General features: G+C 40.2%; 1 protein-coding gene and 1 long non-coding RNA gene across 3 annotated transcripts; one reads left to right on the plus strand and one right to left on the minus strand.

Annotated features, from left to right (window-relative positions):
• The first annotated feature begins 40,888 nt into the window (after positions 1-40,888).
• On the plus strand, positions 40,889-93,070 carry STMN2 (stathmin 2). Of its 2 annotated transcripts, XM_073794540.1 has the most exons (6): positions 40,902-41,035; positions 62,794-62,902; positions 69,731-69,826; positions 73,568-73,740; positions 84,374-84,565; positions 92,848-93,070. In XM_073794540.1, the coding sequence occupies exons 2-6, from the start codon at positions 62,893-62,895 to the stop codon at positions 92,905-92,907; spliced, it is 531 nt and encodes a 176-aa protein (XP_073650641.1). In that variant the 5' UTR covers positions 40,902-41,035; positions 62,794-62,892; the 3' UTR covers positions 92,908-93,070. The 2 variants fall into 2 exon arrangements, with proteins under 2 accessions (XP_019781830.2, XP_073650641.1); XM_019926271.3 differs by lacking the exon at positions 62,794-62,902 and having other exon boundaries at positions 40,889-41,035.
• Positions 73,227-81,995, minus strand: LOC117308704 (uncharacterized). Its single transcript, XR_004522868.2, has 3 exons — positions 77,800-81,995; positions 75,451-75,544; positions 73,227-73,720 (listed from the first exon to the last, which is right to left on the minus strand). It is a non-coding gene; the product is annotated as an uncharacterized lncRNA (long non-coding RNA).
• Positions 93,071-144,179: the final 51,109 nt, after the last annotated feature.

The following is a 144,179-nucleotide window of genomic DNA, read 5'->3' on the forward strand; positions in this document are numbered from 1 at the left end:
ACTAAGCCCGTGCGCCACAACTACTGAGCCTGAGTTCTAGAGCCTGTGAGCCACAACTACTGAGCCCACATGCCACAACTACTGAAGCCCGCGCACCTAGAGCCCATTCTCCACAACAAGAGGAGCCACCGCAATGAGAAGCCCACGCACCGCAACGAAGAGTAGCACTGCAACTAGAGAAAGCCCACACGCAGCAATGAAGGCCCAATGCAGCCAAAAATAAATAAATAAATAAATATATTTTTTAAAAAATGTTACTGGCCTGCCAAAAAAAGAAAAGAAAAATTTGGGCCCAGGGTAGGGTGTGTTGCCCAGCAGCCTGGCTCTGGTGGAAAGTCCAGGTTGAGAGAAATGTGCAGGACAACCTGGATAAAAAATAGCTAGAACTCTCAGAGGACACTCAGATTGAGGTTACGAGAACCTGACCCAGGGCAACTGCATATCACAAATTCTAATGAGGAGAAAAATATGAGATAAAATAGGATTTGGTAAGTAATTGAATGTACAAATAATTAACAGGCAAAGGACTCAAATTTGCCTCTATGATTCACCTTGGAAGGAATAGTAATGATACTCCATTAATTAAAAATAGAGGCCTCACAGATACTAAGTCCAGTTAAAAGACATAAGTCTAATTCGTGAGATGAGCTGGCCTGAATGAAGAAGGAGGGTGACACTGGGAGGCTGGAGAAAGAAAGATGACAGGGATTCCCTGGTGGTGCAGTGGTTGAGAGTCCACCTGCCGATGCAGGGGATACGGGTTCGTGCCCCGGTCTGGGAAGATCCCACATGCCACAGAGCGCCTGGGCCCGTGAGCCATGGCCACTGAGCCTGCATGTCCGGAGCCTGTGCTCTGCAGCGAGAGAGGCCACAACATGAGAGACCTGCATACCACAAGAAAACACACACACACACACAAAAAAAAAAAAAAAAAAAAAAAAAAAAAGATGACAGCTCAGGGAGAGTGATCTATAAAACAAACAAGAGAAGAAAGGAGTACTGGTAAAAGTCCAGTTTAAATTAAATACCATGAATCTTCAGTGTAATAAATCATTTCACTTTAAATGACTTTTTCAGCAACATTCTGTGATCCAGATGCAAAAGCAAGTAAAACAGAAAGTGTACTACTGAGAAATGGTACCACAGAAATGGCAAAGAGGTAAATAAATCTCTGTGCCCAAATGTTTTACAAATAGCACCTCAATTAATACTTGCTAAAGACTGTAAAGTAGACCCTGGTCAGACCTACATTAGTCAGACCTCCTAAAACTTTCCATACACAGTTTGTTTGCAACATCCTCAGGAGTTTTCAGGTCATCAGCTGAAGTCTGCCCCTGTACATGGAGAGCAGGGAGAAACCAAAGAGAGAGGCAGGTCACTCCATATTGGTAGGTGGCAGGTTTTATAAGCAAGGGACCTTAGTTGTGCAGTTTGCCTTGGGCAACCTCAAAACAAGATTTCCACACTCCCCACCAAACCTTGTAAGTTTATATAGAGGCTTTAAGGGTTTAGTCATATACACCGTCCAAATGTTTACAATACCACATTATTATCTCGAAACTGTATCCTTGGGTAGCTTCTAGGGAGGGGAAGGTAAGTGGAGTACACATTCCAAGGTCAGGGGAGGGGGTGAGCAGCCTTCCAGCTTACAGGTCAAACCAGTGGTCACATCTTCTTGATGACCTTTCCTAACACATGCTTACAAACATGTCATCATTTTTTAGTTACAATATGATTGGGCATGCTTGATGACTACTCATTATGGTATTTTGTTAAAAATGTTTCTTTTGTTCTTATAACAGCAAACAATAGCTTCAAGAAGATTTACATGTTCAATAATCTTCAACTCAGTCCTTCAAGAATTCACTTCATCTTATTTTATTTCCATTGTACAAAAAAGAAGCTCCTCCGTACAAAAAAAAGAAGCTGAAATCCAAAGTTAGCTAAGGTCATTCAGGTATCACATGGTGGAAGAAGATTGAGACTCAGACCTTCTGCCTCTTACTCTTTCTACTGCATCAACTTATGCAAAGTGTGCAAAGAAGGAGAGAGAAATGCTTATTCATAAAAAAAAAAAGTAAGGGTAAGATTTAGTGAATGTTAAGAAATGTTAGCTAAGTGTCAGATAAAAACAAGTCAGCAATCTGTGAGATGGAGCTGGGTTGGTAATGGCAAAATCCAGGATATGAGAGCAATAATAGTAGTGTTAGGAAGTGGAAGTTAAGGTCACTGGTAGTATGAGTAAGGAACTTTGATTCAGCATCTTATATTCAATGTGGATATTAAAGTCACTAATTATTTAGTGGGAGATAAGAAATATGAAGAAAGTAATATGAGCAGTAGCACAGACACAATGTCCAAGTGAAGCAATGGCAGGAAAGAGTTGAAATGCAAAAGTTGCTGAAATGCAGAGAACGGGTTGAGCCTTTCTGAGTTCACAAGAATCACAAAAGAAGGCAACAGTCTATCTATCATCTATATACATATCTATATCTATTTCTATTTCTATATCTATAGTGTTATTTGAGGAAACCGCATTTCCACTGAAGGAATAAAGAATGACGATGAAGGAAAGTTTCTAGCAATGAACTAAAGCTCACATAAAAAAGCACGGGAGATGATAGTTAAGGGACAGACATGGATAGCCCATGAGTGGAATTAAAGGATAAGCTGAACTGAAATGAGTTTTGAGGTGTAAAAGCAAGAAAAAGGAAGATAAACTAGAGGGACAGAAATGGGTGATGTCAGAGCCTGGGAACTGTAGAGATAAAAAAGGAGTATTTTTGCAGTATTTTAATTCCAAAATAAGTAGACTATCACAAGAGTAGAGTTAGGCAGAGACTCCCATAAAACTTCACATAAGGTGTTTTTTTGACTTTAATGAGCTCTCTTTGGTCATGTACTTTGTACTTTATAGCAAGATCAAGCATTTTCCCCTGCCTGTCTTGTTCTTAAATACATCTCAAATTAGAAGCAAGGTGTGTGTGCTTACCAGAAACATGGGATACACCAAACCCAGTCCATGAATTTTTTATAGGCAGAGAAGAATTAAAAGATCATTAAATTCAGAGCGATAACTGAAACCCTGCTCAGAATTAATGTGCCTCATTACTTGAGTGAAGTTTTCAAGAGTAAACACTGTTTATTTCATAGTCAGAGCACTGAACTGATGACATATTTCTAGTTTACTCAGACAATGCACTCACACTTTAATATGATATTTCATATTTATGGTAAAATATTCTAGGATGGAAATTATGTTTGGTCATTTATGCAAACTTTCATTTTGTGCAAATTAACACAATTCATGACCTGGTATGCCTCAGGGATTAAATATTTAAATGATGTTTAATATAATCTTTCCCAATAGATAAAATCATTTTGGAAAAAACAAAAGCAAGATTTGAATGATATTAAGAAAATGTTTTACTTAAATCTATATTTGCTTAATGCTTAGAATAAATGCTTCAATTTATTTTATAACCTTCTACTCTGTTCCTCTGTGTTTTTTTTTTTTTATTCTTAGGTTATTTGTCATTTGGATTTCTCTGTGTTTTAAATAATCATACACCAGTTTTTTCTACCTGTTGTGGGTCATTTGCAAAGATTACCATGCACTATCAAGAGGTAAAGTTTTTTTCTCCACACTTTGAATCTAAGCTTGGCCATTTGACTTGCTTTGGCCAATGAGATACTAGCAAGCATGAGAAGAACAAAGACTTAAAAAGTACTTGCACATCAGGGCTTGCTCTCTTTCAACTCCAGTTGGGACCTTAAGACCACAATGTGAATGATCCTGAACTGGTCTATTGAATAGACCATTTGGAGTAGAGCAGAGCACCCCAGCTGGACAGTTTACTAAACACTTCGCTTGTGAGTGAGGCCATCTTAGACAATCCAGTCCCAGTTAAGCCACTAGAAGTCTACGGCCAAGTGAATGGCCCAGGAAAGACAATGAGAACAACACAAAAACTCAAAAACTGCCCAAATTGATAACTCGTGGAATCATTAGCAAATAAAATTGTTGCTGTTTTAAGCTAATAAATTTTTTAGAATTTGTTACACAGCAATAGATAATGACATGCTAAGACCTATTATCCTCTGAAATAGGCAACATCCATTTAAAGAGATTGGTAAAGAAGAGTGCTGGTAAGCAAAGCAATGCTTTAATTGGAAGAAAATGAGGAAATTAAAGTATGAGAGTTATGTTAATTCTCAGTCTCATCCAATTGCAATTTATATCACCACTAACCCTGTCTAATTCTAGTCTTCTAAATTGGCTTACAGTGTTCTAAAATTATAGAAATATGTAACTTCCAAATGGTTTCAATTCAAACTATTCTACTATCCAAGTAATCCATATAGTAAACCCCATCTCCTAACTTGTTAATAGTGGATGCTGGGAAGCAGTCTCAGTATTAGATTAGTTCATGACTGCATGACTAGATTGATCACAAGATACCTGCCCCACTATCATTCACTTTATATCATGAATAGGAAAGGCTGCCAGGAAACATGGTTCCATCATGAGTTAGACTGAGGTTGGGCCAAGATTGCCACTAAGACCAGAAATATAAGACGAGGCAAAAATTAATTACTGGTCAGGATGTGGGCTAATGGTTTTTAACCTGGAACAGGCATAATAATCACCAGTGGACTTTTTTAAACTACAATTTATCCCCCACCTACTGGAAATTTAATTCATTCAGTCTGAGATGGAGTGCCAACATCTGCTTTGTTTTAACATCACAAGAAATTGCCTGTACACTGCTAAATAAGAATAACCAGTAAAAGCAAAGGAGGACGTTAACAATGTGATATGATTTGAGGGGTAACAAGATAAATTTTTTTAATAATACAACACCCCACTGGTCAAATATAGTGCCTGAAGTTACACTGTCTCTTTTTTGGCTGAAAATATATTATCCATGGTCAGGCAACTTAACAGTAGAAGGGAAAGGCCTAGAATCAAGAGACCTAGGTTCTCTCCTAATTACTCACCTAACTTTGAGGAAGTCGTTCAACCTCTCAGTTTCTTCCTCTGCAAAACAGGGAAAGAAATCTATGCTCCCTAGGCTTCTATGAATGTCAAATGAGATGCGTGGGAACATATTTGGCAAACTTTCAAACGCCATCTAAAATAAAGAATTACTACTCTTCTGTAGGAAAAAGCCATTAACTTCTCTGAACAAACTTACTTGAATTGCTAGCCTATTACCTAATAAAATGATGAGGAAAAGAGACTAGGCATAAGTAACTTTGGATTGGGAGGGAGGAAACTCTGATGTGAGATAGTTCTGGGAAGGGAGAACCAACTGTTTCACCTCAATGGAGGACCCTCCCCAAGTGGCCTGAGGATAATACAGATGAATGGGACAGAGTAAGGTGGCTCAAAAAGGACACTAAGTGCGAGCATTGCCTACTTCCTAATTTAGCCTGAAATCAGCTCAACAAATGGCCCTAAATCAAAATAGTTCAAGGGGCTCATTTTATTCTTAGATAATGGGACCGGTTAGAGAGAGAAAGAATAAAATAAGATATATCTCAGAATAAAGCGCTTGGTTGGATGTTTGATTTTTGTAGGCTTCTCTTTACCATTTTCCATTTGAAAACCAAGTTATTGCCATTTCTCATATTTGAAAGCATACACCTCTAATAACAGAGGCAGAGGAGGAATTTTGCAGATACAATAAAAAAATAAAAGTGAATTGCTCTTCAAATTGCCTTGCAGAGTTACCTTATATGAATAATTATTCATAATCTTTTTTGATGCTGTAGTGCAATAAGAGGTTGTTTTTCTTTTGATGGCAATAAAATAGGTTCATTTATTGAGGCTATAATGATCAAAATGAGAACTTGAAAAATGATGAGCTCATGCACTAGAAGTAAAAAGAGTTTGAATATGTAAAATACTGAACCACAAAAGCAAAGTTTTTCTCACTTCAAGCTTTTGAAAATGTTATATGAAGGTGAATCCTGTGCACTTGGATTGGTTTTTTTTAATGTTGATAATATATTTTATTTAACTCAATATATTCAAAATATCATTTCAATGTGCAGTCAATAGAAAAATTATTGAGATATTTTACATTCCTTTTTCATATTTGACCTTTGAAATTCAGTATGTATACACTTGTGGCTGAGCCACATTTCAAGTGCTCAAAAGCTACACAGCTATGTATAAGTGATATCATACAGTATTTGTCTTTCTCTGTATGACATTTCACTTAGCATAATGTCCTCCAAGTCCATCCATGTTTCTGCAAATGGCAAAATTTCATCATTTTTTATGTCTGAGTAATATTCCATTTTGTGTGTGTGTGTGTGTGTGTGTGTGTGTGTGTACCCCTCATCTTCTCTATCCATTCATCTGTTGATGGACACTTAGGTTGCTTCCATGTCTTGGCAGTTGTAAATATTCTTAAATATTTAAGTTTGCATGAACTTTATTCTTTGTCAAGAACACTGCTCTAGATCTGAGCCACAAGGGTGAAGACTTTAAAAAATTAACAAATATTTTAAAGGAGGAGGGGTTTTAGTCAAAGGGCTGTGGGTGGGAAGATAAAATCCCTAATCCATCCCTCTTTTCATTTCCATAGAGCATAGCTGTGAACACTTCCTGCTGCCTTCTCCACGATCACCCGCTCCCCTCCATCCAGTGGGTGGGGATCTGACACCCAATGGGTCTCTCGCTTCTGGTGGAAGGATCAGATGTTAAAAGCCACTGGCCCAAGCTTTCTTTCCTCTGATTTGTCATCCGCAGCACAGGCTCTCTCTTTGTGCTCACCAGATCCTTGCACACCCTAGCCCACATGATAATGAACATATAATTTCAATACAGTACAGTAAGTAACTGCTTTAATGGAACTTTGGTCAAAGAAGCACTAGAGCAGATAGGAAGGAGGGCATGCTTCATAATCAATGATACTCTTTCACTATTCACATCAATTTATATAACATTTTGTCATTCAACATTACTATGGAAATGTTATTTTCTTCCAGCTTTACTAAGATATAATTGACATTATAACATTATATTAAAACATGGTATAAGTTTAAGGTCTATAACATAATGATTTGATATATTTATATACTGCAAAATGATTGACACAAAAAGATTAGTTAACAGATTCAGCACCTCACAGAGTTACAAAATTTTGTGTGTGGTGAAAACTTCTTCTCTCTTAGCAACTTTCAAATATACAATACACTATTGTTAACTAGAGTCACCATGCTGTACATTACATCCCCAGAACTTGCTCATCTTATAACTGGGAGTTTTTATCCTTTGACTATCTTACCCTTTTCCCCTCTCACTTCTCACTCCCAGCCCCTGGCAACCACTAATCTGTTCTGATTTTATGAGCTCAGTTTTTTTGATTCCATGTATAGGGAGATCATATAGTATTTCTCTTTCTCTGCCTGGGTTATTTCATTTAACATAATGTCCTCAAGGTTCATCCATGTTGTTACAAATGGCAGGATTTCCTTCCTTTTTATGGCTGAATAATATTATATTCTTTATTTTCTTTCCATTCAGGTTTTCTCTATCCATTCCTCTGTCAAGGGACACAGGTTGTTTTCATGACTTGCGTATTGTAAATAATGCTGCAATCAACCTGGAGGTGTAGATATCTCTTCAAGACAGTGATTTTATTTCCTTGGGATATATATTCCAGTGGAACTACTGAATCATGTGGTAGTTCTATTTTTAATTTTTTGAGGAACCTCCATACTGTTGCCTGTAGTGGCTGCACCAATTTAGATTCCCACCAGCAGTGCACAAGGGTTCCCTCTTCTCCACGTCCTCCCCAGCACTTGTTACTGTTTGTCTTTTTGATAGTAGCCATTCTAACAGGTACAGTGCTGGCTGCTATAAGCCCTGCCACCCTGCTCCATTTCTATCTGATTCTCAGTGGTCAAGCCCCAGAGATTTCCCCAGTGATCCCTGGGAGGATACCTAAGTGGGCTTCTTGGGAAGCGCCAAGCAATGATGAGGAAGCTGAATGTCCACCTTGGGCTCTTTTTCCCTCCACTGGAGAAACCATAGACCCAGAGGGGCTGCTTAGTGTGTTGCTATGCAGTCCTGGGTGAGGGGCAATGTAGCCACTCCCTTTACCCTTCTAATTCGGTCCTTCGGGATCTCTGTGGTCCATGGGAATGCTTTAGCCTCACCCCTGGGTTTCTGGGATTTTCACAATGGTGCTTTGCCTATGGATAGTGGCTAGCTGGTCTTCTTGTGAGGGGGGCTGAATTTGGAAATCACGTATGTCACCATCTTAATCTGTGCATTTGGTTTAAATTTTTAAAATGAGATGTTGATTTGGGGAAAATATGATAATTCTGTATTTTCTTAATATAAAAGACAAAGATTATATTTTTTCTTCTAAGAACTTCACGGCAATTCTAAACACTTATCAAATAAATAAAAGTTGTTTACTAATTTTTTGAAGATGTATTTTTTCTCCATACATTTCTTTGCCCTGTAAACCACCAAAATATACCTTTTTATCATCTCTTTCCTTTCCTACAAATGGACACAATGGCATAAATTCCTTTTCTCATGTGATGCTCTTGTGGGCAATAGTAAAAGACACCTGATAGCATTGTCCAGCTCTTCTTAGTTAGATAAAGACTGAGATTTCGAGATGTCACCTAGCCCAGTCATTTTCTTCCCTTTTGGACATGTTCTACAAATGTGCATTTTTTTTATGTCTTGTTTCTCTGCCTAGGTGTTTGTACCTAACCTGGGATCATTAAACCAAGCACAATAAACAAAGTTAACCATCAATAACAATGTAATTTGATAGATACTGTAGCAAAAGTGTTAATAAAAGTGAAACAATATCATAACACATCATGAAAGCAGTCAGAGACCTGTTGTATACTATGTCCAATGAAGGAGGTGCACGTTAAAACACCTATTGATTATCTCATGGTTTCTACGTGTCAAAGTCCTGGTTTGACTTAGCTGGGTCTTCTGCCCAGTGTCTTACCAGGGTGAAATCCAGGTACAGACTGAGCGGCATTCTCATCTAGACCTCAGAATGCTCTTCCAAGCTCATGTGACTGTTGGCAGGATCAGTTCCTTGCAGCTGTAGGACTGACGTCCCTGCTTTCCTCTTGGCCGTCAGTTCCTAGAGGCCACCCATGGTTCTTTGCCACATAGCCCTCTCACAAGCCTTCTCACACGTGGCAGTTTGTTTCTCCAAGGCCAGCAAAAGAATCTGTCTCTCCAGTCTGCTAAGACAGAGTCTTATATAACTTAAGGTAACCCCAGGAGTAACCATCCCATTACCTCTGCCCTCTTTTATTGGCTAGAAGAAAATCACAAGTTCTGCCTGCACTTAAAAGGAAAAAATTATATGAAGACTCATTTGGGAGTCACCTTAGGGTGCATCTGCCACAAGATGACACAAAAAATTCATAAATATGTTGTCTGAGATAAGCTTTGGAGCTTGCCTTTGATTGGACAGCTGAAGTGGTGAGTGGGGAAAGAGATGAGGCAAAGACATTCCAACCAAGGAGAAAAGCATGAGCAACAGAGCAGAGGGAGAAAGTACAAAACACATTCTGAAAGAGTACTTAGTCCACACGATGAAGTAAAAGGACCTCTGTTCTCTCCACCTTATGTGAATTTCTAGGAATTCCCCAAAAGAAGGCAGATCTTCTGCTAACTCAGATGGAAGTCTTTGTGTGAGTTAGATAGAGACAACCTTCTTGCCAGTATGTACACCATCACAAATAGAGCACAGCTCTGTGGATGGCGTGAAGGCTGGATTTCATGTCCCACTCCTTCAGCCAGTGCCCTTGTCCAGGAATAGAATAGAATAGAATAGGAATAGAAAAGGCTACAGTGAACAGGCCACACAATAATTGTATGCAGTGACCTTGAAGGAAGGACTGTAGACGAATTGGGTAGGGGGTAGCATGGTGCTAGGTCTCTCATGTATAATCTGCCCCAACTGCCTGACCGTAGACCCCTTTGGAACTTTAATGCAGCTCCTTCTAAGGCTTTCTGCAGTCACCCATGTGATGGCATTGGTCTGCTCTGAGCCTCAGCTGATGCTAGGGCAGATTTCAAATCTGGCAGATCTAATCAGAGAAAAAGATGGCAAAGGAGATGCAGAAAGTGAATACAAACAGAAGGAAAGTGAACTGAAAATTAAATTATAGAAGATGATTATAGTGATGTCTAGAAGAAATACAGATGTAAAGAGAAAATAATCCAAGTTCAAGGATAATGGGATTTTACCAAAGAAAGGAGTTCTGCATTGGAAAAACCCAAAATAGAATAAAGAAAACTAATCTATATATCAATACAGTGAGAGACTCACATGAAGTAGACTTCAAAAGGCTCAGAGAAGAAAAAAACAGAGAGAGAGAGAGAGAGAGAGAAAACTGGGGAAAAAGTCCTTTTTCTGAAGATTATTTTGCTTTTTTTATAAAGTAGAAATTTTCTTCAGACCTTCATGGTTCTAAACATTATAGTTTTATATCAAAAACCAAGTTAGAGGGGCTTCCCCAGTGGCACAGTGGTTAAGAATCCACCTGCCAATGCAGGGGACACGGGTTCAAGCCCTGGTCCGGGAAGATCCCACATGCCAGGGAGCAACCAAGCCCATGAGCCACAACTACTGAGCCCACATGCCACAACTACTGAAGCCCACATGTCTAGAGCCCGTGCTCCCCAACCAGAGAAGCCACCACAATGAGAAGACCGCGCACCGCAACTAGAGAAAGCCTGCGCACAATGAAGACCCAACACAGCCAAAACTTAATTAATTAATTAAAAGTTAGATATAATGTATTTCAATATTCATTAACTCAAATGACTTTAGATCTAACTCTGTACATGGTGTTAAGCACTAAATATATTTTATATTTTTCCAAAATAATAATTACCTCTCAAGTACGTACTATATGCTAGGCCATGAGTTTTATAAACATTGCCTCAGTTAATCCTTCCAGCCCTGAAAAGTAATAATTAATATGAATATTTTATAGATAAGGAAATGAAGATGTCAGGATACAAGATCAAGCTCTAAGGGGCTCCATTCCATTGCATTCTTTGTGAATCATTCTTCCCAGGAGCTGTACAAACTGGCTGTGTGAAGTAACTTGCCCACGTCCACCCATTTAACCAGAAGAGGAAGCCCCGGTGCCCCCACTCTTTTGTACCACACCAAAAAGTAAATTTCCATTGCTTCAAAATTTTAGGAAATTTTACGACTGTGACTTGAGTAGCAGTTTACGGAGTTACAGAGTTATTCGGTATTTACTGAGCCCTCCCTATGTACCAAGCACAGTATTTGGTGTTCTGCATGTCATTTCCACTTAATCTTCACAGCTTTCTGATGTAGGTTCTAGCATTATCCTCATTTCACACACAAGGCTACTGAGATGGCAGGTGAATAATCCTGCTCACAATACTCAGGCAGGAATTGATGGATTCAAGATTAAACCCAGGTATCCCTGACTCATTGAGCAAAGGCAATCTGAGGCTCTACTGGGGATACCACACACTCCTCAGGCTGACTTCCCTGCCATGGTTAATCTGAAAGTAACTTCACATTGATCTCTTTCCATATAAACTGTCATGCTACTTTACAATGATCTATCATCACACATAAGATTTTATAGTCACCTCCATACAAATCTGTGGTTGATTAATTAACTAAAATTGGAAGACGTTTTGATGATGAAAAGTGCTAAGTATTTCGATGAATAATAATTAGTGTGGGACTCCAACTAAATTATGTGTGTCAGTATTGGGAATCAATCGGAGAGGGAGGGTGAGAGCTCAGACATCCAGAATTAGATGAGATGGATTTGTCAGGTCAACAGAGATGACTAGAGCAGATATTAGCAGCAAAAAACCAAACAACTTTTTAGACACCTAGTATGTGCCAGGCACCATTTGGGACCCTAGAGATATAATACTGAACAAGATAGAAACAATCTCTGCCCTTATGTGTCTTACAGTCCAGAACATGGCAGACTTCAGAGGTGGCCCCTGCACAGTGGAGCACGGTGCCAAGGAAATCTTGCAGTCAGCAAGCCGACCAGTAGAAAGCAAGTACATGGCCAAGTTAGCTGTGATTCAGGGCCTGCACTCCAATCCCTGGGAGGGTTGAGATGGCCTGAGGCAAGGCTGCAGTATTAGAAGAGAACCAGGATAGATGGGGCTATGACTGGGATTTGGTTACTGAAATAAGGCAGTGACCTGCCCACAGGAAGTAGGTAAAAGCGTGGTTACTGGGAACAAATCAGGGAGGGCCTGCGCATCGGGAAGGTGAAAGTAAAGTTGGTCTTCAGGCCAAGAATTTTGTAAAGTCCCCCTCCCACCCCCTCCACCCTACTAGAAACAGAAATGACCCCAGAGGCTAAGGTACCCGTGAGCCTCTGTTCTCTGGTGCAGCCACTGCTTCTCTGGGAACTGGAGAGCTGTGAAGGGAGGATGTCAGATCAGCCTTCTCCCTTTCCCAGGCTGAGTTTTCTCTCTCAAATTGCTCACAACACTTATGTAGCTGTAACGAGAGATCACAACACCAAATATGTCCCAAAGCAGAAGTTACCCAAATGATAGGCTCACACAGGGCTTTCCTCGTTCCCTACCAAAGAGATTTTTCTTTTTTTTCTGCACAGGAATTAGAAAGATATCTCACAAGAAATAGATGATAGATAGACTGTTGCCTTCTTTTGTGGTTCTTGTGAACTCAGAAAGGCTCAACCCGTTCTCTGCATTTCAGCAACTTTTGCATTTCAACTCTTTCCTGCCATTGCTTCACTTAGACATTGTGTCTGTGCTACTGCTCACATTACTTTCTTCCTATTTCTTATCTGTAATTCCCCAACCCAGAGTCCCCAACCCTATCATTGCTCCTCCTGGCTGCACCACCTTTTCCTTGTGCCTGCCTCAGCCTGTCCTCTTTGACAGCCTTAATGCACTAGCACTTTTGTGTCAGCACACCTGGTCAACAGGTGCACCCTCCTGAACACTTAGCACCTTTGGGTCCATCTTACTTGGTCTGTAGCTGTGCATTCCTGAATCCCCTGGACACCTCTGGGCCCAAGACCACTGAATGCTGTACCCTGTACTGATTCCTAAATACACCCTGACTCCTAAATACACTTCTTAAAACACACACACACACACACACACACACAAAAAGAAGTGAAGCAGTCCTGACAAAGTGCACAGCCAGATGTGTGCTGTCTTGACTTCTTATCAGGGAGTCAGTTTCTTCAAAGGCTCCTTTAGATTCTCTTCCAATTCTGTGATTAGTCCTCTTTTCTACTGCAGAGGAAACAGCCTTTCTTTGCTTTGACCTCACTCTCATTTGTTTTTCAGGTATCATAAGGGTGTCATTTTCCTTTAATGATGCTATACATATGCCTATAGGCTATAACCCCTGATGGTGAAAGGCACAAATTACATTTATTTGATCCAACAAATTAGAGCTATTGTCTTTTGCAGAGAGATGCAATGTTTTTCCGAAGGATAAGATTTTAAAACAGGATGCTTCTGCTGTCACTTATCCCATTTTCTTTAAAGACCTTTCTTTTCAAGAGAGTAATGGCAAACTCTAAACTCATTTGCATCTCAGCCTGGAGCTATACATTGCCAAAGCTGTCAAATATTTTACAATAAGTATTTGTAAATATTTCCACTTCCGGCATATATTAAAAGGCTAAGTGACTCTTCTGTGAGTACATGGTAAATATTCAAGAGTCAAATAACCTACGTAACTCTGGATGACATAGCCAATAACTTATGAGGTATTTTTCATATCTCAAGTTATTTTATGCTTGAAACAGGGCAGTTATGATGCCCATTAGGCAGTGACGAGCTCATGTCAGACACATGGAGTGACTATAGTCAGAGTGACTATAGCTCAGATCTCCTGACCCTGAGTTCAATGTTCCCCGCTCAAGTGTCCCATGCTCAAAACTTGTTATCTGTTTTATTTTTCAATATGTTTCTATCCTCTGAGGAAACTATGTTATATTCTTAATTTTTTAAATCTTTTGCTATGGAAGCTTTATTCAAAAAAGAAAAGCTGACTTCCAAGGGACAGCTGAGTTGGCGCTTACAGTAAGGACGCAATTTATAGTCTGTCTTAGTCTGTTCAGGCTGCTATAACAGAATACCACAGACTGGGTGGCTTATAAACAACAGAAATTTATTCTCACAGTTCTGGAGGCTGGGAATTCCCTGATCAAGGCACCAGCATGATCACATTGTGCTGAAAGTTCTCTCCCTGGTTCTTACACATAGCACCTTCTCAGTGCATCCTCACTGGGTGGAAGGGGAGAGGGTTCTTTCTGAAGCCTGCACTGACTCCATTCATAAGGGCTCCACCTCATGACTTAATCACCTCCCAAAAGTGCCACCTCCTAATATCTTGGCCTTTGGGGGCTAGGATTCAACATATAAATTCGGAGGTGGAGGGCCAGGAGACACATTCAAACCACATCATAGTCCTTTGCAATCTTCTTGCTAGGCTTTTTAATGTCTTTCATGTGTGGACCTCCTTATTACCATAAAAAAATTTCAGAGACATCCAGATTTATAGGCATGGGTAAAGTGCAGATTGGTATAGAAGTTACTTATATTAAAATAGGGAAAGAGCATGGAGGTGAGATAAATTGCTGCTATCCTTAGAGTGGCTGAGAAAATGGAGGTTATCTCTGGGTAAAACTGGTCCTGAAAATACTGAATCCTTTTCAAGAATGTTCAGTTGGTTACCTTTTCTCTAAGTTGGAAATTTTTATATCAAAATAAATTATTGAGGACACACAAAAGTGGGCTGAAACTCTTTTTTTCCCCCTCATCTAGTCTTCCTGAAGTCCTTCAAATTGGGGAGACTCAGCACCGAGGGCTCCTTCTCACAGAAGTTGACCAGAAGAATACAAAGCTGACCAAACCCCTCAGGCAGAGCTGGTAAAAAATCAGTTAGTGTGTGTATAGAGGCCGTGGGATATCATGGGAGAAACAACAACCCAGTTTATGCCTTTCTATATTATATTGTGAAGAATGGAGAAGGAAAGTTGTCTGTTAAATGATAATAATAACTAAATATCTACCAAGTAGTTATGAATATCAGGTACTACAGCTCTATGAGTTCTACTCTGAATTATCACATTTAATTCTCACCCCTTGAGATACGTACTATTATCCCAATTTTGTAGATGACAAAACTGGACACAAAGTGGTTAGGAAGGTGGCTCAAAGTCACAGTTAATATGCGGTGTTGCCTGGATGTGAACCAAGTAGGTATAGCTCCAGAGGCCAGACTCCTAACCACTAGATAATCCTACTCCTCATTGTATAAGGCAACATACACACACACACACACACACACACACACACACACACACACAAAATGTGATTTCCACATACCAATCACTGCAGTAAGGACTTTTACATGTTAGCTCACTGTGTCACCATAATAAGTGTGGCATAATTTCATTATTTCCATGTCCTATTTCTGTATCTAAATTTCCTAATTTCAGAAATACAAGTTTGAGATGTTTTAAACTCCCACTTTGCTAGTAGATGAGATGGATTATATAAATTGGGTAAATAATCAGGCATTTTTAAAGAGTTAAAAGTGAAATTGCCCAAAGGAATAAAAATAGATGAGAATATGCACTTCACAGTGAAGGAACTTTCATACATCCCAAGTCACTAGATGAGAGGAATTCAAGACACTGGAAAGAGGAAGCTATGGAGGAAGTTTCTAATAAGAGATTAAGGAATAAATAGACAACACTGCAAAAGGCTTTGCCATAAACTTCAGAGAAAATAAATCAATAGTTTCATTTTCATGCTCTAAAGTATGAATATTTGGAAGAAGATTGCTGAGTTTCTATTAAAAATCAAATAGAGACAACCTCAGATGATGAGTGATCATAAATAGAAGCCTCAACTTTGCAATTTTGAACAGTGATTGTAAAAAAATCATTTCTCTCTCCCTCTCTTTCTCTTTCCCATGCGCACGCGTGGGCACACACACACATTTTCTCCAATGTGCTGCACAAGTGAATCAATCTGCTAAGAGAGAGAGGAATGAGGGTACCCAGGGAGAGAAAGAGAAAGAGCAGAGATACCCAAGGGAGGGAGACAGAGAGCGAGGCTGCAGTGGATCTGGAGGGCTTTCCACTTCCGGCCTAGCTCTCTGTGGTGTCTGACTTCACTTCCTCTTATTGGATCACTGTATCTTTTTAACATATTTCCATTTTTGTTTAAAATAATTTGAGTCAGTTTTGGTAAGCAGCAAATGATCACTGATTACAACAGAAATATATTACAAAATAAAGGCTGGCTAAGAAAACTTAAGAGAAACCCCAAGACCCACGTTCTAATTCATGTACTTTAGGAGAAACCACGAGAGTAACTTTAGATACAAGTTGATCTTATGAAGCTCTATGCACAAATGGTTCGACTTTGACAGCCATTGAATATGCTTTAGTACTTTGAGATTTACACCTGTGAACTTTCTTATGACTTTCTGGAATATTTTTCTTTAAGCAGTGCTACTGTAAGGCACGACGTTGTGTCTTGGTGGAGTGAAAGGATTAAAGAGCTTTCTTTTTCAACCAGATTTTTTGCTAAGAAGTGACTTCAGGATTGGCCAGAATAGAGAATTCTAACAAAAACTGCAATACCTAGATATTGTTGACACAACGGTAGTCAGCGTTAACATAAATTTCAGAGAACTCAGGTCTTCTGGGAAACACATGTGGACTGGGAAAGAAATCAAATACCCTTCACTTCTTCCAGAGTTGCTAATAGGTTTTAGTCTCAATAAATTACTGATAATGCAAAAAGAAATGCGAGCTTACCTCCAAGCACTTCCATGTGGGTATTCTGTTTGTCTCTGTGGACATTTTTTGCCTCACAAACCATCATGGGCTTGCAAGGAGCTCTTCTCAAGAAATATGAATAAATCAAAAGTGGTCTAAGGGCTACATTTTCCTCAGTTTTATGCTAAACGCAATTGCCTGACTTCCAAATCCTGTCAGTCTAGTGTAGCTGAATCTCCTGTCTCTTTTGAAGATCGCTCCTTATGAATGGTTTAGGATGTGACGTTTGAATGCACATGCTTGTGCCATGGCTACAAAATGACTGATTTCTGTTATGAATCTACAATAAAAACTGTATTTTCCCATCACACACACACACACACACACACACACACACACATCCTGATACACACAATGCTTCCATGCTGAGGGTCACCCCAGCCAGGAGGCAGGAGAAATTCTTCTTTCTACCTCACCATCAGTGAAGATTTTCCTTCCTCACTTCCTCCCACACACTAACCTGTTCTCACATCCCCACCACACCCTCATACACCTCTTCATTATCCTCCTCCTCGTGCTTTCATCCTAAAACAGTGATTCCAGGCCTGCTGGAGTTGTCTTCCCAAACTGTAAAAAATAAATTAGTAACGTGATGAAGGGCCTCCATTCATACCTTTGTGTATTCAGGAAAGGAGGGAGGAGAGGTAAACTACTGACATCCCAAGTTAGAATTCTGAATGTATCCTCCAATGGAACCAGTAATATAAATAACAATTACATCTTTAATGGGATTAGTAGTATTCTTCAGTTTCTTTCACTCATTTATTCAACAAAATATTGCTTTATTGTCTACTATATTCCAGGCACCATTCATGAGTCTGTTACTACAAAAAACAAATAAAATTATGGACCTTTCTATGGATTGGTCTTAATACATAAGCATGATGAATAACATCAATGCCATAGGAAATTGTGTGCTAAGTTCCTGATAACCAATTTACAGCATGCAACAATCCCATCAGTCAGTTAAGGAATCTCTATATATGTCAGTAACCGTGCATATATAAATATTAATTTCTCAGTCAAACACTTAATACCCCATTTATTCATTCATACACACATAGCTAAATAAGTATAGATGGTTAGAATTCACATACTATGCCATAGAAACTGGTGTTCAGACTCAAATCCTTGGCCATGATCTCGTCTCACTGTTCCGCAAGATATTACATCAGATTTATGACATATATTTTAAATCTAAAGTTCTAAATCCAAAATACTTTTTTAGGTTTCCATACAGATAAAGCATAGTTACTAAGGACATGTGCTCTGGAATCAGATAGATCTGAGTCTAAATCTTAGTAGTTTTGTTACTTTGCACAAATTATTAAACTCTCTTAGCCCTTAGATTCCACATCTCTAAAATGAGGATAATAGTATCTATCGTATAGGGTTGACATGAGGATTAAATCAAATTAAGTAATGTATAGATTAAGCCCATCATGTCTAGTACTCAGAAACTTATTACTATGAAATGGTTATATTTTATCTATTTAACGAGCAAAACATCAAAAAGAATTAGTTGACCTGGAAGCCATTGAGAAACAATAGGTTTCTGTGTCCTCTTCTGTGGAGAGTATATTGGAAGGTGAAAGTGCACAAGTCCTATTTTGTAGCTAGGTGGTCAATTTCATTTTTCTTTTCATCTCTAATTCTCATGATTTTATTATGTCCCATGGTATGTGTTCAAATATTCTCCTCTACCGTGCTTTAAGGAAGCAAATGCAGTAATTCCATGAATACAAATACAACCTCAGCCTGGGAGGTCAACCAAACTGCAAAGGAGCAGTTGAAGGTGATATTTTAAAAATTAAATCTCTAAATCCATCTGAACAAACCTAGGGGACAGATATGGATCCACATGATATAAGAATTGCCAGATAACCACTCCCCATAAATAATCTCCTTGCAAGACTTGGAAATGACTTTGATTGAGAAATGGCATGCTATTTCTCACATAAGGCTATTCGCTAAGACACCTCTTTAACTCCTTTCATTCTCCTCCCTCCCCAGGGCAGCATTTCAATATACAATACTAGTCTGGAATTGACATTTGTTCTGAAAGGGAAATTCACTTACCTGCAGCTCTTCCTGAACAGGGTCTCGAGTGAGGAAGCAGGTACATATGCCTTTTACCCAGGAATCCATGCTTCAGTTAGCTTCCTCAGCATCTGAAAGATAAGGGAAAGTTTTTCCAATCACTCAAATGCCAAGCATGAAGGAATAAAATTGATCTTTAATTGACCTTCTTAGTGGAAAAGTAGAACTTCCTTTCCCAATAATGAAAGTCCTTCTTAAACTTTCAAAAAGGGAGGGGGGAGTCAATTAAAACTTTAAAAACCTCAGGCAGAAAGCAAGTCCAGGTGACCACATGGTTGCAAAGTATTCCATCTAATCCAGTGTTGCCGGCCCTGGGGATGACGATTCACCAAACGGAAGAAACCTCTGCTTAAGTGGGAAAACATTCAGATACGAAGAGAATTCAAAGTTTCCCTGTTTTCATAAAGTTCCCTGGCTTTAAATATAAAATGCAGAGTTTCTTCTTCACCAGAACCCAAAAAATTTATCAGCCCTGTGTTCTGCCTTTCACACCACTAATTTTTTCTCCTTATTTGCATATTATTCTTAATCTGCTCAGCTTGATTTGCTAGTCTTCTAGGGCTACTTTGAAAATAGGAATTAGAACAAACAAGGCCAATAATAATCAGGAAGTAGACATAAAATAAATACAATTGTTTTGCTTTCATCCTTTCTTTATATCTTGTTTTTGAACAATCCAAGTCCACATATATATCTTTGCAAATGCTTTATATTGAAAAATATACTGAAATAGTCTTTTTGCATATCCATCTCTCATTTAACTATAAGCTCCTACTTACAAAGTCTATGCCTTATACATCTTTGTATGGCATAGGATATTGTCTTGGAAACTTTGCTTCTGTTTTAAATCAATTTGCATTTAAATAAGACCTGGCATAAAATATCTATAGCCAAATTCAAGGATGAGTTTGAGTTGACATTATTTGAGATGATACCAGAAATATTTGCATAAACTTTTGACCCTTAAAATTATATTATTTGAGGGGCTTCCCTGGTGGCGCAGTGGTTAAGAATCCTCCTGCCAATGCAGGGGACACATGTTCGAGTCCTGATCTGGGAAGATTCTACATGCCGAGGAGCAACTAAGCCTGTGCACCACAGCTAATGAGCCTGCACTCTAGAGCCCATGTGCCACAACTACTGAGCCCGCGTGCCTAGAGCATTTAGTTGTTTTTCTGGGTTTTTATCTTGTTCCTTCATCTGGTACATATCCCTCTGCCTTTTCATCTTGTATATCTTTCTGTTAATGTGGTTTTTGTTCCACAGGCTGTGGGATTGTAGTTCTTCTTGCTTCTGCTGTCTGTCCTCTGGTGAATGAGGCTATCTAAGAGGCTTGTGCATGTTCCCTGATGGGAGGGACTGGTGGTGGGTAGAGCTGACTGTTGCTCTGGTGGACAGAGCTCAGTAAAACTTAATCTGCTTGACTGCTGATGGGTGGGGCTGGGTTCCCTCCCTGTTGGTTGTTTGGCCTGAGGTGACCCAACACTGAAGCCTGCCTGGGCTCTTTGGTGGGGCTAATGGCAGACTCTGGGAGGGTTCATGCCAAGGAGTACTTCCCAGAACCTCTGCTGCCAGTGTCCTTGTTCCCACAGTGAGCCAGAGCCACCACCTGCCTCTGCAGGAGATCCTCCAACACTAGCAGGTAGGTCTGGTTCAGTCTCCCCTGAGGTCACTGCTCCTTCCCCTGGGTCCCGATGCGTACAATACTTTGTGTGTCCCCTCCAAGAGTGGAGTCTGTTTCTCCCAGTCCTGTCAAAGTCCTGCAATCAAATCCTGCTAGCCTTCAAAGTTTGATTCTCTAGGAATTCCTCCACCCATTGCCGGACCCCCAGGTTGGGAACCTGATGTGTGGCTCAGAACCTTCACTCCAGTGGGTGGACTTCTGTGGTATAAATGTTCTCCAGTCTGTGCGTCACCCACCCAGCAGTTATGGGATTTGATTTTACTGTGGTTGCACCCCTCCTACCATCTCACTGTGGCTTCTCCTTTGTCTTTGGATGTGGGATATCATTTTTGGTGAGTTCCAGTGTCTTCCTGTCAATGACTGTCCAGCAGCTAGTTGTGAATCTGGTGTTCTTTCAAGATGGAGTGAGAGCACGTCCTTCTGCTCTGCCATCTTGGTTCCTAATCTGTATTGGCATTTTTCTTGATCATCGTGTTTAGATGTGGGCATGGCAGTGGCTTTATGAGTTAAAGTCACAACAAAGAGTGTTCTGGCCTGGGCTGTCCCACTATAAACTTTTAATAGATTGCAAGCCTCATTACTCCAAATTAATACCCAGCATTTCTCAACCAGCTTTATTACCACCTACAAAATTCTACCTTGTCTGATTCCCATAGAATAGTCAAATGCTGTTCCAGTCCAAATCCAGCTACCTTACTTTCCCTTCCTGGTAAAGATAAATTCCATGACTATTTAACCATTGTCCAATACTTTATTATATATTCAAAAGTTGCTAAGAGAGTAGATGTTAAATGTCCTCACCACTGTAGAACAAAACGAAAATGACAAACACTTATGTCAAGGACGAAATGGAGACAGTCAACACAGGAACATAAAGGAATATTAACCGAACTTTACAGAAATTTATAGTTCTTCTCAGAAATCATCAGAGGACACCAACCAATCCCCAAACACCAGATCTGTTCACACCAATCTCAGAACTTCTTTGTTCCCATGACTCAGCAACGCTGATCCAAATAGGGAAGAAAATCAGCTGAAAAAGCCAAATAACTTTTACATTTACCTCACAAAAAACCCTGCGTCTGTGAGCAACTTGAAACTCATTGGTACCACAGCCTTGAGTTTCCTGGCTTGCAGGTCAAAAACCTTGCAATAAACTCATCTTTCTGAAACCAAAAGTGGGGTTCTGCTGCTCACCACTCAAAAGACAATGAAGAGGCCAGGTTGGTGGAAAGTTTCCTTTGTTTTGGATGCCAACAACAGTGGGGGAGGGGCAGACTTCTGTCCAAATGCCAACTCCCCACACTGTCAATCAGTGGACAAGAGCTTTTATAGAAGGAGGTAGGGGGCTACATGCAGAAATGGCAGAGTCAGCTCTGACAGTCATCTTGAAGTTGGTCATCGGGGGTCTAATCAGCAACATCTTGATTGTTTTAAGTACAGTTAATCTTCAGTTCCAGGGTCAGTTTGTTTCCATTTTCTTGAGGCCAATTCTTGGAATTGTGGCAGCTAACGTCATGGCTATAATCTGGGCATCATGTGGTTCACTTCTTCCATGTGGTGGGGATTTCATTACCTATAAGACAGCTCACAGGATATGGCCCAGAATATTAGTCAAGGAGCTAAAGGTCCTTGACTTTGCTTAATGATTAAACTATTATTATTTAGTCTTGTTGGACTGCTTTCCTGTGTTTCTGCATTTTCTAACTTATCTGATTAAACTTACTTTTGGCTAAAGTTTTTCCACAGACAAAAGGCAGGTGGAGGACATGGGGGGCAAGGACCATAGGGTCCTGCTCCATTTCATTTCCACTTTATTTTAGTCAGTATGCAGAGTTTGGTTTTTGACACCACAAAAAAGAAATGGTTATTAAATTTTGTGTTGTGATGGAGGTATTCCTTAACACTATAGTGGTAATTATTTTGTAATATATAAGTGTATCAAATCAGCACATTGTACACTTTAAAATTACAGTTTTATACGTCAATTATATCTCAACAAAGCTGGGGGAAAATAAGAAATCAAAATTAGCAGTTGTCTGTAATGCCTCATCCTGACTCAATTAATGTTCTCCTGGAAGCCCCAACATATGATTTGTTGATGACACATATCTTAAAAATAATCAATATATATTTTGTGCTGGACATTCTCTTTACAGAACCTATTTATTTAAAGTTTTAAGTGAACATCTTTGCTGATAATAGATATGACTTAGAAATTGGTCATGACTGCAGCTTTGTTGAGTTCCAAGAAACAACATCTAAGACTGAAATTTGTTTGTGTAGAGCATTTATTAGGGTGTATACTTGGGCTCAACACCTTTGAAGCAGAATTGGACAGAGAATAAGGTTGGGCTGGGGTACAATCTCAACCAAGGGCTCTGGTGACTCTATACAGACTCTAAAGCTGGAATGGCCCGTCAGAATTGCCTTCCATTACATCAAGAAGGTAGGGCATTTTACTCTGAATCAATCAGTCACTGGATGTAGACCTCCCCTGAGGAGAGAGCATAAACTTGGGTGAAACAGTTGGGGAGAAAAATTTCCAAGAAGAACTGACAGCTGGGGAACCAAGTCTATCAGTCCTGAAGGGGATGCAGGCATCATGTCAATTTCCACTACAGGCATGGTATGAAAACAGAGAAGTTTTTTAACTTCCTGAGATGCCCCAACATGAGGAAGAAACAAATAATGTTTTAGAGGCAGTCCAACATACAAAGGGCATCCTAGTTATGCACTTCTGAAGTTAAAGGGGGTTACTCCATCCAGAAACCACTATGTATAAAAGTACCCTTTATTGATTTTGTTACTCTTGGTGTCAAAAGAAATTTTCCCCTATGGTTTCATGAATCCATACTTAAATAAGAAGTACTTATTCAATTATAATAATCTGTCCCTATAGGAAAGAAAAGGTATCTCAGCACTGTCTCAACACAGCAAGGGATCTGTACATTCCCAGGACGTTTACTCAGTGGCACCCAAGTGAATGTCCAGCACTTTAGTGCACATGCTACATAAATCACCCGTAGTAACAAAGGCAAACTGGTCCAAACTGTTCAAAAATATTAGCAGGGAAATTTCCCCTGAGAGACTTAATAGGTGACCAAATATTGCCTTTTCTATAATTATCATAACCCAGAAAAAAACTATAAAGGTAGGGCATGACTTACAACTACACCTCAAGGATAATTTAAGCATTTACGAATGGATTTCATTTAGTTGCCCAAATCACAAAGCTTTAAGTAAGTTTTAGTAATAATTTTAAGTTTTCTGGTTAGATTGAAGTTTTCCTTGATGAAAGCCTAACAATTTTAACTTTTGGCAGGGAGGAAGTTATGTATTTTTTTACTCTCCTCTTCACAGGTGAACTGCTCAAGAAGCTATATAAGAGTCTTCCTTTAAAACAAAACTGTCACTTACCTATAGGTCTCAAAGCCCTGGAGAGGTAAAATGAATTAATGATATTTTTAATTTTTTACATTTTTATTTTTTAAAAATCCTAATTTATAGCAAAGAACAGTTAAATTAACTCCTGTATACACTTTACCTACATTCACTAATTCTTAACATTTTACACATTTGCTTTATATCTCTCTCCTTCTTTCTTTCCCTCTCTTTATATATATTATATATTCATATAAATAATGAAATAATTATTATTACTAATGCTAAACTATTTGAAATTTAGCTGCAGATATCATGACCCTTTATTCCTAAATATTTCTGTTTATCCCCTAAGAATAGAAACATTCTCTTACGAAACCACAGTATAGTCACTGAATTCAGAAAACCCAATATTCTTATAATATCATAGTATAGTATATTAATTACCTCCTAATGTCCTTTATATACTTTTTTTCTTGATCCAGAATTCAATCCAGGATCACCCATTGCAATTAGTTGTAATGTCTCTTTAGTTTATCTAGAGCAGTTTCTCACCTGTCTTTGCCTTTGTGACACTGATATTTTTTAAGAACACAGGCTAGTTGTTTTATGAACTCTCCATCAACACGGGCTTTTTGATGTTCTGTCACAGTTAGTTTTTGCATGTTTGTCAGGAATACCAAGTAACCGATGTTGTGTCCTTAGTGCAACACATCAAGAAGCACATGACATTAGTTTATCACAGTACTAGTGATGTTTGCTTCAATCACTTGGTTTAGATGGCTTCCACAAGTTTTCTCCATGTAAAATTATCAATATACCCTTTGTAATTAATAAGTAATCTTGGGGGGGGAATAAGTAATGTGTGGGGAAATACTCTGAGACAGTTTAATTATCTGTCCCTCATCAAACTTTCACCTAATGATGTTAGCATTTATTAATGATTCTTGCCTAAGTCACTTATCACTATGGTGGTTGCAGAATGGTGAATTTTTTTTCCCAATTTTCTTTCCTTCTACATTTATTATATAACATTCTATGATAAAGAGGAGCTTTTTATTTAATGGGTTCTCATCCATTACTGCTATATTTGTGTTGATGATAACACTGTCCGATTGAGAGCCCTTCAAACTGGCTCCTGTGTCATTTTTACAATGTCATTTTTTTTTTAGAACTTCCTTACTTTTTGACACAATGAAGTGCTTCAGACTCATCTTGAATTTTTTTCTGTCCCAGCTGTAGAATCAACCATATCTCCAAGCTCTTCAGAAACCACTACATGGTTTAAGTCTACCTAGAGTGTTTGTTCTCTACAATTATATCTATAAATTTATGTACCCTCAACATGTATGTTTAGGGGATCTTTCTTCCTATGTATCTATATTGTACTCCCATGCCGACTACATGAAAAGGGTACAACATGTACCCTTAGGGGATCTTTCTTCCTATGTATCTAGATCGTACTCCCATACCGACTACATCATCCTGCCCTAGTTCTTTTTAGTTCCTTTTATCTTTATGTCCTCTTGATATACACACAAGGGATTACTTTTCCTGTATAATTAGATGGGCATACTATGCTAATGACATCAAAAATGACCTACACTTTGAGAAAATCATACTGCCTTTCTTAGGATTCATAACAATCCCTCTTATAATTTTGATGGGGAGCTTTTCATGGTAACTTATCAGAAATGATTCAAGACACCAGAAATCATGAGGATTTCTTCCTCAGACTGAAATATGTGATCCATGGAAGTGGAATCATTAATTTTTTAAAGGGGGTGGAAATAGGCACATAGTTTTTAAGGTTGAGCAAACTGATCCATTGGACTTATACTCCTGGTTGATTCTAGGCCAATTAAGAACTAGGTACAGAGATTAGTTCAATGGTGGAGTAGAAGGACATGCTCTCACGCCCTCTTTGAGAACACTGGAATGACAACTAACTGTTGAACAATCATTGACAGGAATACACTGGAACTCACCAAATAAGATATCCCACATCCAAAGACAAAGGAGAAGCCACAATGAATGGTAGGAGGGGCACATTCGCAATAAGATCAAATCCCATAACTGCTGAGGGGGTGACTCACAAACTGGAGAACACTTATACCACAGAAGTCCACCCACTGGAGTGAAGGTTCTGAGTCCCACGTCAGGCTTCCCAATATGGGGGTCCAGCAACGGGAGGAGGAATTCCTAGAGAACCAGACTTTGAAGGCTAGCAGGATTTGATTGCAGGACTTCAACAGGACTAGGAGAAACAGAGACCCCATTCTTGGAGGGCACACACAAAGTAGTGTGTGCTTCGGGGCTCAGGGGAAGGAGCAGTGACCACATAGGACTGAACCAGACCTACCTGCTGGTGTTGGAGGATCTCCTGCAGAGGCAGGGGGTGACTCTGTCTCACCAGGAGGGCAAGGACACTGGCAGCAGAAGTTTTGGGAACTACTCCTTGGTGTCAGCCCTCCCGGAGTCCGCCATTAGCACCACCAAGGAGCCCGGGTATGTTCCAGTGTTGGGTCGCCACAGGCCAAACAACCAAGAGGGAGGTAACCCAGCACCATCCATCAGCAGACAAGCAGAATAAACTCTAAGTGAGCTCTGCCCACTAGAGCAACAGCCAGCTCTACCCACCACCAGTCCCTTCCATTAAGAAACTTGCACAAGCCTCTTAGAGACCTCATCCACAAAAGGGCAGAGAGGAGAAGCAAGAAGAACTACAATCCTGCAGCCTGTAGAACAAAATCCACATTCACAGAAAGATATACAAGATGAAAAGGCAGAGAGCTATGTACCAGATGAAGGAACAAGATAAAACCCCAGAAAAACAACTAAATGAAGTGGAGATAGGCAACCATCTAGAAAAAAGAATTCAGAATAATGATAGTGAAGATGATCCAGGACCTTGGAAAAAGAATGGAGGCAAAAATCGAGAAGATGCAAGAAAGGTTTAACAAAGACCTAGAAAAATTAAAGAACAAACAAACAGAGATGAACAATACAATAACTGAAATGAAAAATACACTAGAAGGAATCAATAGCAGAATAACTAAGGCAGAAGAACGGATATGTGACCTGGAAGACAGAATGATGGAATTCACTGCGATGGAACAGAATAAAGAAAAAACAATGAAAAGAAATGAAGACAGCCTAAGAGACCTCTGGGACAACATTAAATGCAACAACATTCACATTATAGGGGTCCCAGAAGGAGAAGAGAGAGAGAAAGGACCCGAGAAAATATTTGAAGAGATTATAGTCAAAAAATTCCCTAACATGGGAAAGGAAATAGCCACCCAAGTCCAGGAAGTGCAGAGAGTCCCATACAGGATAAACCCAAGGAGAAACATGCCGAGACACATAGTAATCAAATTGGAAAAAGTTAAAGACAAAGAAAATTTTTTGAAAGCAGCAAGGGAAAACTGACAAATAACATACAAGGGAACTCCCACAAGGTTAACAGCTGATTTCTCAGCAGAAATTCTACAAGCCAAAAGGGAGTAGCATGATATACTTACAGTGATGAAAGAGAAGAACCTACAACCAAACTTACTCTATCCAGCAAGGATCTCATTCATATTAGATGGAGAAATCAAAAGCTTTACAGACAAGCAAAAGCTAAGAGAATTCAGCACCACCAAACCATCTCTACAACAAATGTTAAAGGAACTTCTCTAAGTGGGAAACAAAAGAGAAGAAAAGGACCTACAGAAACAAACCCAAAACAATTAAGAAAATGATAATAGGAACATACATATCAATAATTACCTTAAACATGAATGGATTAAATGCTCCAACCAAAAGACATGGGCTCGCTGAATGGATACAAAAACAAGACACATCTATATGCTGTCTAAAAGGAACCCACTTCAGATACAGGGACACATACAGACTGAAAGTGAGGAGATGGAAAAAGATACTCCATGCAAATGGAAATCAAAAGAAAGCTGGAGTAGCAATACTCATATCAGAAAAAAATAGACTTTAAAATAAAGGATGTTACAAGAGACAAGGAAGGACACTACATAACGATCAAGGGATCAATCCAAGAAGAAGATATAACAATTATAAATATATATGCACCCAACATAGGAGTATCTCAATACATAAGGCAACTCCTAACAGCTATAAAAGAGGAAATCAACAGTAACACAATAATAGTTGGGGACTTTAACACCTCACTTACACCAACAGACAGATCATCCAAACAGAAAATTAATAAGGAAACACAAGCTTTAAATGACACAATAGACCAGAGAGATTTAATTGATATTTATAGGACATTCCATCCAAAAACAGCAGATTACACTTCTCAAGTGTGCACAGAACATTCTCCCAGATAGATCACATCTTGGGTCACAAATCAAGCCTCAGTAAATTTAAGAAAATTGAAATTATAACAAGCATCTTTTCTGACCACAATGCTATCAGATTAGAAATGAATTACAGGGAACAAAACGTAAAAAACACAAACACATAGAGGCTAAACAATACGTTACTAAATAACGAAGAGATCACTGAAGAAATCAAAGATGAAATAGAAAAATACCTAGAGACAAATGACAATGAAAACATGATGATCCAAAACTTATGGGATGCAGCAAAAGCAGTTCTAAGAGGGAAGTTTATAGCTATACAAGCCTACCTCAAGAAAGAAGGAAAAATCTCAGATAAACAATTTAACCTTACACCTAAAGGAACTAGAGAGAGAAGAACAAACAAAACCCAAAGTTAGCAGAAGGAAAGAAATCATAAAGATCAGAGTAGAAATAAATGAAATAGAAACAAAGAAACAATGGCAAATATCAATAAAATTAAAAGCTGGTTCTTTGAGAAGATAAACGAAATTAATAACCCATTAGCCATACTCATCAAGAAAAAGAGGGAGAGGACTCAAATCAATAAAATTAGAAATGAAAAAGGAGAAGTTACAACAGACACCACAGAAATACAAAGCATCCTAAGATACCACTACAAGCAACTCTATGCCAATAAAATGGACAACCTGGAAGAAATGGACAAATTCTTAAAAAGTTATAACCTTCCAAGACTGAACCAGGAAGAAATAGAAAATATGAACAGACCAATCACAAGTAATGAGATTGAAACTGTGGTTAAAAATCTTCCAACAAACAAAAGTCCAGGACCAGATGGCTTCACAGGTGAATTCTATCAAACATTTAGAGAACAGCTAACACCCATCTTTCTCAAACGTTTCCAAAAATGCAGAGGAAGGAACACTCCCAAATTCATTCTATCAGGCCACCATCACCCTGATACCAAAACCAGAAAAAGATACCACAAAGAAAGAAAATTACAGACCAATATCACTGATGAATATAGATGCAAAAATCCTCAACAACATACTAGCAAACAGAATCTGACAACACATTAAAAGGACCATACCCCATGATCAAGTGAGATTTATCCCAGTGATGCAAGGATTCTCCAATATACACAAATCAATCAATGTGATAAACCATATTAAAAAAATTGAAGAAGAAAAACATGATCTTCACAATAGATGCAGAAAAAGCCTTTGAGAAAGCTCAACACCCATTTATGAAAAAAACTCTTCAGAAAGTGGGCATAGAGGGAACCTACCTCAATATAATAAAGGCCATATACAACAAACCCACAGCAAACATCACTCTCAATGGGTGAAAAACTGAAACCATTTCCTCTAAGATCAGGAACAAGACAAGGATGTCCACTCTCACCATTATTATTCAACATAGTTTTGGAAGTTCTAGCCATGGCAATCAGAGAAGAAAAAGAAATAAAAGGAATACAAATCGGGAAAGAAGAAGGAAAATTGTCACTGTTTGCAGATGATATGATACCATACATAGAGAATCCTAAAGATGCCACCAGAAAACTACTAGAGCTATTTAATGAATTTGGTAAAGTTGCAGAATACAAAATTCATGCACAGAAATCTCTTGCATTCCTATAAACTAATGATGAAAAATCTGAAAGAGAAATTAAGGAAACACTCTCAATTACCATTGCAACAAAAAGAATAAAATACCTAAGAATAAACCTACCTAGGGAGACAAAAGACCTGTATGCAGAAAACTATAAGACACTGATGAAAGAAATTAAAGATGATACCAAGATGGAAAGATATACCATGTCCTTGAATTGGAAGAATCAATATTGTGAAAATGACTATACTACCCAAAGCAATCTACAGATTCAATGCAATCCCTATCAAATTACCAATTACATTTTTTACAGAACTAGAACAAAAATCTTAGAATTTGTATGGAGACACAAAAGACCCCGAATAGCCAAAGCAGTCTTCAGGGAAAACAACAGAGTGGAGGAGTCAGCCTCCCTGATTTCAGACTATACTACAAAGCTACAGTAATCAAGACAATATGGTACTGGCACAAAAACAGAAATATAGATCAATGGAACAAGATAGAAAGCCCAGAGATAAACCCACACACCTATGGTCAACTGATGTATGACAAAGGAGGCAAGGATGTACAATGGAGAAAAGACAGTCTCTTCAAAAAATTGTGTTGGGAAAACTGGGCAGCTACATGTAAAAGAATAAAATTAGAACACTCCCTAACACCATACACAAAAATAAACTCAAAATGGATTGAAGATCTAAATGTAAGACTGGATGCTTTAAAACTCTTAGAGGAAAACATAGGAAGAACACTCTTTGACATAAATCACAGCAAGATCTTTTTTGATCCAACTCCTAGAGTAATGGAAATAAAAACAAAAATAAACAAACGGGACCTAATGAAACTTCAAAGCTTTTGCACAGCAAAGGAAACCATAAACAAAATGAAAAGACAACCCACAGAATGGGAGAAAATATTTGCAAACAAATCAACGGACAAAGGATTAATCTCCAAAATATATAAACAGCTCATGCAGCTCAATATTAAAAAAAACAAACAACCCTATCCAAAAACGGGCAGAAGACTTAAATAGACATTTCTCCAAAGAAGACATACAGATGCCCAAGAGGCACCTGAAAAGATGTTCAACATCACTAACTGTTAGAGAAATGCAAATCAAAACTACAACGAGGTGTCACCTCACACCAGTCAGAATGGCCATCATCAAAAAATCTACAAACAATAAATGCTGGAGAGGGGGTGGAGAAAAGGGAACCCTCTTGCACTGTTGGTGGGAATGTAAATTGATACAGCCACTATGGAGAACAGTATGGAGGGTCCTTAATAAACTAAAAATAGAATTACCATATGACCCAACAATCCCACTACTGGGCATATACCCAGAGAAAACCATAATTCTAAAAGACCCATGCACCCCAATGTTCACTGAAGCACTATTTACAATAGCCAGGTCATGGAAGCAACCTAAATGCCCATCGACAGACAAATGGATAAAGAAGATGTGGTACATATATACAATGGAATATTACTCAGCAATAAAACGGAGTGAAATTGGGTCATTTGTAGAGACGTGGATGGATCTAGAGACTGTCATACAGAGTGAAGTAAGTCAGAAAGAGAAAAACAAATATCATATATTAATGCATATATGTGGAACCTAGAAAATTGGTACAGATGAACCAGTTTGCAGGGCAGAAATTGAGACATAGATATAGAGAACAAATGTATGGACACCAAGCGGGGAAAGCGGCAGGGAGTGGGGTAGGGTGATGAATTGGGAGATTGGGATTGACATGTATACACTAACATGTATAAAATGGTTGACTAATAAGAACCTGCTGTATAAATAAATAAATATATTTATATTAAAAAAAAAACTAGGTACAAATAGTGGGATTCCAAATATTTCTTTTGATTTTTATGATTCATCTTGCCTTTTCTACTGAAAGATATGCAGGTGCTTAAAAATTACCACAGTGCCAATATGCCAGGCTAAAGCTCAGCTGATGTTACTACATCAAAAAGAATGGGCTTCCCTGGTGGCGCAGTGGTTGAGAGTCCGCCTGCCGATGCAAGGGACACGGGTTCGTGCCCCGGTCTGGGAGATCCCACATGCCGCGGAGTGGCTGGGCCCGTGAGCCATGGCCGCTGAGCCTGCGCGTCCGGAGCCTGTGCTCTGCAACGGGAGAGGCCACAACAGTGAGAGGCCCGCATACCACAAAAAAAAAAAAAAAAGAAGACTGAAGCCATTATGGCTCACTCAGCTGGCTTTGACCAAAATGAGAACAAAGTTATTCTAATAGAGAAATGTTACAGTCTTACCTTAATGAAGGAGCGGAGTTCAGCAGAAGTCCAGCCAAGAGTTCAGCAAAAGCCATACCCAGAAATAAGACAATCACTTTCAGTCACAGGATTTCTCAGAAAACTCATAAATAACTAAAGTTTCCTTCCCTGATAACTGTCAGTCCCTGATGAATGCCACCTTGCTTCAAGGAAAATGTTCCCCCTGATAAATTTTAACTAATAAATTTTAACTAACCACCTTGCCCATGGACCGAAAATAATATTTCACTGTTCCTCTGATGCTGTGGTTTTTGCTTTTATAAACCATTCCTTGCCTCAGTTCCATGATTGATCTTCATCACATGTGAATAAATATCAGCTATGCTTTTAATTAAACTGAATACATCTGAGTTATTCTTTGACAAGATGATCCTGTATCTAATCAAGACTTGAAATTTGACTTCCATTTACAGGAAACTCAGTAAAAAGTTAAGTGACCAACTTACCTGCAGAATGTAAAATAGTTCATAGGAAAATTGACCCAGTTTCTGCAATAACTCAACGGCAGGAATTTTTTAAATGAAGGGATGTCTGCTCCAGATTAAAAGAGATTTGAGAAACATAAAACTGAATAGAATGTGTGCACCATATTTAGGTACCATTTCAAAAAAATGAACTGTAAAAAGGCATTTTCAAAACCATCGTGAAAATGTGATTATGAGCCAGGTATTAGATGTTACCAATGAATTATTAAAATTGTTAAGTGTGACAATAGAATTGTATTTATGTAAGAAAAGGTGCATATGTTTTAGATATACCTACTTAAGTATGTAAGAGCAAATTTAAATAATGTCTATTTCCTCTTAAAGATTTCAACAAAGATGGAAAAAATAAAGAAAAATTTAAAAATAGAAGCAAGGAAATCTTGATAGTTTTTTAACTTGATTGATATGAGTTCATTAATTGTTCTCTCTTCCTTTGTGTCCATTTCAAATTGTTCATCACAAAAATATTCTTAGTAAATATTCTTAATTTTGATAATATAAGATGTGTGCACAAGTTTTTGAAACCGTTTTTCCAAAAGAGGACATTTCCTGCATATTCTAAATAAACCCAAAGAGGAAAACTGTAGGCACCATTTGCTACCTAATCTGTACATTTCTCCCTTGTCGCTGACCTGAATTCTTGAAAAGTCAGCTGTAATTAGTCACCCTATGATTAAGGAAGCAACTGAAGAAAAAAAGAGGAAGCAGGAAGAGTCCATGAAGGTGTGAAAAGATGGGCTTCCCTGGTGGCGCAATGGTTGAGAGTCCGCCTGCCAATGCAGGGGATGCAGGTTCGTGCCCCGGTCCGGGAAAATCCCACATGCCGCGGAGCGGCTGGGCCCGTGAGCCATGGTTCTACTGTCTATAGCAGAGCTCAAGGCTCATGTTACTGTCAAACTGAATCTTTTATGAAATCACTTTTTAAAAATTCTACCTACTCTATTAATTCAATTCCATCTCATAATAAAGCAGGATGGGGTGGGGGAAGTTCAAAGGGTTAGAGAATGTGTTAATAAATGATTAGTGGAAAAGTATCTTTGGAAGGCTGTACAATAAATTGCTTTTGCTTTTCTCTTTCCTAATTCCCCCTCCTCGTCCTTCCAGATGGGACTTAAATAAAACGAAGTTCTTAGGCAACTAATATTAACTGTGTGTATAGTGCAATGCTTATGGTGGGGCTTCTGTTTAAAAAATAAAATAGAATAAGCCCTGTGGGATAAATGGAGTGAGTCATACTTCTAGGTTTCTCTTCCAAGCACTTCAATATTGTCTCTGTTGTGTTCTCACTCGAGTGTTGAAAGCTAAAATGATGAGTGGAATCCCAAGGGGAATCAACTTCCCAGCTTCAGTGGTGTCCACCTAATGTTCTCCTTGGACTGAAGTTGTAAGTCAACACACAGAAAGAAGGAAAACATTACAGTAGTTGCTGTCAAGATAGCAAATAGTTTTTCAACATTACCAATTTAACGTAGGGATTCAACTTATTAAATGTACATTGTCTTTCTTATGATTAGGGAAAGTTCATTTCCAGAAAAGTTCAATTATAAAATCGTCAATAACACTTATGAATTTCAATAAGTCATTTTGCTTCTGGGTAAATTATTCTTATTACTAATATGTGCAAGTCCCATTTGGACATAAAGAAAACCCCAGGGATAAGAAAGGAGATAATAATTAACTAAGCGTTCTTCATTTTTAATAACTAACCTAAGAGGAAAATAATGATATGTTCATTCACCACTGCAGAATCAACCAGAACTTACTGAACAATGTAGATTTCATTGTTAATAGCGAACACTAACTCCCTCCTTGGAATGATTTTCCTTTTAAATAAACCATATTGGATGGTTCTATTAAAGAACATCACTACAAACAATAAATGCTGGAGAGGATGTGGAGAAAAGGGAGCCCTCCTACACTGTTGGCAGGAATGTAAATTGGTACAGCCACTATGGAGAACAATATGGAGAGTCCTTAAAAAACTAAAAATAGAACTACCATATGACCCAGCAATCCCACTACTGGGCATACATCCTGAGAAAAACATGGTTCAAAAGGATACATGCACCCCAGAGTTCATTGCAGCACTATTTACAATAGCCAAAATATGGAAGCAACCTAAATGCCTATCGACAAATGAATGGATAAAGATAAGGTACATATATCCAATTGAATATTACTCAGCCATAAAAAAGAACAAAATAATGCCATTTGCAGCAACATGGATGGACCTGGAGATTATCATACTAAGTGAAGTAAGTCAGACAGAGAAAGACAAATATCATATGATATCGCTTATATGTGGAAGCTAAGATAATCGATACAAATAAACTTATTTACAAAATAGAAACAAACTCACAGATGTAGAGAATGAATTTATGGTTACCAGGGGGGAAAGCTGGGGGGAGGGATAGATTGGGAGTTTGAGATTGACATATACACACTGCTATATTTAAAATAGATAACCAACAATGACCTACTGTATAGCACAGGGGAACTCTGCTCAATATTTTGTAATAACCTAAATGGGAAAAGAAATTCTAAAGAATAGATACATGTATATGTATAACTGAATCATTTTGCTGTACGCCTCAAACTAACACAACATTGTAAGTCAACTATACTCCGATATAAAATAAAAATTTTGAATAAAACAAAAACAAAAAATAAATACATGATAAAGGACATCGGGTCCTTTTATTTTTCATTAACCTATAAGGGTTTAAATGTGGCAAAATGATTAAAATGTTAATCAGTTAACTTTTTTCATGTGTTACTATTTTAGGTGCATCTCTAGATATTTTCAGCTTTTACTGCATTTCCAATCACCTAAAAAAATTCTATGGCTTTTTTTTCTTTTTCATAAACTTCTTTTGTAATCAACTGAGGTCAGATCAAAACAATTAATTCAATTCTAACAATATTTTTCATATCTCACTAACTTTTAATAATTACTTTAAGATTCCTTCCCAGACCCTTGGTTAGTATTAGCAGAAAATCATATGACTGTATTAGATGACATCAGCTAATCCTCCAAAGCAACTGCTCCTCTACAGTTTGGAAAGAAACCAACACCTCATGCCTCCTTGCAGAGATAATACACAATACACCACCGAAAGCCACAGTAATTAAAATCTCTGTTAGCATGCCTTTGATTTCCACAACTTGCTCTTACTGCTGTTAAAGATTTTTAAAACTACCAAGGATCTTCTACTGACATGAGCTTTATCCCCTTAAGTCCTTTTGGGAATGGGGCAGGATATAAATAAAGAAACAATAGTAAACAGCTTAGTACCTGCTCCCAAGATGAGCTAAGCAAAGAAGGGCTGTTAGAAGCATCGCTATGGTTTCACTGGGTTCAGTCATCTTGATTTATTTTCAACAGTGTTGAAAATTGTTGTTGTTGTTATTATTTCACACGCATTTATTGACTATCTACCATGTGAATCATGAAGCCAAGCACTAAAAGGGGTATAAAGATATACACTACCCAGTCCCTACCTGTAAAAATGTTAATTGTATTAAAAACCATAAACATCGTAGCCATAATTTATTAAACATTCATGGTGATTTAGGCAGTTTACACATGGTAACCCTTCAGCCTATCCCAAATTCTGTAATATAGGAATTGTTGTCCTTATTTACATTGTACAGATCTAGTACCTATTCTTTAATTTTGGCATCCACCCACCCTCATCAAAACCATTTGCTTCACGAGCAGCCGCATGGCACAGGGAGATCAGCTCGGTGCTTTGTGACCACCTAGAGGGGTGGGATAGGGAGGGTGGGAGGGAGGGAGACGCAAGAGGGAGGAGATATGGGAACATATGTATATGTATAACTGATTCACTTTGTTATAAAGCAGAAACTAACACACCATTGTAAAGCAATTATACTCCAATACAGATGTTTAAAAAAAACACAAAATAACAACAAAAAAAACATTTGCTTCATGGAAAGCTGATTCTCATCTTCAGACCTCTGGGACCTGCTCAATCTCTATAGTTAGATGAGCTGACAAATCCCCTTCTATTATCAAAGCTAGTTTGCATTGTTTTTTCTATTCTTTGCAACCAAAAGCACTCTAACTGATACACAGGATAATATTCATCCTTCAAAATTAATAACATTTTCTTAAGAAGGTGGGGGTTATAGCTTCCTTTATTTTATAATTTTTTAGACACTAAGGAGAAGCTTAGCTGATTTCATAACATAAAAACCTGAAATGTCATTAAATAAATATTTGCTGGATGAATGAACTGAACAAATGAATGAATAATGATTAAACTATTGAATATGAGATAATTTCTCTGTCCTTATTTTGCCCCTACCCCATCAGGCTAAGATGCATGATTGACATTGTTATGTTAAAAGAACATAAATATATAACAATAATTGATGTAACTCAGCTCTTTGAATTTATTTAGTTTTTCTTAGGCAGTTGATGATAGCCCCAGCTTGACATTATTTGAAAATCATACATAACGGGGGTTAAGTAGCTAGCACCTAGAAAGTCAGAAATAGATAAGAGTCACCCATCTAACACTTGCCCCTGTGAATACTTACCTCCATCTCACATTCCTATACATCAGTAAGTAATGTTCCCAGAGAGTGAGAGATTAGACCGTAAAATGTGTGTTGTGTTTTGTTTTACTCGCAGTGATCAAAAGTGCAATAGATCTTGTTCAACTGTTAATGGTGGTTGTTAAAGACATTAATGCCATGACTTAGGGACCTTTTTCTCCAAGGAAGCTAAAGAACGGGTAGTAATGACACATAGCCTGAGGGGAAAGGGTGTGGTGGGGAGAAGAGGAATACTTTAAAGATATTAATCACACAGACATACTGAAGATCCCTCATCTCACGATTGGAAACTACTCCACTGAGAGGGAATCAGCTCTCACATTTAAAGTGGGAAGTGACTATAGAGAGGGAGAAAAGGGCTGTTTATTTCCAGACGCTGCCAACTTCCATATTGCTCTCTTGCTGTGTCATAGTCACAGACCTGTACAATGACAGGAAAGATAATTTCTAATCTTCCTGTTCAAGAAATGATTTTATTGATCTCCACTTTACCTTTTATTTTTCCTATGATTCAGCAGGTTAGAACTGCTCCAGCTCCTGTAGCTTTCTATCATTCAGCAAGATGTCCATGGAGTTAAAATGTCTTACAAGTTAATAGGAGGTGAAGAAATTTATTTCAGCACCAAGGAGAGTACCCTGTTATTTTTCAAATGGTTTTATGCATTCAAAACTACATATTACTCATGAGGCTAGAAAGAAATTTTGAAAGGTGGTTTGACAGAAAGCTGCTAAGAACTTATTTCATTCATGAGAAAAATTCTAATCATTTCTATAAAATTAAAAACTTGCCAGTTTTGTACCTGTACATGATTTCAACAATGCACTATTCTTTTAGCTTCAAAATGCAATGGAATTGGAGATTATTTGTCTATTTTTCAAATGTCAAAACCACAGATTCTGGATGGACTTAGATTGCAGGAAGTTTCAGCGAAGACACAGAAGAGTTAAATTAACAGTGATGTTCCATGATGCAACTAGAGATTATCATACTAAATGAAGTAAGTCCAAAAGACAAATACAATATGACATCACATATATGGAATCTAAAATATGACACAAATGAACCTATCTATGAAGCAGAAACAAAATCAGGGACATAGAGAATAGACTCGTGGTTGCCAAGGCGGAGGGTCATGGGAGAGGGTAGGAGTGGGAATTTGGGATTAGAAGATGAAAACTGGTATATATAGAACAGATAAACAACAAGGTCCTATTGTATAGCACAGGGAACTATATTCGATATCCTGTGATACACCGGTCAGAATGGCCATCATCAAACAATCTACAAGCAATAAATGCTGGAGAGGGTGTGGAGAAAAGGGAACCTTCTTGCACTGTTGGTGGGAATGTAAATTGATACAGCCACTATGGAGAACAGTATGGAGGTTCCTTAAAAAACTAAAATTAGAACTACCATACAACCCAGCAATCCCACTACTGGGCATATACCCTGAGAAAACCATAATTCAAAAAGAGTCATATACCACAATGTTCATTGCAGCTCTATTTACAATAGCCAGGACATGGAAGCAACCTAAGTGTCCATCAACAGATGAATGGATAAAGAAGATGTGGCACATATATACAATGGAATATTACTCAGCCATAAAAAGAAACGAAACTGAGTTATTTGTAGTGAGGTGGATGGACCTAGAGTCTGTCATACAGAGTGAAGTAAGTCAGAAAGAGAAAAACAAATACCGTATGCTAACACATATATATGGAATCTTAAAAAAAAAAGAAAAGTCTTGAAGAACCTAAGGGCAAGACGGGAATAACGATGCAGAACTACTAGAGAATGGACTTGAGGTTACAGGGAGGGGGAAGGGTAAGCTGGGACAAAGTGAGAGAGTGGCATGGACATATATACACTATCAAACGTAAAACAGATAGCTAGTGGGAAGCAGCCGCATAGCACAGGGAGATCAGCTTGGTGCTCTGTGACCACCAGAGGGGTGGGATAGGGAGGGTGGGAGGGAGGGAGACGCAAGACGGAAGACATATTGGGATAGATGTATATGTATAACTGATTCACTTAATTATAAAGCAGAAATTAACACACCATTGTAAAGCAATTATACTTCAATAAAAATGTTTAAATATATATATATATATATATATATATATATATATATATAGATCCTGTGATAAACCATAAAGGAAAAGAATATGAAAAAGAATGTGTGTGTGTGTATATATATATATATTATATATGTGTGTGTATATATATATATATAATATATATTATATATTATATATATATATAACTGAGTCACTTTGAGGTGTAGCAGTGATTAACACAACATCATAATTCAACTATACTTCAATAAAAAATAAATTAAAACATAAAAAGCTCCATGAGAACAAGTCCTAAAATCTTTCTCACTGCTCTATCCTCAGAGCTTGGCACATGGTAAATGCTCAATGAATATTCATGTGAGTCAAGTGAGAAAGAATGAATTAATGAATGGCATTCATTAAGTGAGTGGGAAGGAATTAGGGAATACCTTGTTTGTAATGAATCACTTTCTGCAACTGGTCTCAGAGATCCTCACATTGCTCGGCCTGAAACATGGACACATCTTGCTTTGCCCTGTACCAATGGTGCTCTGGATCTCAGAAAAAATCATGCCCCAGGTCATGCCTCTCAGCTCCACTAAGCTTTCAGTGTAAAGGGTTCTCCTTAGAGCCCTGGAAGGGTCACTGAGGTTTCTATCCATGTAATCCTACATCTCCAGGGTAGCATGGCATCCACCCACCTGTGGCTCCTCCAATGCTCAAGCCAACCAGTCAAGCTGGTTCTGCCCTGTTATCAGTCGGACAGGACCCAGTCACAGGAGGCTAACTCTCATCCTCTTCCACAAGGTCCCCAGGTAGACCATAACTACTTGTCCTTATTCCCAAGCAACCCAGGCAGCCCCTTCCTTCTGTGCCAAAAGTAGAAAATATCAGGCCTTGCTCTACTGAGAGAGCCTCAAGAGTCCAGCGACATCTTAGTTCAGATGTGCTAGGAGACAAAGGACAATAGTGCAGTTCTCCTCTGAGTTACCACCATAGCCAGACATGAGGTCACCCTGAGAGACTAGAATCTACCAGAGACATGGCCAAAGGTGAAAGAGGAAACATGAACGAGTAAAAACAGTGTTGAAACAAATGTTTCTGACAGTCAGCATGGCATGAAGACTTCTCAGGCCTCTGAATCCCTTTCCTTGTTTTATGTCTATTTGTTCAATGAAACACGTGCAAATCAAGTCAAGCCTCCTGGCTCCCAGGTGGGTACAGCCCAGTTCTTAGCTCCTAGAAGGATTCTGGGCTAAGGCTCCACTCTACTTGGACTGTACTATCAGGCCCCCAAAACGGGGGGAGCTGGCAGGGAAGGACTGATTTCCATTTCAAACTGCATTCTGGTACTTTGTACTCCAGCACCATTGGCCGATCAATATTTAATGCTTGGAGATTCTGACTCTGCGGGAGTCATGTCAGGGGACCTTGGGAGCCAATCTGCTTGAGCTTCTGAGTGATAATTATTCATGGGCTCCTGCCTCTTGCTCTTTCTCTCGCACGGTCCCACTCTGCAGACTCAGTGCCTTATTCAGTCTTCTCTCTCGCTCTCTCCGCTGCTGTAGCTGGACCCTCCGCCTTCGCCAACGCTCAGCATCTGCACATCCCTACAATGGCTAAAACAGCAATGGGTAAGGCATCGCGCCTCGTTCTTCCTTCGGCTCGACCTGGAGCCCACCTCTCACCCTCTCTCTTACAGCTTGGAAGACATTCGGAGATATTTTATAGAGAAAAAGACATTACTGTTAACATAGCAATCGGGAAGGATGGAGGCCGCTCTGGGGTTTGAGGGAGGGCAAAAAGGGGATCCTTGAAATTCTAAAGCTAAGGATTTTTTTTTAAAGGTGGAAGAAGGTAAGTTGCCGTCCCATGGGTAGCGCATTTATTCTGTTTCCATATTTAAAATTAGGGCTCAGTCGTGGGGGGGGAGGGGGTCTACTCGAACTGTATGCCTTAAATGGGGTTAAGGGACATTTTGGAAAGTGCTTTGTAACATCCTTTATTTCTTCTCTAGTTAAAGAAAAGAAAAGAAAGAAAAAAGAAAGAAAATAGGGGAGAGAAAAGGGGGCGGGAGAAAGGAAAAAGAAAAATGCAAAGTCAAAGCGGTCCCATCTAGGCTGTTTGAAAGATGGGTGGAGACGAGGGAGGCGGGAGAAGAACCGGGCAAATGTATCGCATTGTCTGGTCGGAAAAACTGATAGTCCTGGGGCGCGGTGCGGAGAGGTGAGGGCGCGGGGCGGGGTTGGCAATGGGGGGGAGACCTACACTCTTTTGTTTTAGGGAAAGGGAGGGGAAGGAGACAGGAAGTCGGGAGGGCACGGAGGGCGCGGGTGGGCAGCTGCAGGGGCGGGGAAGCGCGCGGTTGGGGAGGGGTGGAGGGACAGCGGTTTCGCAGGCTCTGGGGTGGGGTTTCTTTGTGTGAGGACGAGCCGTCCCGGGGGGGAGGCACCTGCAGAGCTGGGCACACAATGCGGATGGCCCCACCCTTTGCGGAGCCGCGCTGGTGCCCTCCCCCTCCCCCCTCCCCCCAACCCGGTGCCGCGGAAAGGGGGCCGGGTGCGGAGCGCAGCGCGACGCCCAGGAGCCCAGCCCTGGGGAGACAGCAGCGCCACGCCCGGAGCCTCGCGCTCCCGACTTCCAGCCTCGGCTTCCGAGTGAGACCTGACCATTGCCCCCGCCTTCCCCACCCTGGCCATATTGTTCCGTTTCACAGAGGGAAGGGGGGAAAAGTGGGTTAACATTTTTCTTTTCAAAACCGCATTGCATAGGGTTATTAGACATAAACGCGATAAAGCCTTCTTTGAACTCATTTGATCGTTTGGGGGAAAAGCTTCTGGAACCTAGATACGAGTATACATAATAATACAGACACAAAAGAGGTCAAGGTCTTAAACTGAGCCAAGTGAAACATGTTTTGTACGTCAGACAGGGCCAAATATCGGCAATTTTCATAGGCTCAGCCTGTATCGGAGAGACGGTCGAGACGCAGAGACCAAACGAGGTTCCGGATCCAGGGCCGCCATCCCCAACGGGTCTTGCGCCTCCAGTACCCCTCGGTTCGGCGCTCGGTGGCCCCGGGAGAAACAGGCAGGGAGGGACCGGAGGTCGGGTGGCGGCTGGAAGCACCCCTTCCGCGGGACCCGGTGCGGGATGCGGAGAAGGGGGAAAGAGGCCAAAAGGGCTTGCTCTGGTCAGCTCCGCCCTGCCCTACCCTCCCAGGCGGAGCCGGAAAGACATCAGGCTCAGATACTGGGCAAGGAAAGGGGGCTGGGGAGGGGCCCTTGAGCGGTCTGCCGTCCTAGAGTCCTTTTTTCCAGCCCCGCAGTCCAGAACAGTCCGGGGGCCCCTCGATGTGCGCAGACAGCGGGCGTTGCTCGGAGTCGCAGCGCCGAGCCCCTCCCAGCCAAGTGCGTGGCTCTGCGGAAAGGCCGGCTCGAGCCCCGCCCGGCCACACAAAGGCGCCGCCCCACCCCAGCCGGCCGCGGGACCGCAGAGGTGACCCCTTCCTCGGGGCGCGGGGAGGGTCTCTCTCGCCCTCCCACAGCCCGTGGAGCATGGAGCTGTTTCCCGTAGCCGAAGCCCACGGCCCACGCCCTGTTCTCCATGCTTTCCTGGGTGGAGACCCCTTGGATGGTCTCGGTAGGAGAGACCCTCGCTCCTTGAGCGAGGGCCTCGGCCCCACCCTTCCCAGCTGGGGCCCAGGCCCGACAGCCGCTGGCCGGATGGGGGCGCACGTGGCGAGCCGGCGAGTGGAGCGCAGCCAGCCCTGCAGAGCCCCGCGCCGCGCCCTGCGCTCCCCTCCCCAGGGCTGGGCGCTCGCCCGCGTGGGTGCAGCCGGGAGACGGGTTTCTGCGCAGTGTCCTGAACTACCCCGGCCTCCCGCGCTTCGCGGTTCGCCTGGCAGTCCGGCAAGGTTCTGAGAATGGGAGGTGGGGGCTCTCTCGCTCTGCACTCTGCACCCCCACCCAGAGGTTTCTGCTGCAGGAGGGCGTCTGCAAACTCAGCAGCAGCAGCATTATTGCTATTATTTTAAATTATTATTATTGTTTCCTGACTCACTGGCCATATTTGTTCAAAAGGTTTGAATGACTGCATTTGAATAAGGATTAACCCTTGTTGTGCTCACTTTTCTTTTCTTCCTCCTGTTCCCAACCCCCCCCCCAAAAAAAACAATGCATTCCCCCTTTCATTTTACGTTATAAAACAAATACATGTTCGGTTCCTGTAGGGACTTTGTACGTTCATGTGGGTCAGATACAAGTGCAGGTGCTTGCTTAGGGCAGGGCTTGTGTGCCAAAGATTGCTGGAAAATTCTCCGCGGAGAATTGTTTGTGGCCGCAATGGATGAAAATATCCGTATATAATTGAAATATTTTGATCTTCACCTTGTAGTCCATAGACCCTATCTATAAATATATAAATATAGGTTATGCACAAAATTTTAACTTTTTGTTTTTATTCCTAAACTCTTCTTCCAATTGCTGATTCTTGATACCGACTCGATTCTGCACAGAAGCATGGATGGTGAAATAGCCACCATCCCATTAATAAAAATCCCACCCCAAATATGACAAACGTAAAGGCCCTTTCTGCCATGAGTAAGCAAATCATGAAAAGAACAACAACCTCTGCATTATTAAAATAATGGATTTTGAAGTCATTCCAGTTGCAAAGCATAATCAGTTAATCACCAGGGCGGGAGTTTTTTCCTGATTCATTAAACAATTATTGTATTCAGCAAGATTGTACTAGGTGCATATAATATTCCCTGTTATCTTCTCTAATGAAGTGGGCACCTTATAAATGGATATATAAATAACTAGAAGTGTAAAGAGGAGGATTTTTGTCAAATTTTCAGGATAAAATTGAAAGAGAAATAGCAGTAGTTTATCACTTAATCTTATATGCATAGTTCGTACCAGGAGAGTAAGCTGAGCCTGCAGTAAGCATTATTGACCCAGTGTAGCAGCATTATTGACCCAGTGTAGCAGCATTACTGACCCAGTGTAGCTCAAGGCAGGTAACTGGTTTAATGATATAAATTAATACACCGGATGGTGGTTGTCTACCTACACATGGTAAAATTCTCTGAAAGAAAATAAATTTTTCAATGATAATTATCAATGATTATTGGATTGGATGGTTTGTCATATTAAAATACACAACTTTAAAGTTAATTAAAATTAACCATGGTTTTGTGATGTGACTTACCGAATAATTGTACTAAATTATTCTAAGGGGGAAGGGAGTGTTTTTATTGTCAGAGCAATTGTCTCTGCCCTTAATCATTAACAGTTTCAGTAGAATTGTATCTGTTGCATTAAAAATACTTTTACTTACTTTCATATTCTTTTAATTGTTAATGGATAGATCGTGGAATAAGCATTTAATCATTTGGCACAATATATTTACCTTCAAATAACTTGTTCTCACTGGTGAAATGCTGCAGGAGGCTACATCTTCCTCAGATTCAAGAAATGTCCTCTCAGAGTGTCATAAAGCCGGTTCACGCAATAAAATAGCTTTCCTCCCTGTAATTTAGAATCAAAATAGTTACTCAATTCTGTGAATATTTGGTAGTAGCCATTAAGCAGAGTTTTAAAGTTAAATCTGTACAATTAAAAATGAAATGGAGGATAAGTCAATTACGTAATTAATTGAGGATTTTTGTCATTGATAAATCCAGACCATCTTTAGGAAAATTCCTGACTTATCGGTCACTCGTGTTTTTTATTCCAACCGACTGTACACCCACCCCAATAGCTCACTGCTCACACAGGCTGGATGAAGCTGGCCTCAGAGCTAGTGGCTACTTGCTTTGGGTGTGGCCACCCCAAGCTGTTATATCTAACTCCAGCGCACACCAGTTTTCTTCTGCGGTCTTAGAAAAACACACATTATTCTGTTGTCACAGAACCTGTGACCTTATGTGAAGAATGCAAGAAATTTTACGGACAAGAAAAAAAAAAAAAAAAAGACGGAATTAGCCAGTGACCCAGATGTTTCCAGAACCAAGGCTTGGAGTCTGCATTAACTTTTCAGCCCACTAGAGGGCACTCAGGTTCTCCAAAGAAGTAGATTGATTTAAACGCTGTTCCAAATACTTGCTATTTAAGAATGTCTTTTATCTGGAGCATTCAATTGCTTATTGGATAAGTTAATGCCACGCTTAGCCTAGTGAATGAAAAGAGTTTGTACACTTTTTCAAGGAGACGAGATTAAATGAGCCATGTTCATAATCTGGAAGTAGGTGTAGGTCCTGGTTAAGTATTCTCTGATGATTTTACTTTCTAGTATCATTACATTGATAGGGTTTGTAGTGGATAAATAGTATACGGTGGTCAGTAGTAATATCAAGATTATATAGGAACAGAATGTTTCAATGTTTAAATAAAGGAATAATTAAACAAAAACATTGTTTAGTTATTCATTTATTTAAAATGTGCTCAGTTTTGTGGACACACCTGAATGTCACTCACCACTTCCAGAGACATGTCAAGTTAGTAGATAAAGCAGGTAGATACAATGTGATACTGAGAGGGGGCCCCCCAAACTGGCTGTTACTCTTTTTCCCACTTCCTGTGTTTTTTTTTTTCCATTTAAAGGATACCTTTTAAACCAAATCCAGTGTGATTTCAGCTTGAATATTTAAATCTAATGTTATGTCAGCTTTCAATAATTATTGAGTACCTCCTTGTAGTTTTATTATTTAGTAGAAAATTGATGTTAATTTTCATGAAATAAGAAGAAATAGATAAGCATAAACTAATTTTTAGGATTATCAAAAGTGGATTTTTTAATGTTTGCAATGGTAGGAAATTCTTTTTCTCTTATATGTCATGTACTATAATCCAACCGTAAAATATTTAATAGGTTCATATTACTATGCTCCCCAGACTTTAATGTGCATGCGAATTACCCTGGATTTTCATTAAAATGCAAATTCTAATACAGTAGGTCTGGTTGAAGCCAGATATTCTGCATTCCTAACAAGCTTCCAGAAGATGCCAATTCTAGCCACCAAACACATCAGTTTAAGCAATATAAAATTGTGATATACACGTTCCTCCCACAGTAAGCTCTGGCATTATGTCTTAACATTCAAATCTATGGCAATCTTTACAAAATATTTCACCTCCAAACTCATATACTTAAGGATTTTATTCCTCTGGGAGTTATGTGTTCTGTGCCATCATTCTCTTTTAATTGGATTTTTAAAATATATTCATATTGCAGGATTCAGCAAAAGACCTTCAAGAGAAATGTGGAAATAAGAATTTGACTCTGTTTGGGTGGGGGGGTGGTGTGTGTGTGTAAGAAAAAAATGAATGTGGCTTGCAGCACAGTTGAGAAGGACGATAAATCAATACTGCTAGTTTACTGTCGTTTACAAAACAATGCACAGAACAAAAAGTTCAATTCGGAAACTTTTAGTTATGGAATATAGTGCAAAAGTCTGTAACCCCATTTACCATATGGCTAATTCATTGCAAATACTCTGCATACTAAGGAAATTAACACAGAGGATTGAGCAGCTCTAAAGTTGTCTCTCAGCATATCCCATACTTATTACTTACCAAGTTATCTAACAGAACATTTCTTCCTGGATACCACATGAGCAAATTATTAATAATTTATTGAGTATGGCTGTATATTTGAAAACATTACGTGTGTGTTTTCTGCTTACTTAAGCCAATAAAGGAACTCCATTATTCTATACTAACTTTCTAAGAAAGTCAACCTAGAGGTAAAAAATGGGTCTTCAGGGAATATCATCAAAGATGTACTATGTCAGTCCTGGCATGCAGTGGGTGGCTGACCCTACAAACATCACCACATCTCGGGAAATGCTCTCCGGCAAAAATGATACTATGCATGAAATATCTCAAATTAGAAATTTACCGTTTCCCAAATAGGGCACTAAAAACATGGTCCCAAATAAAACTGGCCATAGAGATAATAAGATGTACTTTTTCCCCATGAAGTTGGATTAAGCCTAAAGCTTATCCATCCCTTTGTTCCTGTTGTTCTTAACTGTTCATTTCAGGGTCTCTCAAAAGCTAGGGAACTTTCAATTTTGCAACTCCTGGTACATTTTAAAAGGAAGAAGACATGCTAAGACAGCATTATAAAAGTAATGTGTGTTTTAAATGTTTAATCCTAGCAGTCTGCTGTAGCTGTTTGTATACTTCATTGGGAGATAACAGAAATTTAAACTAGTGGACCCTGAAGAATGAGGCAAAAAATTTCCTGACTGGTCCTTCAATCAACAATTTTCCTGTGACATTGCTTGTTTTCAAGGATCATTTCTCTGGCATAGAAGTAAATTTCAGAGTGTCTATAAGAAGTTACTTTAATTTATTGCTTTCATCCTTATATAGTGTATATAACATGCTAGGCACTAAGCACTTTACACATATTAGCTATGTTCATTTATAACATGTTATAACATGTTCGTCATCCAATAACCCTAAAAAGTATGTACTATTACAGATGAGGAAACTGAGGTGCAGAAAAGAGGAATGACTTGCCCAAGGTCACACAGTTATTCAGATCCAAAATTTGAACCCAGGCCTTCTGGCTCCAGAATCTTTGCCTTTAACCAGTACCCTTAGGCTTCAGAGGTGTTCCCATCATGGGGTTTGAACCAGTGATACTGCTATTTTGTTTAACAAGCCAGATGGTCTTATCCTTTCTGAGCACAGATCCACCTTGAAGATGAAATACCTTCAAATTAATGACTTTTAATAGCTAACCTGGGGCTTATTAAAATAATTGCTATGATTTAGGCTTTTGGTGAAAGAGAGCTATAAGACCTTGGGGGCTCTAATGTATGGGATCACTTTGCTCTCTGAAGGCTCAACTAAGAACACAGCAGGGACTTCTCTTGTGGACACAGTGATTTTTTTTCTGGAAAAAAAGAATTCTGACTTAATCTAATCAGTATCTTCCGGTTGACACATTTCAAAATGGGCTCTTAGCTGGTTCCGTAGACCCTAGATGTTTAACCTTAATATTTTGTTTTATGAAATAAATCTAGAGCTAAAAGAGAGATACGGCCATGGCATCCACATTTAACATAATCATTAGATATTACTTCAAGACTTTCTCCATCTTGTTACCTCAAGAGCAGACACTCAGGCAAGAGAGATCTGTGGGAAGGCTCTGACTCCCTTGCAAAACATTTCTAATTATCTTTTAATAAAGGACTCAGGTCCTGTCATTTGTCAAGGAGACATTTGCAGTAGTAAAACCTGTGTTTATATAACCCATTTTTATTAGTCATGATTAAGATAACACTTTGTGTACATTTGTTCTCACAAAACACTTTTATGTGAATGTAAAGGTTAATTAATGCATTTCAGCAGTCATTTTACTAGTCATCTAGAAATATAGCTTCTCTAGGAATTGTACTTAAGAAAAGCCACACGTTATACTGTAAAACCATAATAAAATTTTAAGGCTTTTCCTCATTTGCAATTTTGTTGACCTCCAGATTAAAATATTTAATACTTTGAACAATTATAAGATTTAAAAAATTTGTTTTTGTGATCAAAAATAATTACAGTTCTTGTATACTCCATTAAATATAGTATTATCTGGAATTGTTTTTTTTTTAATTGTAAAGCAATGACCATAAGTGTGCTTATTTAGCAGTTATTCTTCTGGAATAATTGTACTTTGGATGTCAGAATTTGTACATCATCCATTAGCACAAGTACTTAGTATCACAATAGATGATCAGTAATATGAATCTGTCAACCTTTTAGTTGTATGCCTTTATATCCGGAAAAGAAATGGATGAAATTCATCTAAACTTAGTTCCACAAATACTTGTACAAGAAAGCATTTTCAAGTTTAAAATTTCATTCTACTCCCTGTTTCGGAAGATTTTTTTTTCTATTAATGGCAGCCATAAAATTTAATTTCCATTCAACAAAACTGCTTACAGTAAACCTAATAACAGTGTTTCAGTTTGGGCTTCCTAGTAAACAGAAACCTAACTCACATGATAAAGCTCAACGGTATAAAATATTTGACTGTTGCAAAACTGAGACCAGAAAATCACATCAAGATGTCACTTGTTACCACTTCCAGACTCTAATGGGGAGGGGCACCAACCATCTCAGGCAATTGAACAGCAGCTAGAGTTACTGCAGCCTGCCTTGGAACCCTGCTTCAGTACATAATTGTCTTTACTACTGCGTGGTTCTTTTTTGTTCCTGACACACTAATATCTACTGCTGTTTTTTAAGTCTTACAGCTTTATCTGAGCAGTGCCAGTTAGCATCTGTCTCATTGTTCAAACACGTGACAAATTACCACAGTTGATTCTAGCCTTTTCATGCACAGATTACATGATCCAAGACTCCTGTCACTTTTAAAATGATCTTTTCATTCTATTTCTGACCTAATCTTTACTTTTAGAATAAAAAAAAAAAAGGAGCAGATAAACACAGAAGACTGAAAACATTCAAAAGAAAAATTGGATAGCATGATCTATCAATGTGGGACCTTGTAGTTCTCAGAAAATACTCACCTGTGCCATACTTTGTAACCTTCCTATAATTCTTATGAGATGGGCATAGTATACACGTCACTCTGTTTAAAAATGAGCAAATTTAAGCTCAAAGAATTTAGTAACGTTCACATGTGGTAAGTTTTAGAGCTAGGGCCAGAACACAGGTCTAACAAAGATATATGTATCTATGTATACATACAATATGTGTGTGTGTGTATGTAATTTCACTGATATGTGGAATCTACAAAACAAATGAACAAACAAAACAAAATAGAAACAGAGTCATAGATACAGAGGACAAACTGGTGGTTGCCAGGGGGCAGAAAGGGGGGGTTGGGCAAAATAGGTGAGGGAGACTAAAAGGTACAAACTTTCAGTTATAAAATAAATAAGTCACAGGGATGTAATGTATAGCATAGGGAATATAATAAATAATATTGTAATAACTTTGTATGATGACAGATGGTAATTAGACTTATTGTGGGAATCATTTTATAATGTATGAAAATATTGAATCAGGGCTTCCCTGGTGGCGCAGTGGTTGAGAGTCCGCCTGCCGATGCAGGGAACACGGGTTGGTGCCCTGGTCCGGGAAGATCCCACATGCCGTGGAGCGGCTGGGCCCGTGAGCCATGGCCGCTGAGCCTGCGCGCCCGGAACCTGTGCTCCTCAACGGGAGAGGCCACAACAGTGAGAGGCCCGCGTACCGCAAAAAAAATATATATATATTGAATCAATATGCTGTGCACCTGACACTAATATAATATTGAAGTCAATTATACTTCAATAAAAAGATATAGATATCTAATATATATTAATATATATGTATTAGATAGGATTAGATTAGATATATATATGAATATATCTAATATATATTACATCTATATTAGATGTGATAATATATAATAAAAACAAAACTAATAAAATGTAGCACTTTCTCCTGTCCAGTAACAATATGCACAAGTGAGGAAAGGCACACACTAAGTGGGTTTACCTTCAGTCTAAATTTATTAATAGTTAATGGCATTCGCATAGCACAGGGAGATCAGCTCGGTGCTCTGTGACCACCTAGAGGGGTGGGAGGGAGGGTGGGAGGGAGGGAGACGCAAGAGGGAAGAGATATGGGGACATATGTATATGTATAGCTGATTCACTTTGTTATAAAGCAGAAACTCACACACCATTGTAAAGCAATTATACTCCAATAAAGATGCTAAAAAAAATAGTTAATGGCATTAACTGCAGTAAAATAGATTCAAATACCAGCTTTGTTCTGAAGCCTATGCTAGGTATTGTAAAACTATAAATAATCATGGTCCTTACCCTTGGAGAATTTAGTCTTTTGAAGAAAACAGGACCTTGTACATACAAAAAAAAATAATAATAACCAGTAATTGCAGCTTGTAACTATAAATAGAAGTCTCCACCATTTTAACAATCTTATTACACTACCCTACAATATTATGAGGCAGCATATAATGATATACTAAGACCATCAATTAGGAAGTACAGAGAGCCACTCAAGTGCTCTAAGAGACCTCTTGCAGATAAGAGGTGGGTATGGGAATTAGATGGATGTAATTTTTTTTATTTATTTATTTTTTTTGCGGTACACGGGCCTCTCACTGCGGTACACGTGGCCTCTCCCGTTGTGGAGCACAGGCTCCAGACATGCAGGCTCAGCGGCCATGGCTCACGGGCCCGGCCGCTCCGCGGCATGTGGGATCTTCCCGGAGCGGGGCACGAACCCGCGTCCCCTGCATCGGCAGTCAGACTGTCAACCACTGCGCCACCAGGGAAGCCGGATGGATGTAATTTTAAATCTTGCTCCACCTGTTCACTAGTTGATAATCCTTGAGTGAATTATTATTTCTATACTACTGTTTTCTTGGTTATATCTCACAGTATATCTCAGGTATAGCTCAGTTATATCTCGGGGAAATAAGACCACCTAAATTACATGGTTGTTGTCAGAGAAAGAAATACTGTATAATATTACTTATATGTGGAATCTAAAAAGAATACAAATGAACGTATATGTGAAACAGAAACAGACTCACAGACATAGAAGATAAATCTGTGGTTACCAAAGGGAAGAGGGAAGGAGCAAATTAGGTGTATGGGATTAACAGATACAAACTACTATGTATAAAATAGATAAGCAATAAGGATATACTGTATAGCACAAGGAATTATAGCTTTTCTCCTAGTAACCTATGATGGAGTATAATCTGCAAAAATACTAAATCACTATGCTGCACACCTGAAACTATTATAATATTGTAAATCAACTATACTTCAGTTTTTTAAAACATCACATGGTTGTGGAGGGGATTAAGTAAGTAATTCAGTGTTAAGCACTTTGTAATCCAAAAGAGTAATCCCCTTCCCTGACACCCTAGATGGATGACGAAAACACTAAATAAAAATATTAATTTAAAGTAAATAACTAAATTCTTATACTTTGTAAATTTCTACATATAATAACAAATTTACTGGAATTACTTGGAATTCAGGAAATGAGCATCACTCAGTAATTCTTCGTGGTAGAGGGAGAACTGATGTGATACTTATGACACAGCGGCCAATATAGAACACCTCCAAGATAAATCCATTCCAGGTAATGCGAGAATTAAAAATACATTTCTTTTGCATTTATTTCTCACCTCATGTTTCCCCGTTATACTTCATATCTCATCCTCCTTCAAATACGTATATATCTTCAACAAAACTAATGCTTCTTGCCTACCCAGTAAGGTTCATCAACATAAAATGTCACATTCAGTAGAAATAAAAACTGATTCCAGAAAATTAAAATGTAAAAGTCTTCCCTGACGTTTCTTGGAGAACAGGAAAGGGGAAATTATATCACATACCACACACACACGCACGCACGCACGCATGCACGCACACAGAGTCTCTTGTTCCTAAAATCCTCTTAACCCATCAATTTCACCCAAATCTCACATCACTTGACCGTTTCATAATCTCTCATTTCTGTTTCTCCAGCCTCCTCCCTGCCTGGAACTCTCCTGCTCTCCTACTTCCATTTTCAACACCTATACTTCAGCTATGTCTTTTCTTTCAGGGATAACTTCAGGTATTTCTTACCTGGGTCCATTTAGCCTTGCTACTCTCCACCCATTAGTAGATAAGTACAACAAAAATACTAGAGCCAAACAGTACAAACAGAATATTCCTTAGATGACTGTAGTAAGAAAAAGGATATAGATACTTAGAGTTTAGTATTATTCTCCCAGTACTCATGAAAATAATATGTTTTCAATCAGTAGAGTTCCAGGTACCGATCAGTAAAACACTAAAATGTTACTGGAATGTCATTATTAAAATAATAAAGATATCCTGAGAAATCCAATTAGCATTCATCTGACATCTGACTTGACAAAGGCTTAAGGGAGCATAATTCTGCTATAAAAGAGCATTACAACTATTTTGTTTTGCCTTCAAAATATCATTTCATATAAACACATGGTACATAAAGTTGGAATTATATTTATGACATAATTACAGGCATATTAATAGAAATATGTTTACATTTACAAGTATAGTCCTTTTTCAAATTAGATACTGTTGATAATAACAATCTACAAATAAAAATACTCAATATTGTTCATATTTATAGGCCATAAAATGTAGAGGATAAGATATACTCCTACTTTCTCATAAACGTGAAATAATGACAAAGGAGGAGCTTTATACGAAAGCATCAATACAGTTTAAATCCTCACGAGATCATGAGATATTGCAGTGGGTAAAAGAGTTCAGCTTTAAAGAAAATGTAGACATTCTTTCATTTTAAAAAAACTGAACAAGCTTCCAAAATGCCTAACCAGAACGCAACGGTAGAAAGAAAAGAACTGTGTCTCTTCTATCAACCAAAAAGTTGGTTTAAAAAAAAAAAGCTTAGTAGTAGAACAAATAAAAGAAAATGAAATTCAGTATCTAGGATGAGAATGTTTTCTAAGTTCAGCATTAACGTTGAAGAAATATTGAATTATGCTGCTTTGAAAGAACTGGATTCCACATGCTGAAATTTTTCTTAAAATGAATTTTTTTTGAGTGTGTACAGTAGCAGTCTGTATTTGTTATGAGTTGCAGGAACCTGTATTCCAACTTAGGCAAGAGAAGAATTGCAGAAAAATATAACTTGGGAGAGAATGATGAACTTTATGACCTGCTTGCATAGCTGAAGAGAATAAACGCCTACCCACTTTTGCAAAGGGACGATGCTGCTGGCAACAAATAGCCAACATTTTATCACTTTTGATAAATTTTAGACGTGAATGGTGAATACATAGGGTGAGGACGGTCAGCTAAAAAGTCAAATAGGATTTCTCAGAATTGCTTCTGAAAAAGCTTTGTTCTGCTTGAGAAAAAGAGTAGCAGGCTTTGCAAGGCAGCCTCAAATCTAGCTTTGCGTGATCTTTCTTCCTGTGAACGCTACAGGTTTACTGTTTAACAATGAGCTTGGGGATTAGCCACATACCTACTTGCAGCACATTTTTGTGGTCATCATATTTCCCATCATTTATTGTCCCCTACTATGCATGAACCAGTCACATGTCACGTGTCCCTATGCCCTTTTTCCCATTTCTTTTTTTTTTTTTTTTTTTGCGGTACGCGGGCCTCTCACTGTTGTGGCCTCTCCCGTTGCGGAGCACAGGCTCGGGATGCGCAGGCTCAGCGGCCACGGCTCACGGCCCCAGCCGCTCCGCGGCATGTGGGATCTTCCCGGACCGGGGCACGAACCCGTGTACTCTGCATTGGCAGGCGGACTCTCAACCACTGCACCACCAGGGAAGCCCTTCCCATTTCATTTTTATGGCAACTCTTAGGCTTCATTATTCCCACTGGACAAGGAAGGATAGGAGAAGCCAAGGGAAGTTAAGTGACTGTCGAAGTCACACACCTTGTTCACGGCAAAGGTGGGTTTCAGATCTCAAGCCCTCTCTCTTCATTCCAGCTGCCTCACTGGGAACAGTTGTTAACTGTGTTTTGCTACAGATATTTCTTTATCTTACATGCAACTATACTGAGGGCTTCTTTTAGGCCAGAACCACGTTTCATGTACTTTGTCGCCCTCACAGCATCGTGTGCCCGGCAGTAATGATACTGTTGGGTAACGTGTATTGAGTGTAGTGTGCCGAGTGCAGTGACAGCTGTCCCAAGCACCTTGAGAAGATTATCACCCCCATTTCCACAGCTGGGAAGGAAAGCCACATGCAGCCAGTAGGTGCTAAGGCCAGGGTTTGAAACAAATCAGTCCCTGGAGCCCTCTTAGGCAACCACTATACCTACAGTCTCCCTTGGACATAAGTAGGGGCTCTGACTGTGTTCGGTAATTTGATGAGCTAAGGATGAAGAGAAGCCACAGCATTACAAGAAGCAAGATGCCACAGCATTTCACTGTAGCCACGGCCTGTAGACTTCAAAAGTCACTCAAAGAATAAAGAGCAAATCAGAGAAGATTAATCTTTGCTAACAAGATCTTACATGAGTTAGCACTTAAGTTTCGCAATACATGATTTAATTCAATCTTTACAATAATATACCCATTTTGTGGATAAATAAACTCATGTTTAGAAGGTTTAATAAATTGTTAAGTTTGGATAGATCCTGAGCTAGAGCCTAAGTAAGTCTTCAGCTCTTACTCATAGTTTTTTCCATTATCCCAAGGTAATATCTACTCATCTTAAGTCAGTATTGTGGCCAAAAAAGCAACAGAACATATAAATGAATGCAGAGGAAACATTCACCTGCCTCCTTTTTCTCCTTGCATAGAGAGAGGTGATTACCTGTTTTCATGAAGTTGACTTTATGAAGCATAGAGGTAGGTGGGGCTGCTTAAATTTTGCCTGGGAGCCAAGCAATTACAGTTGTGCCACTAACTAGTGCCATTTTGAAACTATCGCCATAGCTACAGCTATGGGATAAGGGCTAAGTGAGATAAGTAGGCCACCTCAAAGCACCTGGAAATACCAGTCTGTAGCATAAAAGGAAGTTAGTAAATTTAGTGAAGATAATCAGTGAGCTCAATCTGGCTCCAACATCTGGACTCTTAATCCCCACTCTTAAGCTAGTCTCAATGGGAAGCCAGCTGAGTCACTGACAGATCCAGGGGATATCATCTGGAGCTGGTGACAGCTCCTCCCTGCTCAGCCACCAGAAGATAAGCTCTTATAGAACACTAACTGCTACATATAACTACATGCATGCATTAAATGAGACACCTTCTCTCGCCCTCAAAAACCTTAAATATAGTTGGGAAGGAATGATTAGCAGCGAACCCAACAGTAGAGGAATAAGGGCTAAGCTTTGTGAAACAAGCCAGGAACATGACTGTGTCTTTGAAAGAAGAAGAGACTCAAAGCCCTTTGTGATGGAAACCATTAAGTTTGAGTTACTTCTATTTTTAGGGAGATGCGAACTCAGCCTTATGGAATTGCATGAGTCAACCATTGGAGACATTTCTGAATTGTCACCACATCCTCGTACACAGCTCCTCTGTCCTGCTTTACACATTATTACTTGGCCAACTTTTTGAAATTGTGAGCAATATCCCAAACCACAAGTACGCTTTTTTATGAATGTATTTAGGCTGAATGAATCTAGAGAAAACAGAACGTGAAGGAAAGCCCATATTGTGCCTTTAAGTATTATGTATTACCAAGTTATGATTTTTAAAATAATATCAGCAATTTATTATGCCAAATTCTGATTCATATTTATCTATGCAGATCAAACACTTGATACCATTTTACCTTCAGTTTTTTACTGGGAGTGTTTATGACCAAGTCTTGTAGTACTTGCTGCCACAAAGAAAATAAGAAGCATAGGTTATTCTGATCTCACTCAACCAGTTATACCAACATGTAATCTTTCTCATATCTTAGGAATGAGTATCATGAATTCAAACGGGGCTCCAGATGGCATCCAGAAAGCTCATATTTTATGAATCACCTATTCTGCCTAATCATAAAATATATTTTTTTATATATATTTAAAATAGATCTTCCTTGTAGTATGGGAAAAAGCTAAGTTTGCTCAAATAGTTTGACAATTTGAAATTCAAATGATGAGTTGCTTTATGAATCACATTATATATAACATTTTGTGTCTATCATGTAAATATTTATTGTGAAATACCAAGATTTGGAAAGAGGAAACAATTTACAAAGCAGAAATATGAAGAGTAAGTTTTCCTTTTCTTTAAAAATGCAATGCCTTAAAATAATTTGTTTAAAAGAAGGTAAGTAAAGAAAGCCCTTAGTGCAGAAAACACAAAAAAATGAATCTGCATGTAATGAGGAAGTTAATTCATTTATAGACAATATTTGCTAAATTTGTAGAATCATAGAATTCCAGAGCTTGGAAATACCAACTCTCAATGAAAAAAGGGTCCAGAAAAATTAAATGACTTGCTCAAGTTCTTAACAGAAAAATCTTAAGTTTTGAGAAGACCTCAAAGGTCATATAATCTAGTCACCATCTAATACTTATTTTCCCACCTGAAACATGGGGTTAATTAAGGCTTGAGCTACCATCCAAGAGCGTAGTTTAATCGCAACACATTACATAATTTTGTAAAGTAAAAGAGAAATGCCATTCTTCATGAAAACTTTGTAAATGGAGGAATTCTACAAGTAATACATGGTACGTATATATTGCCTTGGTCAGCAGAAGCAGCAAGTACCACCATTCTGGGTGCATTCCAAGAATTTTGTATGTATACGTGAGGCACTGGTCTTCACATGCAGATGAATTTGCTTCCCAAGAAGGATGAAAGTGTGTGAAGCCCTCCGAAAGGCTGTTCCAAGTGCTCTGGAAGAGGAGATCAATGATCCTTAGGTTTTAGGAAAGGAAAAAAAAAAACTGCCGCTATGCAAATAAATTGCTTTGTATCACCCAACATCAAAAATGCACAACCAGATTTAGAAGCAGGAGAAAGAGTCAAATATCGAAGAAAGATGATTTTTTTAAAAGCCTTTCATCACTTCCACTCATTACACCTTTCTCCCATTGCTGTTTTCCCTCTGTCCCTGTCATCACCACCACCATACCATCTACCATCCCCAAAGTGGGGGAAGGCCTTTAAAAAACTAAGGTTATTAAGTTTGATTTCTTCATGTATAAAATGAGACTATCATTAGATTATTTAGATTATTTCTGCTGTTCCTTCCAGTTCTACAGTGCTAAGGCTAGTGATTCCAATTACATTAGACAAAATGCAGACTTATTAATAATCTAAACATATTTATATTGATGACCTTAAAGTAACTCTTGGAGAAACTGCTCACCAATCCAGGTCAACCAGATTTCACTAAAGTACAGAAACAAAATGCATAACCAAAACAAACTAAAAACCTCATAATATATTTCCTCAAAGTATGAACAAACCCTCCTGATCACTCAGGTATTTTTATTTGTATCTTATAGGTTAAGCGTATTATGAAATCCACCTGTAAGAGAACATACAGTTACTTTTTTAATTTTTCTGGGTTTTTTTGTGATGTGTATTGCTTATTTCAAATAAATCAAAACCCAAATTTCAATCTCTTTATCCTTTCTGTAGCCATTTACTTTATTACAAAAAAGGCAAAGTGATACTTTGGCATGCAAAGAACAATAAATTAACAAAACTACATTTATCATAGCATGAGCATACAAAACTTTTGCATCACTGAAAATTACCGTTTCTTAGAAGAGCTTTTATTTCCAGAAGAAACAAAATGCATGTGAAAGAAAGAAAATTTAGAAATACTTTTCTTGGACCAAGTTGTCTTTTATATTTTAATCTTGTTTGTAACAGTGATGACACAAAAGGGACTGTGGAATTCAGAAGCTCCCGACGTTTTTCTTACTTTCTTTTTACACTGCTTTTCATTCCTGGCAGAAAATTATATGAATTCAAGTTCTAGTATATGATGGGATGAATCCTATTTCAGAAAATGAGTCTTTACATGGCAAAGTTTGAAGAAGTAGCATTTGATTTCCAAAACAAAAGCAGTTTTCATGGCATATCTACATTAACCTGAGGATTTCTTCCACACTATTTACCTGCCTCAAGAATGGACGCTGAAGATAATTACACAGTGGAAGCCGTAATATTAAGAGGTTTCACATTCATCTCAAAGGCTCCAGTACTCTCACATACTTGCAGAGATACTCAATCAATGGTATCGCTCAATTTTTTAAATATCAGTGGCAATTCTAAACCTTGACAATATTTACATTTCCTATATTTTTAAATATATATTTGTTCATTCTATTCTCTTTGACACAAAGTGACTGTAGGACACATTACTTAAGTGTGACTAACAAGGTCACAAGACTTGTTTTCATTCAGGGGAAAAAAATTTACCTGACTGCTCAGTTTTTGTTCGCTAAGCCAGTTACCTAAGCTTTTAATACACAGGTTTTGAATGGATGACTAAAACCAAACTCTAATAAATATGATTTAAAAATCCAACTTTTAGAGCACTATTGAGTAAATGTTACATTCTGTTGCATTTTACAAAGTTTCATTTAAGACTCTAGAATTCTTAGGTTTTGGGAAGCAAGCAAAATGCTGGCTCCTACATGAGGCTTTTGTGGCCTTTTCCTGAAATATTGTCTATTAATCATTTATATGCCGTTCATTTCCTAAGAAAGAATTTAGAAAAAGTGCTCTAAGGACAATTTGTATACTACCCAGATAAGGATTCTATTCAATGGAAACTTAATAAGTATTATTTGGCAATAACAGCAAGTTAAATACTTCCTTTATTCGCAGTTGATGCTAGTAACTATTACAAGTAGTAAGGGTTTTGTAAGACGCACTTAGAACTAAAACAACAGCATGGGACTCTTTAAATGTGTAGAAACTTTACACCGTTCCAAGGGAGTTGAGGTTTATGGGCAAACTTCAAGAACTATGCTTTCGACTTTTGGCAAATTTTCAGATTGGTAGAGGAATTAAATCAGGATATAACTGATAAGGCTTATCACACAAATTACTGCAGAGTCCCCGCTTAATCGGACTGTGTTTCTTCTCAGTGTTCTGTATTAATTAGCATATTCCATTATCTGAATACAGGCAGCCCCATCTTGTAATGATAGAGAGGATTCTCTTTGAAATCATCGTTTGTATTCTCAGCATCTAAACCACTGGTTAATTCATGGGGAAATTCAACTGACCTATTAAGTGAGATAAAGTCATGTGAATCTTATATTACAGGTTTTTTGTTTTGCGCTTGTAATAAAAGTCTTGCATTTTTCATTTCTGGAAGTTCCTGCTTTCACCGAGAACATAATAAGGAATTCACCATATATGTAGTTTTATACTTCCTTATGCAACACAAAAACATGAATCATAGTCAGACTTAATTCTAAAATCCATGTGAAGGAGAAGCCAGGGCTTATTTTCTAGAGAAAGGCTACATGTTACAACAAAGTAAAAAAGGAAGCCAACATCCTCATCATCGATGACCAAAACATTTTTGATTCTAGAATTTATACCACAAATGCAATAGTCAGTCTGCATAAGAAGTATGTTTTGCTGAATTAAGAATGGATGCAAAATATTTTTTTACTCTTCAACCAAAAAATTAAGAAATAATGGGAAGAGATTTAAATCACTTGGGTGTCACATTCAGCCATTGTGGAGACACAATTCAGAGAACATCATGGCAGCCCTCAAATGGAGGTTGCCTCCCCATCAGGAGACTGAAGGGAAGGGGAGAAAAGAGTCATTCCTCTACGAGAACTCCACTCAGCCAGATGCATGGTCTCTCTGTTCTTTCACTCTGGCTTTGTCTCATTTAAGTCCCAACCAATTTAGCTATCATCCTAGGCTTGTGACTACTGGTGACTTAAGAAAAAGACATCCCTCAGTACCCAGAATTAGGCTTGCTGATAAAATCTTGAATTGCAGACAGAATAAAGTGCTCCCATTACCCCTGGAAACCACAGCGTAGACCAAACCACAGTTTGGTCTCCATGTAGAACTACAAGAATTTCTTTACCAGGGGAAAGATAAAAGAACAAGACCCTGCATGACACAGCGGAATTCTCATTAAACTCAACAGGTGCTTGGCCTGGAATCAAGAGTAAGGTGAGGTCCCAAATTGATACAATTTACTGCTTTTATTACAATTTTGATCACAAGGACTGATTCATGTCACCCAATTTCTTTTCCTTGTCACCATTGTTTTTCCAAGAATCAATGGAATTGAAATTTAAGAGCCTCATATGTTTCTGTAAAATCCAATGATGGGTTGTACAGCTTTGACTTTCTTTTTTTTTTTTTTTTTTTTTTTTTTGCGGTATGCGGGCCTCTTACTGCTGTGGCCTCTCCCGTTGCGGAGCACAGGCTCCGGACGAGCAGGCTCAGCGGCCATGGCTCACGGGCCCAGCCGCTCCACGGCATGTGGGATCTTCCCAGACCGGGACATGAACCCGTGTTCCCTGCATCGGCAGGCGGACTCTCAACCGCTGTGCCACCAGGGAAGCCCTGACTTTCTTAAATATTCCTTTATTTGATTTGATATCTATTCCTACAGAAAAAGTATGCTTCTCTGGTCTGGCTGATCAAAATATTAATCTTTCAGAACCTCCCTGGTTATTACAGCTTAGGAGATCATAATCCTTGTGGGGAGATGTGAGTGGAATAAATACAAACCGAATCCATATTTATTTGGATTAGCATTACATCATCATGGCAGAAATATCTAGAACATTACTTCATATCAGTGATCTTCTGGGATGTTAAAATAGATCTTGAAAAATTAGAGATTTCTTTTTCATGTAAATGTTGAATTCTCAATTACATATTCATCAAGCTAAGGTTTTTTTAGGGTCCAAATTGGAGCCAGTATAGTATGCAAATGTTTTAAATAGAATCATTTTAGTCTATTTCATCTTTCAAGAAGAAAATCACAGTGACGGAACTCCTGAAAGTATTTCTAAACGGGATGATAGATTTGACTTTTAGAAGATAATCTGACCTCAGGCTCTAGGACCTCAAAGCAATCAGACTACCAAACACAATACACATACACACACACACACACACACACACACACACACACACAATAACACAATACGGCCAAAAGCAAGTTAAGATGAGCTGCAGGAGCTTAATTTATGACATGGATAAAGAAGGCATCAAAAAAAGAGCTTACAGGTAACGGATTCCCATCTATTTAAAGACACATAATAGGAGGCACAGAGAGAAGTCAGATCTAGGAGATCAGTGGTAGAGTGTGAGTTCAGTGTTTAATGACTGTGGGTGTAGGTCTTGAGTCTTTTTAAAATCAATTAGCAGAGTACCCTGTTTCTCCCATTATCTATCATTTAAACCCTGGCAACAGCAACGAGGACTGCCAGGAATGTCCACAACTATCGCCCCCAGCTTGCCAGATCCTAAAGATGCCCCTACCTGGAAATGACAGCGTTTTTTCCCAAAGAAAGAGGTGCTGCTTTTTTTTTCTTTTTTCTTTTTGCGGTACGCGGGCCTCTCACTTGTGGCCTCTCCCGTTGCGGAGCACAGGCTCCGGACGCGCAGGCTCAGCGGCCATGGCTCACGGGCCCAGCCGCTCCGCGGCATGTAGGATCTTCCCGGACCGGGGCACGAGCCCGTGTCCCCTGCATCGGCAGGCGGACTCTCAACCACTGCGCCACCAGGGAAGCCCGAAAGAGGTGCTTTTAATTCACTGTTTATATAAATTGGAAAGCTTCAAATAAAAAAATGTTGTCAATGAAATCTCTTAGAAACCAATGCAAATCTACTTGCTGTAAAATCATTGCAAGGAACTTATATCCTGCATTCTGTATATCATCTAACTTTGTCCTTTACTTTCTTGCCAGAGACCTTTCAAAAGAAGAAATTTAGGTTGACTCCAAACTGAGTAACTTAGGACTTGCCAAGAAACCCCACCCCTACCCGCTACTGGACTAAAATGATCAATGATTGCAAGTAAAATATGAGAAAGGAAAGGAGGAAAATCAATGTGCTAACAGACCCTGAGCCTCCCTCATCGGAGCCCCCAAAACACAAATCCACGGTCAGGCAACGAGTGCCTTGAATGACTCTGTTCTTATGGTTAGCACTGCTATATGGGAACACAGACCAGTAGCGCATCCAGAGATTATGAGATATTTTCTTCCCAAGTAGTATATTAATGACATTTTCAGAGCATTCCTTAACTGTCTTTCACATGTTAACAGGAAGTCTAATACATATTATTTCTTTTTTATACTCTGCATTAACCAAAACTGAGTCAAATAAAATTTTGCCCAGAATGAATAAATGGAAGATATTTTTGTGATACTACTGATTCTAAATCAAAAAACAACAAAGTAAGTATGAGAACTCATATTGATGGTCGTTCCCACACAAACCAGGTGAAAAAAAAATTGAACATTTTTAAAACACTTCATTTTAATTATTCAAGGCTTTCAAAAGTAATGGAGTATATTGTCATGAATAATATAGATTATTGTCTTGTTGAAACACAAAGTGTATAAAATTAAGATGTATTTGAAATTTTGAGCAAAGGGCTTAGAGCTTGTGATATATATTTAGAAGAATGGGAGAAATAATTTTATACGTATATACATACATATGTGTGTGTGTCTATTTCATATTTTACTAAGTAAACAAAATCTCTGCTATTTTAATCTATGCCAAGATCTAATCTGATAATTAAGTCTCTAGTACGGATTGTATTGTTCTCCTCAACCACTCTTTGCTCCTCGAGGGAGAAGCACAATCTCCAGATACACACACACACACACACACACACACACACACACACACACACACAGGAAAAAGCCAAAAAAAAAATTGAGAAAATTTAGGTGATTGCCTGCCAAAATATATCATCCTTAAAATAATAATCCAAATAACTGATGCAAAAGTATTTTTTTCCTAAAATACCTAGATAATTACCACTTTCTCTTTTTACCTCATTAGCTGGAATATGAGTGTGTAAGGATATATTTACTCATATAATAAAATATACATATACTCAAAGTTCCCTTTGAGAAACTGTTCCTGTGTTTTCTAGCCATCTCTGTACCAAGTAAAATCCACACGTAAAAGAAAAGTTACATTTTCTTTCTATAAACCCCTACACTTACCTATAGCCATGCAGTCAATAAAGTTAAACAACAAATGCCAAAGAAAAAATGGGAAAGAAAAAAGTCTTGAACTCGTCATTTTAAAAAGCAGTAATAATATGCATTATTTTCTAGTTAGAGACAATATGTAGATGGTGAAGTTAAGTGTAATACACCTGAGCAAATTCTTGGGGAAGTGAATGACATTAGCAGCAAAGCGTTTAGAGTCAGGCAGACCTACATTCAAACTAAACTCCACACTTTATCATCTACTGCACATCGGGCAAGCTACACCACCTCTCTGAGTCTTTTAATTTCATCTGTAAATCTGGACTAATTATAGTACCTCTCATCATATTGTTGAGATGATTGAATGAGAAAATACATGCAACCAGCTAGCACCATGCCTGGTACATTGTTTGTTCTCAACAAATCGCAGCTGTTGCCATTATTCATAGTTCATTGTAGCCATTTAGAAGAATGGAAAAAATATCAGCATTCATACACCATTAGGTTAAGTGGATATTGCTATAAAATCATTACGCATCATGTGGGTTGAATTTTAAATGAATTTACTAGAGAAATACACTTACCTGTAAACATTGATAGTAAATAACAAATGCAAGCAACAATGAAAAACATTATATGGAATTACCTATCTCTTCCCACATCCTTACAAACATGCATGCTCTGCTTGGTGTTGGGTATAGTGAAAAGATTAATATATGCTGACTTCCAAAAACCAATGAAGAAAATGATTGTCAATTCAAAGTATGAAATTTCAATACTGAAATCTTAATAACATGTTTCTAATAGCATTCACATTTGCTTGGGATTTGTTTTATTGTCAATAAAAAAGTTTATTCAAATTATATATATTTCCGTACCTCAACCCATGGTCTATTTTCTGCAAGGCCAGCTCATCCTAGATGAGCTGGACTGAGTTTTAGCAACCCTTTTTCTGGAAAGCTTCCCTTGGCTACCCATCCATTAGGATCTCTCACTCTCTTCCATCTACCCTTGACTCCAAATTTAGGTATTCTTTTCTATCAATTCATCTTTCATAAAGTCCCCTGCATCTTCCCTTTCCTTTTCCTCTGCACTACCCTTTCCCCAAACCACACTGCATTACCTGCTGAACTTTATTCAACTGTTTCTTAAGTGTGTCTCCTAGCGATGGACCTTTCCTGCATAAAACGGCCAAATAGGTCTAAGAAGAGCTTTTATCAGGTAATTCCACTTTCAAAACGTTCAATGGCTTCCTGTTGCTAGGATGACTCGTAATAGCCAAACGTTTCGACCGTGAATGGGGATGTTATTAATGTTACTAATGGGCTTCAACCAGAACGATGCAGGCAAGCCAGGACTTACAGTGAACCAACCCATTGCCAACTCTGTGCTTTTCAAACTTTCTCACCTAAATATTCCTAAGAGTGGACTCAAAACTAAACTCTCAAATTCAAATTTGTTTTAAGTTTACACATTTAAAATTCTTGAAATTCTAACATTCTTGTATATATCCATGTTTTAATGTACACATAATGTTTTTAAGTCCCAGCAACCCTTTTACATGAGCAAAATTTCAGAACATCTTACCCAAAATCTTGGAGCCAAATTGACCTCAAAGAAGACTTACTATCAGGACACAACTTCTAAAAACCCTTTGTAGTGTAGTCTATGAAAAAGCTGTCTCCTGAAACACAGAGAAGGCCATTCGCAAAGACCTGGAATTGAATTATGCGCCCTGAAGTTGAGTTGAGTCAACCATCCTTATGTAAACTCACTGTTCCACTCACAAAAGTTTTCCATATGGTCTCTTTGTAAACCCATTTCCATGTCAACAATAACAAATATACCTCCTCTCTTCTTTGCTTTCCTCAACCCTACTCAGTCTTATGACCCTGGTCCATTTGCTCTGGTTGCCATATAAAATACAAGGTACCCAGTTAAATTTGAATTTCGCAAAAGCAAGGAATGGTTTTCAGTATGTCCCGTGCAATATTTGGATTAAAACTGAACTAGGTATCGGTATTTTTATTTGCTAAATCTGGCAACTCTAACTGTAAAGCCATTGCTGACCACCCTCCCTACAGCCCCAGGGCTTTGAGGTTCTTCTGAATTTCTAGTACAAATCATCTATCTCTATTTGACACTTACCCTATTTTGCATGTGTTTCTATTGCTTTTTATATCCATATATTTCATTTCCCTGACTTGAAAGCTCCTTAAGAATGAGGACACATATATTGTATCTCTTTTTAATTTCATAATGCCTCACAGAAACTCTTGACCATAGGTGGTGATCATAAATATTGATACTTGTCAATTGAGAGATTGATTTAAAATCAGGGCTTCCCTGGTGGTGCAGTGGTTGAGAGTCTGCCTGCCGATGCAGGGGACACGGGTTCATGCCCCGGTCTGGGAAGATCCCACATGCCGCGGAGCGGCTGGGCCCGTGAGCCATGGCCACTGAGCCTGCGCATCCGGAGCCTGTGCTCCACAACGGGAGATCAGTGAGCAAAATAGCCAACAACTATTTGCTAAGCAAGTGCTTTCTGTTCCATTCAGAACTATGCTGTAAATTATTTCATAAATGAGTAAGATGCAACATTTGCCTTCAAAGAGTTTAGTTTAGTAAACAAAACTTACGCATCAGAAACCAGTAGTGAATGATCTGAAACAGTATATAATCAAGTATAACAGTGTATAATCATGATTATGTAGTATAGCCTACTAAGGACAACAGGGGATGAATGTGGGGGTACCCCCGAAGAGAGGGAAACGCTGAAGAGGGGTGATCTGAATTGGGATTCAGATCTTGGGAAGGATGGAGATGAGTGGAGACGATTAGGAAGGGTAATGCCGTCTGGGGAAAGTCTTGGGCAACTGCAGCAAGTGGAAAGGAGACCCATCTTCACAGTATGCCTTTGCTGCATGGAAACAATCAGAATTTGCTTGTGCTGTGGTTGCAACTGGTTTTCATTTGCTTTTACAGCTTTAATCTGTTACCTCTCTATAAAATGGAAAATCTTTTTTTATTGTAAGTATAGTTGATTTACAATATTGTGTTAGTTTCAGGTGTACAGAAAAGTGATCCTGTTTTATATATTTTTCGGATTATTTTCCATTATAGGTTATTACAAGATATTGAATATTGTTCCCTGTGCTATACAGTAAATCCTTGTTGCTTATCTATTTTATGCATGGTAGTTTTTAATCTGTTAATCCCATACTCCTAATTTATCCCTGCCCCCTCCCTTTCCCCTTTGGTAACCATAAGTCTGTTTTCTATGTCTGTGAGTCTGTTTCTGTTTTAGATTAGATAGTCTGTTTCTGTTTTAGATTAGATTAGATTTCTGATATAGATTCTTTTGTATTATTCTTTAGATTCCACACATAAGAGACATCGTATAATATTTATCTTTGTCTGACTTACTTCATTTAGTATGATATTCTCTATGTTCATCCAGGTTGCTGCAAATGGCAGTATTTCTTTTTTATGGCTGAGTAATTTTCCATTATATATATATATACACTCTCTACATCTTCTTAAACCAGTCACTGGTTGATGGGAACTTGGGTTATTTCCATGTCTTGGCTATTGTAAATAGTGCTGCTATGAACATTGGGGTGCGTATATCTTTCCAAATTAGAGTTTTCATCTTTTCTGGATATCCAGGTATGGGATTCCTGGATCATACGGTATTTCTATTTCAGTTTTTTTAAGGAAAGTCCATACTGTTTTCCATAGTGGCTGCACCAATTTACATCCCTACCAACAGTATAGAAAGGTTCCCTTTTCTATGAGACAGAATATCTTTTATTTTGCTTTTGGATTGCCTTTCCCTAATAAAGTTGATGTCTTTAACATGTGCTTCTAATATGTGCTTAATTTTGCAAAATATTTTGGGTACCATTTGGTGTCCTCTTACCAGAAAAAGGTACAAGCCTACAAAGGCTTGCTGTTTTGGTTTTAATCAGTTCATGGAATTAAATGCATTGAACCACAAAATGCTTTTATGTGACAGATATTGTGATTCACGCTGAACATCCATGTGAAGATAGGCTTGGACCTTTATAAGTGACATAATTTTATTAACTAAATAGACACATAGGACAAAAAATATGGTTTCAGCCTTCTAAAATTCCAAAGGCATCCAGTAAAAATCTCTCAGAATGGGTGTTGGCAGGACTATTCTGGCACAAGGCAAATTGTGTTGCTTATTTTAAGGAAATAGCTAAATAGGGATGGAGATTCCTTTAGAGAGATGCTCTGGATGTATTAGGTTGAACCATATGCAGTATGACACTATTGGTCTTTGTGTATGGTTCAACGGTGTGCAAGCATGTCTAGCCCTCTTGGCACATTGAATCTCGTTCTGAAAGTAGAGCTAGAAGAAAGCCTCTTGGCAATCTTAAGACAGATTGATTTACTACATTTTATCCAGAGATCCCAACTTTGTCACTGGCCATATATGACTTCAGCCTCTGTGGGCCATTTCATTTGCAAAATTGATGGTACAATGGGTGGACAGTTGACTAAATGATCGCTTAGAATCCTCCCAACCTAAATTTCGGTAGCTCTAAAACATCCAGATACTGAATCTGTTTCCTACTGGCTAACCAAAGATGCACCTGGCAATAATGCCCAAACAATCTTCTGCAGATTCTCGCCTTGCCAAGGTACTCCTCTTCCATGGGTTACATAATGATCAGAAGATCCTGCCAAGAGGTACATGCCCCCTGTGAGGTTCAATATGTTAGGACATCACCATTTGTTTATACTTTCTCACAAGTCAGTGCACATTGTCTCTATTATTTTTCTTCCATTTTCCTTAATTTATTAATTTTGCTAATTATATAACCAACAAAGGTGAGAGGATCCCACCTCTTTATCCCCATCTGGTCGTCACTTGTCCCGGTGATGACCAACGTGATAAGAGGCCCTCTAAGTTTGCCTAGACAGGAGACCTCTTGAAGGACAAAGGGGAAAATGAAATGGGGGGTGGGGGGAGTCAAGGGGGAGGAAGGTCTGAACTCCAGCAGCTGCTAGGCATCCAAACTGAGTGTGCAGAGAGGAAGAGACATCCTTATCAGATCTCAGGTCCAGGTTTTTGGTGTGTGTGGAAAGAGGGAGATAAAAAAAAAGTGCACTTGGGATGAAGAGAAATAAGCAACATTGGCCCCTGCAAGATATATCAATATTTGCTTAATAACTATCCTGGTGAGTTCTCTGACTCTCCAAATGGGTATGTGGCCATTCAGGGTCAACCAGCAAAGGACACCTCCTGAAGCTGATTTATATACAACAGACCTGCGTGCAAATGTACTGGAATGGACCTTTCTCTTTGCCCATTTTGTCTGTTTCTGCTTCCTCTGTATCTTCCTGTCTCTCCCTCCTACCCTGCTGGATCTCATTTCCTTCTACCTTCCTTTCTTTCTCTAGCTCCCTTTCTCTCACTTCTTATCTAACCTGCAACAATTTGTGTTTTATGTCCTCTGTACTAAGGAATATGCACCCCAGAGTCCGTTTCCATCTTTCATTCATTTATATTTTGTGAAAGAGAGCAGTGTCCCTGGCAACATTCATTCTTCAGGAGGCTACAATTATTACTCAGGTTAAAAGAAACGTTCAGAAGAAATTCAGAAAATGATAGATACTAATCTTGAGCCTTTTGTTTCAGCCTACAAGGAAAAAATGAAGGAGCTGTCCATGCTGTCACTGATCTGCTCTTGCTTCTACCCGGAACCTCGCAACATCAACATCTATACTTACGATGGTAAGATGCCTACAATAGAAATGCCCCTGCTGGCTGGATCAGTTGGCAAAGCTTGGATATATTTGTTTCTGTCTCAAAGTTCCTGATATAATTAAATCAATATTTTGTGGATATTACTATTGACCTGCCGGGTCTAGCTAATGGGCCTTATTGATTGCCGTTTGCTCAAAACAGTATGAGTTTGATGCTAATAACAGCACATTAGTGTCTGTTAAGAAACATGGCTGAGTGCTTATTAGCCATTGCATCCAGCATGTCAACAACCACAATATGTCCGAGGCTTTTCTTTGCAAATAACACGATATGCTAAGCTGTAATTAGAGATCACAATTTGCAAGAAAATGCTTTGTAGTTAGAAAACTCAGGAGAGAAAATCAACCACCATCACAGTTTTTTAGTGTAGTCTTTACAAAATCCCCGTATTTTGTGTGTGCTGTCAACAACCTAATAAGTTCCAGTAGTAAAACCGACCTATGAAGCCCCAGATAAAGAGGATTTTAAAAGAAAATCCTAAAGAACTGGCATAGCTATGAACCTTATTTTGCAGTAAAACCCTTTTGGTTTGATTTATCCTGATTCATACGACTTAATTTGATTACCTTCCTGGTTCTGCCAGTACCTGCATGACCTCGGGCAAGTAACTTAGATTCTTTGAGCCCGATTTAACTCTAATATCCTCCTCCCAGTGGTGTTGTGGGTTTAAATGGTTTCATGTTTAGCATAGAGCCTGGCCTCTTGTAAGCATTCAAAATGGTAGCTGACATTATCAACAATACCATTTTTACGTAATTCAGTCCATTTAATCAAAATGTTTGGTGCAGTTATATATGTAGTAGAAAAAGCTGAGGCATATCTGGCTACCTGTTTGGCTCACAACGATTTTCTTTTCCACATGTATAAGGAAATACATTAAAGGTAAGGTGAAAGGATCTATGGCAGTTAACCCCTTCTATACCTTTAAAATATTCCAGGACTCAAAGACGTTTTTCTTTCAAACTGATTCTGCCACGGCACAAGCATCATAAATATGAATTAACTGTTTCACAAGGAAATGTCTTCCATGCAAAAAGATTTTGGTTTCCAACCAAAACTCTCTTTAGAATGCAGGTCCCACGCCTACTTCGTATAAGTTCATTCAGTCAACAAATACACTGGTCCTATCCTTAATCTGCTAAATGTGGCTGTGACTAGTAATCCAGCTATGTTTCTTCTGAGACTGTATCTCACCATGTGTTGTCACTGAGGCTCCAGTGATGAATGCAGCTCAGGCCTCTTCTTCAAGGCACTCATGGCCTAGTAGAAGAGAATTACAGCATACGAATAACCAGTAAGTGGAACTCAGTGTGATTATTTGCTAAGGCAGCATTTACTGGTAGGACACAGAAGACAGGGATGGTTTCTGCCCTCTTAGGGACTGGAGAGAGGGAAACGAAAATCAAAGGTTATATATAAGCTGAGTCTTAGAAGTCAAATAGACAATTCAACATAGCTCATGAACTGCTTCCTAAAAGAACTGGTAGAGAATTTCAAATTCCCAATGTCTTTAACCTTGTCTTCTCTTTCTATATTAGGTAATAATGTGAAGTGTTTATTGTAGACAAATATTATCACAAGAATTAATAATTATTATTATTTACATTTATAAACACTAAGTGCTATGGCCCGTGCTTTACATTGAGTATCCTTTATATCTTTTTTTCGGAACACCTTTACAATTTAGTTTTTTTAACAGCTGTATTGAGGTAACTTACAAATCACTGCACATATTTAATGTATATAATTTGATTAATTTGGACAAGTATCCTTCATCTTTTAATCTTCACAACAGTCTTATGAGAAAGGTGCCTTTTATCTCCATCTTTCAGATGAGGAAATGAAAGCTTAAAGAAGTGAATTAACCTTCCCAGTATCACACCCTAGTAAGCAGGGCTTACTATTTGGATGCAAATACAGGCAGTTCTGATTTCAGTGTCTCTAACTCTATCCATTTAAAATCCCATCGCCTCATCAAATAAGTGATTTTTATTTGCCTCTGTTCTGTTGAAATCCTTTTCCATAAATTTACACACTTTTTATAGAATTGTACTTAAGATATAAGTACAAATTTGGATGCCTTCAGGAAGATTTAAAATATTTTTACCTTTGTGAAAAAAGCCACATCATTTTTAACATACCTACTGAATTGACTTTGTCTATATGATCTGTTAGCATTCACAGATCTAAGTAAGTAAGGTCAGTTCCTGTTCACCTGGGGTCTTACCTGACCACAAACTGAAAGTGCACTAACCAGGCTGCTAAAAGAACGTTAATGGAAGCTAATTTATAATTCTTCTCTGCTCTGCTCTAGTCAGAACTAGCCTGGAGACCTGGCCAGCTTGGTTGCCACAATTTTCAAGGGACATTAATAAATTAGTGAGTCCTGTGAGGTTAGGGAGTGATGCAGTAGTAAAGATCTAGAAACCGTGTCACTTTAGGACACTGAGGATGCTTTAGACTGGGGAAAAAATTTGAAATGGAAAATCATAACTCTTTTCAAATACTATTGTGATGCACAACAGAGACTGGCCTGACTTTGGGTGGGTTTAGAGGACAAAACAAGGACTGGGGGGCCGAAATGAGAGGGGTGTAGTCTGGGGTTCAAAATAAAAAACAGTCATCTAAAAGTTAGAGCTGTCCAATGAGCTTTTAAAAATCAGTATATTTTACTAAGCTGTAAGTTGTGTAATTACACTAATATCCTAGCAGGTGCTAGCTACACTCTATTTTATATTATAAATGATATTATTTTACATTATACATTATTATTTTACATTATAAATTATATTATGCATTTTCAGGTTTCTGCCCATTTAATTACTATGCATATTATGCAGCTATTGAGTTTAAATAGTTTTAAAATGTACAGAGTGTATAAATTAGATAAGCAGAAGTTGCCCCCTCCCTCCCCTACTACAATGCCTCTTCCCCCGGTTCCTGTCTACAGCTGAGGGATGATGAAGAAGGACATTCTAAGTAGCAACAAAGTAGAAGCAAAGAGATTACCATGGTACCCTGTCTTATTGTCTTCATTAGACTATAAGCACCTTGAAGACAGGGACCCCCATCACAGTGTCCTCCCCAGAGTGGACATTACACTGCTTGATGACTCAGATCAACAGACACACTGAAGGGCAAACCAGGAACCAGCAGGATGCCTTTGCACATGAGCCTTGACTGCTGCAGGTATTTCCAACCATTCAGGGAGCTGCATCGGTTCCAACACAGCTCCTGTGATTTCTAACCACAGGATTAGGTGTGAGAACTGGAGGACTTGGTTATTTTCCTCATTACGTAATCTGAAAATGTTTCCAGCTTTGCTAATTTCCAAAACAATAAATAAATCTAAATTTGTGCTCCTTGGTTTTCATATGAGGCTCATATTTATTCAAAAGGAAAATAAAGTTAGTTCAAAATCGATTCAGGCTCTTTTTTTCTGGGCACGTCTACCATGATTCAACTCCCTATGGACATTATTGAATTTCCCCACACTGTAAATATTTATCCAGTTAAAATATATCTATAATTATACGAAAGAAAGAGGTCTTATATGTTCAAACGATGTAGAGTAAATGATCCTATGCAGCATTTTACTCATCTTTGCCAGAATAACAAGGCTACTTTTAATTGCCAGAATTCAAAGTGTTTTAGTAAACCCATGCCTGTGTTCTGTGTGCCTAACCTTCTCAAATATTCATCTCTCAGATATGGAAGTGAAGCAAATCAACAAACGTGCCTCCGGCCAGGCTTTTGAGCTGATCTTAAAGCCACCATCTCCTATCTCAGAAGCCCCACGAACTTTAGCTTCTCCCAAGAAGAAAGATCTGTCCCTGGAGGAGATCCAGAAGAAACTGGAGGCTGCAGAGGAAAGAAGAAAGGTAACTTTTTCCATAGGTTTTTAAATTCTGCTCTCTCTTTTCCTTGCCTTCTCTCTCTCCTCTTCTCTCTCCCTTCTCCTCCCCAACCCCTCCACTTTCACACACACACACACACACACACACACACACACACACTTCCATCAGAAGTTCCAGGAGACAATGATGCCTGAACCTGCACATGTAGGTCTTCTAGACATAGATCCAGGCTACTTCAAGTAAAAACTGTTGCTTTGAGGCTAGTTAAAACCAAACATCTCAGACACTGAAAGAACTTCAGTGCCCTAGTGCCCTCCCCCCATCTTGGACCCATTTTGATAAAAGCCTCCCTGCCTTAGCCTATCCTTGCTGTCAAGAAAGCACAGCCTTAGGTACTGTAACTCCAGGGGTTGTGGTGGAGAGAGGTGCCCAAGTGGTGAGTCCTCCCTCTCAGACTCTGCGTCCTGCCCCAAAGCATAGTACATGGTTTTCCTCGGAACTAGAAAGCACCAGATACTCCCTCTGAGATATTTCCTGCCCAGAAACACTGTTCACCCCAGGGTAAGGGCCAGAAGCTTGCCCCTGTCCCCAAGGCCTCCCTCCCTGTCCTTGAAGTTGGTTCATCCAAGATCAGAACCCTCTCGGGAATATATGAGTATCTTCCTCTACCCATTTCTAAGCCTTGATAGCATTTTTTTCTTTTTTCCATTGGTCCTTGTTTGTATTAAAGAGCTTTTTCTTAGAGCTAAATCTTTAATTTTCCACAATCAGCTGAATAAGAAAAGCCAAGGGTATTAAAAATGGAGGGCATGCAGAAATCCCTAAGACTGTATACATAGAGACAGAAGTTATGTCTGAAAATGTGCGTATCAGCTGTGTGATTATGGGGGTACATCCCATCGAGACGCTCTTGATTAACCCAAATGAATTACTGCAGGTAATTCATTCCTATGTTGTATTTTCCACTGACTTTATCATGATATATTTTTAGAATCATGTAGTCACTAAGAATATGCTCCATGAAAGGTCTCGTGATTTAAGTGGAAACTCTGCATTTATAATAATTTTTAAATTTTATTTAGATGTTTATAAAAAGTTAGCCAATACATTAAACACTTTTATGTTGGATACTTACAAAGAAAAGGAAAATAGTCCTTCTCCTAAAGACTGAATTCTCTAACAGGGAGTGCAGAACAAACCCAAATGTGTGTGTATGTGTATGTGTTTATATATACCTACATGCACACACACACACACACACACTCACACATATGTACATACATAACTATAGCATCCAATAACAAGGCTCAGAGATTATAAATCCTAGATTAAGTTTTCTGAACCAAAAATACTTTTTGTTTTCATCTTTGTGGTTGGAAAATCTTCTTATATTGTGTAACTTTCTGATCACAATTTCAATTTTTACTCAGGTGAAGTTCTCTTTGCATCCAGTGAGTATTTCTTTACATATTATTTATTGTATTTGACCAATTACTGTTGTTATAAATTTGGATTTCAAAGGAAGGAAACTAAGCTACTAACCCAAGCAGACATACAGGAAGTTGCTTTAGAAATATTTATCATTTTTTTGTTGCCATTTATAGCTTTCTTCTCATAGTAAAACTGAATTAACGTATTCAGAGTTACAGTCCTTGGAGACTGTCGCCAACAAATATGAATGACTAACTACAATAGTAGAGAGCATGTTACAGTCAAGGTAATTTAAGTTCTCACCGAAGCATTGGCATCTTATAGCTAACAGTTGTAAGTAGAGGTCATAGGTTGACATATGGAGATGCCATGACTTGAATAGAAGTCAGTAACTGACCTGAAATTGAAAATTAAAGATGAAAATTCAACATCATAGTTCAGATGTTGCTGGTATATTTAATTTGAAGGAAATTATTAAAAGAAAAAGAACACAGAGATGATCAAAATTAACTGGATGTTCTCATAGAATTCCCTGAGTTAACTAATTACTGATTCTGGTAAAATTCATGTACTCTGACAACAATAAATTATCAACAATTACACATTTAAACCATTGAATTTAACTAGAAATTGGCCATGTGACTAAAAGACATCTGCAAATGTAATCATCCAGCATTGCGACACCCAGGAAAAATATTCTTTGGAGCCCTTTAAAATCAGTATTCCGTCACATTTCTGCTCTTACTAAAATTTTCAAAAAAATCATTATATAGAGTATGTCCAGGTACTAGGGTTTTAATTAGAAGAAAATACAACTAATTAACAGAAAGTGACAGCTTAAGAAATCATTAATTGATTTTTTTCTATTGGGTTGTACTGACTTAATTAGCACTTATTTGAAGAACTGTTAATTCTCTTTAAAGAGAATTCTTTAACTTCTTTAATTCTCTTTAAAGAGCCTTTAGCAAGTGCATATATCTCAGTAACTATCTAAGTGAGGATATGCATATAACCAAAACCCAACTCAACTAAATGAAGCAAAAAGAGGGTATGGGACTAAAATCCTCAGAGTGGTTACAGCTTCAAAAACAGCTTGATCCAGGAGCTCAATATTTCTTTTTACATTTATCATTTATTTCTGCAACTAATTGGTCTCAATACCAAGGATTTTTTGTTTCAGTCAGTCCCAAATTATTTTTCTCACAAATTAGCAACTCCAGCAGAAAGAGAGCTTCTCTTTCCTAATAGTTCTAACAGAAGTCTTAGAATTGAGTCTCAGTGACCTGTGCCAGGTCACATGCTCAACCCAGTAAGATGGTACTAAATAAAGCAGGACAAAGAGAATTGGTAGTTCTGGGGCGAAAAGTGCTATTCATATGGGGTGGTCAGAAAAGGCCTCTTGAATATGAGAACATTTGAAAAGAAGCATGAAGATAGTGAGGGAAAACATTTGAAAAGAAGGCAAGAAGGTAAGGAGTGAGCCATGGGACTCTTCTCTGGGGGACAGAGTTTGAAGTAAAGAGAACAGCAAGTGCAAAGGCCCTGAGGTAGGAGTATGCTAGGACTATTCGAGAGATAACACAGAGGACAGTATGGTGGGAGCAGAAGGAGCAAGGGGAGACTGAGGTATGAACTGAGGTTAGAGGCTTTTTTTTTTTTTCTTTTTAGCGGTACGCAGGCCTCTCACTGTTGTGGTCTCTCCCGTTGCGGAGCACAGGCTCCGGACGCGCAGGCTCAGCGGCCATGTCTCACGGGCCCAGCCGCTCCGCGGCATGTGGGCTCTTCCCGGACCAGGGCACGAACCTGTGTCCCCTGCATCGGCAGGCAGACTCAACCACTGTGCCACCAGGGAAGCCCTAGAGGTAGCATTTTTAAGGACTCTGAATTCAAATGAAAAAGAAGTTCATTGGGAAGATGAAACCATTTCACTCCTTGTGAATCACAGCCTCTGTTCAGAGAAATATCTACTTTAAAAAGCTGGGTGACTAGAAAAATAAATAGTGTTAGATAAATAGAGAAGACATGAAAGTGTGCTAGACGTAGAGAATTGTTCCAGAACTAAGGATACCCAGAGGTGAGAGTGCAGAAAGTGTGTTTTCAGGGCAGTGGGTAGACCAGTAGTTTGGGCTAGTGGCCTTGGGTAGGGAGTAGTGAGGTGAGATTGTGGAGGGCCTTCAATGCTAGGTTAGGTATTCAAACTCTATTTTATCTAAGAAATGAGGAGTCACTAAAGGCTTTCAGAAATACTCAGATGTCCAACCTAGCCGAGTGACCGGCAGCACTTATATTGCCCTGGTTCCATTTCCTTTCCTACAAGCTAAAAGTCTGTAAAGATTCCGCCTACCAAACATAATACATTTAAATAAGTATTAATCAATTCCTTTTGTCATGGTTATAATCAAAGCATCTATAACTGCCAATTAATATTTTTGATTATCATAAAATAAGCATTCTCTCACTAAATTAACATAATTCTAACTCAAAGTAAGGATTAAGATAGACACAGAGGTATTTCACAGAGGTGAAATATGGCTCCTGATAGGGCTTTTAAAACAAAAAGGTTATGAGACCCCTCCCCGTCCATTAGTACCCTTGAAAGACTTGCTTCTGGGACCTGAGTTTAGAGATCATGTCTGGGAAGCAGTGACCTACCTCGGCCGTGCTGCTGGAGCCTGCTGGATCTAGAGCTGGAGGGCTGTCACTGACTCATCTCCGTGTGGGCTCCAATTCACTTTGTGTTCGATGTTTTGGCAGTTTCCCCAATTCCTCACTCCATCTGTTGATACTATTGCAGCACTGACCATCTGATCACTACGTTAAATGCTCCTCCGTTAGGCTCCTTTGAACCAGAATTAATGCTCCATTGATCAGTTGTAGAAGATTATTATAAAAGGAATAAGTCCTTTTTCTGATTTTTTTCTTCCTTCTTTGATTATCTCCGAGAATCAGTATTCACCTCCATGAGACCACATTACCTCATGAGGTCAGATTTGAAGCTCATTATTTGAAATTAAAGTTTCCATACAGCAGCTTACCCATGTGGATGAAATGATATGAACTCTTCGGTTATCCATCCATCTATCCATCTATCCATTTATTCATTCAACAAACATTTAGTGAGAGGCAGCAGAGCTAAGCCAACCATACATTCCAGCTGGCCCAGGACAACCCCAGCTTATTCCTACTGTTTGGTTATCATTATTATCTCAATCTCGTAAGTATCCCAGTTTGGACAATAAATTATTGATATGGCAAGAGAAGCACAGTGTTTAAGAACATCTTTAAAAGCATAGTGGTTAAGAACACATGGTTAAGAGAATGTCTGTGATCAAAGTCTGGTTTCGCCACTTAATAGCTGTGTGACCTTGGGCAAGTCCCTAATCTCACTATGTCTTATTTTATCCATCTGTAAAATGAGACTAACAATAGGACCTACATCCTGGAGTTATGGTGAGAATTAAAAGAGTTATTCCATATCACAAGCGCTGTGAAAGTGTCAGCTATTATCGTGTAAAAACACATCCAATTCCAACCTCACAGAGATGATGATCTAGCAAACTCATGATTTCATAAAGAAAGCTTCTCATTAACACAGATGCTGAAATGTTACTGTATAATACATTTCATAAATATTTTTAAACATTTTAAAATATTAGTTATCAAATTACAAAGGTGGTTTGATAGGTAACAGATATATAAATAGTTCATCCCAACTAAAAGTGGCTTGAAAAAATTAGTATTCTTAAAAAAAAATGATGAAAACTTAAGGAATTGAATGATATTGATAAAATCTCATGCTAAAATCAATTAAATTAAAAAGAAAGTTATTCAAACCACTCCAGTAAACTATAATTGGCATACTGACAATACTGGCACCATCAACTCCAAAGTCATCGAACCTCCGAAAGAAATCTGTGTTGGTTATTTTTAATAACATGGCCTCGAAGTGGACCATTTGTCACCAAACATGATAGACTTACCTTTTCCATTTGTCGGCATCTCACATTGTAGATGGCAACTAAAGTTGAATCCAGTAAAAGAGGGGTGGTTTGTATAGCAATGATTAGGAGCTAAAGTGCTGGATTATTCACAATTCAACATTCAGGAAGTGTTCTGCTCCTTAGAGAATGTGACATATGGTCCACAGACTCTTCCCGTGTGTGAAGAGCACCCCCGTGATTCTTTTCCTAGGAGTTAACCACAGTAAATGCACTACAGACTCTGGCAGAAGGACTCATGCTAAAGGTGTTTAGATTTCACTCATTTTAAATTTCTTATTATACTTCTGACTCTTCAACACATAGTGAATTTTAAACCCTTTTGTTTTACATAATTATACTCAATCATCATATTTAACAAGGCTTTATTTGTGACTTTAGCTGGGTTAATAATGTATTTTCATTGTTAACAGTAAAGCAAATAATTAGAGACACATCATTTAACCTACTACCGTAAAAGCACTTAGGTACTAGGAGATCTAGCGTCTGATAAATGGTTCTAGAAGGCAAGAAATATATCCAAATGATGAAAAGGGACAAGAAATAGAGAGGTATGGGGACCTCCCGGCAGTCTAGTGGTTAAGGCTTCACCTTCCAATGCAGGGTGAGGGTTCGACCCCTGGTCAGGGAGCTAAGATCCCACATGCCTCGCGGCCAAAAAACCAAAACGTAAAACAAAAGCAATATTGTAACAAATTCAATAAAGACTTTAAAAATGGTCCATATCAAAAAAAAATACTTTAAAAGAAAATAGAGGTAGAAACGTGTATACTTCAGGACACATAGAAATAAAAACTAGCACTATCTAAAATATAGTCTTAAATCTCCTCTGTGTACACAAAGTAAAATGAGTTTTATTATACCACTTAACTCAAATTTATCTTCCATTTCATTATACAGTAATTAAATGCTTATACTCAGTAATATAAGAAATGGTAATGAACCTCTTTGGAAAATTATATAGTTAAAGTGTTCCTAAATGTACAATAATTCTTCTCACCATCTCATTATTTTTCCCTTCACGTATGTCTCTTGTAATTATTTCAGTGATACTGAGTTCAGTGTGAGGAAATTTATGCCCAGAATAGGTGTTCACCATCCTTGTGGCTCCGCTATTACAATAGCAAGATGGAGATGTTCTTCATCTTCCAGAACATCATGCTGGATGTCTTAGCTCTATAAATACTTTGCCTTGACATTCGCATTATACCTGAATCATGCCCTCATTTTCTATTTCCGCATTTCAGTGACCTTCCACATTAGGTACATGCTATTCAGAAATGGTCCTCCGTGGTCAGATCCTTTTCCCTTAAACAATTTAGTTTTAACAACGTTTAGCAAATCTCACCTCTCCAGCCTCCCTATAAGTCGATCAAGATTCCTTTCTGCTAATCTGCCCAAACAAGGAATAAAGTAAGAATACCTATTCGACCACGTAGCAAAAACTTTACTCCGACCGAAATGAAGGAAAATGCTTCTACTTTTATATATCACATCCTCACACTCATTTTCTGTTTTAAGGCAGTTTTCTGGACAAAATACTTATTTGCTTATTGATAGAAATATTAGAATCAGGACCAGTGAGGCTGTGACTGGGGGGATTAGAGCTGTATTCATAGAATCAATTTCTCCCCAGGAACTAAGTTAGAGGTTATAGGTGGTGATATCTGGAGGCCAGGCTATGTAAGAAGGAAGAAGAATTATGACTCTCTGAAGCAGTGGAGTTCCAGAGACCCTAGGAACTGAGGTCAAAGCCCTCAAGGCTGTTAGCTCCATGGAAGAATTTAAGAGTTGAGTACGTACGAGGAAGAATCAAAACAGGGAGGCAGACGTATTTTCTTGGTGAGGAATTCTTTCCATAATCAACTTCTCATCCTGTATTTTTTTTGCATGGACTTGAGCTTTAAATATTTGAAACATATATAATTATTAGATCCTACTAATGCATGAGTTGAGGCAATGGTGGTTATAACAACCCCTACCAGTGCGTAAGGAAAGGCTCCATGGAGTGGCCCTGAAGGGTGGCCTGGCCCAGTTAGGCAGGTCTTCATCACTGAGCAGCGGCCTCACGTGAGAACGTTCTGTACTGCCTTCTGTTTCTGTTTCACCCCATTAATTGTGCTAAAGGAATGCACTTGACACCTAGGCTGGGTAATCTCATTTAGCCCCAGTGGCTGCAAAAGTACTAACGCCATTCACTGAGGCATTTCGAACTGAGCCAAATGCCACACTCCACAAATGCAATAGGCCTCCCTCCTTTCGTGATTATGGGCCCCCGAGGGAGTCTGTGTTCACACAGACCAAATGTGTCCCACCAAGGCAAGAGATCTGAAAAGGAATGTATTGCTCTATTACCCTTACAATGCCAAGGCCTTCCCTTCTCAATCCTGTTCCCCTGCTGTCTCCCGACTGGTTTCGGCTCTTCCACAAAAGAAAATTAAGAGCACAAATATAAACATCAAGTTACAACACGATTTCACAAAGTGCCAAAGTTAATTTGAGCATCTGAAAATTAAAAACGACGCAGTTGCTTCTGGACAACTATCCACGGTAACTCTGCGAGAAAGGGCCACAGAAAAATCCAGGTAGATCCTATCCAGGGCAGTGCTGGAAGCACTGATCTGTGGGAGAAAGAGGCGGGGAAAGGAACTTACTAACATACCGAGCAGAAAGTTCACGTATCTACTGGCTTCAGCAGCCTTGGCTGATGGACCATGTCTTACGAGGAATACAATCTAAAAGCACTGCTGTAGAGGATTTTGAAAAATTTTGTTTTGCTTTATTTTGATTGATTTGGTGTTCTTTGGTTTCCTGAAGCTGCCCCACCGTTTTCTGCCCATGACAAGAGACACCTAAGGCCCCAATCTTATCCATAATTCTTGGACACATTGCACCCTTGTTTTGTGATAACCCAGACTTCTCTCCCTCAAAAAGTTTTCTGGACTTAGGTTACGTAAATTGAATTGAACTTTCTGAAATGAAAGATCAAAGTCATTTCCTCTTACTTCTTTGTGGTGCTTCCTTAACCGTGAAAATTCTTAGCAGTACAGCCCCATTCAGTGTACGTGTGCTGGTGGAGAGGACGGAGTTAAGGAAGGGCTGACTGTCACCAACCACGAGGACCCCTGAATCTGCTCACCGTCCATAACTAAAGGAATGTGAACAGATATCCTGCACACGTGAGATAACCAAGATTCTGCATCTGAGCTTAGGTGTAGCAGGAGGTTCAATTGCCGTCCTCTCCTGTCACAAGTGTTTTGAGTTTTCCTTTCAATAATAATGGCTGCCGTTTGCTCAGTACTAACTTCCTCCATATTAGACACTGTGCTGAATCCCTAGCAAACATTATTTCATTTGATGCTGACAAATAGTCCTATGAGATAGCTACTATCTTCATGCATATGCCAAAAAAATAATTTCGTGAAGACTTTTCTCAGAGAGAAACTTTAAACACACACACACCTTTTGTCAGTCTCTCTTTCCCTGTGTCACGATTCAGTAGTCCTGGTAGCAGTAGATAAGCAAAATCCATGTAGGATGTTTTACCAATAGCCCCACCTAGAGGCAGGAGGATGAATAAACTAGAAAATATTTTTTCATGTTTTTTCCAGAAAGGCTCCATTTGATCTTGAACTTACTTTGTGTTAACATTTTATCATTTTTCATAGTAGATTTTTTGCAAGCTATAACAAAGCAAGAATGAAATGGGTCCACTAAAGATGTCAGTGAAACGATTACGGGGTTAAAACAAGAAGTGGGGCTGGTTCCCAGAACTGTCTGTTTAATCTCCAATGAGTCACTAGACATATTCCTGATAAACTTCAGAATAACCACATCAACAAAGACTCTTAAGGCTGTCTGATTTTACCATTCCTGTAGAATTTTATCTAAAGAAAAGTTTCTTTCCCTGTCAGACTTCGTATTGTTTATACATCACAATCTCTCCAGTAAGGGCCCACGACCACTGCCATCAACTGAAATATCTTCCTATTAATGTTTTTAATGGTAACCAATATTTAGCCCATGAAATGTTTGTTTGATCTACCATTGTTTAGATATTCACATTTACAATGAATCCTCTGAAGCCTCACCTCAGAGGACCAGCTGATCCCAAGGAATTACCCAGGAACTATGGATGTGTAATAATTTAGTCTTAAACCTGGATAGTTCAGTATTGGGTAAGACTGCTCTTAGCTGCATAATTGGAGGAGAAGGTGAATGTGGAAAGATGTTAATATATCCAGGGTCATTGACACAGTTAGCACTTAAACACAGACCTGATGCCAAAGCGCATGCCAGTGCATTTTTCAAAAAGTAGGCTGTGAACTGCCTGCATTACAATCACTAGGGCTGCTTATGAAAAATATAGCTTCCTGGGTCTTACCAAAGAACTGCAGAGTCAGAATCTCGCGGGTGGATACCGGGCCTCGGCATAATTATCAAGAACCCCTCTGACTGTTAACATAAAGAACCGTATAGCCTCCTGATGCTGCAGGAGAATTACGGTGTGCAAAAATGTGTGGGACGTGCAGGAGTGGGATACACAGGTTTCTGATGTTTCTGCTGTAATCACTGAGCAAATACAGGGTTTCACAGGTGACCTGGGTGGCCTTGGCATATTCAAGATGGGGCCGGAAAAGGACTTTCTGTTGTCTGTGGCCATATGGAGATGGAGTTTGCACTGTTCCCAAAGTCTCCTAAGAGAATTTGGTGCATGGAAAAAAATAGAGCAGAGATGGGCATGGAATAAAACGAGAAAGTGGATTTAACAATTTGGGGAAAGTTGAAAGGCTCATTGCAGGGCCCAGCCTACAACTGATCAAAAACAATGAGGCAGGAAAAAGATGGGAACGTGCCCCAATCCTCACCTATTTTCCTCAGGCTTCCAAGGATGTTGCCATCAGGTGATTAATTACAGCATTCCCTGTTGCATAAATGCTTAGCAGCAACTTATGAAAACAAAAACTCTACCAGGAGGGTAAAATGCTTCTTCTTCTAAAACAATCTGTCTGAAAAACTCACAGCTGAAAATTCAGCTCACTACATTTCCCCACTCAGCACATTCTATAGAGAATTCTAAGGCATGCAGATGAGCAGGGAATTGACAACAGTGCTCAAGGCTAGAAGTACTATTCATTTGAAAAGAATGCTGTCTTGAATCAGTGGACCATTATTCCACCAGGTTTGTGTCTGGGTGATTCTAAGATGGATATGTTTTTCTTCCCCAGTCTCAGGAGGCTCAGGTGCTGAAACAATTGGCAGAGAAGCGGGAACACGAGCGAGAGGTCCTCCAGAAGGCTTTGGAGGAGAACAACAACTTCAGCAAAATGGCAGAGGAGAAGCTGATCCTGAAGATGGAACAAATTAAGGAAAACCGTGAGGCTAATCTAGCTGCTATTATTGAACGTCTGCAGGAAAAGGTAATCATAACAGAGTCCTGAGCAGATGCACACATTTGTATGCAACACGGCCAGATGAACTCTCAAATGCCCAGGCACCAGAGACTTAATCAATCTCTGCTGCGGGTGCATAAGGCACCTAACCCCATGGGCAGGGTTTCCCGGGGTAGCATGGCCTTAGTGGGCACTGCAACATGGTTGAAGAATGAGAGTAGGACTTAAAGCTGGAATTCTGTCAGATTTTTCCAATGGTGAATAGTTTGAGGGAGGCTGATTCCTGCTTTTCAAATGTATAACAGACTTCGGTACAAATCTTAGGAACCCATCTACCGGAAAAATATTAAATTGGAAATATTAAATATTTCATACAATCAGTAATAAAAGACAATATATAGTAAAATAATAAATTTAATATTTAGTCTAATAATTAATATATAATAAATATGTAAAGGTTTTGTCAAAATATATTTGGACATATTTCCATACATTTGGAAAAACATTTGTCAGAAAAGGACAGAATATTTATGAACAGCGGAAAACCCATTCTCTCCATGTAGGAAAATCTACACTAAAAGCTAGTAGGGGAACTTCATTTACTCAGTTTTCTGGTGCCTTCAATTTCCTGGTGCCTTTCTTCTCACCAACCTGAACATATAACTATTCCCATCAGTCAGGATGAACAGCCCCGGAAATCCTCTAGAAATTGTTCTCTCAGAACCACTGTATCTTTTACTCAGGATAATTGTGAATCAACCTTCATCTCTCATCCTAGGCCCTAAAAAAATAAAAGCAAATGGCATTGCTAGGAATGGGGCATGCTGATTTTATTCCAGGATTGGCAATTAGACCTTTAATATCCAGTGCAAGATTTATATCAATCCAAGTGGTGGGGTGAATTGGGAGATTGGGATTCACATATGTACACTGATATGTATAAAATAGATAACTAATAAGAACCTGCTTATAAATAAAATAAAATTTAAAAAAAATAAAATTAAATTAAAAAAAGACATATCAATCCAAGGCTATCCAGGAGCATTACTGTTTTTTAAAATTACACATAGTCAAACACACAGCAGATCCTTCTTGATTTCAGTTGTAAAATAGTTCATAAAATTTGCATATTTAACTATTATTTCCAGAAGTGCTGGATTTTAATGGGCAATTTATTTCTCTCTGTGTATTTTTCTTCACCCACCCCTCTGGCCAGCTCCTTTTTTTCTCTTCTCACTCTCACCCAGAATTGGTCTCCTCCCTCCATGCATACATACTTGCATACACACTTGCATGTCTACATACATGCGTACATACGTACATACATGCATACATACGTACATACATGCATACATACAGCTTGTCCTGGAAATAATCAACCTGTGGAATGCTTAATATTCCTGGCATCAAGCTGCAGAATCTCCAGGGGTGGGACCCAGGCATCCATATTTTTTTTTTAACTCTCCAGATGATTCCAGTATGCAGTCAGGTTTGAGAACTAGCGGTTTGTAGCTTTTTCTGATGTAAATCTCAGCTGACAGCATTTTATCCTGTGCTGAGTGATGCAGCCCACATCATTTTTAGGGCCACATTTTCCCTGGTATTCCATAGCTAAAGAGACACTTTTCAAATCTAATAGAATCTTTGACCAGTGACAGCCAAGATCTGTTATCTTCTCAGTAAAGTGGAGATACTCCTTAGAGCATACTAACTTTACTTCCATTTGATGTATTTTAAGAACATTGTAGATTTTTTATTGACATATGGTATATGTGTTTGTATGTACTAAAACTACTATGCTTCTTCCTAAAATAAGACAAAGTTAGTTTTTTATTGTGACTTTTTCTGAATGAAATTACTGCAATGAAGTTAGAAATTAAAAAGAGGATCCATAATAATAATTACGCTGAAAGTGCATGAAACTGCCGATATAACATAAACTTTTCTGGAATCTCCCACGTCAAAAGGTGATTATTACTGAAATGACATCTATTAGTGAGATAGTCATCAGGCGACCACACTAAGTGCCCACCATTTTGACAGCCCTCACTGGCCCTACCGATTAGCCAAGAGATGTGATACAATTCCACGTGAGCTTTTGCAGCAATCTGCCTACCACCCAGCCCTCAGTCCCCCTCCTGCTCAATTATCGAATTGAGCATTTGAGCAGAACGTGTCCCTCGATGGTGGCTACGATAGTATCCTCAGTGTCATTCACTGATGAATTCCCACAGACCTGTCAGAGTCCCAGCCATGTTAGCACAAAGCCTTTAGATAAGACTGAAAGCCTAAAGCAAAATCAATCCCAGTTGCACTTTAGAACTTACTGAAGAGCTCTTTAAAATGAGAGCTTCTGATGTAGCTGTCTGGGGCGGAACCCAGAGATCAGCATTTTAAAGCTTACCCATAAGCACTCATATTTAGCCAGGGTTGAAAAGCACTGAGCTAAAGCCTTCTTAAATATGTTCTGTTATGTTGTCATAAATGATATTTAAATCTTTTTGATTTTTTGTTCCGTAAACATGTTCTTTCTTCCTTCAACAATAATGTTACACTCTTTTCTTTAACATATATTACTATTCATTTCTTGAATAAATGAGCACCTATAAAAATATAAAAACACTAACATGTGAGTAGTATGTGGGCAGGTACTGTGTCTATATTGTTCACCACTGAACACACAGTGCCTAGAATGTGGAAGAACTCAACAAATATTTTTGAATACATACATACATACATACATACGTACATACATAATTCAGCTCATGATCTCTCTTTTCTCTCTATTCTATTCCCAGGATTCCTCATGCCTCTCACAATTTCTACTATCTCCTATATGAGAACATATCCTATGATTATTAGTTTATTAATCATTCGGTTAATAATTATTAATGATAATAAATGTAGTTGTGATGATGATGATACATTTACTGAACACATGACACATATTAGCTTTGTGCTCAGTACAATTTTGAATGTTACACTGTTTTTAAATTTCCGTTTCTGTTCCCTTAGCACTTCATCTCAACACTCCAACTTATCATATAGAAAAGAATCAAATGAAGAGGGTGTGAGCAAAAAGATGCCTGTGCCACAAAGACCTGCACTAGTCTGACCTGTTTCAGTCACTCAAATTGAGTGACATGAATAGTCATGCTCAGGGCTCAAAATTGTAGTCTATGACTACACTGCGGATTATGACTGACCCTGCAGTAAAATTAAAAATGTTCTTATTCTTGGAGTTTCTATTTCTAAAAAATAGAAAGAGACAGACAGAGAGAGAGGCAACACCTATTCTCGCCATACAGAAAGGATAAGAGACACGTTCACCTTCCCCACGTGTGCTTCTTCCCCTAACCCACTAGACAGTATCCCACAGAAAATCCACCACCTGACCCATTTGGAACCCTGGGTCGTAGCAGCTCTCTTGTCAAACCCAACCAGGAACTGCAGTGAATAGCTAGTTTTGAAAAATCAGTTAAAGCATGTATAATCATTTTGACCATAGATACATTCATTAAACATATAACTTTAACATCAAACATTTAAATGTACTTCTAATTACACCCTTTGAATGTGGACCAGGACCTGTCTGAGAAATGGATCAGTAAATTGGAGTTCCATGTCCTTCTTTTTCCTTGTGTTAGCCACACCTATATCACATTAGCTATGATCTACAGTTTCCTTTTTTTTTTAATTGCATGAGGGCTAAAGACATAGGCAAAATAATCTGGATATAGAAAGGATAAAAAATGTTTTTTCTTCAGGGAGTAACATTCTGTGATTCTTTTTCTAAGAGATGATTTTGATGATATATAACTCTTTAGATAGAGATTTCAACCATTATCAATTCCCGTCTGTTGTAACCTTTCATGCTTCTCATCTGACTTTTTTTCTTTATCATTCTGATTCACGAATGCTATTTGTGTAACTATTTCCTATGGAATATGTCTGATAAGTGAAAAATGAAAGGGAAAAGAGGATTAAACTAGCTTTCACTGATTTCTCACTGTAGGCCAGGCATTTGACACATGCTATGGAATTTAATCCAAGCTACAGCCCTAGAAGGAAATACTGTTATCATCCCCATTTTGCATCTAAGGAACCTGGTCCTTAGAGAGGTTAAGCCATTTGGCCAAGATCACAAAGCTAAGCAGATCGCAGAGTCTCGGTTTGAACCCATGTCTTTTTGACTCCAAACTTTTATTCTAAGCTAAAGCTGTAACTCTGGCCATCCTAAAACACCGCACAGTAAGCAGACTTGGCAGCGGCATTGGATGTTGATATGCTCCCATGACCAACGTCATCTTCATGTATGAAAATGTGCTTTGCTGCACTCCTGACTCACTCCTGGCCCCTCTTTTGCATTGCAAGCTCATAGCTATTAGTAAAAAGAAGGATTCTGATGATGTTGAATCTCATCTTGCATTTAAATACTCATATAATAGGATTTCATGGATTGGAATTGATACCCTAAGTCATCTAGTTCAAGTCTTTTGTTTAGATTTGATACCTAGTGAGGTGAAGGGGATATTAAAAGGTAAAGTAAAAGAAAGACCTCATATTTCTTCGCTTCCAGTGCAGAAATCTCTCTAATCACATTTTCTCCAAGAATCAGAATTTTTTCCTAAAACCATCTCTTACACATTTTTGCATATCAAAAGAATAGTTGCATACAAGCGCTTAAGCACTATTATATTGATGGGAGCAAGGGGGTAAGTTGTAGAGAACATTGTAAATTTAGATCTGCTTCGCTCTGTCTAACCCAGCGTGTCTGACAGTGCCTGGCAAATAGTAGAAGCTCAATAATGAAATGAATATTATCAAAGAATAGACTTGACCTCTTGATGCACTTTCTCAGAGCATCACAACTTCCTCAGTAACCTCTTACTCAAGGTCTGACAATTGCCAACATTTTGCTGATTAAAAAAAAAACAGACTATGTTGAAAATTACATGCCCCCTGCCTATCTGCCTTTGATTCTCCCACATTTTTATACGAAATCACATTACAATTTTGAGTATATATTTGATGATTTGAATGTAAGGTTTTCAAATAATAGATTTATTAGAATGCCTGAAAATAAACAATATTTTTCCCAGAAGCTCAGGATTTATTTAAATTTCCTTTTTTTTTTTCATGTTATCTCAAGCTCACAGATTATATTTCTTCTTTCCTATGGCAAAATCCATTTCTTTGCAACTAATTTTGAGCTGAATAAGAAGTGTGCCCCAAAGTAGCCTAATAATACTGATTATAATCTTTCCTGTTATATTACACATTTGAGTTTATATGAATCTTTAGACTTGAGGCTGGTTTTTTTTCCTAACATAGTGATGGTCTGGGCTTTCTCTCAATTTTTGTCAGAGCTCAGGTCTTACTAATTAGTTTCTGCATGAGAAAAAGATTTTATGGCATCTTTTTCCTCACCATAGCAGAACAAAAAGAAAGAAGAGTCGGCTGCATTCATGCTAGTTCCCCTGTGACATTTCCAGACAGGACATGATTTCTCTATACATGTTTTTTCCCTCTTCTCTTCATGGCTTTTGAATACAGACAAAAAGCTCATTTAAACCAATTAAATAAAATTGCTTTTAAACTCTTTCTCTAGAATCAACTTCCTGTTTACTCTAACTCTGTATCTTTGAAGGAAACGTAGGGCTGTACATGCCTTTCTCTCCCAGAACCTACATTTGAAAAGACACATTTTTCCATACAACTATAAAATTTTCTCCTCACGTTCACATTGAGGCTACATAGCAGTGGTTGAATGGGGGCTGTATAGCCAGGCTCCCTGGGTTGGAGTCTCAGCTCTGCTGCTTCTTAATTTTGTGATCTTGGGCAAGTGACTTAGCCTTTCTGTGCCTCAGTTTCTTCATCTGTAAAATGGGCACCAGAGTAGAGCCTCCATCACAGGATTGTTTCGAGGATCAAGGGAATGAATACAGGTAAAATCTGTACCTATGCAGAACTGGTACCTATTAAGTGCCTAATAAATGCTTAGTATTATAAGGAACCTATAAGCAGAGACTACTTGAGATTAATAGAGCTTCATGATAAGATTTACTTTATAGCTGGTCAAGATCATTGCCTCTGAACTAAAGGAATCTATAGAGCAGCAGTCCCCAACATTTTGTCACCAGGGACTGGTTTCGTGGAAGACAATTTTTCCACAGACCCAGGGCGGGGGCTGGAGAATGGTTTGGGGATGATTCGAGTGCATTACACTTATTGTGCACTTTATTTCTATTACTATTACCTTGTAATATATAATGAAATCATTATACAACTCACCATAATGCAGAATCAGTGGGAGCCCTGAACTTGTTTTCCTACAACTAGATGGTTCCATCTGGGGGTGATGGGAGACAGAGACACCCGAAGTGTGTTGCTTATGTCCAGTCTACTCTGTAAGATGCAGCTTAACTGTCACTTGCCACTCACTCATAGGGTTTTGATATGAGTCTGCAAGCAGTTGATTTATTATGGTCTCTGCAGTCAAACCTCTCTGCTAACGATAATCTGTATTTGCAGTAGCTGCTGAGCGCTAGCATCACTGCCTCAGCTCCACCTCAGATCATCAGGCGTTAGATTCTCATACGGAGCGCACAACCTAGATCCCTCGCATGCGCAGTTCACAGTAGGGTTCGCGCTCCTATGAGAATCTAATGCCGCCGCTGATACGACAGAAGGCAGAGCTCAGGCGGTAACTCAAGCCATGGGGAGCGGCTGTAAATACAGATGAAGCTTCGCTCGCTCTCTCACTGCTCGCTTCCTGCTGTGCAGCCCGGTTCCTAACAGGCCACGGACCAGTACCTGTCTGTGGCCTGGGGGTTGGGGACCCCTGCTATAGAGCCACAAGAAATTTCTGGAGCTTCAGGGGAGTAAAATAGCAATATAAATAATATTCTAAATAGAAAAATAAATAATACTAATAACAATTAATATTTTAAAAATTCAGTTTCAATTGAACACCCACGTATTTATCACCTATGATAGGCAAGACCCTGTGCTTATAGTCATCCAAGGCAGAACTGTGCACTAAAAATAGAATTCCACCTTTCCTATCAGCTCCCTTCTCAGAGAGTTTAGTTCCCAAATCAAGTTTAGTGCCCCAGATCCTCACGTAAATAAACATCTATTGATCATGCACTATGTGCAAGAGAACCTGCTGGGCCCTGCAAGTGCAACAAAAGTGAGAAAATGCAGCCCTGGCCCTCAGCGAGCTTCTAAGTAAGCATCTGCCTAAGAGAGCTGATGAGATAAGAACAGAAATGACCAAAGCACAAGTTAGAATAAAACGGCTGCCACATAAAAAGGGAAGATTAATGCAGGTTTTCAAATGGAAAGTGAGATCGTTTTCAGTCTCATGAAAGTCTTCACGGAGAAAGAGGCAACCGCTACAGGGATTAAGGAGTCTGTTTACTATCCTGGTGGTTGGAACTGGAAGACTTGGAATCGCCAGCATTGAAAAGTGCATGAAAAGATAATTCCGGGGCTTCCCTGGTGGCGCAGTGGTTAAGAGTCCGCCTGCCGATGCAGGGGACACGGGTTCGTGCCTCGGTCCGGGAAGATCCCACATGCCGCGGAGCGGCTGTGCCCGTGAGCCATGGCCGCTGAGCCTGTGCGTCCGGAGCCTGTGCTCCGCAACGGGAGAGGCCACAACAGTGAGAGGCCCGCGTACCGCAAAAAAAAAAAAAAAAAAAAAGACAATTCCGTTAAACCGAGAAATCAAGCAGGCGTAGGAGAAGGGTGGAGGCTAAGACTGGAGAGGTCATTTGGACTCAAGTTTTGAAAGCCCTGACTAAGGGGTTAAGAATTTAGGAAGTATACAACAAGTCTTTTTCCTGCATCTCATCCTCCCAAAATGTCCACTGGCAACTATAAAGCCCTTAAAATGTTAGGGAAAAGGAAAAACACCGTTCAAAATTATAGAGAAGACAGGATGATATTGTATTGCTATTCTCTGGATTTATACAGTAGTCCTAATAGTCGAAATTCTCTTAATCAAAAAATTTTTTAAAATTTTTAAATTCTCTTAATCATATGATCTTTTGTTCATCGTTTTAATCAAATACAGTGATACAAGTTTTTTAGACACTATTAGTCTTCTATGATCTTCTGTAATGTGACCCTTATTGGGTTCCACGTTTTCCTTTCTTTGAAATGAGAACATTTCCTAAAGGTAGACGCTAAAGGGGGTTACTTCCAGTCAAGCGCATAGTAGCCAAATTAGTGGGCGGGGCCTCCTAATTCTCTGTGGACCAGGCGAGGCTCCTGATGTCTCGTCTCCCTTCGGTGTTTTTCAGGAGAGGCATGCTGCGGAGGTGCGCAGGAACAAGGAACTCCAGGTCGAACTGTCTGGCTGAAGCGGCGACGGAGGGTATGGCACGCCCCACCATTAGTAAATCCCCCTGCCTATATTATAATGGATCATGCGATATCAGTATGGGAAATGTATGACATGGTTTAAAAAGAACTCATTATAAAAAACAAAAAACAGAATCAAAAATAAAAAAAAAATCAATGCGGTCTCTTTGCAGAATGTTTTGCTTGATGTTTAAAAAATACCTTGGATCTTATTTTGTAAATACTTACATTTTTGTTAAAAAATACAAGTATTGCATTATGCAAGTTATTTCATAATCTTACATGTCCTGTAACAGGCTTTTGATGTTGTGTCTTTCCACTCAAATGAATTTGCTAGGTCTGTTCTTTTTGAAGCTCCCCATGTCTGACTCCATTCCCTGCCCTTTTCATTCCAACAGAAAAATGAGGTCAATAGACAGTCTTTGGTGCTAGAAACCCACCATTGCCTACTGACCTAGACAGCTTGGTAATCTCTGAACTTGACTGAGACCATACCTAGATCACAGGTATTACAACTCCACACAAATCACCACATTTGTCCGCTCATAATCTACTGACTGCCTAAGAACTACAAAACCAGGCTAAGAAAAACCACTACTCATAGCATTTACTTCTGCTTCTACTGGATTATGTGCTACAAATGTGCTTTGGCTTTAGAAAGGGATGGACGAAAAAGACAGATCTGAGATCAATCTGGGTAGAAGCAAAAAGCTGAACCTTTTAAAGTGCTGAACACAGATCCTAACCCAGATGGTTCAAGCAGCCGTGAAATCGCTTTTCATGAAGTGGGCTTATTCTCTAGTTTAAGTTCTTTTGATGGAATGAATTAATGTGTCAGGTGGCTTATTTGTGGATGCCATGATTGATGATGTTCATTTTAAGCTCTTACCTATAGTACAAGTACATGATGCTACTGAATATTTTTCCACTTGGAAACTGTGAGCTGATTGTTGCATTCAAACACACACGCAAACAAAATCAAAAACACTGCGGACTTTCACTTAAGCTGGTCTTTCTTCCCCAGTGTGAGGCAATCCTGCCTATTTAAAAAAATATTTATATATATTACTCCATCTATGAGGGCTGACGCAGTCAAGGGGGCTAAGCAGGGCGTTTGTGCCAACTGAGAGAATCAACAGATACCCACCATAAGTACCTATCGCAGTTTTGAAGTCGTTTCTCCCCCAACTCCCAACTCCCGAAGGTTGCTGCCTGCATATTTACTCTTCATTAGTGCTATTTTCCTGTATGTCATTGTGAGCAAGCTGTGATTAATAAAGAATTGGAGTTCTGTGAACTAATACAGGTTTGGTCTGTTCTCTTGCCCCTCGGTGTGTCAGACCCTGGAGTTCAGATTTTAAAAGGGTGGCCGTTGCCTTAGGCAATCTCAGAAGCAAAGACAGTAATTAGAGTTTGAAGGAAACCAGGGCCCTGCTGATTCACTTCCCTTCTGGAGCAGCAGGAAGCATCACTTTTCTCTCTCCCTCTGACAGTCCAACACAGCAGGAGAGGGCTTCAATCTGTTCCCCTTAAAAAACATTCAAAATTGAAGGAGATACCACAGGTTTAGACTGATGATTCTGCAGGAGAGAGCCCTTCTCAAAGAGCTTGGAAGCTTCCTGGCACCGCCTCACGTTCTCCCACGCGGCCACAGGACACCTTCCCCAGCCTGTTAAAATGTGATTTCCCTGCCATACTGCCGAATTTTGCACTGCCAATAAACACACTGCACACACGGACACAGCGGGGGCGTGTCAATGACCCAGATGGATACTGCAGGACCAAAGGAACCACATCCAGTTTTAGCAGAAAATCATAAATAATTGAAACCACACAGACTTACGAATAAACAAACGGAGCTATTGTCCATAGGAGTGCTAACACGCCAAGCTTAAGGTGGAGGCCACCTGGTCCCTATCTTGAATATCCTTTATTTGTGGGCATCTAACACTGCAACCATTGATACACATCCTTAAAAACATGAATTCCATGATCTTCCTTTCAGAAGTCAATCGGAGCTTCTGATTAGCATAAAATAAACTATACTTTCACACTGATTTTTATGTTGCTTAATTCAGTAAACATTACTTGAAGGGCTTCCACTGGGCCAGAACCTGTGATTAAGCCCTGGATTTCCTCAGGATTACGTTTAAATTGCGTATATGACTTTGAAATGTTCTTTAAAGAAAACTCACATAATCCCATGGTTTTGAAGATTCACCCTCCTCTCATCTCTTCTACTCTCAAAAATGTGTGAAACAGTGGAGGACTGATAAATGTTATTCCCCTCCCTGAATCAAGCACCAGACTTTACAACACTTGCACTGATAGCCGTACTCTAACTCTCCCATCAGCCCTCCCACTGAGGGAGAGAATGAGAAGGGAGACACGGCACCCTTGACTTCAGCAAGCAATCACCTCTTGCATTCCCAGGCTGGACAGGACAACGGTCCTTGACTTCTAATCAGGCAATTTGCTGAAAACTGCTAAGGCAAACACAGAGCCTAAAGCAAAACTGACATCCTCAAGCTCCCCCAAATTATCCAGGTCATCTTAGATTCCCCTCTGTCCCCACTGCCCACCTCCGAGTGACCATCAAACAGCACTGATTTGACTTCCAAGTTGCCCCTCATTCCTTGCTTTTCTGCTTTCATAACCACTGCCCTAATTTGGATGCTATCAGACTCTCACAGGAGCCAACTGAGAAGTCTCCTCCGTGCCAGTCTACAGTCTCCTCTACACACTGATCGGGTCGCTCCCACATTCTACTACTACCTCCCCTTTACCAGCAGAATAAAATCTGCACGTCTTTACATGACATTAAATTGTCCCCAACACACCTCTCTTTTCTCAAGAATGTCATTTTCCTTAGACACCAAACCATGCATCCTGACATACCAATGACATGAAATGTCTGGCCTCCATGCGTATGCTGTACTCTCTGTCTAGAATTACCTTCACTACAATGTCAGTCACAAGAGCCTAGCTTGCTCTGTAATAAAACCCCCCAAATCTCTGTGAAATGAAACCAGAAAAGTTTATTTCCTTCTCCTGCTGTACATGTCCAACATGAGTCACAGTGGACGCTGCTCTGTTTCACTGCTCACTCTGGGGCCAAAGGCCTACAAGGACTGCCTCTACCTGGAACATCGCTGGCCACCGTAGAAGAGGAAAAGTGTAAACATGGCCAATCACGTGCTGGCTCTCTTAAAGCTTCCTCCCAGAAATAGCACAAGTTATATTTCATTGGTCAAAGTAAGTGATACAACCACATTTGATTCTAAACGATCAGGAAAGATTCCAGCCCATCATAAGCCCAGAAGGAGGAAAGCCAGAAGTAAGCAGCACTGATGACTACCACCCTACTGGTCACCAAATAGCAGGTTGACTCTCCTTCCCACGCGTAAAGTACACTCACACTGTTCCTAAGATATAAAATCCCCAAGTGCCACTTGTCCATGACATCAAGCTCAATGTCCAGGATCTCGGTGGTACACAGTACTCTTTCCGACAGATGTGGATGTGAGTCCTCCTGACAAGAGACAAATCAATTTAAAATGCAAGTTATCTTCCCTAACATATTCAATTTACGGTGGTGAGATGAGGACAGATAAATCACAATAAACAAGCTTGTTCTAAAGGGGAACAATAGGGAATACATGGCATTCACTGAAGATAGAAATTCTGGTGACCCATTGGCCAGTCATTATGAGGGTCCTCCTTTGGGATAGGGAACGTTCCTTGCTTCTGTCTCTATTCTACTCCCAGAGAGGGGCTCCCCACTCCATGGCTCTTGGCTCTGTTACCTAAGCAGATCTTCCTGTCCCTTTATTCCCCTTGGCGCATTGGAGAATACGCCCTCCATGGAACCTTAGCAGCTCCTTGCCATCTTGCTGCCCACCAAACTTGCAGATCCAAGACTCATTACGTTTTTACTACCATACCCTCACATACTAGTCCTCAACCTGGCAAGAAATAGATGGCATACTATGAAGGGGTAAATGAAGTATATTTAATGAAGATTCTTTTATGAGGATGTGGACAGATTAAAAGAAACCAACAAAGGATGGTGAAGGACCTAGTGTGTACCACCAGAGAGAAGCCATTTCCACCTGTGGCCGATAGATCCAAGAGAAAGTTGTAGCTGTGGAAGAAGGCTGTCTGATCAGGGGCCATGACCTTAAAGAGAGGAATTCAGCCTCTAACAAATGGAGCCCAGCAAGGAGGGATCCACAGAATAGAGCAGCCTTCTTCTCTTACTCTTCCCTCTGTAGCCAAGGACTCGCACTGGCCAAATCCAACAAGAAACAAGACGGCAAGGGAGTCCAGGGGAGGCAGTGCGTAGAAGTCAGCCTCTGGGGCTGAGTAGGATGAAGAAAGGCAGAAAGAGAATCTGGAAGGACAAACAGAGGATATGGCGACCTGTAGTACAGACCGCCAACAGAATTAGAGAACAGTGCTCATGACAACTAGGATACCTTCCATTTGTTTGTCATTCGTGCTCTTCACTAAATATTTCTGGCTTCTTTTTTCTGGGATTGATTGCTTCCCTGACACTTCTAGTTAGGCGTGGTTGTGCAATTCCCTTTGCTCAGGGCACGTTGTGCGGGAGTAACCTGTGCCCCTTCCAGGTGGAAAACTTGAGAGGAAGTTCACAATTCATCAGGCCCAATTTCCCCCTGCTCCCACGACCTGGAAGAAGAAAACAGAGCTCAGCCCCCATCTGTGAGAGACATGTATCAGGAATGGGGTAAACTCTTCTTGTTTTATGCCCGTGAGCTCTGAGGTTGTTATTCACTAATAACTATTAATGAATTGAAATTCTTTTTACCATCACGCACCGTGACTTTTAGCCAGCCACATCATCCCCAGTCTGAAATTGAATGTTTCAACAGCTTTCAAGTGGCTTACGTATTTTCAGTTCATTTGAGTCCTAAATGGCAAAGAAACCATTTAACACTATGATATTGGGAAGGGGGCCTGACCTAACCAGCTGAACTATTTATCTCAAATATGAAAAGGCAAATTGAATTTTTTCATTGGTTTATTTTGAACTATAGTCACCTGCATTGTTTTAAAAGATAAGAGAGCAAAACGTTTAAAACCTTATACAAATTCTAGCATACAAAAATTTTCACATACATACTTGTGCCAACTACCTCTAAAAGTTATTTTCCTAACACACATATTCCCATGACTGAGGCTTCAGTAGACCCTTTTGTGTATGAAAGGAAGTAATACGTTTGACTAACCTGACACAGCATGGAATATTGTGAAGGATTCCATTTCAATTAATGGGGACTTCCAGAAAGTCTTTTAAAACCTGCTTGTGATGTTTCCTAAATACTAGTTAAATAAATGTATCAATTCAGTTCTGTAGGCTACATGACAGACACTGAGCTAGACTACATGTTATATACAATGGCACATACAATCATTGAAATGATCCTCTCTCTCTCTCTCCCTCTTTTTTTTTTGGCCACACTTCACGGCATGTGGGATTTTAGTTCCCCAACCAGGGATCAAACCCGTGCCCCCTGCAATGTAAGCGTGGAGTCCTAACCACTGTACCACCAGGGAAGGCCCCCCTCCCTCTTTTTTGAGTCACATTCATCTCTTCTCTGTCCCTCACCTCCCACCAGGGGGGTCATCTCGTATGGAGGGGCAAAGATGTGTTGGAAGTCAAACTTCAATCCAACGGGGCCTCTCTACTAACTCTCAGGTTAGCATTAAGCACTCAGGTCTCTGAAGAAAAAAAAAAAAATGCTATCTTCTATCCTATTCCAATCCTATTGTCATATTTTTTTCTACCCATCTTAGTCAAGCTTCTAGAACCTGTTTCTCTTCCTTCACCTCCCAAGCACATTTCAACCTACCACCATCTGCCTTCTGCTCTCACCTCTCCAGTGAAACTGCTTTCACCACTACCAATGGCCCCTTTGCTACTAAACTCCCAGTCTGGCCAAATACTACTCAGGATCAGCTCCAGTCCCTTCCTTCCCTACTGACGCCCCAATAGGCTGGTGAGCTGCATCGCCTATGTGCTCCCAAAGCACCCTGTGCAAAATAGTGCAGTGGTCAAGGGCATGGGCTTTGGAGATTAAGGTCCCTAGCTCTCTGACCCTGAGCAAGTTGTTTATCTTCTTTAAATGTCCTTACCGGGAAGCTAGGGATGATCTCATAGTCAACGCCTACATTTGACTGAATCATTGTCTCAGCTCTTCACTTGACTGCAGGACCTCTCACTGGAGAAGACAGAGTACATTTCCCCACCCACTGATGTTGGGCTTGACTATGCATCAGACCTTGGCCCATGGAATAATACTGGATTTGCTATGAGTCAAGGCTTTAACCAAGCAGGGGCTTGCCAGCTTATACTCCTATGATCTGTCATGGAAACATGTCCTGGAGGAGCTGTTGTAAACAAGGAGAATGTGGACGCACGTGAGCAGACCCGAACCCAGTCAAAAGCCTGGAGCCAAGCCCAGCTGACCAACACTCTGAAACAGAAAAAATATATGTATATGCAAGAAAAGTAAATATTTATGGTCATGAGCCACCGACGTTTGAAATGGTTTGTAACACAGCATTGTTATGAGATGATTAATGTAGTGTCTGAGAAGGCTGCTGACAAGATTATATGAGCTAATGTAAAGGATCTTTACAGAGCACCTGGTACAGGTAAATATTCCATAATTATTATTAACATATATCCCACTATATTATAATTTCTGTTTGCTTAGCTGTTTCTCTCATTTAACCATAAGCTCCTCCAAAGCTGAGGGTCCTCTTCTAATTTATTGTTGAATCCCTAGTATTTAGCAAGGGTTCAATACACACACACACGCGTACACACACAGACATACTTTTGGTGAGTTAATGAACAAAATGAATTGATGAATTCGAATGAGAAGAATACTTACCGCAGTGCTTGGCATATTCAACGCTTAATATGAGTTCCTGTCTTCTTTCCTTCCGCTATAGTCTAATAGTGTCTTCTTGATTTCAAATTATTTGAGCTTGAAATTAAGCTTAGGTATACAACACCATTTTAGATGATCAGAAAAATAAACCTCTGCAAAAAAGGGAAAACTTCTTAACATCTAACCATAGAGAAAAACAGAATAAAATCACTTGGAGGCAACTCTTTAATTAGGAATTTAATGGTAACACTTTCAGCAACATACCATGAAACCAACACTGGTTCCAGCAGGTCACACCACATGGGCTGCTGATTCTGCCCGCAAGTCATGCCACTTAAAGCAGCAGCTGGTCCAGGGCTCTGAAGCCTGAAGTTCCCATTTGTTCCTGAGGAAATGGAGTCTAACTAAACTGAACACTCTTCCAAAATGGGAAAGTACAGCAAGGGCACAGTTCTCAGGGTCTGGTGACAAAAAAATTCCTGGCATTTATGTGCTGAATACTGTACGTGCATTGTCTCCTTTAAGCCTTAAATTCCCCAGGTAAACAATGTCTTTCCCAATGGAAATTCCCAATGGAAATGCCCAATGGAAACAATGTCTTTCCCTCTCTCCCCTGGGGATTCTGCTTCCCCTGTAGGCTTCTCAAGGAGTGTGTTCTTGTTTTCCACATTCAGATCATTCTAACTCCCCCCTAAAATACCCACTCTTGCATCTCATGTCACCAGACTATTCAACCTCTTTTCTTCATTGTTGGGGTTCACTACAAACCCCCAGGTCACGGTCCCACATTTCTCTATGATTTTTAGTTCTTGGATCTCTGTTACTCTCTTCAACTCTATTTCTGTGTTAATGATAGTATCCACATAGATGAAGCTCCCACATTCTTTTGTTTGTTTGTTTGTTTTTGCTGTACGCGGGCCTCTCACTGTTGTGGCCTCTCCCGTTGCGGAGCACAGGCTCCGGACGCGCAGGCTCAGCGGCCATGGCTCACGGGCCCAGCCGCTCCGCGGCAATGTGGGATCTTCCCGGACCGGGGCACGAACCCGCGTCCCCTGCATCGGCAGGCAGACTCTCAACTACTTCGCCACCAGGGAAGCCCCCTGTGTAGTCACCTTTGATCCCCTTCTTTCTCTTATACTCCATAGGCAAACATCAGAAAATTTTGTTGACTCTATTCTCAGAATCAATAGATAGATAGATAGATAGATGATTGATGGTAGGTAGATAGATACTTTATCACCTTCGTCTAATCTTTCTTCATCATTTGCTGGGATTACTGAGATAGCTTTCTAACAATGTAGAAACATGGTGTGCTGGCCAATAACATGGGGCCAAAGTGTGTGGGTTCAAATCCCACCTTGGTTACTTATCAGTCAGGTGTCAGTAAACAAATAACTTAACGCCTCTGCCTCTGTTTCTTCAGATATAATGGAGGATGATAATAGTACTGACATCATAAAGTTATAGTGAAAATTCAATGAATTAGCAACTTTAAGCACTAAAAAAAAAACCTAACCCCTAGGAAGGAGTACTTACTATTCATAAAGTATTAGTTACTTTGGTTATTTTTTATCTAGAAGGAACTGAAATGCAAACTTTTCTGTCCTGAACTTTATATTAAACTCATCACGAACAGCTATTTGGAAGACATTTTATAATTACACCCAGGCCACTTTGATTTTCATACAAGTTTTATTACAGATTTTTAGCTTTCAAACACTTCTCTGCCTGCAATGAGGGCTTATATTTACACATATAAATATCTCAGATGATTTTTGTAACAGAGTAGGGCATTAAATAAATATGTTTCCACTCACAGTTATTGTAGCCACAAAGCCCAAACATATTAGTAAAATATACTTATTCTGCTGAAGGAACACAACATTTAACACAACAATAAGAATCACTTATAAATTTAAGAAGTTGTCAGCAACCTTCTATATGTAATTTATTTGTTTACTCATTAACAAGCACTTATGTAACCACAATATTTTACCTATATGTCTTTTTCATTACTATTGGGAGATGGACAGTTAATTACCAAATTACATACTGAAAAGAAATAATGAGAAGCAACAGAGTACGTCAAAGTTTCCCCTAGAGATGAACATTTTGAGTAATACCTCTTTGGGAAACTTTTAATGTTTCATACATTCAATATGAAATTGACAGTTACAGAAGAAAGACACATCATTTCTAGTCCAGAGCTATAAACTAAGCCTAGTTATATATTATCACAAAAAGGATGGGAAAATCTATTAAACTTTAGCAATTATGGAATGTCCATTATAGAAGATCGATTACAGAATCACATGCAACCTTCTTATTAAACTGGTTTGTATTCTCTTGGCTAGGTTTTCATTTTTGTAAAATGAATCTAACAGCAAATGGAAGAGAAGAGCAAGAAAAACGTGTAAGAATAGGACACTCTTTTGCAAAGAAAAAATCTTACCCACTTCTAGTCTGTTCTACATACTACAGCCAAGGTGGGAGTCCATAAAATTGATATCTGATTGGGTCACTTCTCCACTTAAAATATTTTTGTGGCTTCTCATTGCCCTGAAGTTATTCTAAATTCCTTAGTGTAATTTACAAACTTGTGGTCTCACTGCTTTCATCTCTTATCATCATAGCCCTATAATCTATGTAACAACCTTACTTTCTTTAGTTTCTGGAAAATACCATGATTATCTCCTCGCAACATTTAACAGAGTGCCTGAAAACATTTGTGGAGTGTAAAAAAAAATAATAATAATCGAAAACAAATGAATGAAACAAAGGAAACATCTCCATTTTTTTAATGATTTGATTCATTTCCTCCTTTCACGGCTCAGCCCACAAACATGGCTGATGACAACATTTTAAAAGTATGGAGAGTAAAAAAACAAAACAAAAATTCAGAATCAAAAGTAATCTCAAAGGATTAACAAATTGATTTCTCTGTCATTGAGTAGGTCTGCACAAAATGTATCAGAACAGATAGTACAAAAACTTTTTGTTGTGTTGTAAATGCGGGATAATAATTTTGAATACATATTTTGAAAATCAATTTTTTAATTAAAATTCTGAAAGCAAAGGGTGATTTCCTCTTATTTGAGCAACACCATAAATAGTTTAAGGAACTATTTCTTTAGGAAAACGTAATTGAGAAGTCACCAGTTAGATCAAGACGGAGAGTTAGATACATTCATTTCTCATTTTTTGCCCCAAATCCGTGAAATAGCATAAAATATATTTAAGATAGAGTAATTCCATTGCAATAATAGAAAATAGAAGTGCTGTAAATAGGCCAGAAGTTTTGAGCAAACTTTGAAAAATGGAGACCAGTTGGACTCAGATCTGTAGAGAAATCCAGCTCAAGGAAGGCATGTATTTCAGAGGTAGATGCAGTTGGGGGCAGTTCTAAGTCCAGAGTCAAGAGGTAACAGGTGTGGGGCGGCAACCAGGTATGAGAATGTTTAACTGAGAGCGTATATCTTGAGTATGTAGGCCAGCTGACTCCTTTCCACTTTCCAGACTTTAGTGAGAGTTAGACAACACTATCTTTGTATTCAAACTAAAACAATGAGTGTAAGCCCTAAGGACATAGAGGCAAAAAAAAAAAAAAAAAAAAAAATTAGAGTAAATGAAAGTGGAAACACAACATATCAAAACTTATCGGATGACAGGAGTATTTCTAAGAGAGAAGTTTACAGAACTGACAAACCTTTATCTAAACTTACCAAGAAAAAAAGAGGGAGGTTTCAACGAAATAAAATTATAAATGAAAGAGAAAACATTACAACTGATAGCCAGTAAATACAAAGGATCATAAGAGACTACTATGAACAATTTATATACTAACAAATTGGACAACCTAGAAAAAATGGATAAATTTTGAGAAACATACAACCTACCAAGTCTGAATTGTGAAGAAAAAGAAAATCTGAGCAGATCAATAACAAGTAAGGATTGACTCAATAATCAAAACCTCCCTACAAAGAAAAGCCCAGAACCAGATGGCTTCACTGATGAATTCTACCAAACATCTAAAGAAGAATTAATGAAAATTCTATTCAATCTCTTCCCCCAAAAAATTTGAAGAAGAGAGAACACACTCAAACTCATTTTACTCTCTAAAGCAATTTACAGATTCAATGCAATTCCTATCAATATTCCAATGACATTTTTCCAGAAATAGAGCAAATAGTTTTAAAATTTGTATGGAACCACAAAAGACCCTGACCAGCCAAAGTAATCTTGAAATAAAAGAACAAAGCTGAAGGCATCATGCTTCCTGATTTCAAATTATATTGCAAAGCTATAGTAACCAAAACAGTATGCTATTGGCATAAAAACAAATCAAAGGAACCAAATAAAGAGTCCAGAAACAAATCCATGTATTATATACTCAATTAATTTATGGAAAAGGAGTCAATAATATAAATGAGGAAAGCATAGTCTCGTCAATAAAAGGTATTGGGAAAACTGGACAACTACATGCAACAGAATGAAACTGGACCCCTAACTTACACCATACACAAAAATCAACTCAAAATAGATTAAAGACTTGAACATAAAACTACTAGAAAAAAATATCAAAGGTAAGCTCCTTGACATCAATCTTGGCAATGATTATTTTGGATTTGACACCAAAAGAAAGAACAGAAGAAAGATAGATTGAGGGTTCCAACATTCATCTCAGAGCTCTTCTAGATTACTTGGGTGAGAGGGGGAGCAGTTGGTGTAGGAAATAAAGACATAACAGAAGAAAATTTCCTAGCACTACAGAGCAACATGAATCAGCAGATAGAAATAACCAACTAAGTGCTAAACAGAGCAAATGCAAAAAGACTGCACCCACACAAATGCTGAAATTTGGAAACATCCAATCCTTTAAATTGCCAACAGAGTTAAAAATAATTTACCTACAGAGGAGTGAAAATCAGATCGATTCTGAGTCCCTATTGGCAACTCTGAATGCTAAAAGATAAAGGAGAAATATCTTTAAAGTCTTGAGGAAATAAGGTAGGGCTCTACATCCATCAAATGATCAATCAAATGCAAAGGCAAAATAAAGATATTTTCATATATATAAGAGCTCATAAAAGGTACTGCCCAATTTCTGAGAAAATTACTCAAGGATATACTCTGTCAATATAAGGAGCCAGTAAGATTTATAGGTCTTCTAATAATTGTTGATGAATATGTTTGATATTGTCTAACATCATTCGGTATCGTTCTCATCCCTCTATACTCTCCTCAAGGACTACAAGCCTGTGAACTACACTTCCTGTCTTCTTTGCCAGCAGAGTTCCTGGTACTCTATAGATTCTGCCAATGATATGTGCTTGCATTAGATTTGGAAGGTGGAAGGGAAATAAAAGTCATTCTTTCCCCCCTGGAATTGGGGGGAAAAGCAAAGATGATCTTTTGTAGCAGTCACATTTCTCTGACAATGCCTTACTTCAGGACAACTGTGACCATGGACACTGGCCTTTCCTGCTGTCTCCAGACTCCTACATTGCAACAACCACTTCCTGATTTTCTGGACCACACAGCTATAGTGCCTCTGACTTTCACTCTCGCAGCACTTACAAAGTTCTGGAAAACACCAAATTCCCTTAAATCTCTTTCAGTTTGACATAATTAAAATAGTTTCTGATTGACTTTTTACCAGTCATGGTCTTTTCAAAAATAATAATTTGGAAATTTTCAGAAAATGTTATCCAAAAAAAGTGCTATTTATGAAAAGAAACTCTCTGCAGTTCAAATCGAGCTTCTTTTCAAGACTCTTATCAGACTCCTTCCACAGTATCTTATCACTAAAGAATTCAGTAAATTTAAGAATACAGGAAGCCTCAGTAAAAACAGATGATTCCTTACACTTTCACAAAATCCAGAACACTTGTAAATTGTTGTGCTTGATTCTTAAATTTTCAGATTCTCCAGAAACTGCAATAAATTCTAGAAAGGGCTTGCCATGCAGTGGAATTCACTCTCAAGTAATATATTTATTAAGAGACCCATGAATTTCAGCTAGGTTCCACAAAGAGCAAAACATGTAAGAAAAACTACTCCAAAGTGGATTTGTTTCTATGTATAAGTTTAAGGTAAGATCCTACTCTATGAATAAGCCAAAACAAACATCATTTTCATGGCAGCACACTCAGAACAAAGCTTCTAAACTTTTAAGTAGGGATCAATTTCCAGAAGTGAAACCCAGATTTCAGGGGGCTTTCCTCACTCACTTCACAGTTGAAACCTTATGAAAAGTAAGTTACATCTAAGCAAATCAATGGTCTTGCTCTTTAAATGGCATATACAACCAAGGCACCACGGAATGAGCAGTACAGCACCAAACTAAGAACAAAGGTAGAACTTGATTAATTCAATTGGCCCAATGCCTGGCACATGGTAAACGGGGATTGAAACTGCACAATCTGTAGAATTGTGTTGCAACACATTCAGCTCACTATTTCTCTGGTAACAAGCCCTCCAGTTCACTGAGTCATTCAGTAAACATTCACTGAGGATCCAGCATGGAGTTTACACAATCTGAGAAAACTATCACATGCATTCGCCATCTTTTGCTCTTTCTTCTACACACAGACCTGTGCCCATTCTCTTCACTTATTTTCTACTTGCATCGACCATCCTCATGATTGCCCTTCTCTTACTCCTGTTCTTACTGACTCACATTTGCATTCAACATTTAGAGAGTGATTCGTGCACACCAAGCCCTGCATATATAAATGAATAGAACCCAATCCTCAGCTGTGAGGCCATTCAAATGGTGATCTGCCTAAAAAACAAAGGTAGCTATCTCACATTCTTACAATAGTTGCCCGTTGCCCGCTGGTTGGTCTTAAGCATGTGACCTCCGACATGACTGAACTGATGAGCACAGTTCATACACGCCATGCTCATTTTCAGGCTCATGCTTTTGCTCGTGCTGTCCTATCTACTTGCTTACCTGCCTTCTTCTACAGCTCACATATCCACTGGTTCCTTTAGGAACCTATCTTGAACACATATTCATCCCTTCCCACTTCCCCCCATTGGCTGACTCTTTCCTCTGCTTCTGTAGCTCCTTGTGTTTGCTTGTGTCAACAATGATCACATTGCAATTGAAATAATTTCTTCCAGTTTTACCCATTCACTCCACAAACACTATTGATGGACTATTAAGTGCCAAGTATTTGACTAGCTGTTAACTATACAATACTGAGTAAAACAGATGTGATTCTTGCTTTCATGGATCTTACGTGGTTGTGAGGGGAGATGGACAACAAATAAGTCATATAGATACATTCATACAACTTGGGGGAAATGGCCATGAAAATGATGAGATTCATACTCTGTTAGATTAAAGGGATACAGAAGATAAAGTTGTCCAAAGATTCTTATCTGAGGTGGATGCAAAGGCCTGGCACATAGGAGGTGCTCAGTAAATGTTTCCTTAACTTTCAAAACTGTGCTCAGCAAGCCTACATTGGAATTAGACTTAGATTTTTATACATAAACTTTTATGTATAAAAATAATAACATGGGGATTTCCCTGGTGGCGCAGTGGGTAAGAATTCGCCTGCCAATGCAGGAGACACGTGTTCGATCCCTGGTCCGGGGACGATCCCACATGCCACTGAGCAACTAAGCCCACGCGCCACAACTATTGAGCCCTCAAGCCACAACTACTGAAGCCCGCGCGCCTAAAGCCCGTGCTCTGCAGCAAGAGAAGCCACCGCAACGAGAAGCCCGCGCACCGCAACCAAGAGTAGCCCCCGCTCTCCGCAACTAAGGAAAAACCCAGGCGCAGCAACCAAGACCCGACGCAGCCCCAAATAAATACATAAATAAATAATTTTCTTAAAAATAAAATTATAACATGGCAGCTATGATGGTGTAAATAACATGGTGGAGTAGGGAGAACAGTAGGGAAAGAAGTTTTATGTGTGTGAGGAGGAGAGAGAGAGAGAGAGAGAGAGAGAGAGAGAGAGACCCTCAGACCCCCTAAGGATGTGTTGCCTTTGGATTGCGGGTTTTCCCTCCTGGAGGAAATGTGAGATCATTTTGGACCACCAGGGGGCAGTGTCTGACCACGTGTGACAACAACTTTTCTGACCCTGGCAATCATTTTGTAGGGGAGCCACCCCTGCCTGCCCCATCTGTTAAAAATGGGCGTAAAACGCTATTCATTCCTTTTACATGACTCATAAAATACATAATCCTCACAGATGACAAATATAGTAATTGGATTAAAATGTATTAAAAAGGAAGAAAAAAAGAGGCGTTTCCATATTCATCATTCTATAATTATCCTTATCTAATGGAACAAATCTCTACTTCCTAATCATTTATAATTTTCATCACTCAGCTATAGGTCACAGCAGGTATTAATATCGGGTGAGAAGGAATCTTCCGGTTTCTACTCAGCATTGATGCCGTTCAAGCACTTCCAACGGGTGCTTCCTCCACATTGAATAGTCTGGTTTAGCCTCATCATAACTCATTGAGATAGATGAGAGGCAATTATCATTTTTGCTTGGCAGATAAGGAAATGCAGAGGAGCGCTCTGCTGGTGCGGGCAGAATTGAAAATGGCCACCCACGTTTGACAGGCTGCCCAGAATTCACTCAACTCACTGCCAGCCAGAATGAACAGGCCCTGGAGCACTGCCATTTCCTGACGAAAGTCAATGACCAGGTGCTTTCAAGAGTGTGTTATCTGAGACACCTAGAGACATTATTCCTGTCAGAGCACATCAGAACACTCATAAAGAGCTTAGAGCCCCTGCTTGGCCCAGCGAAGTTGGTCCCCAGAGGCCTCAGCAACTTCTTCACTAGGAACCATTAATGGGAGAGACCAAATACTGTTCCAGGAAACAAAAAGCCATAAGAGTCGGAAAGAAATAATCTAGGCTCTGCTACCTGGTTATTCAATTAATGGACATTCATTAAACAGCACTGCATGGATCACTGCAGGGAAAGCAGTGTGTAAAATATTGTCCTTACCCTAAAGGAACTTTAATTATGAGAGCATGGCATATATGCATAAAAATATTTGTTAATAATAATATAAAACAGATTCTGCTTCTGTGTGGCGGAGTTCAACTGAGATGGTCGATACATATTTGTTGATCGCCTACTAAGTTCCAAACATGAATGAGCTGCAAGAGTGTATGTAAAAGGCACTGTGCTCTCCCTTGCAGACTTTAAACTCTTGCTGTAAAGAGTATGATTTATTCTGTTTATTAATTTGTTCAATGAAGATTAATGGACCACCTGTAACATATGAAGCATCTTGCTAAACAAGAGGGATATGAATAACCCACAATCCCACCCACAAGGAACTCAGGCTGGTAGGGGAGACAGACTGTAAACAAATTGTTTACTTTTAATGTAGTGTGTGTGTGTATGTGTGCATGTGTGTAGTAATATATATTTTTTATTACTTTGAAGATTGAATTATTTGTAGATAGATTCCTACAAATACCTATAATTATCTATCTATAGATAAAAAATTTACATAGATGATAGATAGATAGATAATGCTTAAGATGACATGAGAACTAGAAGAAACATGACAAAAAAAGTGGCATCTGAGAAGAGTCTTGAAGGTGTTTTCTAAGTAGACTCATGAGTGAAGGATCTTCCAGGTAGAAAGAACTGAGTGTGCAAAGGCACTGAGTCAGGAAATGGCATGGTGGCTCATTAATGGGCTGAAGTCAGAGTCAAAATTGAGCAATGGGGCTTCCCTGGTGGCGCAGTGGTTGAGAGTCCGCCTGCCGATGCAGGGGACACGGGTTCGAGCCCCGGTCCGGGAAGATCCCACATACCGCGAAGCTGTTGCGCCCGTGAGCCATGGCCGCTGAGCCTGCGCGTCCGGAGTCTGTGCTCCTCAACGGGAGAGGCCACAACAGTGAGAGGCCCGCATACGGTAAAAAAAAAAAAAAAAAAAAAAAAAAAAAAAAAAAAAAAATTGAGCAATGATGGAATATGAGAATGGTAGAGAGGCAGAAACCAAGTGGCAATAGGGATGGAGATTTTAACTTTACACAATAGAAAGCCTTTAAAATATCAGAAGAGGAGACTAGGGCAATTGTATTGTGTATTAGAAATTATCTTAATTGCTGCGTGGAAGATGGTTTGGACTAAGACAAGATTAGAGGCAAGGAAATAATTAGGAGTCTATCTCAGTAGTTAAGACAAAAGCTAATGAGAGGTATGGAATAAAGAATTACGTAGGATGTAGGACCAAGACAACATGGTAGCCAATTGATACTGAGGATAAAATATGATCAGGATCAATGATGATACATTTTTATTGGATGTTTTTAATTTCTACTGTGTCATAATCTGGTGTCCTCAACTCACACACCCTGGCTGGCAGCAATAAAAGAAAAACTATAAGAAAATAAATGGGAAGAGTGGAGGATAAAGAACTCAGGTCTAAATATGTTGAGTTCAAAGTACATGCGAACCGTCTAATGGAGATGACCTATAAGTAGTTGAAAGCTAAGGTGGCCATAGAATACTTCCTGGAAAAAGTTTGGACTAATTTAGATCTAAAAGAATAGGTAGAGTTTGTGGAGAGGAGGTAGGGAAGGGGGAAAGAATTGGGAATGAAGGACATCCCAGGTAAAGAAATATTCTGAATGAGAACAAAAAGGTAGGAACAAGGACAGTATATGAGACCACCCTGAACAAAGCAAACGGGAAGGAAAAAAAGGTGGTGCTCCACAGACAGAATGAATCCAAGGTTATGGTGAAAATGGGCTCCAAGGAAGAGCATCCTGGTGATAAGATGCAATACGTGGTTTAGAGACTAGAAAATCTGGATCGGAGTGGCAAATGGGAGGTTAGTAAATTTTTCAAGTCATGAAGCGTGTAGGATAACGTCATTTCCCTTAAGAAAGTAAAATGCGGAACCTCCAAAATTTAGTACCCAAAGTAGAGTTTCCTGGTGAAAAGAAAGGTTGATATAATATGTATTATATGCTAGGCACTGTTCTAAGCACATTACAAACATCAATATATTAAATCTTCCCAGCAACCTGCTGAGTATATGTTGTCATTTTATGGATGAGGAAACAGACAAGGAAGAGTCCAGTAACTTGATGAAGTTCTTACGGCCAGCTGGTGGTGGGACAGGAGTCTGACTATGCAGCCACGCCTTCAGTCACTTCACGACATTGCCTCCCAAGTACTGTGGCTGCTCTGACTTGGTACCTTCCCTTTGAGCTCACCCACAGCCACCGTGCTGATTCTAGGGGAGGTCGGCTCTGTCCCTTTGCAGTGCCGACACAAGCCAACCCCTGTAAGAGTCTTCACTAAATCATACAGGAGAACAAAGTGGAAACACAGGAAGAGTACTCAGAAAAGAAATCTGACTTGTGAAGCACAAGCCTTTAATCCTTTTCTAGCTAGCTTGCCCAGTTCTACATGATTTCCTCTGAATACTATACTCACCCCAAGGGCTGATATCTCTGCATGCTTCTTGCCTGAGATCCTCACCTTTTAGCTTGTTCCATGAGGTAAAACTATCTTTAAATCATGGATACCAAGGGGGAAAGGGTGGGTAGGGTGGGATGAAGTGGGAGATTGGGATTGACATATATACACTTCTATGTATAAAATAGATAACTAATGAGAACCTACTGTGTAGCACAGGGAACTCTACTCAGTGCTCTGTGGTGACCTAAATGGGAAGGAAACCCAAAAAAGAGGGGATATATATATATACATATAGCTGATTCACTTTGCTGTACAGCAGAAACTAACAGAATATTGTAAGGCAACTATACTCCAATAAAAATTAATTTAAAAAAAAACAAAACTTGTGATACAGAGCAACTACCTAGACATCTAACTCAGAGAAGATCTCCTTCCTCATTTCCACAGATTTATATGAGTGTCCACCTGTTCCCCAGGTGTTGACATCACACATGATTTCATTCTACCAGTGAGATTTCCTGTCCAGAATCCCTGTGCCCCTAACCTTCACCCTGAAGTGTGTCTTCACTCTTCCAAGTACAAGAGCATTTCCTGATACACTATACCAAACACTGTTTCCAGATGGGAGGAATTACCTGCCTGTAAAACTGAGAGTATTTACTCACAAGGTGACAGGGAGGGGTCATTGGACACAGGAAGAAAAAGATTGGCCTTAACACAACTGGAATAAGTGTTTTTCTATAAGAGTTGAAGGTGGGAGTTCCCTGGTGGTCCAGTGGTTAAGAATCCATCTTGCAATGCAGGGGATGCCAGTTCCTTCACTGGTCAGAGAACTAAGATCCCACATGCCACGGGGCAGTTAAGCCCAAGCCACAGCTAGAGAGCCCATGTGCCCCAACTACAGAGCCCACGTGCTCTGGAGCCCAGGCACCACAACTAGAGAGCCCACATGACACAACTAACGAGCCCACGCGTTCTGGAGCCTGTGAGCCACAACTAGAGAGAAGCCCATGCACCGCAACGAAGAGTCCGCCACAATGAAAGATCCCATGTGCCACAACTAAGACCCAATGCAGCCAAAAAATAAATAAATATTTAATAAATAAATAAATAACAATTGATTTAAAAAAAAAAAAAAGAGTTGAAGGTGAACCCAAAGTTTCAAGTCCAGGTGACAGAGAACTAGTTGTATTGAGACATTCAAGGAAGTTGGTGTGAAGAACTGGTTTAGGGGATTAAAACAAAGAATTTGTTCTTACCCAAGCTGATCCTTCTGAGGGAGAAAGATCCAAGTGCAGATGTCTGATGGGCAACTGAACACCTAAGGCTAGAGATATAGACAGGGATGTCATCAGTATAAAGGTGAGGCATGACAAAGAATGGATAGATGTTCCTAAATTTGAGGGAGGAAAAAAAAAAAAGACCAAGTGGGAAGAATTCATAGCTATGGGAGAAATGAAGAAAAAGAAGAGGAAACAAGCAGATAAATGGAAAAGGAATCATTCCGGGAAAAAGGGAGAAACCAGAGATACTGCAGCACCACAGGACCACAGAAGATAAGAGAAAGGTTTCTGAAAACAGCGAATTACTTAAAAATTCTCATGTGGCAAGAGATGCCATAAATAAGAGCAGAAAGCAAACGATATACTACAAGAAAACATCTGAATTACATATGGCAGATGCATTGATATTGACATGAAAAGAATCTTCCATAGAAAAAGGATGAATAGTAATTTCACAGAGATGGAACTGAAAATGGCCGGCTTGTGTATGAAAAACTACTCATATTCATCAATAGCCAAGGAAATGCAAAAGAAAACCCATCAGAAATGTTGATGGCATCCGTGCTGGCCAGGAGTCCAACATGAAGGAAGGCTTTTTCATTTATTTCTGGTGGAGGTGTAATTTGGTACTAACTTTTTGATAATCATCTGACAGCATCAATAAATTTTCAAATGCACATACCTTTGACCCGATGACACCTCTTTTGAAAATCTATCTCATAGAAGTAAAAGCACCGATATATTTAAAGATCCTTGTATTTGATTGTTTTTTGCATCATTTTTTGGTAGTTGGGGGGACTTGAAAAATTGAATCCAGGTAAATCAGAAAATAATTGAATAAATAATGGCATATTCATACCATGAAATATTGTGTATCCATGAAAATGAATATATCAATTTAAATGATATAGTTTAAAGCAAAATACAAGTTGCAAAGCCATATTTATTGTATGATTCCCTTTCTGTATTAAATGCCTGTTTATGCATATACAGTTAAGTGCATTTGTATAAGAACAGATATCAGAGGGGAAGCATAAACATCAAATTGTTAATTTTGGTTACTGGAGTGGGATGAGAGCAAAGGGAGGGAAACTGATTAACTTTTTCTTTATATACTTCTGGGAATAGGTTGATCTGTTACAACATGCATATATTTTAAGGGATTTTTTTTTGGTAAAATACAAATAAATAATTGTAACCAAGAAGACCTGCAAAGTGTCAGAAGCTACATTATTCTAGAAGACTTAACGTGGAGACACAAACCACTAGACAAGTTCTTTGGGAAAGACCTCAGGAGAGTGAGGGTCAGAGGGTGACACAGAAGAAAAGAATCCTGATTTCAAGAAATGCCAAAGAAAGTGAGTGGTAAATAAATGTTCATGCTCCCAAAGGGGCGAATATATAATATGTGCATATTTCTGTTGGTATAAAGTTTTCCATTTTAAAAATAAACACACACAGGGCTTCCCTGGTGGCGCAGCGGTTGAGAGTCCACCTGCCGATGCAGGGGACACGGGTTCGTGCCCCGGTCCGGGAAGATCCCACATGCCGTGGAGCGGCTGGGCCCGTGAGCCATGGCCGCTGAACCTGCGCGTCCAGAGCCTGTGCTCCGCAACGGGAGAGGCCACAACAGTGAGAGGCCCGCATACCGCAAAAAAAGTAAATAAATAAAAATTTAAAAAATAAACACAAAAAATAATTTTTTTTTTTTTTTAATGAAAGCACTTTCTGGTGCATTATCTCATTAGACCCTCACAGAAATTCTGTCCTGTCATCAATATTGCATCCCCATTTGACACATAAAATGCTGAATCTCAGAGAGTAAAGTGACTTTCCCAAGACCACACAGCTATTAAGAGGTCCCACTAGCTGGGCAATCAGATCTCCTGTATCAAACCCCTGTATTTTGATCGGCCAAAGCCCCGAAGTGCAAAAGTTCTTCCTGGACTTCAAGGGAAGTAGTCTGGCTAAGGAGAGATCACTCCCATTTTTGGTTTTGTCTTTTTTGTTTGTTTTGTTGGGTTCTTTTTTTTTTAGCCTCACTGCATGGCATGTGGGATCTTAGTTCCCCAGCCAGGGATGGACCCACCACACCCCCTGCAGTGGCAGCATGGAGTCTTAACCACTGGACCACCAGGGAAGTCCCCTCACTCCCATTTTTGGTTGGAGAATCAGTGAAGGGAACCCACTCTGAATCAAAATCAGTCTTGCCGGACCCAAGCTTACGGCAGGAGGCTGGAAACAAGAAGGGACGCTGCTGGAGGCATCTGTTCCTGTTACAAGCTCTCCACAGCCTCAAGAAAGTAACTTCACCCCTGTGTCTCAGCTTCCCTCCCTTTAAATAGGATACCCCACCTTCCTCTGAAGAAAAGGTGTGCTGAGATCAATGGGGCTTTCTCTACAATCGCTTTGAACTTGATGGTAGAAAATACTCCACCCGTTGCCCTTACCCTCTTCCTTAGAAGTGGTTCCCTGAGAACACGCTCAGGAAGGAGATTTATAGTATGGTCCTCCCACGTCGTTTGCCTCAAGGTGAGAATGATCCTGCTTAGAGTATCTAAGAGACTAAATATAAATTGAAACCACACCTGCTGAGAGCTGAAGGGCTGCCAGGAGCTGTGAGGAAAACCTGATATCTTTAGTAGTCACTGTGTGTGTGAAAGAATGTGACAAACCTCAGACAAGGCCAAAAGGGACCCACCCTAACGAAAGAAAACCACAAGTGTGTGCGCATGTGTAAAATTCCTAAAGAAAACCACAAGTGTGTGTGCATGTGTAAAATTCCCAAAGAAAACCACAAGTGTGTGTGCATGTGTAAAATTCCTAAGGAAAACCACAAGTGTGTGTGCATCTGTAAAATTCCTAAAGAAAACCACAAGTGTGTGTGCATGTGTAAAATTCCTAAGGAAAACCACAAGTGTGTGTGCATGTGTAAAATTCCTAAGGAAAACCACAAGTGTGTGTGCATCTGTAAAATTCAGCCACACAGTCAGAACCTGCAGAAACCAATTCCATCTGGAAAAATTGAGTTTGTCTCTCATTGCTTCAAGAAACCACATTCAAACAGCCTCAAAACAGCTTCTTTGTGGGTTTTTTTTTTTTTGCGGTACTCGGACCTCTCACTGTTGTGGCCTCTCCCATTGTGGAGCACAGGCTCCGGACGCGCAGGCTCAGTGGCCATGGCTCACGGGCCCAGCCGCTCCGCGGCAGGTGGGATCTTCCCGGACCGGGGCACGAACCCGTGTCCCCTGCATCGGCAGGCGGACTCTCAACCACTGCGCCACCAGGGAAGCCCTTCTTTGTGGTTATTGATGAGGTTAGTCAACAGCCATATGTGCATGGGCAGGTGGTGAGCAGTGATGGGTTTTCCTGTGTCTTCTATTCACCCAGCAAGGTGGTAATTTCCAGAAGCCAAAGAGCTGTCTTGTGACGGTCTATCTGGTGTCTGCTCTTCCTCCTGCCCTGCTCACCCTTCATACATGGCATCCGTGCAGGGCTCTGCACACACAGCTCACGCATTGCTGAAGCTCTCATGCTAGTTATTCACGGCTGGAGATTTCTGGGGGATTCTACAGGGAAAAGCCAATAAGCAACCGTCACTGAATTCTAAAACATGGGATTAGAACTAAAATAATACCCAAGCTGGTCGTGCACATTTAGATTGTTACAGCCAAGCTATAACTATCTTGGTGTCCTTTTATCCCTTTTCTAAAATCATAGCAGAATAGACATTACCTAATACTGTGTGTGTGTGTGTGTGTGTGTGTGTATTCTCAAAAGCAATTTTTAGGTGCATAAGCAATCCAGGAGTTGCTTATACACCTAAAAATCAACTCTCTCATAACTTATCGGGCACAAATCATGTACTATAGTTTAATTATTGTGCTACATAACATCTAGTGGGGGGGACCTAAAGTTTTGGCTTCTTTTTCTTTTTTTCTTTGAAGGCACAGTTCCTTCCTTCCAGAAAGTCACAGTAGAGTGAGGGAGACAGCCAGTTCAGACTAATATCCTCCATTTCTACAAAGTTGAATGAATGTCACTTGTGTAAGATGCTAGGCTGGATTCTCCAGGGCACCAGAGTATATAAGGCAAGGCCTCTGCTGTCAGGGACAGGCTTAGAGTCCCCTTGAGTGGCTACATTGAGTTTTCAATTAATTAATTTATTTATTTTTGGCTGAGTTGGGTCTTTGTTGCTGCGTGCGGGCTTTCTCTAGTTGCGGCAAGCGGTGTGGTGCACGGGCTTCTCATTGCGGTGGCTTCTCTTGTTGCAGAGCACAGGCTCTAGGTGTGCAGGCTTCAGTACTTGTGGCCCACAGGCTCAGTAGTTGTAGCTCATGGGCTCTAGAGTAGTTGTGGTGCACGGGCTTAGTTGCTCCACGGTATGTGGGATCTTCCAGGCCCAGGGTTTGAACCTGTGTCCCCTGCATTGGCAGGCAGATTCCTAACCACTGTGCCACCAGGGAAGCCCTACATTGAGTTTTAAATGCCTGGTATGCCATATCTTTCCAGGTTCTATTTCTTGCCTATTATATGTGGAAGTCAAGGCAGTAGGTGGAGGAACTATGAAATGAATAAACGTAAAAGGCAATTTTTCCTAATGCCTGTACCCACAATCCTTGGTAGGCATCATAATATAGCAATGTGGTTTAACTAGAGCACCCAGGGCAACGTAAAATGTAATGGATAATTTGTGCAGATCCTCTACTTTTTTTTTTGCGGTACACGGGCCTCTCACTGTTGTGGCCTCTCCCGTTGCGGAGCACAGGCTCCGGACGCGCAGGCTCAGCGGCCATGGCTCACGGGCCCAGCCGCTCCGCGGCATGTGGGATCTTCCCGGACCGGGGCACCAACCCGCGTCCCCTGCATCGGCAGGCGGACTCCCAACCACTGCACCACCAGGGAAGCCCAGATCCTCTACTTTTCAATGAAGAAATAACTTTCTTTGGATTCTTCACATTAGGAAACATTGGCACAAGAGAAAAAAAAAAGAAAGAAGGAAGGGAGGGAAGGAGAGAGGAAGATGAAAGAAAAAAGAAAAGAAACAAACAGAAGGAAATCTTTCCATTGTTTTGAAAATTTAATAAATTCTTTAAGAAAAATTCTATTGACTCCCAGCAGAAATGAAGTCACGGATCACCCCTCTGATTTGGAAGGGGAGGGAATCAATGGTTTATTTTCGAGAATCCCAAGCTCCTTCCTCACCTTAGAGGAGTCTCCAGGTGTCAAACTCATTATTATTCTTCTCAGCCTCTGAATTCTTGCCACAGAAGCTGCTTCCCACCCCTAACAATTGCCTCTTGGTTACCTGTATCATAGAATCAGTGTCAGGTTTCAACTTGGAAACCTGGTTAAATTTAGAGGCTGCAGGAGACATTAATCTAGTTTGAAACTTACCCACTTAACAACTAAAAGTAGGATAAGAAACTAGATTCTTATCTGGGGGAAATAGGGAGACATTGGTTAAAGGGCACAGATTTTCATCTCTAAGATGAATAAGGTCTGAGGATCTCATGTAAAACATGCTGGCTATAATAAAGAAAGAAAGAGAGGGAGGGAAGGAAGGAAGGAAGGAAGGAAAGAAGGAAGGAGGGAGGGAGGGGGGAGGGGGAGGGAGGGGAGGGAGGGGGAAGGAGGGGGAGGGAGGGGAGGGAGGGGGAGGGAGGGGAGGGAGGGGGAGGGGGAGGGAGGGAGAGGGAGGGGGAGGGGGAGGGGAGGGGGAGGGGGGAGGGAAAGAAGGAAGGAAGGAAGGAAGGAAGGAAGAGGGGAAAGGGAGAAGGGAGGAAGGGTGGAAGGGAGGGGAGAAAGAAGAAAAACAAAAAATCTAGATATCTGGTTGAATGGGGGCTGTGGGGACTCTCTCATGCCAGAGAAAAGACAGAGGCTGTCTTACCCCTAGGTTCTTCATGACATTTTTTTTTTCCTTAGGGGTAAGACAGGAATAAAGACACAGACCTACTAGAGAACGGACTTGAGGATATGGGGAGGGGTAAGGGTGAGCTGTGACAAAGCGAGAGAGAGGCATGGACATATATACACTACCAAACGTAAGGTAGATAGCTAGTGGGAAGCAGCTGCATAGCACAGGGAGATCAGCTTTGTGCTTTGTGACCGCCTGGAGGGGTGGGTTAGGGAGGGTGGGAGGGAGGGAGACGCAAGAGGGAAGAGATATGGGAACATATGTATATGTATAACTGATTCACTTTGTTATAAAGCAGAAACTAGCACACCATTGTAAAGCAATTATACCCCAATAAAGATATTAAAAAAATTAAAAAAACAGAGGCTGGGGGAAATGCGGAACTGCCCCGGCACACTGAGTTTAGACTTTGAAGAACCATAGCTAGGCCTAAAGAACAATCTGCAAGTGAGTACAGCAAGCTCTTCAAACAGCTTCTGTTAAAATGCAACTGTTGCAGGGCCAGTCCTGCAGCAGACGGGCATGCAGTGTCAGGGCTTCTGGGGGCGATCAATGAGCACTTAGCTCTGCCCCCAGAAGCCCTGACACTGTGCACACCCACCCCGCCCTGGTATAGACAGGCTCCGTTTTCCTAAAATGAAAATGTCCAAGTCACGTTCAGCCCACAGATAAAGGAAAGAAAAAGCAGAAGGGCTCAGGCATAGGACTGAGATCACTGGGGAAAACACTGCAGACCTCAAGAAGATCTGATTTTATTCCTAATATTTAAGTCATTAGAGTGCTCCTAAAATGTACAAGAACTCCAGAGGAAAGACTCCAGGAATGGAAGCATTTTATTTTATTACATTTTTATTTTATTGCATTTTTATTTTGTTGCCAAAACTGAGTCCCTTAACTATTCTGACTCTTCATACAGAAATCTCTCCTTCAGAGCAGGAATGTTGGCAGTTGGCACCTGAGAATAGGAAGACATCAAAGCCTTGACAAATAGCCCGAGGTCACACCTTAGTCTCTCCACCAGCAGTCAGAGAGTGAGTCCTAAAAGTCAATCAACATTTTAAAAAATTTCTTTGGACGTATTGATCTCAAATGATTAGAGGTCCAAATGGCAGAAGGGAAGAGATCCCAAAATGTGCTTGGTGGCTGGTAAGTTGTTTCCAAAATAATTTCTTTGCCAGTTGTCTTCGTACTGGATTCCTTATTTCACATCACTTGGCAGGAGGCAACTCTCTGCTTCCACTTCCATCCCCTCTGTGTTACTCAGTTCCTGTTAGTGTCAAGTCTATCCCTTTAGTCATTTAGGAATCTCATACATTTGTTCAATCACTCTCATTTTACAGCAATTTTAGTTCAAAAACCTCTGAACATGTGGAACAGATACCACCTTATGTTCATTTCTCTTATAACTTCACGAGAGAATATCACGAGTTCTAACCATGAGAGGGAACCACAGCCCTTATTTCGTCAGTTAACTGGCAGATGCTGGGACACTGGAGAGAAACTGTCCAAGGATGACAGCAGGATTTAAATTCTTAGCCCACGTTCTACCTCCTAGGTGTTAAGTGACTTCCTCTACTCCTGACCACGTGTACCCTCTTTTCTCCCGTCACTGAAATCACTCTTCAGAGTCTCCTCCACAAGCTAATAGCTCATGGACAGCATCGAGTTAGACATTCTCTAAAGACTTTCAGACACTGGCCTGGAGTAACCCAGAGCTTCCCTGAGGAAGGGAGCTGGGCTTCAAGCGCCATCCTTGCCTTTAAACCAGATGACACAGAAGACAATGAGAGATAGAAGAAGAAATGGAAACGTTTATTTAAATAAAATAGAATTGGAGATATTCTAATGTATAACTTCTAAGGGTTAGAAAGATCATAGAATATCACCTCAAAGAAACCTCTCTGTACCTACGTCTCTTCTACCATTTTTCTGACAGAGGCTTGGGAGGAGGGGCATATCCTACGTGTGATGCTACCGAAGGGAAACTCAACACCTTCAGACGCTGCCCATTCCATCCGTGCTAATAGAGTCCAGCATCTCATCTCAAAAGGGCACGACCCTGAGGACCAATCTGGACCATCCTACTGCCGTTATAATGCCATCTACAGTATGCAGCCTGAGTTCCTTTTCTGAAGCACATCTCTTCTCCATGTTCTACGTCAAATACGTGTGACCCTCGTTTGGTCTTAAATAATTGCAGTGTATTCCTGAATCAACAACCCTGACTTCTTTCTTGATCCTTCTCAACTGAGCTATGCATGATGCTCTCCTTATATTTCTACTCATAAATCAATCCCTAGTTCCTTAAAGTATTAGTAGCCACCTCATGGGCTTTTTATAAGAACTAAATTGAAAATAAATATATCACTAGAGTATGGCCCAGTACATAGAAAGACCTCGATCAATATTGGCTTTTATGAACCATTATTATTCATGTGCATTTCTCTTTTTATTCGACTCATATGAGCCTCTTTAAAGATGGGACACATGGATGTAAAAACCGGACGTGGCATTCTAAATGCACTGGTACCTAAAAGATGCTGAGAAGGGGGACTGGCCCTTTCTCCTCCATAAGGCATTGCATCCAAAGACCCCTGCTCTCTCCCACTAGATCATGTTACACACATGGATCTCACTGGCTTCCCATTGTCACCGTGACCACTTCAACAGTTGTGTCCTTGTCATTGCTCCTAGAGCTTAATATATACTTTGAATTATTTTCCTTGAAACTAAAAAAAAAAAATCTTCACCTAGGTTTTTTTTTAATTTATTCAAGTCCTTCACTGATAGTTGCTACTCCTTCAATTTAGCATTACCTCCAAGTTGTGAGGTGCTGGTTATATTTTTTAGGTTCAAAAGATGATCGTTTGGATAAATGCACATGAAGGCATATGTAGAAATATTTAATTCAAACACATCAGTCAGTGGCGGTTGATTGATTGCACACTGAGCGCATGTCACTGTTGTGGAAAAACGTAACTGATACTTAACAAATATTGATTGATTCCTGCCACGGGCAAGTTTCTGGGGCAGGATTTCTTATGTGGAAAAACTGTCATTTTATAGGAAAAGATGGTTTTTCATTGAAAATAAGTATGCATAATATGTGTAAGATGCATAATAACAGACACTTGCTATAAAGAATCATCTGAGGTATTTCTCCATCAATCACCAGCAATAGCAAATATCCCCATCCTAAGCTCACAGCAGATATCGGTAATATCTGCTGCTCAGCAAAGACAAAGCCCTGGAATCCTCCACACAGCTCCTTAGGCAATCTGTATCAATATGTCAGAACTCAACTCGTCATTCATTTATTCAACAAGTATTTATTGAGCACCTACTATGTGCCAGGCATTGTAACATGTGCTAGTCTATCACAGTGAACAATATAGGATATGGTCCCTGCCCTCTTGCAAGGGCAGTATGATGAGGCTGGCATTTAATTCAAAAGATATTTTCATCCTTGACTTAGACTATCCACAAGCTGTTACATCTTCTCCCTTAAAAAGATGTAAGATGAATGAGGGAAACAGACACAACTACTCTTTCTCTATGTTGATTCGAGGTCCCCAGGACTTGAACTTCTGGCCAAAGAGACTGGTGAAAGAAGAGTATTTTAGATTATACGCTAGAAATAGGGTGTATTCATCAAGGTTGCTTTGGCTACAAGTTAACAGAAAATCCAGTATAAACTCATTTTAAATGGTGAAGTTTATTGCCTCACTGCGTCAGAGACTGAATTGTCCCGCAATATCCCATAGCCATATAATTCCCACGATTACTTGAGCATAAGCCCACCCAGAATAAAAACTACTTTCTCAGCCTCCCTCACGCTAAGTTTTAGCCAGCAAGATAGAAGCCAAAGTCTACTTGGCAGCTTCTAAGAATCTTCCCCAAGAGGCAGATGGTACATACACTTCGACCTCTTCTTCCTTATGCCTTCCTCATTCTAGCCTCCTAGAAAACGGATGCCATTATCTGAGACCTTAAGGATAAGGTCCATATCCCAGAGATAGTGGAGTGATGATCTGGAAGAATCCTGAGCCACGGAGGACTTCAAAGAATGGTGGTTGCCACACCAGCCCTAATCTACTTTCCTACAATTTTCCATGAAAAAGGATTAAGCATCCATCCTGTTTAAGTCATTGTTATTTCAGGTCTGCATGATGCACAGTAAAACCTGACCCAAATGATATACTCCTATAACGGGAAGTCCTGCAGTAGGGTGAGCTTCAGGAGTGGTGTGATCTAGTGGTTCTGGCTTTATTCCTCTGTGATACCCTTGGCCTCTGCTCTCCTCCATGATGGAGACTCATCTTGAGCTGGTGATGATATAGGTGTAGTGGTTCTGAAGCTCACATCTGCACATGACAAAAATATACAGAGGGAGGGAGAAGGTAGCTTCCAGAAGTTTTCCCAAAAGTGGGAAAAAGAACATAACAAGAAGTCCCCAACAAACGTCTCCTCTTGTATTTGGGTCTGAATTGAATCCTGAAACAATCATTGGCAAGTGGACCTGCCCCTATGCTCTTAGACCAAATAGAACCATGCCCTAGAACTGAGGATGTGCCAAGCTTTCTCTAGGCTGGGTGCGAGAGCTGGTGGGAGCGAGCTGAACAAACCTGAAACTGAGAGGAAGTAAGAAAAGTAACGTCCTGGCCGTGTATGAGCAGAGCAAACCACCCAAGACTTGTGACTAAAAACAATCTTACTTAGCTTACAGATCTGCAATTTGGGCAGGACTCAGTGGGGACAGCTCTTCTCTGGGCCATGTGGCAACATCTGGGGGAGGGGGCTGCTTGAAGATCACTAGGGGCCCCTCAGGATCTCTCTCTATCTCCATGTAGCCACTGCATCGTTTCCCCGGCACGGTAGTTTCCAAGTCACTGGATTTCTTCAGAGCAGCTCAGGGCTCTGAAGACACCTATCCCAAGATAAGAGAGAGTCAGGGAGATGCTGTGCAGCCTTTTCTAACTTAGCCTCACTTTCATCTCATTCTATTTGTACAAGAAGTCACAAAAGCCCACCCAGATTCAAGGGGAAGGAACATAAATTCCACATCTTGCTGGTTCCATGGCAAGATTCTGGAAAAACATATGAGACCGGAATGATTGTTGCAACTTATTTTGGAAAACGCAGTCTGTCACAAAGTAAATGGGAGGTTGATAGGCCACCAATAACATCCACGACCAGGAGATCAGACATATCTTCAGACATCCACCTGCTTGCTGTGCAAAGCGATCAGTGCGTTAAGACACAGCGGGCAAGCGCTACAGCAGTTCAAAAATGCAAAAGATTACATTTCTGATGGCAGGGGTGCGCCGAGAAGGCAACATTGCTAGTGGGCCATGAAGCATGGTATGTAAACTGGGAAATGTGGATAAGGGGGTTCCAGTGAGAGACCAGTAAGTAAGTCCTGCGTTACAAGAAAGCGCACAGGTCAACAAGGACCTACTGTATAGCACAGGGAATTCTACTCAACGTTTTGTAATAACCTCAATATTTTGTAATTCTACTCAGTATTTTATATATATAAAAAACTGAATCACTTTGCTGTATACCCGAAACCAACACATTTTAAATCAACTATACTTCAATTTAAAAAATTAAAATTAAAAAAATTTTTTTTATAAAGAAAGTGCACAGGTAAGGGAATTCCAGAATAAGGGATCAGGTGAGTGGATCCAGCAGGACAGGACCCTAAGCAACCAGCTGTTCATGTCTTCTACTTATAAAGATGTATAACCAGATTTTCCTAGGGCTCCCTTTTAAAACTGTTGGAAAAATAATTTAAATAAGTAGATTGAATGACAGGTAAGCAGGCAGACAGAGGCACAGACAGATGAGTGAAAGGGAAATGGAGCACAGACATGACAGGTGCCCTCTGTGGGGAGCTGCCAGCTTGCAGCACTGAGCCAAATGGCGGAGGACATCCACTCCTGTGGCGTGATGACATTCATGCCAACTTCCTGTAAATAAGAGGATTGATTTTAAACCACCAGGTGCTCTCAGCCTGTTTCACATAAAATAAAGATCCTATTTCTCAGCAACCTAGGTGGGGAGGTTTGAGGCCAGAGGTGGCCTGGCCCTGACCAGGAGCCCTGGTACACTAAGTACTGAGAAGATCAGTATCCCATCACACCCACAACCTGGTTTAGATTTAGAAGTTGGTCTTGGCATGATTTGTCCAACAGCAGTGGCTGCACACGTGGATCCACTAGAGAACTTTTATAAAATTACAGAGGCCAAGGTCTCCCCTGAGACTCCATTTAATTGATCTTGGGTGCCATCTGCACAAGGGAATCTTTTTTATTCTCCCCAGGTGATTCAAAATCACTGCTCGGGCTTCCCTGGTGGCGCAGTGGCTGAGAGGCTGCCTGCCGATGCAGGGGACACGGGTTCGTGCCCCGGTCTGGGAAGATCCCACATGCGGCGGAGCGGCTGGGCCCATGAGCTATGGCCGCTGGGCCTGCGCGTCCGGAGCCTGTGCTCTGCAGTGGGAGAGGCCACAACAGTGAGAGGCCCGCGTACCGAAAAAAAAAAAAAAATCATTGCTCTACCTCCCAAACTCCCCAGCATTAACTCTTAGAGAACAAAGTCTTAAAGGCTTAGGAGCTCAGAGTTCATCTTCACCAGTGGAGTCTCTACCTTGTAGTAGTGTTTAGTAATTTTTCTACAGGTGAGTCAGGAAGAGCTCTGTGTCGGGAGGAAAAAAACAGGACCTTATATCTGCATTATGCTAACCCTCCAACTATGTAGAAGTAACTGATGATTTTTTTTTAATTTCCAGTCCGGATGTGTGAGATTCCCAGGGGAAAACTCTTTGTGGTCTGGCATTCCTAATGGGAAGAGACATCTTTTGTTATTAGACATTGAAGAATTTGAGCCTAAAAAAACCCAGATTGGGAATTTGTGCATCAGATTTGCTTTTCCTCAAATTGGTCTCTGCCTGTGACATATGATTTCCACTGAGTCCACAGTGTACTTTCTGATTGTTAATTGAGGAGTTGGCAGGTTAATTAAGTAATTTTAGTAGCAGAAGCACATGGGAACATTCCTACCATGGATTAGACTCTAGTTCATCAGTATAATCCACCATGAGCTGAGAAATGCTTCTTAGGGCCACATTGGCCACCAGTCAATCATGAATTTTCCACAGTTACTTCAACAGTGTCCAAATCAGCACTGAGGGAATCAGAGACAATGTCTCAGAGCCGTGGGTCAGAGCTTCTACCTGGGTGATTTGGAGACTTATGGAAACAAGGTATGTAAGAGCATGAGCTTAAATCGCAGCTGAGGAATCACAGCTGAGGGATGAAGATCGCTGCTTCCTGAATGTACCATGGTCTTTGAGCCTGGCGGGACCTGGTTCCTAAGGGGATGTTGTCAGTTCTTGGCTCACCGGGGCCAGGTATCAGTCGGCACCAGATGTTTTCTACTGCAGACTGTCAGCTCTGTTGTTCCGGGGCAACAAGCATGTGGAGAACCAGACTCAAGCATCGCCTAGTTGGTGCAGACTTTTGCAGACTCTTGCAGACTTTGATTCTGACTGTCTGACCCCACAGTTTCACCTTCCCCATCACAGGTAAGAGTTGGACTCCATGAACACTTCTACTTGGAGACCTCTCTCTCTTCCAAGCAGCCATGCACCCTTCTCCTCCACTTCGGGGCTGCCCGTGTCTAGAAGGTGCTGCTCCCCAAGGAGACTGCTACGGCTCCCCTCTGCTGCACCCATCTGTCCCAGGTCACGCCTCTGGATGTGCCCCAGAGGAGATATTATTCCACCCCTCACCTGAGCTCCAGGTCTTGCCTTTTGTTTTTGCTTTTGTTTTCATTTTTGCTTATGTTTTTGTTTCTTTGCTCTATTGTCATGATTGCCTTCCCAGCTTTACTTTGTTTCAAATCATTTTGTGCCTGGATCACATGAGCTACAAAAACTTGGGGGATTTTCACTCTCTGAAGTGTCCATGCCCCAGGCAGGAACTGCCCCCAAGCCCACTTGTCCCAGCGAGGAGGCTGTGAACCCCACTGCAACAGCCAGACTCTCAGACTCACTGATGCAAAGTCAGCACTCAAAGGACTGAAGGGATGTGGAGCCAGGTCACGTCAATAGATTTAACATGAAAAGCTCCCACGGTGGGGGAAACGGACTAACCACTGAATCACACCCCCTCCTGGCTGCACATCCTGCACAGAATCGCAAGACCCACTTCATTATTCAAGCCCACCGTGAACACTTGACCGCAGTCATACCTGCCGGCCTCACATCTGCATCCTGGTCCCTGGCATTGCTGCAGAACATACTGTTCAAACCTCATGCAATGGCTAGATTATAGATGAGGGCTGGCACAGTGGGTGATTTTCCCACAACTAGTTCATGAGTCCCTGATTATTTGTTTTATATAAAATTAGATTAACAAACAACAAATTCTCAACATTGTAAATCAATTATACGCCAATAAAAAAATTTTAAAAAAGACCTGACAACTAAATGTATGCTGTGATTCTAAGCTGGATCCTTTTATCATAAAGGTCATTATTAGGACAACTGGTGAAATTTAAATGGGGCCTGAGGATTAAATGTTAGTGATGCTTTGGTGGTCATTTCTTGATTTCAGTGGTTGTATTATAGTTGTGTAGGAAAATGTCCTTGTTGGTAAGGAATATGCGTCCTAGTATTCTGGGGTAATGGGATATCAGGTTGGGAACTTGTCCTAAATGATCCAGGAAAATAAAAAGTTTCTTGTACTGTTACCTCAAAAAACAAACAAAACACAAAAAATTCAAAAAGCCGTCAATTTGGGCTCTGATATTAAGCCAGTCTAAAGGCAACATGTCACAGAGCAAAGAGTATGGCCTTCTGAGTCCCAAGACCAGGAATCGAATTCTGGCCTTAAAGTGTGAGCTTATCACTGAACCCCTCTGAACCTTCATTCTCTACTCTGTAATACCAAGTTAGGAAGTTAATGGTGAGATGGGTGTTGGGATATGGAGAAAACAACTGGGGCGTTATAGTCAGGTGGCCTTGCATTCAAAAGCTGGAACTCCCCTGACTCCAGACGGGCAATCTGTCTCTAACTGATACAACTCCCTTCAAAAACCAGCCTTAGCCCATCTCCAGTGTTCCAAGCAGGCATCTCTTAAAATATTCCCCAAAGCCCTGGTTTCACCTTCCCCTTGGCAAGTAAGAGGCAGATTGGTGAGCCAAGGAGCTCCCACAGGGACACAGCCTCACAGCTACACCTCTCAAAACAGCACTCACATGAGCTGAAGACAATTTCAGAGCCAGTGCAAGTGTATCAGCGTCTAACCAGAACCTACAAGCACAGAGAGCTCGTGGCTTCTCCTCCCTGGATTCCAGGCAGCTTGGTTGTGTGTGATTCAGATCTCCCCACTCCCTGGAAGGCTCCACATTTCCCCAGGGAACCTCAGCCAGCTGGGCACTGCTGGCATTCTAGTCAGAGCCAAGTATATCTCTGCTTTTATCACCAGAAGTTCAAAAGGGATCACATCATTGGGGTTGGTGATGTGGGCTGCCAGCCGTTGTCCGAGGTACCAGCTCTGGAGGGACACCCTAGGGAGGCTCAGGGGGAAACGGACCTGCTGCATTAGTAATTAACAATTATTAATGGTACAGTCCAGAACTTGGACTTCAAGCTATTGATAATGCTTTTGAAGTCAGAATCCCTGGGTTGAGGTTCCTGCTTAGCCATTCACTAGTCATTGACAGTCTCAGCTCCAGTCTCCTCACCTGTACGATGTAGTTTTACCATCAATAAGTTTTGTCACAGTTGAAATGACAGCAGTTGGAGCATTCTGATTCCAATATTAAGCCAATCTAAGGGCCAATATGCTGTAGAGCAAAACATAGGAGCTTTTGAGCCACTAGATAAGAATAAGGTTCTTAGCCATTCTGTTTCCTCGTCTGTAAAATGGGCAATGGTAGGCCTAGGGGTTGTGAGTCGGGCAGTCCTGAGCTCAGAGCCATTACTTGTACTTGGTGATGTGGCCTTGAGCAAAACACTCATTGTCATTGAGTCTCAGTTTTCTTCACTGTTTAGTGGAACTAATATTACCTATTTTTGCATGTAATTGCAATTTCTAAATGGAAAAATGAATGCATGTAAAGAGTCTTCTAGAGGGATGCCTAGCATATAAGAGGCACTTAATAAAAAGAATAAAATGGAAACTATTATTATTAGCTGTGAATATGCCTTGTATTTGTGTGCAAGGTTATACACATATAACTTATTATTAATTTATCTTTTTTTCCTCAGAATGTCTAAGATACACAGTGTAATGCCTAAATTATTACCTTAGAAAAGTAAATAAATTTAGCTATGGTCACAGAGGACTAACAAACACAGGAAAAGATGCTCAACATCACTAAGTATTAGAGAAATGCAAACCAAAACTACAATGAGGTATCATCTCACACCGGTCAGAATGGCCATCATCAAAAAATCTATAAACTATAAATGCTGGAGAGGGTGTGGAGAAAAGGGAACCCTCTTGCACTGTTGGTGAGAATGTAAATTGATGCAGCCCCTATGGAGAACAGTATGGAGATTCCTTAAAGAATTAAAAATAGAACTACCATATGACCCCACAATCCCACTCCTGGGCATATACCCAGAGAAAACCATAATTCAGAAAGATACATGCACCCCAGTGTTCATTGCAGCTCTATTTACAATAGCCAGGACATGAAAGCAACCTAAATGTCCATCAACAGAGAAATGGATAAAGAAGATGTAGTACATATATACAATGGAATATTACTCAGCCATAAAAAGGAATGAAATTGGGTCATTTGTAGAGACATGGATAGACCTAGAGACTGTCATACAGAATGAAGTAAGTCAGAAAGAGAAAAATAAATATCATATATTAACACATATGTGGAATCTAGAAAAATGGTACCGTTATTGACAATATGATTCAAAAATGTAGATGGAAAAATCCTAAACCAAATATTACTAAATCAAATACAACAGTATACTAAACATAAAAAAACTAAATTTCTTATACATTAGGTTAAATATACTAATAATAAAATAATAATTACTTGTATTTGCTTTTTAACATAATGTATACTATGCTAAATTTTCTTTTCTCAATTTTGTTCAATGACTCATATTCCAATAAACTTAAATAACTATTAACATAAAAAAAATTTAGCTATGGTCAGAACACAATAATTCAAATAACTATATTTGGATGGTCAAGAGCTTGAGCTAGGAGTCAGGCTGCGGAGCTAAATCCCAGCTGTGTGACATCAGACAAGTTACTTAACCTCCCTGTGCTTCAGTTTTGTCGTCTCTAAAACAGGACGATAATTACAGGTGTCTCATAAGGTCATTGTGAGAATTAAATAACCTTAATAAATTGAAACATGAGAAGTCTTTAGAAAGTGTGTAACTCATAGTAAATGTTCAGTAGATGTTGACAATTTTATTACTATGTGCCAATGGCTATGCTAACAGTTTGGTAAATCATAGATCACTAGGCCCTATGTAATTCATCCCCTGAATGACTCATAATCTAAGGAGAAAATAGGCCTTATATAACCAGGCTTTGGGTTTCCCCAATGGTGCATTGTGCAATTTTGAAAAAGCTGTCTTTCTTGACGCTTTCTTGTCATCTGCCAGAAATTTTTCCAAATAAATATGCTATAATAATTATGCATGTAAATGATGCCCCCAGGTAAGTGCAGTATACAGCCTTGATAACCGTATATGGCGACCCTGTATAGCTGGACATAAAAAATACGTGTGGGGCTTCCCTGGTGGCGCAGTGGTTGAGAGTTCGCCTGCCGATGCAGGGGACACGGGTTCGTGCCCCGGTCCGGGAAGATCCCACATGCTGCGGAGCGGCTGGGCCCATGCGCCATGGCCACTGAGCCTGTGCGTCTGGAGCCTGTGCTCCGCAACGGGAGAGGCCACAACAGTGAGAGGTCCGCGTACCACCAAAAAAAAAAAGTGTGTGTATGTATATGCATGTACCTGTGTGTGAATGCACAAGCACACATTTTATTAGTAACAGAATAAAGGACGAAGTGCAAGAGGATGGACTGGAGAGAGTGAAGGAAGATTTTGTGGAGAAAGCAACGCTTAAATTGGGCTTTGAGCGATGAGTAGAAATTTGCCAGGTGGAATCAAAGGCTAGAAGGGGACAGTGAAAAGGGAAATCTAAGCAGAGGAAACAAAATAAGAAAAGTTCAGAAGCATAAGCACGTTTGTAGACTAGAGAAAGGAGTCTGATGTGTGAACAGAAGCGGGTGAGAGGTTGAACCTGGTAAGGGAAGGTGGGAAAGTGCCAAGAAATGTGTGATTGGGTCGTTGCTCAAAATGTTGGTGCCTCTCCCAGTAGAATCACCTGAAGTATGTGTTGAAATGCAGGTTCCTGGGCCTCAGCCCAGAATTCCTGAAGCAGGCTCTCTGGAGGTAAATTCTGGGAATCTTCGTTTTTAATAAGCACCTCAGACAATCTTTATATTCAATAAAAGTTTGAGAACCACTGCTGCAGGTAGCGGGGAGCAATCCCAAATTCTGAAATGGAGGAGGAGCCCAGAATAAGTTAGTTTTAGCGGGTACTTTCCTCCCAGCAGATGGAAGGGAAATTTTACATGACAGGAGGTGACCCAGTAGGTTTAGGGTGTCCTTCTCTGCGTCCTGGAAACAACATGTAGACCCTGGGAGCCCAAGAATTAGAAGGAATCAGCCAACTCCAGGAGGTAGGAAAGTAAAAGGAAACTGGAAACAACATACCTGTTCATCAAAGACAAAAGGGCTGAGTCAACTCTTGTTTGTATACCACACCAAAGAATATACACAGCCGTTAACAAGAACAGTCTATATAAAAGATCTCCAGGAAATATTGTGGATTGAAAATTGCAACTGACTGAACAAAACCCGTAGTCTGATCTTCCTTTTGGTAAAGTAAACACACATACCACACATACGTCCACACAAAGCAATGTCCCATAACCTCACACGTGCATATACATGTATGTAAATACGTAACCAATGTTCTTGGATGGATCCTCAATGCACTGATAATAACAGTGACCTCTGGGAACAGGGTAGGCTTGGGAAGAGTGGTTAAGGGAAACTCAGACTCATCATACCATGTTATTTTTATAAGAAGAATGTATTCATATATTACCATGTAATTCATGTTGAGAAGAGATTACAGATTGAAACAGAGCTGACTTTGAAGACAAAATTGTCCCTCTTCCCAATTTTGCTACCAAGGTAATATCAACAAAGCACCCCCATGTGTGTCTCCACCCAACCAGACCCGAGATGGAGACCAGGCAGGACTAAGCCCAGGCTTTCTGCCTCCCAATAAATTAGGGAAGACTGGAGCTGCTAATTTGAATAACACATGACATAGAGGATTCTTAATAGTACCGTCTCATTCTACACAAGATTGTCTCTGTAACCAGTGTGAAATCGTCCTCATTTACTAAGGTTCAGCTGTTGCTGTGCAGCCTGGAAGGAAGGATTTCATTGCATCAAAAGCTTTCTGGCTTTGCAAAAAAGTGTGTGACCACTCCACCAAGGTAATAAAGAACGAAAGGCCCAAGTGTACATTTTCTTCCCTCATATGTTCAATGTTCTCTCTCTAGTATCATGAAGCTGGAAGGCTGTCCTTCAGCAGAACAATTCCTGCTAGGAATTGCTCATGATGTAGGTCTTCCATTGGGATTTGCATAGAGAGATATAGCAGCATAAACAGCAAGGTAACACTTCATTTTCCATGCACAACTGTCGTTAATTCATGTGCTACCCCTTACAAATTCCAGGAGTCAACCCAGAAAAACCTGTTGACGTCACACATGAGAAACTGCCTAGAAGCCAAACCTTATTGCTAAATTAAATAGTGTTTCATGTGTCACTTTTTGAAAAATAAACGGCATGACACATTTATCAGACCAGAAACTGCAGAAATGTTTAATGTTGGCTCTTCCACCATTAAGACTAGTATACATCTTGATTCTATAGCGGTAGGTTTTCCACTGAGGGATTACAGAATGCAATATTTAAGGTAAATCTGGGTGATTATAAAATAGGTCAGCTAATGCTGTCCAGCCAGCTTTTCTGTGATACCCAAGGCCCAGCGGTTATGTCCAATAAGCTCCTAGAGGTGACTCCAGTGTCACCTCTATTCTCTGGAGTGACTCAGCATGTCACTCATGGCTCTTAGAATTGCCAGCATTGCTGTGTCCCCTTGTTTCTCCTCTGCACATTACTTACAACAGAACAGGACAAAATAACCCTTTAAACAAGAAGGTATCTTGTGTTTTTCATTTTAAGTGCCCTCAGTCCATAGTTATTATGGGTTTTATAAATAAATATCAAGTTGCCCAGTACTCATGAAATACAGTACAATGCATTTAAACACACAAACACATTTTGCCAGATGGTACGCTACTAATCGAAAAAGGTACAGTGGAAATTGAATTATGCAGGGTTTGTTTTTTTTTTTTTAAAGCAAGATCCACTTAGCTGAAGAGATTGTGGACTTACACTCAGTAAAAGCTTTGAACCAACAGTTAAATAATATCTGAAAAAATTCCAGGTTCATTTAGGTCACTGAGTACAAAAATGTTTGCAAATAGGGCTCTTGAGGGGTAAGGTGGGCTTCTCCATTCAAGGTCCATGGAAGTTGCAATCTTCCTTTCAAAAGGTAGTTCTTTAGTAAATTAGCCATTAAGGACAGAGAGTGTGGTTAGAGAGATGGCAGATAGAGAGATGTCCTCTACTCTTACTTTGAAGCCCTTTCCTTTAGGGAATATGTTGATTAAAAAAAATTATCAATTTGTATAATAACTGTCATAGGGCATCCACTCTGTAAGTGCTAAGCACACTGAATATTAAATACAACTCCTACTGTCAAGGATTTTTATGGTCTAATGAGACAAAAAGAGATAAGTTGAGTGCTAAGGTAGGAGGAGGCCCTGCTTACTATAATAGGGTCCTCGGAAGGGAGAACCCTAAATGCATCTTCGAGGATGTGGGAAAACATCTAAGAGGAAATGCCATCTAAGCAGACAACCGAAGAACAATCCAGCCGTTAGTAACATCCGTCGGCAGCAAGCAACAGAAAAATCTAATTTATGGTGATTTTAACACATAGCAGGAAGACTGGAGGTAGGCAGCCCTTTACGGTTCCACCTCACTCCATGCTTTTCCCTAAATTACCCCACCTGATCACAGCTGGTGAAACCAGGTCTGAGAACCAGTAGCCTATTAAGTGGCCTGCTGTAGAACTCTGCCCAAAGAGGCACGTCTGCGGGATTAGAGCTGGCCAACCCAATGAGTCCCACTACATTGGGGACTTTTTTTTTTTTTTTTTTTTTTTTTGCGGTACGCAGGCCTCTCACTGTTGTGGCCTCTCCCGCCGCGGAGCACAGGCTCCGGACGCGCAGGCTCAGCGTCCATGGTTCACGGGCCCAGCCGCTCTGCGGCATGTGGGATCTTCCCAGCCCTGGGCACGAACCCATGTCCCCTGCATCGGCAGGCGGACTCTCAACCACTGTACCACCAGGGAAGCCCGCGGATTTTTAACATAACCCATACAAAGGGAATCAGCAGAGCATAGAGTGGTGAAGCTCTAGGAGGAAAAGCACTGATGTAAAATTTTTGATTGGTATAGAAGAACCTACCTGTACATTCTTTTCTTAAATAGGTCACGATTCCATTGGATTTAGTACACGAGTGATGAACAGCTTTTATTTTTGTGCCAATATTTATAAAATTCTTCGAACTAGATCCTTGACAACCATTTAAAATGATGATGAAAAATATCAGATGCCTATTTCTAAATGTTCAAAATTCATTTAGGGGATATGGAAGCAAAATCTTAAAGACTGGTGCTCAAATTGAAAAACTATGACCCAAGAAACATAAAGGGAATCTGCCACAATGTAGGGAAGCTGATGTGCAGAACATCCATCAACAGCACGCTAACGATAGAAACCAAAGCACCCTTTATTCAGTGCAAGAAGGTCACATGTAGCAAAGTTTCGAGAGGTGAAGAAGGGCAGAAAGGCATCAGGGCTTTCCAAGCGCATAACAATCTCAATTACTGCAAGATATCCAGGTATCCACCAGCTGGCCTCCTTCATCCCATATTTCTCCATGAATGACTGTTCTCACTGAAGCATTCCAAGATTCTAGTTATTGGCTTATCACCTTAGTAAGTTTTTCCCTGCGTGCTGCCACCAGGACAATTATTTACTTATTATTGCCTCCAAAATCAACTCATTTTTAAAATTTTAGATTGATACTAAGGAATCATTATATCCCTAAAATAACAGATGTGATGTGTTCATTCTACTTTTCCTAATTCATAATAAAAGTTTAAAAATAAAAAGTCCCCTATTGTGCCAATTAAACACATTCTGTACACCTACTAGTGAGACTAACAGGAAGCATCATTCTGACTTAAACTGCCAGTGAGCTAAGACTTTGATTTTCCAAAAACGGGTGGAAATAACTGTCCTACTTAGGAAGAAGTTGGGGCTATTTCATCAAAAATTTTAAATTTTTAAAACTTTTTTTAAAAAGAAAGAAAAATTATTTGCCTGTAGCCAAAAGTCTGGCAGTAGGTTTAGGCTTTTACAACTCAAAAAGGGGGTACGGGAAGAGGGAGACAGGGAGAGGGGAAGGGAGAGAGACAGAGAGAAGGAAGGCAGTAAAGAAATGAGAGATAGGCTAGATTTTATGACTAAGAAAAATTATTAACAATTATTGAGTCTAGATAGTATTTATTTACATAGGTATTTCCTTCCCAGTTGCTATTACATCCCTTAAATATCTTGCCAAAAAAACATTTTAGACAGCTTACTATATATATATATATATATATATATATATATAATACAAATAAGTAAGTAAATACATCTTGGAAATGGGGAAATAAGGGTAAAGAAAATAAAAGAAAGACAGAATTTAATTCAATACACTTAATACCTCTCATCAGATTCTGTACACTTGCTAGATATAGGTGATGAATCTGTCTTCAGCAAGCTAGCAGCTAATACAGAAGAAGAAACCTGATCTAGGAAGCCTTATCAATGCCGTGGAGGGCCTTGCAGTCAGAGAAACCTACATTTGAATCCCAGCTCCAGCCAGCTCTGTGGCCTTGAGTCCCAGCCATTGAAACTTTTAAGCCTGTTTCCCCCTCCAGAAAATGGGAGTGATAATAATCAGCTCTTAGAGTTATGAGCTACACAAGTCAGGTATCTAGTAGAACACCCGGCATTCAGCAAATGTTTAATATAAGGAATCCAACAGCTCATACAATCCGTAGGATAAAAAATAAACTAGTTGCCGGGGGCCAGAGAGCAAATAGCTAACCCAGCAGAACGTGAATGAAACTCAAGTAAAGAGGGGATGAAGATCCTACCCAATTTCTTTAGCGACACTTGAGTTTTGAATCAATCACGGTGAAAAGTAAAATAACTTACACGCGGCCAGAAGTTTGACAGTGGTTTCAGGCTTCGGCATAAGGCATTTGGGTTTGTTGCATGTGTGTGTTTGTATGTGTGTGCATGTGTGTGTGTGTGTCATGTTATTGTTTTAACCTCGTAATCCCTTGACTAAAAGTAATGCATCCCTTCACAGATTTGCACAGGTGGCTTCAACATCGACCTTCCTTTCTCTATTTTCTTCAGAAATAAACTGAACTTCCTGGCTCTGCTTTCCTCTCCCTCCCTCCCTGGAGGCTGTGACAAGCTTCCTCCGGCTGAGAAGGCAGGAGAGTCCGTTGAACCAGATTAACATTGTTTTCATGGATCCACCACTGCCAAGAGCTTGACTCACGAACTAACGAGATGGCAGGCGTCCCTACCCGATCTTCGGGGGTGGGCATGAGAGTGGTTAGACTTCACACACACCCAGCCCTCTTTGGCTCTCCACAGCTTTCAGCTCCAGATCTTCTGGGATTCCGGTCAGCGGGCTCCTGTGTCTCATTCTACCTCTGAAACCCCCAATGGCTGAGCCGTGATGATTTTTCCATGCCTCCCCCTGGGGTGTGTCAGTACACAAAGCCCAAGTATTCGAAATCTTTTGGATTCATTCAAACAGATGTGCATATATACAATGGAATATTACTCAGCCATAAAAAGAAATGAAATTGAGTTATTTATAGTGAGGTGGATGGATCTAGAGTCTGTCATACAGAGCTAAGTAAGTCAGAAAGAAAAACAAATACCATATGTTAACACATATATATGGAATCTAAAAAAAAAAAAATGGTCAAGAAGAACCTAGGGACAGGACGGGAATAAAGACGCAGACCTACTAGAGAAGGGACTTGAGGACACGTGGAGGGGGAAGGGTAAGCTGGGACGAAGTGAGAGAGTGGCATGGACATATATACACTGCAAAACGTAAAATAGATAGCTAGTGGGAAGCAGCCGCATAGCACAGGGAGATCAGCTCGGTGCTTTGTGACCGCCTGGAGGGGTGGGATAGGGAGGGTGGGAGGGAGATGCAAGAGGGAGGAGATATGGGGATATATGTATATGTATAGCTGATTCACTTTGTTATAAAGCAGAAACTAACACACCATCATAAAGCAATTATACTCCAATAAAGATGTTAAAAATACAAACAAAGAGATGTGCAATCGGGGTCTGTTAACTCTGGTCCCCAGTATCCAGTACTCTGGGTCCTCACACTCCACTGTCCCCAGAACTCACAACCCCAATATATCCCATGAATAAAGACATGCCTACCTGTCTGTGGCTGTCTGGAAACAGTAGGGTCGTACTTCCTTCCCTCTTGTGCCTGGTTTCATCTTCAGTGGACCCATCGCCTTGCTACCTCCCACGTTAGTATTGCTCTGAGGCCAGAAAAGATGTGACTGGGGCCCAAAGTCATGTTTTCCCACAGGAGCCGGAATTGCCATATTTCTCAGAAGGTTGTGTGTTTTTATCCAGGACCGATTTGAAATGCTCCAAAAAAGAAGTTTTTTAAAGTAGGATCAGAGAAGTCAGAACAACAAAATATCCTTTACTTGGTAACTTAGTACTTCTTGGGAAAGGAAAAAAAGAAAACTCCCTGGGCCACAGAAGACAGCATCATGGAAGGAATACATTTTTATTATCAGAGACGTTAGGAGACAGTTGGTGAAAGCCTTCTAGCCGACCTTCTGACAAAGAAGCACAGCACATCAGTCAACCACAAGATCTGGAGGCCTGCCAAGCTGCTTGTGATCAGACAAGGAAAACAGCATCAGGCTTAACAGCTTGAGTTTTGGACTCAAGGCGATTTGGGGATCATTTTGTGCGTTCTCATTTTGGGTGGTAGACCTGCCTCTCCCACATACTAACTGCATGACTTGGAGTAAATAACTTAATATCTTAAACCTCGGTCTCTTCCTTTGTAAAGTGAGGCTGATTACATCTCTTCCATAGGCCTGCAGTGAGTTTAAAAGACAACTTACTATTGTATGTAGAATAGGGTAGGGCCACAAACATTTATAAGTGCCTCCTTACATGGCACTACATGGATGAATAAGTACCATATGAGGAGGAACTTACAAATGGATGGATGGTGGAAAAGGAAATGGTCACTGCCCTCAAAGAGCACACAATCTAGTGAAGAAGAGAAGGGCGAACATCTGATTACGATATGATGCAATACTTGCCCTAACTGAGGTTGGACAGACTGCTCAAAGGGGCAGAGAATGGGGACATTGTCCTGGTGGAACCAGGACACAGACAGTGGCAGTCTGATCCCAGGGCTTCTGCCCTTCATCATCACGTCCAATGGCAGCAAAATGCCATGATCATCAGTCTAGCTCCCAGCCTTGTGACGTGAGAAGATTCCAAATTCAGTTGGCCACTTTCTGTGACCCTGTTGGACCCACTGAAACTAGCCCCACCTGTGCCCTTTTTAAAATCTAGAAAACTATCAGAAAATAGATTCTCTTGGGCTTCCCTGGTGGCGCAGTGGTTGGGAGTCCGCCTGCCGATGCAGGGGACACGGGTTCGTGCCCAGGTCCGGGAAGATCCCACATGCTGCGGAGCGGCTGGGCCTGTGAACCATGGCCGCTGAGCCTGCACGTCCGGAGCCTGTGCTCCGCAACGGGAGAGGCCACAGCAGTGAGAGGCCTGCGTACCGCAAAAAAAAAAAAAAAAAAAAAAAGTAAAAGAAAAAAAGAAAATAGATTCTCCCTCAAAGGACTTTGGCCACTTCATTTATTTTCTTGAGTACCTTTGAGTCCATCCCATATCACACAGTCGTTCAGCTGTGCTCAAAGTCTTCCATCAGCATCTTCCCATAAGGATGGAAATGTCAAAATCAATTTCCTGGAGAAGAAACAAAAATGGCTTTTTTTCCTAAAATGATCCTGATAGCAAAATTTATGAGAGTAGAAACATGACCTGAGGGATCGGATGGAAGGCTCATTGAAAGAGTCATTTTCATCTGGACCAGAGAAAGTCCTGGAGAAGAAACTCCACTGGTCCCCAGAGGACAGACTACTATATGTTGGAATTTGTCCTTGTTTCTAACAGCCACAGTGGTGGGGGATTTTTTTGGCTTTTGGGTTTTTTTTGGGGGGGGGTTGGTTTTTGAGTTTTTTTGCAAAGTGCTGGTTGTATCTCAAGGGTAGTGGGTTGGAAAAGCATTTTACGTGGGAAAACTGAACAAGCTGGAGTCACGGACAGAGGCTGGCATGTCACACTGCAGACAGCTCAGCGAAAGGTGAGGCATGTCCAGGTGCCAAGGATATTTGGAGAGGCCCAGAGCCCTGTTACGCTTTCTGGTGCTTCCATCTACAAGGACAGCTAAAATCTTAGGGAATATACCCGAAAGCGCGGCCCACTGTACCGCAGAACCCCACACCCGGACTCATTACAGAATGGTCAAAAAGTAAACTGGTTTCTCTGCCACAGAAGGAGACAAGGTTCTGAAGTAAAAATTAGAAACAGTTCTCCCTCATACTGTCCCTGCCCCCTCTAAATGTGTCGAGCAGAATTTAAAGTTTGTCAGCCTAGGGACTCCCCTGATGGCGCAGTGGTTAAGAATCCGCCTGCCAATGCAGGGGACACGGGTTCAAGCCCTGGTCCAGGAAGATCCCACATGCCATGGAGCAACGAAGCCCGTGCTTCACAACTACTGAGCCTGCACTCTAGCACCTGCAATCCACAACTACTGAGCCCGTGAGCCACAACTACTGAAGTCCGCACGCCTAGAGCCCGTGCTCCGCAACAAGAGAAGCCACCGCAATGAGAAGCCGGCGCACTGCAACGAAGAGTAGCCCCCCGCTCGACACAACTACAGAAAGCCCGTGCACAGCAACGAAGACCCAACACAGCCAAAAATATATAAATAAATAAATAAATTTATAAAATAAATAAGTAAAGACTGTCAGCCTGAAGGATGCCATCTCTATCCTGCACCATCCCCCTCCCCCCATCCACTTGGTCCAGAAGTACCAACAACTTCCCCCGAGTCTCAGTATAAAGAGACTGAGTGTGCCATGGGGACAGTTCAGGGGAACCATCAGGTCTTTTAAACAGGAGTGATCACCATGGTGGTCAGGACACCAGGGCCCACAGACAGCCGGAGACCTGGAAGCTGGGCCGCCTGCATGTGGGACGACAGCCAGGGCTCCATCTGAGGGACAGCTACGAGGACGCGGCAAGGCGTGTCCAGGCAGAAGGCAAGAGGGCGGTGGCGGCTCCAGGAGTTCACTTTCGGGAAGGACTCCGGGACAGCTGTTTTGTTGGAAGAGGACTAGAAAAGCTGAGTGTGTAGGCACTGGACACAGGACTGAGAAAACAGCAGTCATCCATATCCAAAGATGTAAGTGCTGCAGAGATTTGGGAGGATAGCTAGAGCCTCCCAAATCGCACACTGCAAGCCACCCAGACACGACAGAATCGAGAAGCTTCCTGCACCAGAATTCCCTAAGGTCACGGCTCTAAGGTCCCAGGCGGAATGGCAGATTTAGAAAGCAGGTCTCGCAGTGGGTGGGGGACAGGCTCAGGCTGCCACAGCCAGCTGCAAGGTGTCCTGTCCAGCAGACAGGAGGCAGGGGGCTGGGAGGGCACGCGGTAACCCCTGAACAATGCAGCTACCCGGCGGTCAGCCGAGGGTCGCGCATCCTGGGTGAGCAGAACGGTGAGGATATCTGGGCGGGAGGGCCTGACCCTGTGGAGAGGCAGCGCTGGGTTCTGCTTGATTGTTTCCTGCCTCCGGCCCACATTGGTCTGGGAAGGAGGCAGGGCGGGCTGCAGGTGGGAGGTCTGTGTGGCCAGCTGTGACCGAGCTGGAAGAGGCTGAGTCAGGGGAAACACCATGGAAGGTCAGGCTGGGGTTGGGGAGGACCTGCTGAAAAGAATCCTTGAACGTTCTAGGGAAGGAGACGAGTCTCACTTCACGCAGGGCAGGAACTTCCTTCCCTCTTTCTTTCTTTTCCTTCCTCTCTCTTCCCTCACAGGCAAGCAACTAGAAGCAGGATGAGCTGTCTCAAGGAAGAAGAAATAAAAACAGCTTTTAAGTGACTGGAGGTCATGTCCTGTTTGAAACAGCAGCAAGAAAAGAGAGCAGGGCGTTACCTCTCCCGCAGAGACCAGGCTGCCGTGATCTCTGGCCAATGGGATGGCGAGAGGACTTGAGGACCGTCTTCATAGGCTTGGGCTGAGGCATGAACCCACAAATCTTCCTCTATCACTCCTTTAAAGACACTGCTAACCACTTCCACATCGGCCCCAGCAGCACTTGATCCTTTCACTGTGGACGTTTCTGCAAGGTCTTCCTCCCCTGAGAGTTGAGTACAGAAGCCATAATCCAAGAGGCCGTGTCTGGGGCTCTTTTATCCTTGACTCGTGTTCCTGTGCATTTGGCCTAGAGCCTAAAGAGGAGACCCCCCAGTCACAATTAAACAGCTAGGCGGTGAGCAATGCTATCAGAGCTCCCCTTTTCAACTCAGTTGAAGATTGACTAATAACCTAAGAAATAGTCATCCCTTTTTAATTTTCCAATGAAACGTAACCGTCTTCAAGGTGCCAGTCTTCCGTAGCCTGCCTTTCATCCATCCAGTCTTCAAATATTTGCCAATATTTGAAGTTGCAAATATTTGTTAAACGCTCCGTGGTTTCCACAGGGAAGCAGGAGAGGCCACAGAGCTGTCAGTACTTCGATGCAGCAGTAACTTAAAGTAAAGAGATAAGGTAGACCTCGGAAAGATAAAATGTAAAATCGGTGTCTGGAAAGATAGGCCCAGTCACCTTAAAGCATCAGGACAGCTCCCTGTACATGTCAGACATTCACAGCGTTGGGTAGAAAAGCAGCGGAGCTGGCCCACCAGCCAAAGGACCATGGCAAGGCCCGGCCGGCACATCCAGGGAGCCAGGGACCTGAGCTGTGCACTGGCTCATGTTGGCAATGGAGAGCAGAGCGCCATGGGGAGAGAGGAGCATCAGGCTAGCTGTAGCTCAGGGCATGAAACAGGAAGTTTTTTAACTCACCAAGTAATCTCTGAGGAAAATCGGGATCCTTCTACCAGCCCACAGAGAGAGAGTGCACCAGCTGAAGTTCAAGAGAATCCTTTTAGTCTCCTCAGTACCTCTGGTTCTTATAAATTACCTTGCTTACTTACTTTACAAGTAATCTTGGTTACTGTAAGTCTGCCCTTGAGAGATTGGGTCAGCTGGAAATTTCAGTGCTTGTGGTAAATTCAATCAACATCTACTGAGTGAACAAATGAATGAAATTAGGCTTCTGTCTGCAAGTTTGAAGTTTTGACTCTGAGCCACAGGCAATTCCTAGAGGCCACACCTTCCTGTGAGCATCTTGGGAGATACCCTGCCGGTCTTTCCCGGGCTCTGAACCACCACCACTTCTTGCTCCTTAGTCAGATGTGCAACTAACATGTTGCTAACACAGACAAAAACAAATAAAACCACGTCTTTGACCAGGAGGGAAAACACTGATACATCAGAGAATAATATAAAGCAACAGATAGCTCTTAAATCACGTGGTTCATGGGCAGGAAACTAGGGACGGCTAAGAAGGGCCTTATGGAAAAGATGGGCATGAATTGGCTCTGTAGGTTGACATGGCTGAGGCATTGGGCCATGGTGCCCTGGATAGGGATGGAAATGTGTGGGACCGACAAAGAAGGTGGGAACACTTGAAGGAACACAGAAGGTTTCCGTTCTGAAGTGCTGCTTATGATGTCAGAGACCTTAGACTGACCAGATCCTGCAGTGTCTTAAATGTCAGGTTGCTGCAGGTTTATGCAGTGGAAGCAGACCTAAGAAGACAGAGCTGGTAAGAGGACACAGGCTGGGTCACAGAGGAGAAAGAGCAGAGGTAAGGCAACGGCTAAAATATGAATGCAGGAATACACAGACAAGGGCTATGGAGTCTACGTTTAGGACTTTGTCCCTCCCTTCAACTGTCTAAATTTTTTCTCCTATGTTCTACTATGTCAACTCAGCCCACTTTATTTAGCTGACTTCTGCTGTCCATACATTATCTGGTTTAATTCTCCCAACAAATGTGAAGTACATATTCTTTTCCCCATTGTGTAGGTGAAGAACAAAGAAGCTACTTGCAAGTTGAGTAACTTGCCTAAGGTCATGCAGCTGACTAGCAAATAGCTGGCCAGAGGCAGAGCCCTGAATTCAAACACAGGTCTGCCTGAGCTAAAGGCCAATAATCCTTTGTGTGTGTGTGGGGGGGGGGGGGGGCAGGTGAACAGTTTTCCAGCTATTTAGAGAAGTTAGAAAATATGATTTCTTAGCACAGACTTTAAAAGTCAAGTTCTATATTTGGCACCTAGGTTTTCTGTATGCTTTTATAACCACATCACATTTAATCCAGGAAGAATTTGCTCTCAAGAAGCATTAATTAAGCATTAGGTAAATGAAATTCTCACAGATACTCAGTTCTTAATAATATAAGAACAGGATCAGCATTAATTAACACAGTATATCAAATAGGATTCATGGCTTAAACCAGAAAACGTTTATTATTTCCTTACAGTAATGAAGTCCCAGAATAAACAGTCCTGCAGCAGTGACAGCAGCACCACAGGACCATCAAAGACCCACACTCCCACCTCCCTACTCCAGCATCCTTAACACAGGAGCTTCCATCTTCAAGGTCACCTCAAAATCCATTATGGTGCTGAAGGTCTAGCCATCAAGTCCATGATCCTGGTCGGCACTGAGGAAGTGAGGATGAGCTAGGAAAAATGCCCTGCCTCCATCTGACCCTGTCATAAAGCGCACTTTCTAGAAGTCCCTCCCAACAGATTCCACTTGGAACTAATTGGCCATTCCAAGGCAGAATGGGGGCTGCAAACGTGTCTTGTTCTAGGCAGTAATGTGCTCAGCTAAAAAAATCTGTCACTCAGGAAGAAGGCAAGAATAGATACTGAGTAGGCAACTAACAGCCTATACCACTCAGATCACCTGAATCAGCAAGGAAGCCAAAAATTAATTGAAATTCAGACAGTATGCTAGGATTCCATTTGCATGTGAATCATGGAAATCTGAGGCTCTTACAGCACTTTTCTGCAGGCCAAAGAATGCAGAGATTTGAAAACATATTTGAGGATCTTTAGGAGGTTTTTTTTTTTAATGACCTTTGGGTATTTTAATGAAAGAAGTTTGCTCCTGTCAAGTAAGCTTAGTTTCCTGAGACCTGTCAAAATGTTCTCTTATTATAT

The sequence above is a fragment of the Tursiops truncatus genome, chromosome 17 (assembly GCF_011762595.2).
Source record: "Tursiops truncatus isolate mTurTru1 chromosome 17, mTurTru1.mat.Y, whole genome shotgun sequence".
Classification (NCBI taxonomy): domain Eukaryota; kingdom Metazoa; phylum Chordata; class Mammalia; order Artiodactyla; family Delphinidae; genus Tursiops; species Tursiops truncatus.

What these genes read in the sequence shown, in the direction of transcription:
- STMN2 (XM_019926271.3), top strand. An exon ending in CTGCAGAGGAAAGAAGAAAG is followed by an intron (nt 73,741 to 84,373) that starts GTAACTTTTTCC and finishes TTTCTTCCCCAG; the next exon opens with TCTCAGGAGGCTCAGGTGCT. An exon ending in TTGAACGTCTGCAGGAAAAG is followed by an intron (nt 84,566 to 92,847) that starts GTAATCATAACA and finishes GGTGTTTTTCAG; the next exon opens with GAGAGGCATGCTGCGGAGGT.